Source organism: Brassica napus, chromosome A4, assembly GCF_020379485.1.
Source record: "Brassica napus cultivar Da-Ae chromosome A4, Da-Ae, whole genome shotgun sequence".
NCBI classification, from domain to species: Eukaryota; Viridiplantae; Streptophyta; class Magnoliopsida; order Brassicales; family Brassicaceae; genus Brassica; species Brassica napus.
In genome coordinates, this window is record NC_063437.1 from 8244881 (window position 1) to 8387728 (window position 142848).

Here is a 142848-nt window from a genome sequence, read left to right on the forward strand (position 1 = left end):
CGATTGATAACTTTTGTCATCAGAATATCCACTAATGATTTGCTCTGCTTAACTATTGTCCAGGTTCAAACAGTGTTTATCTGTCTTCTTCGAGCACTACGCTTCCCTCTCGGAAAAGCATAAGGTAACAAAGATCATGATATGTCCTTAAGAAAGACGTGTTTGTTCATATGTTGATTAGTTTTATATAGTTGTCAGCTTAATTATTTGGCATGTGATGTAGGGATACGTGTCAAAGGCTTTTGTGCCTCTCATACGTTCAATGTGGCCTGGGATTGATGATGGAAACTCTAAAAACTCTTCATACGTCGTATCAAATCAACGCAAGCGTGCAGTTCAAGCATCAAGATTTATGGTGCAGATGATGCAAACCCCACTATACAAATCACCAGACTCACTGGAAGAATCTATCCAGCCTCCACTAGACCGTACAGAAGAAGGGTTAGCCATACGCATAGCCATCGAGGTTAGTTATATTCCTTTGATGGGTAGAATCTCTTTTCCCGTCATAGTTGGCTAAGAAGTCCCCTTTGATAATATTGTTTCCTACAGATGGTGAGCTTCAAGGCAAAGAAGACTGCAGCTGAGAAGGCATATGTTTTAGCACTATGCAAAACACTTGTGCTGCTCAATCTAAAATCATCAGAACAAAATGTAATGAAGTTGATGAAAAATCTTTTAAGCCGAGTCGCAGATTCTGTATGCTCAGAGAAGGACCTTCTTAAGGAAGTGAAACTGGTGCTCGAACATCTAAATTCTTTGGATTCTACTCCAAGCGAGGAGCTTTCACAAGATGAAGCAAAGTCCATCTTTGGTACGTTGATCTTTTGCCTTTGTACATTAAACATTTTAGACTTTATAAGATGGTAGACTAAAATCTTTGGATTTATTTATATATAAAGCTAGATAGTTAAAAGTGATATAGTCTGTCTTTGATTGTTTGTTTCTTTGTAATGGTTATTTACAGAATCACTAGGAGTAAATTACGACCTGGACATCACTGCACCTGTAACAGTACCACAGACACCTGCTCCTTGCTCAACAAGACCAGCTCCTTCAAGAAGACGAGTAAGGAGGATTGAAGAATCCTCTGATGAAGAAGATGAAGAAGAAACATCTCCTCCACCTTCTGCTCCTAATATTTTGATGACCCGGTCACACAGGGCAAGTAAAACTGCTGCTTTAGCCAAAATAATGGCAAGCAAAGTGAAAGAGAGAGATACAGATGAGGTAATTGAGGAAGAAGAAGGTTCATCTGATGTTACGGCAGAGGATTCAGATGAATCTGATGAATGAGAATAGAGGTTGTTTGTACGTCTGTTACCAAAGAATATTTTGGTTTCTTAAGTTTATGTGTTTGGGTATAGCATCAATGCTTGTTATGTGTTAGTTGTGACCAATCCGTTGCTTGTTATGTACGAGTTTTAGTTAATTTAGCAAATCTTGGATTTGTTATGATCGTAACTTTGAACTCCTTTATCTCTTCACCTTTATTGTTCCACTCGCGATCTCATAGTAATAGGAGATGAAATGTGGGCTCTTCCACACTAGAAAATATCAAGCATGGACCACCAAATTACAACATGTATCTATTTATACTATTCTTCACTTCCTCTCCTGTGCATAACAGGCTCTTCATTTTCAAAATTTCAATACAAGTGTTTGCAGTCAAGCTCAGCACCAGCGTCTTGAGAAATCTACTCATCAGAAAGATAAAGGTGATGATTGTTTTGTTAGATTCTAGATTTTGGTTTTTGGTTTCTGGCTTTTGGTTTTTGGTTTTTAGTTTTTGGTTTTTGATTTTTGGTTTTTGATTTTGCAGTAGATTTTGGTTTTTTGAAAAACTTGATTGGTGGTTTTGATTTTGGTTTTTGGTTTTTGGTTTTTAGTTTCTGGTTTTTGCTTTTAAAAATAATAAATTTTAAATGTTATGATAGTAAAATATCTATTATTGAAAAATAAAAAATAAAATACTATCATCAAAGCATACATAATTAAAAAAATATTTTAAAAACAAAAAGTAAAATGTGTACATCCATAATTTTTAAAATAAAAATAACCATAACTATATTATATATATATATATATATAATATATATATTTATTTATTTATTTATTTATCTATACTATTATTTGCGAAGTAAATTTTCAGAATTGAGCTCTCACGTTAAAAGTTAGAGTGGTTAATATCGTTTATACCCTTAATGAATAAAATGTATAAAAAAACAAAAAAAAATGAAATTTTAAAATAGATAAATTATATAACTAAATATTAATCAAATAAAATTATTAATCATATAATTAAAAATAGAAATGAAATGTGTATGATCAGCAAGCTTCCTAAAACTCGACACTTGGATACATTATTTATGGTTTACGTTTGCTTTATCTAAAAATTTTGACCAAAAAAAATTTAGCTAAAATTAGTTAACAGAAAATAAAAGAAAAAAATCATTTTTTTTGTTTTTGTACGTAGCTTTTCATAAGGAGAATCCAATAAAATAGTGATTTTGGTTTTTGAGAAGGAAAGAGTTAAAGGAAGCAAAAACCAGAAACTAGTGCAGAATCTGCAAACAATCAACCTCAAAGAAACCAGACAATCTAAAAGCTTTAAGAAAACATTGATTGAGTGAAACAAGAAACGGTAATGGAAAGCTTTGAGAATAAGCTACACACACCCATTATTCACCTTATCCGATCCAAAATAAACTAAACTATCAGATGGTAATGGGAAAACTGTATAAATCAGGAAATAACACCATCTTACTTTCCATTTTCATACCTTTCATTAGAGCTTCTAAAGCAGACCCTTAACGAATATGTACTAGCAGGTCTCGTACCAGTTCCACTGTTCCTCCACAATGCGTCCAAGGTCTCTGAAAGCCCTCCTCTCAACCCCAACTTACATTTTTTCTCACTCACTGACTCTATCATCTTAAGTATAATCTCCTTAACGATCCCCCGTCAATCTCGACGTTTATCACGCGGATCCCCTGCACAGAATGTGGACATGTCAATTAAGGTTGCAGTAAGTAGTATGAGTTCGCCTAACCCAAGTACCAAGTTTGAGCTTAATTATATAGATAAATAAATTAGTATTTTGGGTAAATGACAATTTGCCAAATATGACTCAAAATTTGATTTTAAATGCAAAATTATACCCAAACTTGAATCAAATGCAAAACTAATCTAAAAGTCTCGTGAAATTACAACCAGTATCTTGTGACCAAACTAAAAAACAGAATTCATTTTTATGAATATAGCCCCATAAAATCTTATGAGTCTTCTGAGATATTGTAAGTCGTCTAGACGATGTCCAGGAAAGTCTTTTGAGATATTGTAAGCCCGTCCAACGACTTACATGGAAGTCGTCTAAGATAAATAAGGTTTGACCAGAATCTCGGAATAAAATCATGGATGACTTTCGTGTAAGTCGTCTAGAATTTTTTTTTCTGTTTAATTTTTCAATTGCAAAACTAACCTGAGACGACTTACATGAAAGTCGTCTAGATATAACAAAACATTGATTTTTAATTTTCTACTGGACGATTTATGTGTAAGTCGTCCACGAAAAGTCAAATTTCTAACACAATCTGGTCAAATGCAAAACTAACCCGTTTATCCTAGACGACTTACATGGAAGTCGTCTCGAATTTTTTTTTAACAAACAAAGATGGACGAAGTCGTCTCTAAAAACACATTTAAAAGTCAATTGCAAAACTAACCTTTGTATTGACCATAAAACTTCCATGTAAGTCGTCTACAACCAGAAGACTTACCCGAAAGTCGTCTTGGCAAACATATATGAAAAAAAAAACTGATTTTATAGTTTCAATCAGTGAGATAACTTGTTTAGCACATAAAAGTTTTCTCCAAGCACCCAAAATCTCAAACAAAAGTGACCCACCAAGAATCATAACCTTCAATGGCTCAATGAACAATAAAAAATTTAGAATAAAAATCTTGGATATTTTTGGATGAATATGGAGAGAAAGTGAAAGATATATTGTTTTTAGTTCATAAGAATTAAGAAATAATGAGTGTAAATCGATTTGAGGTGCATTAAGAGTTTCAAATTGGTTGTTCTTGGTGGTTGGTGTATTGATGGCAATGACGATCTTGTAAATACTTGAAGATGATGAGGTTGAGAGAGTAAAAAAACCATTTTCAAAAAAAATTTAATGGCATTTTCGTGAATAATATGAACTTGTGGGGTGAATAGGGCAAAAATTTTTTTCCAAAAAAACATAAGTTAGCTTTGTGGTTGACTTTGAGTTTTGAGTCAATTTTACAAAAAGATAAATTCATTTTTGGCATATGTTTTGGGCTTTAGATGTTTTGGATCTAGACTCATCTGGGTTGTAGCTGGTTCGAAAACCCAAAACTATATATCTTAGTTTAGATAATATCATTTTTGGGGCCAAAGCCATTTTTGATATTAACATATTGTTTTAATATTCTTGATCTAAACTCTAACAAAGAAAATATGAAAACTGTGAATATACCTTAATGTCTGATTATCACAAAAGTCATATTTTAAATTTATCACATGTGCAATTCTTCTTTATGTAAAAGATGTTTTATTTTCAAAATTATAAAGTGCAAAACGCTTGTCTGCGTTTAGTATAAGTTTTTTTCTGTTATATTTGTTTGCCTATGATATGGTTTTCTTATACTATGGTTACTCCGAATAAACAATATGAAATTCTAGTTAATCGACTGTTTAAAACATTCTAATTAATCGACTTTTGGAACAGTGATTTATTTGGTTTTGATATTATCAACGGATAAACATAAAGAATTTCTTGTTTTGGTGGCTCCTACTAAAGCAATAAAAAGAGAGTAGCAACCATTATCGTTTTTTTTTTTAAACGTGATATTTTAAGATTATTTTTCTTAAGATTTAACTATTAAAGAATCAGAGTTGAACTTTTTATATGAAAGACTTTTAGTCATCTATATTCAAAATAGATGTGTTGTTTACTTTGGATCCCTATCGTTTAAAATTGTTTGTCTACAAGGCTTAATAAACAATGCATCATACAAAAATAACAAAAGTATAAACTTGCTTTATATGTAAAAAAAAGGAAACTGATTTTTTTGATGATGTATATGTTTTAAAATGGTGAAAAAGTATATATAACGTTTTTTATATTAGTTCGTAAAGCCCTATTAAGATCGTGTTGGACTTTAAAGTATAGCAAAAATATTCGGATCGAGCAAGACTCAAATATTTACAGGTTTTTCAGGTTTTGGCCTAGCCAGACCAGCCCGATTGACATCCTTTACAGAACGCACTAGTAAATATCCACCTGATGAATATTTTGGCAGTTTCTTTCATCTATGTTCCCATTTAAGCAATTACAAACTCTGCTATTTTAATTTTATTTTTTTAACTAATTGTATTTAAAAATATTTAAGTTAAAATATTAGATTTAACAAAATAAAAATATATTATTGAAATTCTGTCAAAAATTCGTCGAGAATTCTGACTAAACAATGGTTGTTAGGAAATTTCTCGACGAAAAAGTGTTAGGAATTATTCCCGACTGATCACATCATCTGAAATTATTCATGATAGACACTTGGTCATTGGGAATCATTTTTGACGAACTTATGATCGTCATAAATTATTCCCGAAAAATCACAGTTTTCGGGCATTTTTTCAATGAATCTAGTTCGTCGGGAATAATTCTGGACAACTATGTGCCCATTGGGACTTAGTCCTAACAAAGTCCATTGAAAAAAAAAACTTGCAGGTGGTTTTGTCTAAATTCCGTAGATGATTTTATATGAATTGGAGAGATTAATATGATTTTTTTTGTTAAATCATTCTAAGATCTCACCTAAAGCTAATAACATTTGATTTTTTTAACTGAAAAAACTCTATCCAAATACTCTGAAATTATTTAAAATTTTTAAAAACATACTTAAAATATTTATAGAAATAATGAGTTTTAAAGTACTTTATGAAATATCAAATTTAATAAAAATGGATTTTTAATGAATTCTGTGGTTCAAAAAAAAAGAATTTTAAATGAATTGTTAAAATACATATTTGAATAATAGTAATTTGTCACTTTAATATAATTACCACAAATTTTCAATTAAATATACCCCTTAGATTTTCTTACATTATTTGCCGTCGTCATCATCAAGTAAAGCTTAATGCAACGAAAGGGTCGATGTATATTAATAAATTACAAAACTTAAAATTTATTGTTAAAGCCTCAGTAAGTTTCAGAACATACTTTTTTTACTGATGAAAATAATATTGTCTCTATAAAAATGAAGAGAGAAAAGAGAAGAAATAAGTTCAAAATTATTTTGATGTCAGAAAAAAGTTTTCTTTGGAAAAGTTGTCAGAAATAAGTTCAGAAAAGGAGAAGAAGTATACGAGAGAAAGGAGAAACTATATAATTCTAGAGGCAAAACCATTTTAGTCATTTGCCAGATACTTTTAGTTCAAAAAATACCAAAATATTATTTACCGTTAATTTATTTATTTTGTAATGGTGAAATGTTCTGAATAATAATTAATATTAAATATTATTAGTATTAACTATAGACTCCATTCGTATTAGCTTCAATAATTAAAAGGTTAAACTGTTACTAGTTTTAAATTCGTGATAAATTTTTTTTTAAATATAATTTTCGTGACAACTTTTCATACTAACAATGTTTAATATATGACTACAAGTATAATTTTTTTAATAATATTTTCAATTTTGTCTGAATTTTAGAATGAGGGTTAAGTGTTAGCTATATAGCCTCCAGCACATAAACTCTCTCTCCCCTTTTTTTTAACAACAGCACATAAACTCTCTTAATTTATAAAATGAGTAAATTAAATAAGATTAAATAAAGTGGTACAAGAGTTCCTTCGAGAGCAAGCATTGAATATCCTAAAAAGATGAAGTGGAAACTCGGTGAGTGCGATGTTACAGTTGGAGAGCTGTGTTTTCGTTCGAAAAAGGTTTCGTCTTTCTTTGCAATTCTAATTTGTAAATAAAGGTAAGAACAACCGCGGATTCTTTTATGAACACTGATTAAAAAGCTCTCTGGATCACCCACCTACCCTAGTCCCTTTGAGAATTATTAGCAAAACAAGAAAGAAAGAGAATATTCAGCTTTTCAATTTGACATGATTTTGTATGGAAGATTAGTCATAATTATTATTTTAAATTAAGAGAACAATAGGTTTAGCTCATTAATTTGATCAAGAACTAAAGCAAAAAAATATTTGTTAAATTAAAATGTGATGATTGTTGTTTCAGCGTAATTTACTTTTTGAAGTATGTGAATTTTGATGTTATTTTAGGTTAGATTAAACTAAAATATAAGTTTAAATACAGCTAGAAATTAGAATAATCATATATATATATATTATATTCGATTACAAGTTTACAACTACGCACCCAATATAATATAAGTAGTTTTATCAAAACAATTGTTTCACAATACAAATAGTTTTAACATTTCAATGTAAACTTTTTATAATTAATTAAAATTATATATTAAATAATACTTTTTAACAAATAACCACTTTTTCTAATATTGGTGTTTTTAACTAAAACTACCTACAATTTGAATACATAAAGTAACCATAAACATGAAAGCAGGCATTGTTTTTAGGAAGAAAGTAGAATACACAGCCTCTGTTTGCAAAGTTCACGTTCAATTGTTTTTTTTTTTTACTAAAGTACACGTTCAATTGTTTTAGTAAATTTTACCCCTTTAGTCGAACTTTACTTAGTGAACTAATTATCTTTCGGACTGCAAATTTGATTATTTGAAATTATTGTCTAAAAGTTTGGACGACTTTAAAGTTACATTCTAGATACGTAGTGATATAGTAAATCATATCAAGTAAGAACATAACAATGATAATTACTGCTATTGAGAATAAACTATTTTAAGAAATAACTAGCTTTGTTGCATGGGTACCTACTTTGCGAAAAGTTTAATTTAAAGCTTTGTTAGTCAAACTACACAAGTAAATTAAACTAAGCCAGCCACATCTTGGTACTGAAATATAATTAAACCGTATACAGTTTTTTTGCTTAACAACCTTATACACTTTAACAATAACTTTATGCGCCTCACTAATTAGCTGATTTTGGGATCACATCGATCCTCTAACATTTATCAATAGTTTGATTATAAGCTCAACTATGCAGACTGTGAAATTAATTAAACAAAAGACTCTAAATATTAGTTAAGAAAACAATCAAATATTGGGTAGTTGTTATTTCAAAAACAAAATATTGGGTAGTAGTGCTATCCATTTTAATTAAATAAATGAGAGCACTGATTAATATATAATACCATCTAATTCACTGTGGTCTAGTGGTTTATAAATTACCCAAAATATTGAAGAGTTAGGGTTGGAGTCTTCTTATTATGATATCAACTATAACCATTATAAAAACTTGGCTATTTACATTTACTAAACTTCGGCCACAAAATAATACTAACAATTCATAACTAGGTAATAACCCGCGCCTTGCGTGGAATGTGATTATTAGTTTCGTTATTTTTTAATAAAGAGACATTAATCTGTTTAATCTGGATATTGATTCGGTTTAAGGTTGTTTTTTGGTTTTTAATCTCCCAAAATATAACAATCATTTTAAATCAATATTTATTTGGTTTGTTCAGTAAAAATGTTTGATGTTTTTGGTTTTTTTTTATGTGATAATCAAAAATTACTATTATTTGTTTGTTTTCATGTTATGCATCTTAGATAGTCGTGATGTCGAACCAATGGTTTCATATTATAGTTTCTAAACGGATAATGGTTTAAAAAAGAAAAGAAATTATTAAGACAAATCATTTTACTACAATTTGGTCGATAGTGAAAGAAACATTAAGAAAAAGAATATTTTAACTTCCAAAAAATTAGATATTTCAATTGTGGGAAATACTTAGTTATTAGGTGTTCACGTCAATGTGCACATGTATGTGTATGTAAAAGTATATAAAGATGGTTGATAAATATATAAAGATACTGTTAATTAATACTAAATGACATTTTTCAAAATAATACATGAAAAATAAAATTCTTAAAATGAAATTATTTTTTAAAAAAAATATTGTAAAATTTATATAAACTATAATATATAACTTATATATAATTCTTTAAATATATGTAACAAATTGGATATCCGTTCCTATAAATATTGAAATTTGTGATTTGCTTTTTTTTTACGGATATTGAATTTTAGTATTTGATTTGCTTCGTAGAGTAACGGATATCCAATTTTTTCGGTTCGAATCATAACAGATAAAGAATCGAATCAAAATTTATGAATAATTTGTCGAGCTTTATTCGTAAACAGAAAAAATAACTTAAAAAAGAACCATGCATGTGAGTTTTATATTAAAAAAAAGATAAAGTACATAGTGTTAACATATTTATGTAGAGTTTGGATGATAAGCTTTCTACATGCGGCATGTATCCATTTTAGTGTGAACATATTTATTACAATGTTTTATATATGACATGTGTACAGTTTAGTGTGAACGCATTTATTACAATGCTTCTCCTTTAATATATAAGAGATTAGGACATCATTATCCATGGTTTTTTAGAGCGGAGTTCTTACAGCATCATTATCCATGGTTTCTTAGGGGGTTCTTAGGAGAATATAAAAAATTGTTTCTTAACTTTTAACTAAAAAGTTTAATTTTTAATTAAAAAGTTAAGAAACTGTTTCTTAACTTTATTGGTCTTACATATTCATAATACTCCATAAAACCATGAAAGAAATGAAAGCTCTAAAATAAGAACAAAACTTAGGTTCACCACTTTGGTGAATCTTTGAATTCACCTCTCTTTTTATTACCAATCAAAATGCCATATAGATTAATAGTAAAATACATTATTTAAAGAAAAATCTAAAATAATTGAAAAAAATAGTGACGTTCATTTTAATGACGCTAACGCCACTAACTAAACCTTAAATCTTAAATTCTAAACCCTAAACCTTAAATCTAAATCCTAAACCCTAAATTCTAAACTTAAACTCTAAACTTAAACTCTAAACCCTAAACCCAAACCCTATATCTTAAACCCAAATCCTAAACCCTAAACCCAAACCGTAAACTCTAAACCCAAACTCTACACCTTAAACTCAAACCCTAGATCCTAAACCCAAACCTTAAACACTAAAGAAACAACATCAACATTAACCAAAACCTTTAGGATATAGGATTTTGGTTCAATGTTTACGATTTGAGTTTAGGGTCTAGGGATTAGGTTTAGATATATGTTTTGAGTTTAGAGTATAAGATTTGGGTTCAGGATATAGGGTTTGGGTTTAGGGTTTACAGTTTGGATTTAGGGTTTAGGATTTGGGTTTAGGATATAGGGCTTGGGTTTAAGGTTTAAGATTTGGGTTTAGGATTTAGAGTTTGAGTTTATAATTTAGGGTTTAGGGTTTATATTTAAAGTTTAGAGTTTAGTTAGTAGCGTTAGCATCATTAAAATTGGCGTTTTTTTTTCAATATTTTCAGATTTCTTAAAATAAAATTAATCTATTTTTTTATTAATTTAGGTGGCATTTTGATTGGTAACAAGAGGAGAGGTGAATTTAAAGGTTCAAAATAACACAGCCTTTTCTTTCCAAGTTCAAAATAGGACAGAACTTAGGTTCACCCCCTAGGGTGAATCTTTAAATTCACCTCACCCTTTATGACTAATATATCAAATTTCCACATAGATTATTAATTAAAAAAATTAAATTAAATAAAAAATAGCTACAAAAAATAAAAACGCTAATTTTAACGACGCTAACGCTTCCACCTAAACCCTAAACCCTAAATCTTAAATTCTAAACCTTATACCCTAAATTCTAAACCCAAATCCAAACCCCTAAACCCAAACCCCATACCCTAAACCCTAGCTTAGACCCTAAACCCAAACCCTAGACCCTAAACCCTAATTATAGACCCTAAACCCAAATCCAAACCCCTAAACACAAACCCTATACCCTAAACCCTAATCTTAGACCCTAAACCCAAACCCTATACCCTAAACCCTAGATCCTAAATCCAAATTATATACCTTAAACCCAAAAAATAGACTATAAACCTAAATTCTATACCCTAAACCCAAGTCTTAGACCTTAAACCGTAAACCTTAACCCAAACCCTATAGCATCTAAGTATGGGGTTTGGGTTTAGGGTTTACCGTTTGGGTTTTATGTCTAGGATTTGGGTTTAGGGTATAGGTTTTGGGTTTAGAATTTATGGTTTGGGTTTAGGATTTACCGTTTGGACTTGTGGTTAAAGTTTTGGGTTTAGGGTATATAATTTGGGTTTAAGGTTTACGGTTTGGGTTTAGGGTCTAGGACTTGGGTTTAGGGTATAGAGTTTAGGTTTATAGTGTAGTTTTTGGGTTTAGGGTATATAATTTGGGTTTAGAGTCTATGATTAGGGTTTAGGGTATAGGGTTTGGGTTTAGGGGTTTGGATTTGGGTTTATAATTTAGGGTATAAGGTTTAGAATTTAAAATTTAGGGTTTAGGGTTTCGCTGGAACCGTTAGCATAGTTAAAATTAGCGTTTTTATTTTTTGTAGCTATTTTTTATTTAATTTAATGTTTTATAATTAATAATCTATATGAAAATTTGATTGGTTTTAAAAGGTGAGGTGAATTTAAAGGTTCACCTTAGGGGGTGAACCTAAGTTCTGTCAAATATACTTTTGTTCTTACTTTTTAATTTAGGGGTGAACGTAAGTCTTGTTCCTAAAATAACACAGCCTTTTCTTTCCAAGTTCAAAATATACTTTTGTCCTTACTTTTTTTACTAGACTTCCTTTTTTGATAAAATATTGTACATAATTCTGACTAAATAGCGCTATCGGTTCCTTAATCACTTACATACATGTATAAATAAGTATCTATTTTCATTGCTAGTGTCTTTCTCTCCTTTTTCATTAAAGCCAATGGCATCACTAAGGAACACTCTCTCACTCGTCTTCTGTCTCCTCGCCGCAACCGGTCCTTGGCTCTGCTCCGCCACCTCCGCCACAGACACTTTCGTCTACGGTGGCTGCTCCCAGCAAAAATTCTCTCCCGCATCTCCTTATGAGTCAAACCTTAACTCGCTTCTAACTTCTCTAGTCAACTCAGCTACATACTCTTCCTACAACAACTTCACCATCATGGGCTCTTCCTCTTCAGACACTGCTCGTGGCCTTTTCCAATGCCGTGGTGACCTATCCATGCCCGACTGCGCCACGTGTGTGGCTCGTGCCATCTCCCAAGTCGGCCCTCTTTGCCCTTACACCTGCGGTGGGGCCCTCCAGCTAGCCGGTTGCTACATCAAGTACGATAATGTCAGCTTCCTTGGCCAAGAAGACAAGACCGTCGTCCTAAAGAAATGTGGTCCCTCTGAGGGTTACAATACCGAAGGAATCAGCCGGAGAGACGCTGTTCTCACGGAACTACTGGGCGGAGGAGGATATTTTCGGGCCGGAGGGTCCAGTGATGTTCAAGGTATGGGGCAGTGTGTTGGAGATCTAACCGTTTCAGAGTGCCAAGATTGTTTAGGAACGGCCATCGGACGGCTTAAAAACGATTGTGGCACAGCCGTATTTGGAGACATGTTCTTGACCAAGTGTTACGCAAGATATTCAACCGACGGTGGAAAATACAATGCCAAGTCTCATAACTGTAACTTCTCTTTACTTATTATTATTATTATTATTGTTATTATTATTATTATTATTATAATTATAAAAACTCTGTCCCGTTTATCATTGCCATCAAAATCTGAAAGTTTTAACACCCACAAAATTCAGTTCAAAGTTTAGGGATTAAATGTTTCTTCTTAAACCTAAATTTCGTCTTGTTTTTATTTTTTCAGAACTTTGGAAAATTTGAACAAAAGTTTATTTTATTTTTATTTTATATAGTCTTAAATATTTTATGAAACATACTACATAAAATTTTGGAGGATTTAACCTTTTCTATAAATTAGGTAGCCCTAAAGCTAACTGGTGTTTTTGCTCTGTAATTTTGGTTTAATAGTAAAAAGGAATCTAACTGTTTGAATAAATTAGATAAAACAAACTATGGTGGAGAAAGGACGTTCGCCATCATCATAGGACTACTAGCTGCAGTTGTTCTTCTCATTATCTTCCTTCTTTTCCTAAGAGGCGTTTGCAGTCGCGGAGGTAATCAATTATTTTTTCTTGCCCTTTCCTCGATTTTAATTTTATTTAATTTCTTTCACAACATAGAAAACACACACAAACATTGTATATTCAAATTTTCCATGCATGGATCTTAGTGGTCAAACTGATTTTATGAATATTATATGTACGTAATATGCTTCAACGTGCACGCATGATGTACTGCATCATAAAATTGTCTTCAAAATAGACGAATCAAACAGTACTGAAGTAAAAAAAAAATTCTCTTTAGGATTCAATTTTCAAAGGGTTAAAAATTTCTGTTTGAATTAATTTTTTCAGGTAAATAAATGTCAAAGGCGTGGATCTCAGAAAAGCAAAACTTCAGATGAGATGTATATCGCTTTGGATTCTGTCGACTTTTCATTATTTCTTTTTAATTACTTTTTCTGCACTATTTTAATTGTTTTATCTCGATTGTTGTTACATAATACTTGTGATAATAATTATTTTAAAGAAAAGAGAGCCGATAAAAGGAGGTTCTAAGAAATGAATTTTAAAGGGCTTTATGCATATCCAGAAAGATGACTAAAGCAACAAAGTAAAAGGGCATAGAGAAGAGACATGTCTAAAGCAAAAGTGTACGTCGATCTTTATTTGTCAAATGGCATATATTCTCTTATAAGGATGTCTAATTTGGTAATATTCTTCTCATATGTTTCCTTCATCCTAGAATCTAACCCTGTTTTGGCGTGGTAAGAGTATTGGAAAATAGAGTTCATTTACATTTTAGTGATGAGAACTATTGCAGATTGATTAAATTTTTAGATTATGATTGATTAAATTACAACACAACTACATGTTATTTACATTTTCTTGATAATAGGTTCTTAAAGAAGCACTCCCTCCCTATCACTTTAAGTGCTGTTTAAAGAATTTTTTTTTGTTACAAAATAATTGATGTTCTCACTATTCTAGATAGAATTTAATAGTATTTAAATTTTGTGATCAACTACAAAATATTTTTTTTATTGGTTGAACTATTTTCATTTAATGATATTTTTCTGCAACCAAAGGAAATTATATAAAAATTATATTTTTTTAATCCATGTGCAAAAACTTTTAAATCCACTTATATTGCTATAGAGGGAGTAATATCTATATTATTAAAATAGAAGTACAAAATAGAAATACTCCTTAGTTTTACTATTTATTTACATTAGAATATCATTGAAATATTTATTGAACCTATATTTAAGTATGCTTGTCTTTTTCTAATTTAAATAATAGATTTAAACATTTAATATAACAGATTTCCTTAAACAAATCTTTTTATAAAATAAAATTCCTAATATATTTTGTATTAACATATTAAATATTTTTAATATTTATTAGTGATAAATAATAATAAAAAAATCACACATCATAATCAATTTATATAACATACAAATAAAATATAAAGTAATTTATTCATATATTATTAGTATAATGCTTTCATAATATAAGTCCAATTAGTTATAAATATTGGATTTGTTTATATGATACACTGTGATATAATAGACGATTAAAAGCACAAAATATAATTATTAAAAGTAATAAATAAAATTGTTATGTTTTAAAATGTTATATTAAAATTGTTGCAAATATATATATTATACCATTAGTACAAAGAAATTTTTAAAGTGAAAACAATTATTTATATGATCACAGGTCAAAAGTAACAAACTATTATAGCAAGCCCAACCTAGGCCCAACATTTTCAGTTTTGACCAACAAATCAACTATTAATGCAGACTCAATCCCGACCAATGTTTGAAGTTTTGACTAAGAAATTTTAGGGAAACTAACTGAACCAAATAAACTAAACCCTTATTAAGGGTGAACTTAGTAAAAGAGCACTGGTGCACATGCACCCATTAATTTTTTTTATATACTTTTGCCAGTAAAATTACATAAATTAATTAGATAACTATGAAAACTTCATTTAATGCATCCAGTAATTTATTTTCTTTAGTTTGTGCTCCCATTATAGTTAAAGTCCAGAGTCGCTTCTGAACCTAAGAACATGTTTATTGCAGGTCTCTTAAGTTGAGTCTTTTAGCATAATATAAGATACGGTTTCTTAACTTTTAACTAAAAAAGCTAAGAGACATCTCTTAAATAAGAGATATAAGAGACGTCTCTTAGCTTTTTTAGTTAAAAGCTAAGAGACCGTATCTTATATTATACTAAGAGACCTAACCTAAGAGACATGCAATTAACATGTTCTTAGCACTTTTCTATCTCGTGTAGTTGCTAAATCTGTTCAGGTTTAGAAAAAATCACTCTCTGATAGTTGCTATCAAACAAGTTATAATACAAACACTTTTTAAAGTTCTATTAAAAGCGTTCCATTCTGTCTCTCTAAATGCTAAACCAAGTTTTGGGAAGAGACTGACTTAGCAACCATACGAATTAAAAAATACTCTCTCTATTTCATAATAAGTGTTATTCTAGTTTTTTTTTTGTTACACAAAAAACGTCACTTTACAATTACAATGTAAATTATACTTACTTTCAGCTGAAAATTAATTGCAAACTGTATTGGTTTTATAAATAATTTTATTTATCTCAAATACTATTGGTCAAAAGATGTAATTAATAACAACTTACATATATTTCAGTTATTTTCTTATTCTGTGTGAAAACTGTCAAAGTGACACTTGTTCAAAAACGGATGGAGTATAAAGGTCGCGTGTTCCAGTTCAGGAGAAAGCAGTCCGTGATAGGCAGGAGAAATGATCATTTGGTAAGGACATAAAGGGCGTAGAGGATCCCATGAAGATACCCAAGCAGCGTCAAAACCAAACATATCCAAAACTCAACCTAGCAACAAAATATAAAATTATTCCAAATTTTAATTTCTGTGAAATATATAAATGTGAAAACGAAACTACATGTGAGTCGATCAAAGAAAACTAAAAACTCTACGTATTTACCCGGCAACCATATCTGAGAAAGACGCCAAGAGGACGCAAGAGGATAGCAAGAAGAATCTTTTTCTTTCTATCATTTTCTCGGAACAATGGCTTGCCTGCCGCTTGATCTCATGGAGCAATCGCCTATGCCCTCCTGAAATCTCCTATACCCCCAATTATTTAATGAAGTGGTGATTGAAGAAATTACCCTCTTATTTAATAAATAAAAGTTAGATAAAACATAAATTGAATTTTCGGTTTGGTTGGATTGGTTTAAGGTTTGATTAAAAATCGGTTTTGACTTTATCCATAAAAAAAAAACCTGGCAAAAAAAAAGGAGCGTAACCGCAGTTCTTCGTTCCCAGCTCCACTTTCCCTGCTCACCTCCACTTTCCCTGCTCACCTCCACTCCCTCGGCTCTGGAAGCTCTCCCGCAGCCCAGCTTCTCCTCCTGAACCTCCACTCCTTTCTCCCGCAGCTTCTCCATCACCACCGTCTGTCAGCGTACACCAATCAGAAGTAGCTTGTGGTCTCCGTTTTGAGGTTTCTTTGGGAAGTAGGTTGTAATGGATTTGCAATTGAAATGCACAACGGCCTTGTTTTGTTTAGGGGTTGATTTGTAAAGAAAACTGGTATATAATGCATTTCAGTGGTGGAATGAGAGTGTATAGGCAGTAGAATTAGACCTAGATCAATCTTGCGCACCTTAAACCTAATTCAATTTGTTCTTGATAATTGTAGTATAACTGTCTAACTCGGAACAACAACGAGATCGCAGTTATGTGGAAAGTGATAGCTGTGGATGCGACATGGCTGAAGAACATATATGGTGGTGTTCTAGTCTTCGCGAAAGCTCAAGATCCTAATGGTCACAGTTATCCACTTGCATTTGCAGTACTAGATGGTGAGAATCTTGTTAGTTCGACTTGGTTTTTCGAGATGCTTAAAAGTGTTATACCAGACTTTTCTGAACTGGTTATCATGAGTGAAAGAAATCAGAGCCTGATCCTCGTTATAGGAAATGTGTTTCCACATGATCACCGTGGCATTGTTTATGGCATTTGATGGAAAATGTGAAATGGCATGCTTGTAACGTCAACAAGAATATAGTCGGGCATAGATTTATGGAGTTTGGCAGATATTACATGGTGGGTGACTAGTTCAACTCTGCTTATGACTCATTTAAGATAAGATATCCTGCTGCGTACAAGTATGGGGAGAAACATACTGAAAAGGACAAATGGGCAAGGGTGCACGTGAGAGGTAAAACTTGGATACATGCAACAATGTGGAATAAATGAAGAACGTTTTTAAAGAGGCAACGAGGTGGGCCTTAATACCAATGTTTGATTGTATCATTAGGAAATTCTCTGATTGGTTCAATCAACGGAAGGATGATGTTTCTAGATCAATCGATACAAGACTGGTGCCTCTGGTTGAGAACTACTTGCACGATGTATGGTTGTTGCACAACAGCTATCTGTGTGGGAGTTTGATAGTTATGAGCTTAAGTACGAGATCACTGACACTGCAGAAAAGATGTTTTGGGCAACCTTGGTTGGAAAATCTTGTACTTGCATGGTGTGGGATTATGAAAAGTTTTCTTGTCTGCACGGACTGGCAGCTTACATATATTTCACTAAGAATGTTGATGGAAGCCGCCTTAATATCTGTGAGCTGTGTTCAAAATACTACTGAACGGAACTGTAGGCTTTGGCGTATTCCAGGAAACTTTATGTTGTGTCCGACATGTCTTCTTTTAATGTACCGGATCAGATCAAGGAGGTGAAGATCATGCCTCCAGATCGCATCACACAGAAGGGAAGGAAAAGAATGAAAAGTTAGTTATTTGGATGAATTAGGAGTAATGCATTTTAGCTCTATTGTCTGTTTATTTTGTGTTGTATGCTTTGGAAAAAACTGAGTAAAACTTGGTTATCTACTTTGTTTTGTTCCTTTGTTTTGTAATGACATTAGTATTATCTATATCAAAACTCGGTTATCATAGTTTTCCATTTAATTTCTATACTCTAACTTATAATTCTTACAAACATGACAAATGTTGCAAAATTTTGGAAACTCGTAATATATGCATTATAAAACCTTGTAATATCAATCACACTTTCTCAATGAAGAACTTCTTACAAAGGAAATTTTAGAGTTATATGTATTAAACCTACATTATTGTACAAAACAATATAAATTACATTTTGAAGTACTAAACTCAAAAGTAAAACTAAAAAAATAAGTTAAAAATTTAATAACACTAAATAAATTAGAAACCACCAAAAGTAAAACTATGACCAAATTTCGTAACACTACTATCTTCTGTATAACTAAGAACAAATCTTAGGAGGGAAATGAAAAACAATTTTGGCCCCTAAACAATAAAAAAAGAACGAAAGAAATTTCTCATCTCAGTTGGAACCTTCACTTTTTCTTATCCATCTCCCTCTCCTCATAAACTCTCTCTCTCTCTCTCTCTCTCTCTCTCTCTCTCTCTCTCTCTCTCTCTCTCTCTCTCTCTCTCTCTCTCTCTCTCTCTCTCTCTCTCTCTCTCTCTCTCTCTCTCTCTCTCTCTCATCTCAACCACACAACATCCTCTAACTTTTTCTTATCCATTTTCTCTTCCTTCATTTCAAGAGTCAAACCGGTATATTTCCTGAATCTTCCATTTACCAACACCAATTATCTCTCTCTTCTATTACATCTGAAACAACACCTTCCCTCTTCCTCTTCCAATTATCTATTTCAATTCTCTCTATTCCTTTCTCTCTCTCTCTCTCTCTCTCTCTCTCTCTCTCTCTCTCTCTCTCTCTCTCTCTCTCTCTCTCTCTCTCTCTCTCTCTCAGAATAGTTTGATCTCTCTATATCTTTTCTTCTCTTCTCAGATTGAAAAAGTGAAGATGGAAAATGTGAAGGTGGAAAAATCGAAGATGGACGTGGGTTCGGGATCGTCAACGAGGAGACGGAATTATGGTTGGAGATTGTGTTTTTGTGGCTTACCGGCGAATATAATGCAAGCTTGGACTGACAAAAACTAAGGTCAACGATTTTATAGCTGTCCGCATTTTAGGGTATGAGATATGATATGATAATTGAACTTTAGATGTTGAATATATATTTAAAAACAAATTTGGACCTTGTGGCAGCTTGGAGATGAATGCAATTACTTCTCTTTGCTTGATGAAGAGGAAGGTACGAAATGGCAAAGAAGAGCTTTGATTGAAGCTCGGGATGAGATCAGGCAGAAGACCAGAGTGATTGAGCAATTAATTAAAACCATCTCAGAAATGAAAAGCAATTTGGAGAACAAAGAGACAGTGGATGACGATAATGACGATGAGATTGTTAGAAAGTTTGAAGAATTCTATGTTTAAGTGTTTTGGATTGTTGGTCTTTTCCTCATTTCTGGTTGGTCTTTTACTGTCTGTTTTCCGTTTCTTTGTTTCGGCGGATCGGCTTACAAGTCTTTATTTTGTGGTTTGTCTAAGACTTGTAAAACTCCAAACTTTCATTTATTTATTTTATGGTTGACGATAACATGAAATTGAAATTGCAACATGATCTCATGAAATTGCAACATCCCGAAAATGAAATTGTAACATCCAGAAAATGATAGTTTCAAATTTCTACAAACCGAAAAACATAGTTTTGCAAAATAATCCGACATGAAACAGTTCCCATGAAACATCAACAAAACAACTCCGGGTTCCTTTCTTCTCTTTCTCTTTGATCCCTTCTGCCATTCCTTCACAAACGAATGAGAACACTATCGACAATGAACCACACTTCTTTGATTGCTTCGATGGGCTCAAATTCCTGCAAGTTACATTTACTTCTACGTCAGTTATACCAGTAATACCAAATAGTTTTCCCAAAATTAGTATAGTATTCCTTAGTATACCTACATATTACTAATTTTACTAATTTCTCAATGTTTCACCGAGTGGTACTACTATACTATAGTTATACCATAATTCCTAGTTCTACACATCATTACCATAATTCCTATTTCTAGTTCTACACATGATTTTCTCCTTCCTTCCTTCACCAAAACATTGCAAATTCAAACAAAACCTACGATTCAAAATCCAAAGAATTTCAAAATACAATCCTAAATTGGGAATTCTCCTAAATTGTTACCTAGTCGTCGTCGTTGTCCTACTCCTCCTCCTTCTCCCCATCCTTATATCCTTCCACTACACTTTCCCAACCTTTATCCTCAGGGACATCATCCTCACCGTCATTCTCCTCCCTAGATGTAAATGCCACTGCAGCTTCGACGAGGACACTTATCGGCTCCGAGAGGATCTTATCTGTCTCCGTCGCCGTTGTTGGTCCCCCTTGCAGCCCCTCTTCCGGCGTCTCCATCATTTCTTTTCACTCTATCGATTCACACACACAAAGCAACCAAGAAAGGAAAGAAAGGAGATTTCGAGGACCGATTTCGAAAGGGTACAGGAACAAGATAATTTTTTCTTCAATGGTTTGATTTTGTTAAATCCGAAATTAGGGTTTCATTAATTAGGTCTGGGTGGAATCGGTCTGGGCTTTCTTCGGTTTAAAAATGATTTCCGGTTTAGGTTTGAATTGGGTCGCAGTTTAAATTCGGTACAATTAGGTATATCTCATAAATAACTCAACTTTCCTACGGTTTTATGGTCTTTTACATACTATCTCAATTAAATAAAGTTAGAAAATTTCCATGTTTTATAACGGGTCTATACTGGATTGCTCCATGAGATGTAGGGAGCCAAGCTCTTGTTCCCTTTTTTCGAGCTCCATTTTACTTTTCGTTTCCGAAACACTCTTTGTCAAGTAGAGGTTTAGCATCTACCTCAAATCAACAGATAATCTGCATTAATTTTTTTTTCTTCACTCATAATTTGTTTAAATGGATCATATTTCTATTTAATTTTATTTATAATTGGTTACATTTTGTTTGGTAAATAGTAAACAAAACTTAGACAAATATTCAACGAATTCAAGCCTCGGTGATCAAACTTGAAAAATTTATGATATCAACATCTTGTGGTTTAAACTTGTTCTTTTTAATTCAGGTTAATAGCTCTTGTTGCACAATCAACAATATTAAACTAAAAGTACAATTTTAGAAAATACAACACATGTAATCATCAATCATAAATAGCATATAGGTAAAACATAGAAAAAAATATACACCTATACCAATTTGGAAGAAATCATGTATATCTAAAGTTCAAAAAAACAATTATTATATCTAGAAATTGACTTAAAAGTGGTGATGGAAAATCCATGTGCAATCAAAAACCAGAAGTAGAAGATTTGAAGATAAGAAACACTCAAATGTTCATAGTATGTACACGTTCACATACACACACCGAAATCTTGTAAAGTTAAAGTAAGTCAACTGACTTTTGTCGAAGAACACTTACCAGAGAAACAATAAAAGAATATTAATGTTGTTAACAATTCTCCATTCACTTTTTTACAAGAAAATGGACAAGATAGTTTCTTCACATCACCTGCATCATCTCATGAGAGAAACGGATGTAATATAACAAACATTGTAGGAATGTATAAAAGCATCATCATTGATAAAATGAGAAGACACAATTTTAATTTAAAAAAAACAGATGTAATATAATAAACATTGTAGGAATGTAATATTGTGCATAGACATATAATTACAAAACCACTCTATTACATCTGAAAAGATACATAATTATAGAAGGAATACTTATTGAAATACATTAACAGTTATTAAAAATAATTTGTGTTTTAAAATGAGAAGACAAAATTTTAAAAACTAACTAGATTTTGACCTGCGCTTAAAAAACCGCGGTTTTGATTTTTTTTTCCATTTATTGATCAAAAACAGATTACAAACTACCATTATTTTTGTTCCGAACTTGAGTTTTTAGGTTTTTATCATTTGTTTTTTTTTCTTTTCAAACTATAGAATTTTTTTGAAATATGATAGTTGTTCTATAACAATATTTGAGTTTTAAGATTTGTTTTCATATCCGACCTAGATTCATGGTTGAACCTATAGACCCGATACATTGTATATAATCCAGTTCAGATTTAATGAAAAATTTGTTAATTAAAAATAACTCGGTAAAAACCAAAAAAACTCACTATTAACCTTCAATCTAATACCATTGATCCAATAAAATACAAAATATATGATAGTTTTTTTAAAAAAAATTATTAAATTACTCATATTTTTTTAATATTACATAAGTTAGTGATTCCTTAGAATTTGATGAAATTTTATTATAATATCCATATAAAAATGATAATAAAAAAAACTTATTGATATGACAAATTTAGTTTATTTTCGTTATTAATAACCTACTATAAGTTTGTGTTTTTATTTTAGATTAAAAAATTTATTTTAATATAATTTTTAAAATATTCTTGAACACTCGTAATTGTCATATTAATATTATATATAAAATGACATTATACATGAAAAATGATATTCAAATATGTATATGATATATGGTGTAGGATATATGATTTGGTTTATATTGAAAATCTGTATAATATTCAAATGATCTATTTTGAATATTGATACATATATTTAAGAAAATGATATTTTCATGTTTGTCAATTTATTTATAGTTCATAATATATATATATATATATATACTTATATTAAATTTAAAGTTAATATATCTTTTAAATATATATAGATCTATTATTAATAGATCTATTTAGGTGTATTTGTAGGCCCAAAAACAAAAGACTTAAATGTCATTAGTGAATTTGATTAATCCTTTGTAAAAATAAGAGTATTTTTGAGAAAATGTAATTTTTATTAAGTGAATGATCCTCTTTTAATGGTATTGATAATTGTAATAAAAACATTTGTTGGAGTATGTTAACTACTTTGTAAAAACTTTTCCAATGTTGGAACTCCCCTGCTCAACTTGTGCGATCGCTGGACAGAACAATACGAAACAGAATCTCATCCCTCCAGACTAGGAACCCTGAGTTCAATAGCCTTCTGATGCAAAGATGGCTGGGAAATAATTAAAAGTTCTGCAACTGCAGTACCAATTTAAAGATTTCAGCATTTTAAACATTTGATATATAAATTTAACATTTCAACAAATTTTTTTTTTTCCAATGGTTGCATGTTGGAGAAACAAAGATAATACCAGTTTTTTTTAATGAAAAGACACAACCTATTGACACTAAAATGAGGTTTTTATTATTAATTTTTAAAAATAAGTTGTCCTTATATCGAGAAACACAACTCTTAATACTAATAATTGTAGAAAACATTTATTGAGATTTTAACTACTTTTTAAAACTTTTCTAATAGTTGCATGTTATAAAAAATAAAACTAATCTCAGTTTTTAATGAACATACACAACCTTTCAACATTAAATGAGATTCTTATTATCAATAAATCTTTTATAATGAGAAGACACAACTTTAAAAACTAATAATTATAAAAAGGCACTTACTGAAATATTTTAGTTACTTAAAAAAAAAATCCAATAGTTGCAAAGATGGAAAGAAAAGTAATCTATGTTATTTTTATGAGAAGACACAGCTTTTCAACACTAAAATGAGATTTTTATTATTGTTTTTTTTTTTTAAAGTTCTTTATATTTGATGTCACCCAAATTGTCCTAAGGAGTAATTTATTCTCTCAAATAAAAGGTTCAATTGCAGTACTTAGGGATGCAGTACTTAGGGATCAAATCCACAAAGAGCTAAGGCAAACGATAAATTCTAATCAACAGCGATTAAGCTAGGTTCAGTATGATTAATCTTAAATATCAAGTTTGAACAAGATACTTGTTCGGTTGATTGAGGTTGGAGATAATATTAAGAAAGTGTTAGACCTAGAGTTTCTATTCACATAATTAGGATTGTAATCATATAGAGGCTAATGTTGCATGCATGATATTATAGAACTCAACTTAGCAATAATCTATCAACTCTCGTCTTACTAGATTATATATTGTCTAGAATCTCAAGATCTCAGATGTCGTTTGTTGATCCGAGAAAGCATCGATATTTTCCCTCGCGGTTGTTGATCGATGCGCCCTTCAGAAAGTCAATCGGTTTATCTATACGACAATCGATCGATGTTTTTTCCTAGCAAGCTTTACGGACAGGTTGAACTATGTTCGCTAGATTTGCTAGATCAACTCTCGTTTGTTTCTAACAGATCCAGCTCAATAAGGATTATTCAAGTAAATAAGTTAACCTAATGCCTAAACCTATCAACCTAGATCAAAGTTCTAGTTAGCTACTCTAGAACAAGCAATAAGCACAATCCTATTGATGAATATCACAACATAACAATTCTATATTTGGGCTAATCCCTCATAACATATTTGAACCCTAAATCTAACAAGTGAATTACTCAGACATAACAAAGCAATTCATAACAAGAGATAAAAAAAACTGCATAGAATATATGAGAGTAAGAAAACTGGAGCTCCAATACAAATCTCTGAATGAATCTTGGATCTTCTCTCCAAACCTAAAACTCTAAGTATGAAAACTAGAAAACAAGAAAGCATACTTTACCTCCACAATTGACAAAGCACATAATTATTAGGTTAAAACTCGTCAAGAGTAATCTTGTAATTTGGTGTTGACTTGGGCTTAAAGTCAGCTGGAACCAATTCGGGCCTTTCTGGCTTCGCCGTCGATCGATGGCACAGTGTGTGCATCGATCGATTTTTATCTCTGATCGTCGACCTCTTGTCTGCTCGATGGCCAGGTCGGGTCTCAAAAATCATCACTTTATTCCAAAACACTCATGAACCTGAAAACATACTAAATAGACTCTAAAACATAATAACTATATCCTAAACTACTTATATACCATGGCTAATAATGGATAAAATCCATGGTATATCAACTCCCCCATACTTACCATTTTGCTTGTCGTCAAGCAAAACAAGAGTATTCTTTCTGAAAGAAGTTTGAAAACAGCAGAGACTCACATGATTTAAAAACTCAGTATCATCACCTCTACAATGTTGCAGCCACTCAAATCAACATCAACCTTAAAGAAACTGTATATGTAATATCCTAGTTTAGCAACCAAATCCATTCACTCAACAACTTAACTGTTGGGGATGGATTTAACCCATCCACAAAGCCCATCGAACAAAGGGCCCAATCCAGCAGATCGAGTCAACCTCGGCTCGGAAGCCGATTCTCGGGGTATCGGCTTAGCCAGGAAATGCTGTTAGTCGAAGCGGAGAGCAAACGGAGCGGGACCAATCGACTAAGCGGCTCAGAGCGAGCATCTCCTAATCAGGCCCGAAGGGCCGACAAGGCCCAATCGGTAAAAGGAGATTAGGTTAAGGTAATCGAACAGAGTATAAAAGGAGAGGAAAGCAAAGGAGAAAGGCATCGACACTTAGCTACACAAACTTAGCGGCGAGATTAGGGTTTATCATCCATACAATCATCTCTCTGCTATTTGTACTTTTCCGGTTTAAGCTCTCACGAGCTCCGGCTTGCTTTTACTTTCTCCACCTTTGTAACATCATCTCGAAATCTAATAAACGCCTCTGTTCGACCCATTTCTAGTATTGTTTACTTCACCCGAGACCAAACTCACCTTAAACAATTGGCGCCCACCGTGGGGCAGAACAGACCTAGTGTTTCTAGACCGATATGACCACCGGAGGTACGAACCCTGATACCTCCGGAGAGGAGCCGGCACTCACGCCTCCTCCCCTCCTCTCGTCGGAGTTCATAAGTTCAGTCATAGCCCGACTTGCTCATCAAGAAGAAGTTCAGAAGACGACGAATGATCAGCTCGCCGCCATTGTCGCTGCTCTTAGCGCCTCCACCGGTAACTCACAACCGCTTCGTCGTCACATTTTCAATACAAACCCCCCTACTCCGGCAGAAGGACGAACGACGAACCCAGTCGATCCTACTCTCCAACTCGCGGAAACCCTAGCCGCCGACGTTTTTCCTACAGCGTCAGATCCATCGACTGTCCGAGAAATCGCCGAGCTTAAACTAAATTTCCAACAAATGAGTTCGAGGATCCACCAAGCAACGAGCGCAGTACCCGAGATTGACAGTGTCATCGCATCAACATCGCGTACTCCTTTCACCGAGGAACTGACGGAGGTTAAACTCCGAAAGATGGACAAGTTGCGTCTTCCAGAATACAAACCAGGAGGAGATCCCGTCGAGCATTTGACAGCTTTTAATATTGCGGTAGCGAGGGCCAGACTTGCCCCCGACGAAAGAGACGCGGGATACTGCCAACTTTTCATTGAAGCACTCAACGAGCAAGCCTTAACCTGGTTCTCGGGACTCGAAGAGAATTTAATTAGAAGCTTCAAAGAGCTCTCCTCGGCTTTCCTCAAGACTTACATCATGTTCACCAAGCGTGAAGCAACGGCTTCGACTCTCTGGAACCTCAAGCAAACGAAGGACCAGAATCTTCGTGATTACATGGAACGTTTTAAGTCGGTCGTGTCAAGAATCAATATCCCAGACCACATCGCCGTCGATGCCTTGAGGAACAATCTCCTTGTGGAATGTAAGTTCCGAGAAGATCTCTATCGATGCACCGCCACGACGTTGCAAGATGCCGTTGCTCGTTCTCACAACTTCATTCGTATGGAAGAAGACACTAAAGCCATCTTGAGCAAGCACAACTCGGCGAAGCAATCGGCGCCTAAAAACGCCGCCACAGCTCACGTCGAACCTCGTCAGCATGCTCCAAGCGATAAAAACAACCGTAAGAACGGTCTCCTTTACGTCGTCGACGAAAACGGGAAGAAGTGGAACACCTTTCATCGGGAAACCGATCCTCCAAGCGAATCCCCCCGAGCAACAGCGCCAGCCACGGTCGCCCAGGTCGATTCGGCAGCGGGATCTTCCCGGACCCCACCAGGGCTTACTAAATCGTGCATACTCCACGGTGTAAAAGGTCACGACACTTCAGAGTGCAAAACACTTTTTGCGCAATTCCTCTCCTCACTCGAAAGCGGTGAAATTAAGATTCCTCCTCCGAAGCCAAAAAGCGAGAACAGTTGGAGCAGAAACAAGGACAGGAAAAATCAGCGAAAAAATCAAGCAAAACCGCGTCAAGACGACCAAAAGCCAAAGGTCGCCGAGCAAATCCCACATCCAGACGACGATGGTGACGCCTCAGCTGACGAAGATCCGCCAGCAGCCAGACAAAGGATTGAAGTTATTCGCGCCCAACCGGAGTCCTCATCAGACGAAGAGAGTGATCTCGAGGAAGCCCTCGACCCGTTGGACTTACGTGTACTCCTCAAACGAAAGACCACGTCGACGAATGACAAGACTCCCGGATCTTCCGATCTCCGAGTCGAGCTCAACGCTAAAAGAACTAAGCATTTGCTGAGCCCAGGATCTTCACTGGCAACTACTGGCGGTAATCCTATCGTCGATCTACGAGATCAGCTTAACGCGCGAGTCAGTGATCTGCGTGCAAAGCTAGACCACAAAAAAGCCGAGTCGCCGAAAGAAAGCGAAGACCTCCGAGCTCTTCTCACCAGGAAGCAATCAAGTGTCAGGCCGCGGATCAACGTGATTATGGGAGGATCTCCACCTTGCGGGGACTCCGTACGAGCGGTCAAAGATCACCGACGAATGGTGGACACCTCGCAGCGCTGGCCGCAGAAGTCCCCAGCTGATCCTCCAATCTCCTTCTCAACCGAAGACCTTCTCGGAGTAAACTTTCCTCATAACGACCCTCTTCTCGTCGTTTTGGCTATCGATAAGTACGACGTCACCAAAGTGCTGATCGATACTGGCAGCTCGGTCGATATCATTTTTCGCGAAACTCTCGTAAAAATGGGAATCGATTTAAAAGACGTGAAACCGTCTTCCAGGACTCTCACCGGCTTTAACGGCTCCTCTGAAGTGATCATGGGAACTATCCGTCTCTCGGTACAAGCTGAGGGAGTAGCTCGGATGGTCAAGTTTTCGGTAGTCAGCACCAAGGCTCCCTACCACGTGATACTAGGCACTCCATGGTTATACTCCATGCGAGCGATCGCATCAACGTACCATCAGTGCGTCAAATTTCCGGGAATGGATGGTACGATTAAGACAGTGAGAGGAGATCAACGGGCCGCGCGAGATCTCTTAATTGCCACGGTCAAACTGCAGCGATCTCAGTCGCTAGTCAACTCGATCTCCCCTCCTGTAAGCAAGATCTGCCCACAAAAAGAAGAGGTGCTCGAAGTCCCAGTCGACGAATCGGATCCAAGTAAAGTGCTACGAGTAGGCGCTTATCTATCGGACGAGATGCAGCGCGATATCACGGATTTCCTGAAGCAAAACTTGTCTACCTTTGCCTGGTCGATGACTGACATGCAGGGAATCGACCAGTCCATCAGGACTCACGAGCTAAACGTAGACCCAAATATTAAGCCCATCCGACAGAAGAGACGAAAGTTGGGTCCCGAAAGATCCAAAGCAGTTGTCGAGGAAGTCGAGCGCTTACTAAGCGCGGGCTCGATAGCAGAAGTTTGTTACCCGGAATGGCTCGCTAACCCGGTGGTTGTCAAGACAGCTACCCGGAAGTTTACTGACCTCAACAAAGCCTGCCCAAAAGACAGCTACCCACTTCCGAACATCGACAGACTTGTCGAATCAACTGCCGGCAATGAAATGCTCACGTTTATGGACGCTTTCTCGGGATACAACCAGATCATGATGCATCCCGACGATCGAGAGAAGACGTCGTTCATAACGGATCGAGGAACTTACTGCTACAAAGTAATGCCCTTCGGGCTGAAGAACGCCGGTGCGACGTACCAGCGACTTGTCAACCGCATGTTCGCTAAACAGCTCGGTACAACGATGGAAGTCTACATCGATGACATGCTCGTCAAATCAGTCCGAGCAAACGACCACCTGGCACATTTAAGGGAGTGTTTCGACATCCTAAACGCGTACAAGATGAAGCTAAACCCGGCCAAATGCACCTTCGGGGTATCATCCGGAGAATTCCTTGGCTACATAGTGACGCAGCGGGGAATCGAAGCAAACCCGAAGCAAATATCAGCTGTCCTTGATCTCCCCAGTCCGAGAAACTGCCGAGAAGTCCAGCGACTAACAGGCCGAATCGCAGCACTTAATCGTTTCATCTCCCGATCCACCGATAAATGCCTCCCATTCTACGATCTCCTCCGAGGAAACAAGAAATTCATTTGGGACGATAAATGTGAGGAGGCTTTTAATCAGCTCAAACATTACCTTACGACGCCTCCTATCCTGGCTAAGCCAGACATAGGCGACGTTTTATCTCTCTACATTGCGGTCTCGTCTGCCGCAGTCAGCAGCGTACTAATCAAGGAAGACCGAGGAGAACAACGACCTGTTTTCTACATGAGTAGAAGGATGACCGGACCAGAGACCCGGTACTCGACACTTGAAAAGATGGCCCTGGCCGTCGTCGAATCAGCAAGGAAACTCCGCCCCTATTTTCAGTCACACTCGGTAGAAGTTCTCACCGACCAGCCGCTCAGAACTGTCTTGCAGAACACTAACAGAGCTGGCCGCCTTACCAAGTGGGCGATCGAACTCGGAGAGCTCGACATCACCTACAAGTGTAGAACCGCCGCTAAGGCCCAAGTCCTCGCCGATTTCCTCGTGGAGTTATCTCCGGAACTCGCTCAGGATTTGGAAACTTCGGATTCGACGGTTCCTCGACAAACAAAGGCTCTGGAGCAGGAGTTCAACTTCAATCTCCGTCAGGAGAACTCATTCGACAGTCGTTCAGTTTCGGTTTCCCAGCGTCAAACAACGAGGCGGAGTATGAGTCACTCATCGCCGGCCTTCGCCTCGCCAAAGCAGTCAAGGCTAAGCGGCTCAGTGCATACTGCGACTCGCAGCTCGTCGCCAGTCAGTTCAGCGGTGATTACGATGCGCGCAACGATAGAATGGATGCTTACCTCCGAGTCGTACAGTCGTTAGCTAAAGAGTTCGAATTCTTCGAGCTCACAAAGGTTCCCCGCGGAGAAAATGTATGTGCCGATGCATTAGCAGCACTCGGAAGCAAGCTCCGCGATCAAGTCAAAAGGACTATTCCAATCCATCGAATCGAGAAACCAAGTATCGACATCTCAACGGAATCGGCTAACTTCGTCACCACTGAATCCGAAACAACGTCCTTATCTGAGACCAACGACGACTCCGAGATGACAGAACAAAATCAACTGATACCAGATTGGAGGACTGAATTCATTCAGTATCTCACCAAGGGCACGCTTCCCACTGATAAATGGGCCGCAAGACGACTAAAGCGACGCAGCGCGCACTACGTCGTCATGGAAGAAGAACTCCACCGGGTAACAGCTAACAAGGTTCTCCTCAAATGCATTTTCGCCGAGCAAACACAGTTAGTAATGGCAGAAACTCACGAAGGAGCGGGTGGAAACCACTCTGGAGGTCGGTCACTAGCCTTGAAAATTCGGAACTTGGGATTCTTCTGGCCAACTATGAATACCGACTGCGAAGCATATGCCCGGCGATGCGACAAATGCCAACGACACGCTCCGAGTATCCACAGCCCAACCGAGCTACTGCGAAATTCCGCAGCACCTTACCCATTTATGCGATGGGGGATGGATATCATCGGACCAATGCCGAATTCTCGCCAACGTCGCTTCGTGCTGGTATTGACCGACTATTTCACCAAATGGATTGAAGCAGAAGCCTTCGCGCAGGTTACAGAGAAGGAGGTTCGCGGCTTCGTTTGGAAGAACATTATCTGTCGCCACGGCCTACCATACGAGATCGTGACGGACAACGGATCACAGTTTATGGCCGGAAATTTTAAAGATTTCTGCAACAAGTGGAACATCCGCCTAAGCCCTTCAACGCCGAGGTATCCTCAAGGAAACGGACAAGCAGAATCCTCGAATAAGATTATCATCGACGGAATCAAGAAGCGCCTCGATCTCAAAAAGGGACATTGGGCCGATGAACTCGACGGCGTGCTCTGGTCGCATCGGACAACCCCCCGAGGAGCAACAAAATCTACTCCCTTCTCACTCGCTTACGGGATGGAGGCGATGGCTCCGGCCGAGGTCAATGTAACGAGTCTCCACCGGTCTAAGATGCCTCAGCACGTTGAGCTTAACCAAGAGATGCTGCTAGATGCCCTCAATGGGCTAGAAGAGAAGCGCGACCAAGCCTTACTTCGGATCCAGAATTACCAAAACCAAATCGAGAGCTATTACAACAAGAAGGTCCGCTCGCGTCCTCTCGAGCTCGGTGATCTGGTTATGAGAAAAGTCTTCGAGAACACCAAAGAGCCCAACGCTGGAAAACTCGGCGCGAATTGGGAAGGACCATATAAGATCACTCGAGTCGTCAAACCAGGAGTATACCGACTCGAGACTTCCCGCGGAGAGGCAGTCCCACGAGCTTGGAACTCCATGCATCTTCGCCGTTTTTACTCATAAAGTGAGCAACTTTTAAAAGCGAGTAAAATGATCTACATCACCAGCAAAAAAAAAAAAAAAAAAAAAAAAAAAAACCGAGCAGATGCACCCTACGGTCACTTCTACTCGCCCAAGTAAATGACTACCAAGTCACTTTTACTCGGACTAAAACGAACTACGAAAGGCTTGATCCTCTTCGGAGGTACGTAGGCATCCCCTCTACGGGGTCCAGCCCCAACAACCCAAAACAAAAAGAGTTTTACTCATCTCGTTCCTCTCACGAGCAAACGATGCCAGCCCCTTAACTCGAAAAGCGGCGCACGAGCACTCGCCCAAATTAATCGAACGTATCCTGATCAGATATCGAACGAAGGGAAAAACAGAGTCACCGATGATGTAAATCATTGACCAAATTCACGAAGTGGAATTTCGGATCTTATCGCAAATCGAAAAATAATGAGTTGGCCGACCAAATTTTCTCGATTACTGCGTAGCATTCAGATACCTTTCCCTCGGAAACTTATCAAAAAAATTCTTGTCTTAATTCATTCCCGACTTATCGCAAGAAAGAATAGTGGGATTGAGTTAACGAGCAACGAATAATTTCATAATCGACTAAGATGTTAGCGGTTATCCGTAACATACTTAAAAGAAAAACACTTGGTAATCATTCAAAGTTTTTATAAAAGCAAAGGAAACCTTCCGAGTACTTAAACAACAACAGAGACAAGTTCAAAGGCTTGAAGGAGCCGAAACGAGAAAAAAAAATTTTACAACAGATGATAATAGGCATTAATCAACCACGGGAGGATCCTTGTTGCCGCGGCCATCTCCCTCTCCGGGACCCGAGACACGACCAAATTTGGTTGGGGCTGGCGCAGTCGCGTCCGCAGTAGGCATCCCCGCAAGAGCATCATCACCTTTCTCCGGGTCCTCTGACGACGAAGCAGATGAGCTGGCATTCTTCGATGCCTTAGCAGGGGAATCCGTTAGCACGATAGTCGGCACTGCCCCGTCCTTAAGAACAACCGCTCCCGCTGATGCCTGCTTCGCAGGATCAATGTCTTGATCGGTGGGCTGGTTGGAGGATACGGCAGTTTGAGCGGGCTTCTCCACCGGATCTTCAGAACGAAGAGGAGTACGCAGAGCAATAGCGGCCTCCGAATCGATCAAATTAATATTCGACCCAAACGGGTCAAGCTGACGCCAAATTTCTTCGATCAAAAATCGAGACTCCAACACTAGCGGAGAAAGGCAAAGATCTTCCGCCGGAATCTCCTTTACTTCCAAACGCTCTGCTTCTTCCTCGTAGTGCTTCTCTTGCCCGATGAAGAAGTCGATGGTTTCCTGCGGGATTTCTGCACCATAGGCCTTGATCTGCTCGAGACATTTCCTCGTCCCGAAGGCTTGACTATAGAGACACCGAGCATCGTCGTATTTGTCCCTTTTGTCCTCACGGAGGGAAATCTTGTGAAAGCGTTTCTCGGCTTTAGCGATCATGGCAATCAGCACGCGAATCCTCTCGTGCGTGACCTCGTATTTACGAGATTTCCGAAGCCTGTCCATCTCCTCGGAATGCCTTAGCAATTCCGCAGCCATCTTTGCCTCTACATCAGCCTTTTCCTTCCGCTGCTTATCCACCACGAACTCAAGATTGTTCATTGACTCCTTGCACATCTGCAACTCAGCTGCGTCAGATGTCCGCGTCTCGTCAAACGCCTTCCTAAGGGCTTTTTCCCGAGCAATGGCGTCTGCCTTTTCTCGCGTAGAAACCCGAAGAGCCTCCTCCATTCTCTTCTTAGCCTCCTCGCTCTCACGAATCTGTTCTCTGGCCCGTCTGAGAGATGAGTCGTACTTCTCGACCAAAACGTTCCAATCACCATGGCTCTGATCAAAACACAACAAAGAAGACTTAGCTAAGATAAAAAAAAAAAGGGAAAAGGGAACGAACAACCGCTTACCTTTACAGACGAGCAAGAGGCGTGCTCATACTCATCTTTGAAGATGAGATCTCCCACCGAAGGGAGTTGATCGGGACCGCCTTTGACCAACCGTAACAGGCGAGCACAATCTTCCGGGTAGCAAGCCAGCGGAAGCTCACAGTTAAACTCGAATCTGAACCCATCTGCCGGGGTTTCCTTAGGGCGACCGGATACTCGGGTGTCAGATCCCTCCGTGACATGAGCAGGGGACTCATTCCTCAAGCGGTCCCGTTGTCCTCCCGAAGTCGATATTTCCCTCGGAACCTCAGTAGAACGCAGATCACCGGCCAAGGCTCCACGGGATACCTCCTCGGTGACTCGACTCTCCCGTCTCCGTCGGCGGAGGGCGATGGTCTCATTCTCATCATCCTCCGAGGTCCCAACCTCAGGGATAGTTTCAGGAATTAGAGCCTGAAGTTCCTCTTCGCAGACCGAGGATGAGCGGGGCGGAGCCAGTTCTTTCTTCTTCATCCTCTTCTTCTTGGGAATGTCTTCAGTGGGCGGGTCCCCTGCTTTCCTTTTCTTCCCCCCCTTCTTAGAAGAACCATCCGCACCAGGATGTTCCGGCTCGGAGGAATCCTTCGGACCCCCGGCACTTTTCTTGCTCTTCTTCGAGCTTTTACCCTGCGAGGAGCCGCCAGTACGCGCCTGCTCAGTGGCAATTGGAGTCGCCTCTACAACCTTCAGTCCCGAAGGACCAACCCTGCTCTCAGAACCGCCTCGCTTGGCACCTATCTTCCCGGCTACAATAAGACTAAGGTCTGGCAATTGCTTCATCGTTTTAGCTCGGTTGATCTCCTTCTGCTTGGCTCTCGTAAAGAGGGATAATCTCTTCGATGTCGATTGGTTAATATGAGGATGCGGGTCCGAGATCCAGCTTTCTGAAAAAAGAGAAATCCTTAATAGACATCGTTCATTTACTCGGAAACATAGAAAGGTAGTGGAAACTTACGGTTGGCAATCCGGTCTACAGATCTTTGAATTCTCTCCCGAGTAAAATCCTCCCAGTGATCTTGCTTCTGCAACGCAACAATTCGAGCACTCTCCCTCCAATCCTCGGGGTACGTGGCGAGATTCGGGTGACCAACTAAAAAAAAAAAGAGAGAAGAAAGACACACGTTAGACGAGCACACGCTACAATCATCACGAAAGGCAGTGTGCAGTACCCATCTCCGCATTCCAAAGAACGCGATAACCAGACTTCGGAGGTTCCTCGAACGCTGACCTGTTCGACTTCACATAGAAGTACGAACGTTGCCAATCCGAGGTTTTGGTCGGGTACCCCGTGACCACGTTGTAGTTTGGGCGCATCCTCGTCGAGACGAGCCCATCATCGGAAATTGAAACCGAGGTCAACTCTTCAAACGACCTCACACTCATCGATGTCCCTGCCTCGGCCGCAATCACCGATAGAACGACCATCAACCGGAGAGACCCGTTCATCAGCTGGCTTAAAGCGACTCCTCTGCGGAACGCATAAGCCGTGACGATTCGAGGAATCGGGAACCACAGTTTCGTGTCGTTCCGGAAATATGACTCGTAAATGCACTGATAACCCTTCGGAGGTGACCAAGGCCTCTGATCTTGCTTCGGAATAATGAACGAGACCCCGTGTGCGTTGAGATCTCGGAGGATAGCTTCCACCGACTCCACGGTAGACTTCGTCTTCTCAACGTTTGACCAGTCCTGTCCATCGACAACCGAAGGTCGAATTCTCCAAACCTCCAGTGGGCTCTCCTCGGCGAAGATGTTTCCGGGATAGTAGCTGATCGGAACAGTCGAGATGTCGACCGCTTCTTGACCGTCGTCGTCACCCCGGAACTGTTCTCTTGCTTCCGAGACCAAAAGACGCTGCGCTAAGTCCATATTCCCCGTATCCATCATTGCTTCGTGATGGATACTGTCAGGATTCTCAGCAGAATCCCGAGAAGATACCGCCCCCTTTCCTTTTTGTTCTCGCGTCAAACGATGCGACGACATCTCGGATAATCGCAGATCTAAAAACAGAGATAAAGAGAGAGAAGGAGCGTAGAGAGAGAAAGTACCTTTAGCGCTGCGGAGGAAAAATGAAAGGGAGCGGAGAGGGGTGTGCTATTTATAGGGAGAGAGAAGCGCGGGGATCAAGACGTCATCATTATGCCTAATAAGGCCTAAGTGGGCCTAAAACCCAATTAGGCGCGTAGTCGACAGATGCGTCGATCCGTCTTCTCGACCGGTAAATGCCTATCTCACGACCACAACGCGTGATCAACAGATGCGTCGATTCATTTCCCCGAATAAGAAGCGTTGATTAAATGGATTGACTCCTCAACGATCCAGTCACTTGCTCGGATTGAACCTTTTGTCCTCCGAACTAAAGACACCAAATTCATCGAAGATCGATCACTCGATCATCAACGAACTGGGGGGGGGGGGACTTACTGTTGGGGATGGATTTAACCCATCCACAAAGCCCATCGAACAAAGGGCCCAATCCAGCAGATCGAGTCAACCTCGGCTCGGAAGCCGATTCTCGGGGTATCGGCTTAGCCAGGAAATGCTGTTAGTCGAAGCGGAGAGCAAACGGAGCGGGACCAATCGACTAAGCGGCTCAGAGCGAGCATCTCCTAATCAGGCCCTAAGGGCCGACAAGGCCCAATCGGTAAAAGGAGATTAGGTTAAGGTAATCGAACAGAGTGTAAAAGGAGAGGAAAGCAAAGGAGAAAGGCATCGACACTTAGCTACACAAACTTAGCGGCGAGATTAGGGTTTATCATCCATACAATCATCTCTCTGCTATTTGTACTTTTCCGGTTTAAGCTCTCACGAGCTCCGGCTTGCTTTTACTTTCTCCACCTTTGTAACATCATCTCGAAATCTAATAAACGCCTCTGTTCGACCCATTTCTAGTATTGTTTACTTCACCCGAGACCAAACTCACCTTAAACATTAACTAATCATGTCTGGCTAACTCCTCTACTGACTTCATTTCTTGCATAAAATAAAAGTGTAGGCTTTATTAGGAGTATCGATCAAAGTACACATGGACTTTTACTCAAACAAGTATTTGGACCAACAAATATTCTCTTCAATAGGAGTTCCTTTCCTCTCTCTCTTCTCACTTCTCTCAGTATATGTCTACTTCTTTTGCGGGGTACTTTTTATTCTCTCCATTGACTGAGATAAAAGATAGGCTTCCATGAATCAAGTCCTGAATATTGCCGCCACCAGGTTATGTTCACTTTTTTTGACTTATATCTATTTTCTAGAATTTTTAATGAATCAAGTCTTAATGGTTGCAGCCACCAAGTCATGTTCGAATCATTTTGATCTCTTCCATAATTCTTTATGAAGCAAGCCTTAATGGTTGTGGCCACCAAGTCGTGTTCGAATCCTTTTCGATCTGAAGGGGAGAGAGATGGGAATTATCACACTTTACCTTCCAGACTTATAAGAGGAATCTGATCCCTTGTATACCAAGCCCCAAGTCAAGCAATTCAAGCTCAATTAGGTTGGAAGTCAGCTTTGGTTCCTTCAAACAATCTCAGCAAGTGTGACTAACTAGCAGGTGATCCACTTTAGCATCTCTAGTATACTCTATGATCAATAAATCTAAGAATGGTGCTAAATAGTGGTTAGATAATAAGTATAAATCGAAAAAGCTCATTGTCCCCTTCTTGACTCAATTAAACCTTTTTGAAAACATTGTGAGAAATAAGACTCACAAAGTAAATGGATATTAGTAAACCTCACCCGAAACTTAAATTACATTGTCCCCAATGTAAATCTAGTCGGAGTTATGGTGAAAATATAAATCATAAGGACTCAATGTAACAAGTCGTATCGATATACATGACTGAACTCGGGATCGATGTTGGGGTCAAAAACGGTTACGACGGAATTACCACCCGAAAATCCTCGGAGATCGTGTTTCCGAAAGAGATAGTAAAAGAAGAGATGTAATTTTCGTAAAAATAACCTATACGAAGTTTTTACGAAGAAGTATCCTTTGGGACTCAACCAAACCCGAGCCAAGCTCGGTCGCTACGTAGCGACCAAGCGATCGTCCCGCTCAGTCGCTACGTAGCGACCGAGCTCAGCCCAACTCGGTCGCTATGTAGCGACCGAGCGATCGTCCCGCTCGGTCGCTACGTAGCGACCGAGCACGAGCCAAAGCTCGGTCGCTACGTAGCGACCGAGCGATCGTCCCGCTCGGTCGCTACGTAGCGACCGAGCTTGAGCCAAAGAAGGACCAGAAGCCGATCCTCTCGGGAAGGCTCCCCGTTCGAAAAACCAATGACGGAAGAAGAAGAAGTCGCCTATTGGAACGAACAAGAGGAGCTGGCCGAAAGGCAAACCGAGCTCACTCGCAGTAAACGCCGACAGGTTCGGAAATCCACTGACGAGACATCGGATATCCGCGATCTTCGCGATTACATCACTAAGACTGCGGCAGAAGTGAGAGCCGTAAAGTCTCAAATCCATCATGCTACTAGTGCTGCCCCCGAGATCGATCGACTGCTGGAAGGAGCTCGAAAGACCCCCTTTACCAGTCGCATTTCGGACATGAGGGTGTCGATCCGGGAAAGATCAAAGTACCGAAGTACGATGGTACGGCCGATCCAAAAGCGCACCTTCAGGCTTTCCACATCGCGATGGGAAGAGCAAGACTGAAGGACGGCGAAAAAGATGCCGACTATTGCCGCCTGTTCGTCGAAAATCTCGAAGGAGCAGCACTCGAATGGTTCGCACGCCTTCGTCGCAACACCATCGGGAGTTTTCGACAGCTCGCATCGGAATTCCTCAAACAGTACTCTGTATTCATAGACAGGGAAACCTCCGATGTTGACCTCTGGAGTCTCTCCCAGAGGGAAGACGAACCCCTCCGCGAATTTATCAGTCGGTTCAAGCTGATAATGTCCAGGGTCAGCGGGATAAGCGACAAAGTGGCCATCGACGCGCTGAGAAAGACGCTCTGGTACAAGTCGAAATTCAGAAAATGGATAACTCTCGACAAACCGCGAACGATCCAGGACGCCCTCCACAAAGCAACGGACTACATCATAGTCGAGGAAGAAACTAAGGTCTTATCGCAAAAACATAAGCCAGCAAGACCATCCTCGAAAGACGCAGATCCGAAGGGGAAAAAGAAGAACTCTCGTAACGACAAGTACGTCCATCACGAGGGGAAAGATCTCCAAGGGGCGCATAACTATGCGATCAGTTCGGATCAAGGCCGGACCACTGGCAACACATGGACTCGCAATCAAGGGTATGACGAAAACACCTTCTGCGAGTTCCACCAATCCCGAGGACACTCCACGACCAATTGCAAAGTCTTGGGAGCAAGACTGGCCGCGAAGCTACTCGCTAGAGAGCTTTCGGAAGTAACTAGCGTCAAGGATCTCATCCTCGATTCTGATCGGTCTCCAAAGACGGATAGAAATCCGCCCGCTGAAAAATTCCCTCAACGAAACCATCCTGGGGATAAACGCGGTAGGAGGCCGGATGACAAAGGGAACGATAACAATCGTCGCAGAATCAATATGATCATCGGAGGATCACAATACTGCGGCGATACCGTGTCGGCCATCAAGGCTTACCAACGGAAGGCAGAGTCAAGTGCAAATTGGCCTACATTGTCTCCTCCTCGAGACGGCCAAAGTTGCTCGATCACCTTCACGGAGGAAGAAGCCGGCGGTATCGACCAACCTCACTGCGACCCGCTCGTCATAGATCTCGTCATACGAGATTTAGAAGTCGGAAGGGTACTCGTTGACACGGGAAGCACGGTCAACGTAATCTTCCGCGACACTCTCAAGCGGATGAGTATCGAACTTGGAGAAGTAATTCCGACGCCAAAACCACTCACGGGTTTTTCAGGCGAAGTGTCAATGACTCTCGGATCAATCCAATTGCCAGTCATGGCCAAGTAGATCACGAAAATCGTCGAATTCGCGGTAGTCGATAATCCCGCTATCTACAACGTGATCATGGGAACCCCATGGCTCAACGCCATGCAGGCAGTTCCGTCAACCTACCACCTGGGTCTCAAGTTCCCAACGCCGAGCGGAGTCGCGGCCATCTGGGGATGCCAAAAACAGTCGCGACTATGCTTCCTCGCGGAGCATAAGTTAAGGCAAATCACGGCTTCCGCAGACGGCAAACGCGCGAAGATAGATCGATCTTCAGCCAAAAGCGCCCCGGGAGAAGACGAAGTAAAATCGTCTATTAACGCAAACGCAGCGGACGTCGAAGCTCGACATAAATCCAAAGCCCACGCGACAACTCAACCGGAACATCCGGAAAAAAGCGTCGACCCAGCCACGATCGACACGGTCAAGGCGGACATCGCGACATCTACCGCCGAGTAAGAACACTCGCGGCATGAAACAGAACTACGAGATGGCTTGATCCTCGAAAGGGGTACGTAGGCAGCTCGTCAAAAGACGAGTTCAGCTATCCCCCTCTCTAAAAAGGGGGGGGGAGTGGGTGCGTATACTCGTATACTCCCACTTAGAAAAATCTTCATTATTGTAGTCGAGTTTTTAGAAACTTCAAAAACTTTTACTACAATATACGTTGTCCTTTTTTTATCGAAAACGTTTACGTTTCAGTAAAACACAAAAGAAACTTTCAGGACACGCCTGAAAACGTTAAGACTCTTGTCTGCGGCCCCTTCCGGCCCAAAAATCGTAAAGATTATCGCCTTTCAAACACGCAAAAATACACGTATAAGCCTCGAAATAACTGCGAGACGTCGCAAAAGTTAAAATTCGAGGACAATACTAACAAATTGTCCGAACGCAACCACCAAAAACCTTACACCCCGTTCGTCGATTGGCCCCGACGAACACGCCAGCCGTCTTAAACAAACGCAATTCGATCACTCTTTTGATCTTTAAAAAACGTCCAGCACAAGGACAAAAGCGCACTACAACAAAAATCCGAAATTTTGGTTTAGCACTTCCAGTTGATTCTGAGAAGATGCTCGATTCGTACCATACAAGTCATATAAGCCGAGAACATATCGCGGACTTTAAATTGGTGCGAGTCAGGAAGAAATCGCAACAGGAAAAACGATAGCCGGCTAGTCACCGCACAAACCTTAACCGAAAGTAAACCTAGGTCTTGCCCTAAACCCAACGCTCTGGTCTCAAACATCTCAAGGCATGATATCTAAAAGATACGAGATCCTAAACCATGTCTCTCCGTTCATATCTCAAGGTTCTCGAAAATCGTAAAGATAAGTAAATTTTTACGAAAATCACGAACGAACCGACAGATTGAACGTCTAATCAGAACTAAATACGAGACGACAACTCGTATTTACTTCAACCCTACTCAGGAAAACTCGAAACAAAAACATTTATCATATAAAAAAACCTCGTAAAGCGGCAAGGGATTCAAAGCCACCAACGGCCAGTCCCGGTAAATACAAATACGGCCATCTAGGCCTAAACGAAATCCAAATTCAAAAGGCCACACTCGGCCGAAAACAGATAAAAGGATAACTGATCCATCCCTCATAATCCAAAGTCAAAGTCCCCGGACAACGAAGCACCGAACGCATCCGCGGGACGATCCACTTCCTCGCCACCATCGGGAAAACCGGTCGGAACCTCCTCGGTATCAGGGGAAACCGGGATGGAATCCCAGAACCCTTGAATCCTCTCATCAATCGGAGGGATAAGCGCCTCAGCATGGGCATGGTCACTCATCCCACTCTTCATCAAGCTCATTTCCTCTTCAAACACATAGTCATCGGCTCGCGTCCTCCAAAGACTGCCGACCGAACCGCGGCACTCGCGAAAGTCACCCACCGAGGTAAAGGCATTCTTGAGGTTCCCATACACAACCTGGAACTGAGATGCACGAGTCTTCATCACCTCGACGATTTCTCTTTTGCCTTTCCTCTCCGCTTTATGAACAGCCCGCGCATGATCACGAGTAAGCTGCGCCTCTCGCTCCAGCATCTCGCCTTGCACGCGAGCAAGATCCCGCTCCGCTTTCTCCGCCTTGAAGCGGTAGACCATGGCTTCTCTATGGCCCGCCTCAATGGCCGAGCCCAGCAAGCTCAGGCCCTGCAAAATCGATTGGCATGTTATAAATATATACATAGGACAATCACCAAAAAATTCTCAAAAAAAACTAACCCCATTGATGATGTGAGATCCTTCCGCAACGACTCTCGGCCTCGCCGATTCTTTCGTAGGAGGAGGAGCATCGAAACCCGATGGCAGCCCAGCAAAGAAATCATCGAAATCATCGAAATCCGGAATAGGGGCCTCGCTCGAACCGCTCCCGTCGCCGTAAGCGAGGTTCGGATCCCATCCTGGAAGCATAGAGTCATCCATCGAAAACTCTATGTCGTCAAGATCGACATCTTTTCCCTTCCAAGAGCTCGACTCCGGTGCAGCTGTCGGAGCTTCGACGGGATTCTGTTCGTTGGGTTCGGAGTCGCTTCCCGTGTCCGCATCCAAAGCAGGACCGGGTTGCACGAATCTCAGTGCCTTCCGAACCCTCTTCGGCGTAAAAGAAGTCCAGAAGAAGGGACCATTCCTAAGAAGATCCCTCACCTAAATGATGTCCTCGGGGAACGGAGCAAAAGGGTTGATGAAGGGACGATCATTCGGCAACCTCCGGAACAATGGAATGCAACTCTCTTCGACGGATACAGCGTCTATACGGACAAAGAAAAAGAACTTCTTCCACGAGTTGAAGTTCGAAATAAACTTCTTAACCACTGACATAAATTTCCGAGGGACCAACCTATGCTTATCCGTACCTCTGACAAGTTGAAGCCTCAAAAGCGCTTCATAATGATCGACGGAAAGGGAAAGGCCATGCTCATAGCTTAGGATCAGGATCCCAATAAGGTGCTGAATGGCAAGGGGTGTCAACTGACTTATCGCAACTTCGAAACGGTCCAACACTCGGACGAGAATTTCGGGAATGGGGAACCAAAGGCGACAACGCACTACGAACGCCTCATAACAAGTAAAGTAACCCTCTGGGGGGTTGTTAGCACATTCCCCGCGGCAGGGAACCCGGAACTCCACAGCATCGGGGATGTGGTAGAACGATCGCATCGTCGCGAGAAACTCGTCAGTAGTCCTGCTTGCATCCTTTTCCTCGACTCCACGATGGACCAGGACCGGGAACGGCTTCTCCTTGGGAGGTCAACGAGCCATAATGAGCAACCCACCATGCCTCGTTCTCGGCAGGATGCACCGAGTGAGGCACGAACTCCATCTTCGGAACGACAAGCTCTTCATAAGGACTCGCGGACGAAGACCCTTTTTTTCGCAATCTTTTTCTTGCTCGACATCTTTACACTTCTCTTGAGAGAATAGAGGAAAAGGGTGGAGAGAAAGATAGAAAGTTTTTTGAAAAGATCTTAGAGAAAAACAAGAAAGTGAAATAATTATGGAACAAGTTACCTCTCTTCTTATAAGACATGAGGATTTACTATTCAAGCTCGGACTTTCGGATATTAATTCCATCCATCACGCCTAACTTGCCAAACATGCCTAACCGCACGCTAGGATCCTACGATGCATGATCCTAACGGGCTGGGGGGCTAACTGTTGGGGTCAAAAACGGTTACGACGGAATTACCACCCGAAAATCCTCGGAGATCGTGTTTCCGAAAGAGATAGTAAAAGAAAAAATGTAATTTTCGTAAAAATAACCTATACGAGGTTTTTACGAAGAAGTATCCTTTGGGACTCAACCAAACCCGAGCCAAGCTCGGTCGCTACGTAGCGACCAAGCGATCATCCCGCTCGGTCGCTACGTAGCGACCGAGCTCAGCCCAGCTCGGTCGCTACGTAGCGACCGAGCGATCGTCCCGCTCGGTCGCTACGTAGCGACCAAGCTTGAACCAAAGCTCGGTCGCTACGTAGCGACCGAGCGATCGTCCCGCTCGGTCGCTACGTAGCGACCGAGTTCGAGCCAAAGCTCGGTCGCTACGTAGCGACCGAGCTCGAGCCAAAGCTCGGTCGCTACGTAGCGACCGAGCTCGAGCCAAAGCTCGGTCGCTACGTAGCGACCGAGCGATCGTCCCGCTCGGTCGCTACGTAGCGACCGAGCTCAAGCCAAAGCTCGGTCGCTACGTAGCGACCGAGCACTCGTCTCGCTCGGTCACTACATAGCGACCGGGCTCGAGCCAAAGTTCGGTCGCTGTGTAGCGATTAAACCTTTCCGAACATCGATACGACACCAGTCTTTGCATTCTCGTCAAACCTTCGAATGCTATCTCCCGAAGACCGTAGCAAGCTCAGTCCATGTTTCCCGCTATTCTAATTCATCGATCAAACTTCGCGGATTAGAAACCGCGGAAAACTCGTAGTAAACGCGTCGAGTCGGAAGACGGCCCAAAGGGACCTAAAACACGACTCGAGGCCCATCCTACGATTTTTCCTAACCAAAGGCCCGTGAACCACAGCATGGTTCACGCTTGGCCCACGAGAAAGGATAAATGTCAAGTTTCCACGGATAAATACGGAAGTTTTGAAGATAATTGTGAAGATCGGGAAAAATGGAGTATCTCCATTTTTATGCTATGACGGCTTAAGGGCAGAAAAGTAAAAGCGTAAACCGACCTTGGAGCTAGTATATAAGGAGTCCTAGGCGAGGAGCAAAGGGGGGAGAATTTTTTCAGAGCAAACTTAGCACTTAGAGCAATTTAGGCAATTTTCCGTTTTTGTTATTTCGAGCTGCGACTCAATTAGGTTTAGCCGTCTTAGGGTTGCTAGAACTAGGAATCTCGCCGACAGCTCTCGAGCCCAGGCTTATACCTTGTTGTAACGCTCATACGCAGATTCGGAATAAGATCTACGTTGCTCTCTCTTTTCGATTTCTTATTTTTATCGTTGTTATTCTCGTGTTCTGATTGCTTGACGTGTGGTAATTAACAGATATCCGGGTCCTCTGGGAAATTAGGGTTTTCCTAGTTTCCTTATTTAAACGGAAATCGACAGTGTGAATTTCGGTTCCCACAATCGATCAATGGAATGATGGTACTGTCAATCATTTCTGGTGTTGCACTGTTGATCGATGTCGACCTGGTCTCATCGGTCGATTTGGGCGCACGTCTACTCGGTTCTTTTTTATTTTTTTTGACCTGCAAAAAATTAAAAACGATAATCAGTAACTTATAGAATAAAACCAAATAAAATTACCTAATAGTGGGTTGTTTTCTACTCAGCGCTTTGTTATAGTCATTTAGCTTGAATTTGGAAGTGTATGGCTAGTATGGAGGTAAAAGAGTACTTGCTGGGAAGCAAGTGTCTACAGCGTATTTGTCCTTCTAGAACTATGTACCAATGAAGCTTCTTATGGCCTCTTCTGCTCTGGTCCAGTGATTCTTCAATACTTCTAGTGTTACCTTCCACTGTATGCATCCTCCTCTCAAGATGTCCAATGCTCCCCTTATGCATTCTAAGTCTGCCATATGTCTACTCTGAGGTATCCTTCAATTCCTGATTGATTTCCTCTTTCATCAAGTCCTGAGAAAAATTAACCTTATCAAGACTATCTACGAATGACTGTAGCCTTTCCTCGAATAATGCGAGACGAGAATCGATCGATTTTTGGGTGTCACCATCGATCAATTTTGAAGCTCGTGCTCTGGTCGTTTGTTGGTGCTGAATCGGGGCTATGTTCTGCATCATCTCGTCCGTGTGTGTAGTCCGCCAGCTGATATTGTTGTCGAATGGGTAGTAGACATCATCAAGTCTCTTGTAGAAATCATCTTATGACATCCTTAAGGCTCTGTAGATCCCTTGTACCCTCTCATCAACCTCTTCTTTGTTGTAAGTGTATGGCTCTGGCATGGACTGAGTGTATCCCTCTGCATGTTCTGGAAGACAGATATAAGAGCGTTCGTGCATTGTAGCTCTTTCCAGAATGGCTCTGATGTCCTCCTTTGACACATGGATGCCTCTATCATCTACAACTCGTGCATATCCATGATCATCTCTGTAGACAACATACTCATCTCTCTTTTTACAATGAAATCTCCTCTGTCTGTTTTGATTATAGGCTCTCCATCCGAACTCTAAGCAATCGTCGATCGATGGTGGGACTGGACCGTCGATCGATTTTTGACCTCGTGTTCGTTTCTGATGCTCGTAACGCGTTTCTAAACCACAAGCCGTACCAAACAGCTCGTCTATAACCCTATGCTGGTACTCTGAATCTCTACGTTGCTGAAGGAAGAGGTTGTCTGGTCCATTGGCCATCTCACAGATGTCTGCTATCTTCTCTGGATATTTGTAGAACACGTCCATCCATAGCTCGTCTTGGCCTCCTGGGTCCATGAAAATACCAAATTCATCAGGTGTTAGATACCTATAATATGTATCAACTTCTTGTTTTACCTCGGATGTCGGTGTGGAATGAGGATCGATCGATGGTGAGAAATTGCCGTCCATCGATTTTGCTTCCTCTGTTCTGGAGAAGTGATGGATAACTCTTTCTTACATAGCAAGACTTTGGTACTCAATAGCATGTTCCTCTCTGTAATCTTCATCATACTCATCAGAACGTAGTGCAATATCAACTGTATAGATTTGTTGGCATCAATCATCTGCCCAACTCCCAATCAAGTAGTTACTGTTGGACCCAATTTCGGGCAATATTGTTACCATGCCAAAGAGAAGATCGGCCGTACTGTCTCGAGCAGAGGCAAAGCCAACTCGCATGGCCGTGATCAAATGGATTGATAGAATATTATCAGCTATAGAGTCAAAATTTTAATGGTGTGAATATAATTGAATTGAACCATTGGTCTCGTGTAACACTTATATATATATCCCTGTTCAAAATTTCGCTAGGCGTTATACGCGCGGCCGACCCGGGCCTAGTGAATTATTTAAAAATTGGGATAAAATCGGGAAGTACTCCGGGAGTAATTTTAAAAGGAACACTAGATTTTGACCCGCGCTTTCAAAGCGCGGGATTATCTTATTTTGAAATTATTTTATTTATAACATGTATAACATGTATATTTTTTAATCAGTGTTTTTATGTTATATTTTTAGTAGTGGTTTTATATAATTAGGATGATAAGTAACTATATATAAATATAAAAATATATAATCTTGATGCTAATATAATAGTATAGATGTATACATATATATATATATATATGTATTTATTGTTGAGAGGTTGTGAAAGAGTTCAAATATTAAGTGGGTTTTTTTAATATTATCAGACATATTTTACTATCAAAACTAAAACCTAATTTGGTATCTATAATTTTCCAAATTTGTCATAAGTAAAAACTATAAATGTAATTTTTAAAATTAAAAAAATATAACTTGTTTTGTGTAGTTTTGTAGTTTTTTTTCTTTGTTTTGGGTAATAATTATGTATATGTAAGGGTAGCAGTAGATGATTTGTGTTAATTATGTAAAGTTTTTTTAAAGTGTAATTAATATCCTTTTGTCAGATTTGTTTAGTGGGATGTTGAAATTATTTTACAATCTTATTAGTCCACATTGGAAATTAACGCTAAATCTTTTTTGCATATATAAGTCGTCTTAAGACACTATAAGATAGTCAAAAAATATATTAAATATTTTCTTTATGTTGAAATTAAAAAGACAAAAAAATCTGATTCTTTAGTATTATTAAAAAATCAGATAGTGAAAGTAAAAAGACAATAACTCTGCCGACATCTTCATTTTCTCCGTAACTTCTCTCAAATTAGAAAAGCAATCGCTCTCCTCGTTGTTTCCGATTCGAAGATCTCCCAAAAAAATCAGAAGGAGTAATCTCATGTCTTGTTCATCTCTGTGTGTTATAAAAGGTAAGTATTACAATACATTCTTCGATGATTAAATCTTTGTTATATTTTGTTCTTTGTTTTTAACAATTGAAACCACATGCAATTGACAGAGTAAAAGCTCACAGAGTAAAAGAGAGTTTCGAAAACTTATAGCTTTGGATGATAAGCACTGAGATCTCTGATCTGTTCAGATCTTGTTAAGAACTTGGATCGAAGAGGAAGTGAAAGATCTTAAAAGCATGTAAGTTTTGAAAGCCCGATTCAACTAATCTGTTTTAGTTTAATCTGTTGCTTACTGTTTTTTTTTAAGGAAACAAAGTGAAACAGAAGCTTTAAAAGTCGGTAGATTCACAGAGGATTTGACCATACCCAATATCTAGGTCAGATTTTTCTTTTATATTTGGCCCATCTCTAACATCATTGATGATCTTAAAAAACATGTTATTGTTTTGTTTTTCAGAGCTGAAGGCAAAATCTTGTGAACAAATATGAGTCTGGGATGGTTGTCGATTGTATCATAAGAAGAGTTGGAAGACAACCAAATGGTAAATATAATATCATCTGTTCTTGAGATTTTTAAATAACAGATATAAAATTGTAACGTTTTGTTTGATTTCAGATTTCTTATCAATGTGAGATTGGAATGATTTCGAAGAGTCTGAAGATGATGTGAATCAATCAAAGACTACAGACTTCATTCTCCTATGAAGGAAAACATGACTTCAATATAAAAGATAAGTTATTTTCAGAAAGTTTGTCTTTTTTACATTAACTATAATATATCTGCCGATATTCCCTATAAGTTTTTCTTTCATCTATTCATCCACGAAAGTCATATTCAATATTTGGAAAATATCAACTTTAGACTTAATGTTGTTTCCTAATTGAACAGCACAAAGCTGACAGTTGAATAATGATGAAGGCCATGAGGCAAAGTCTATAAAAAACCTTGCAGTACACAGATAAGTCTCGGACTATAGGTTTATTTGGTTGATTTAGAAATGAGAAACGGTATATGTTTTACCGTTCAGTGAGTTGACTTAATTAAATATACAATTGATGTACAGGTGGTGCAGTCTGTTGTACACAACATGAGATTTACACAGTAGCTCGAGCAGTCAAAGGTTTAGAGACAGAAGCTTTATTCATTTGAAAGACATGGGACAAAGACATGACTGCAAAGAAATACAAACCCAAGTAAGTGCATTTTAAAAGCTTAAAATTTTAGTAATTTGGCTCAGAACTGAAACTGGTAGTTAGGGGAATAAACCGGAAGATTTTTTTGATGAATGTTGATTGCATTATACGTGATTGCATTATACTTTAGAGACTTTGGGTACTTACTGAGGCTTTCCAGCTTCATCATGAAAATAAAAATTTAGGAACCTTTATGTATGGAACTTTTCCAAAAGTTCCAATCATAATATAAGAGAAACGTTTTAATATAAAACAGTAACTAAACATAAACTTCATAATCTATAGATTATCGAAAATCTCTCTAAAGACCACGTTTTTTGTTTGACGTTGAGGTTTACCTTCACTGTCAACAATCAATATCTTCAATCCTTTCTTTGAAGTCACTCTGGAAATAGCAACATATAGTTGTCCGTGAGAAAAAACTGGTCTTGGTAGATAAATTCCAACTTCAGACAATGTTTGACCCTGGCTTTTATTGATAGTAATGGCGAATGCTACACTAATAGGCAATTGTCTCCTCCTCATTTTGAATGGCAACTTTTTATCTGAAGGAGTTATAGAGAGTCTAGGAATTAGCACAGTTCGGCCAATTTTTTCCTTTTCCCCTGTAATGACCTTCGCCTTTATCATGAAGTCATACATTTCTGTAATCTGGAGCTAGTACCATTCATCAATCCACCAACAGGATCTATATTTCTTAGCAACATCACTGGACAACCCACTTTCAGTCGCAGACTGTGATTTGGCAATCCTGATGCTTTGATTCTGTTTAAAAAATCTGGAGTAAGAGCTTGGTCATTAACAGAAAACCTATCTGAAGCATCAATAGAATCAGAGCTTAGAAATATTTTTTCCTCTCCTGCATGAAAGATCTTGATTGTTAACAAATATATAACACTGGTCAAAATTTTACATGTAAAAATAAAAAAATTGTAACTAACCATGAAGCTTATCCAGCATATGTTGATTAATCATGTTGACATCATCGTTAGTAGGACATAGAATAGCTCTCTCCTGAAAAAACTTTGCCTCGTTGTTCTGGTGTAAAGAAGTAGCATCTCCATACACTGCTGAACTTATAGCTTCTATTGGATCTTTAGCATCAAGAATCAGAAACTCCTCTGGGATGTCGATAAGAGATTCCCCATCATTTCCATCACCAATCTTTCCATCTCCAATATCTAATATCCATTGTGAAAACTCCTGCAAGTCTTTTGACTCCTCAGCCGACAAATTATTGGACAGCAGACGCATATTCTTGGTTAGTTGCAAAACTTTTACATGCTTCCATAGATAAGATGAATTAAGAGCAGCCATAACGATCTCTGCCCTTCCAGCTCCATGAATGACAGGCAACACTTGTCTAAAATCTCCACCGAAAACAACAACTTTGCCACCAAAAGGTCTTTTATCCTTGTCTCCAACAATGTCCAACATACTCCTATCCAATGATTCAAAACAATGCTTGCTCATCATTGGAGCTTCATCCCAGATTATGAGGGAGGCTGCTTTCAACAGATCCGCTTTATCAGTTCCTTGTGTAAGTTTGCAAGGGGAAAATTCATCTGGATTGATAGGAATACCAAATCGAGAATGTGCAGTCCTTCCTCCCGGCAGCAACAGAGAAGCTATCCCACTCGAGGCCACATTTAGACATATTTCGCTTCTAACACGTACTGCAGCAGAAAGTAATCTCCATAAGAAAGTTTTGCCTGTACCACCAAATCCATAAACAAAAAACACCCCTCCTTTTTTTGTGAAAACAGCATCAGTAATCTCATCGTATATCTTCTTTTGCTCATCTGTTAGTTTTGGAATGTCACGCTGAAGATCAGATTCTAACTCCTCCCGGTCGTAACTGAGCTCGTCCATAATCAAAACATTATTATTAACAATGTCTGGAATTGGTTTAGGCATTGATTTCCACTTCTCCAAAGAAGTTCCATTACTCTTTAGAAGCTTCTCAATCTCTATAAGCGCATACTGTTTTTTTTCTGCATCACTCAAGCTAAGATCTAGTTCCAAAAAAATATATAGTTACTAACAATTCAGACTATATTGCCTCAAAATATTGTTGTCACAAATTTATTTTAAACAAAAATTCGAGTCAAAAATTGTACCTGGTCTATGTAATAGCTTTCTTCTCTTATGCTCAATGTCTTCAGCAAGAAACTCCCAAGTCTCTTCCCAAACGACTTCTGGCTTTGACAAAGATTTAGACATGAGCATGATAACAAAAGCTTGACGCAAATAACTTGCAGAGCCAGTGAAACTTGCTCTTTTGAGGTCGTCTATATATTCCTGATCATCTTCTAGCAATCCCATTGCAAAACATGTCTCCTTGTACGAAGGATACTCCACCCCTCTAAACGTCTTAATATCTTCATAACATGTTGGACCTCTCACAATGTTAAGCAACACACGGCAATAGAATGCGTCTTCAATCTCACGTGGTGCATAATTGATTCTCCCAATGCTGAATCCTTTCTTCCTATCATGAAATTTTTTGTCTTTCTTATTCCAAGTAAACCTTGTTGGAATTTCAGCTAGAGTGAGTGTCCGAGCTACCGCACTGACCTTGTTCAATTCAAACCAACCCAAAAACATAGTATTTTCAATAAGCTTCCGGCTGGTTACTTTTTCATATGTATCATCATCTTTGAAAATAATGATCTGTTTTCCTTCAAGATGCCACTGCAATCTCTCAACTGGTGTTGATCTGTAGTGAATATGAAACATAAAAGTCCTCCAAGCACCTTCGCAGGCTGAGACATATCTGAAAATAGATAATAGCAAGACAATCAGGATAAGACAAACTAAACAGCCACTGACTTTGAAAGCTTAAAATAAAATTAGACATCATCTAAAAATAATACCTGCAGTTGAAGAAGTCCTTGATTTCATTTTTTTTCTTCTCCTTCAACTTACCATTCGTTGAAATGTTCTGATCGGCAGATCCTTTTTCTGGAGGCTCAACAGCAATGGTGACACGATCCTGCCCTTTGTTAATATACTTGAATAAGTATTTTATAGAACCGGTCTGATTGCACCACTCCACATTAATGTGAGCGCGAAAACGAAGAGACAAATCCTTGTTGTATGGAATCACATATCTGTTGTCACACTTGAAACCTTTTTTTTCAACAAATCTGCCTGGTTGTTCTCGTCTTCTATAGACAGGAAACCCTTCTTTATTGACTGTAGTTACATCTGCATAAGCTTTAGGATACATCTTCGAACATGAACCATTTTCCATGCATTGTGGGAACCGAAATTCACACTGTCGATTTCCGTTTAAATAAGAAAACTAGGAAAACCCTAATTTCCCAGAGGACCCGGATATCTGTTAATTACCACACGTCAAGCAATCAGAACACTAGAATAACAACAATAAAAATAAGAAATCGAAAAGAGAGCAAAGTAGATCTTATTCCGAATCTGCGTATGAGCGTTACAACAAGGTATAAGCCTGGGCTCGAGAGCTGTCGGCGAGATTCCTAGTTCTAGCAACCCTAAGATATAATTGAGTCGCAGCTCGAAATAACAAAAACGGAAAATTGCCTAAATTGCTCTAAGTGCTAAGTTTGCTCTGTAAAAGTTCTCTTCCCTTGCTCCTCGCCTAGGACTCCTTATATACTAGCTCCAAGGTCGGTTTACGCTTTTACTCTTCTGCCCTTAAGCCGTCATAGCATAAAAATGGAGATATTCCATTTTTCCCGATCTTCACAATTATCTTCAAAACTTCCGTATTTATCCGCGGAAACTTGACATTTATCCTTCCTCGTGGGCCAAGCGTGAACCATGTTGTGGTTTACGAGCTTTTGGTTAGGAAAAATCGTCGGATGGGCCTCGAGTCGTGTTTTAGGTCCCTTTGGGCCGTCTTCCGACTCGACACGTTTACTACGAGTTTTCCGCGGTTTCTAATCCGCGAAGTTTGATCGATGAATTAGAATAGCGGGAAACATGGACTGAGCTTGCTACGGTCTTCGGGAGATAGCATTCGAAGGTTTGACGAGAATTCAAGGACTGGTGTCGTATCGATGTTCGGAAAGGTTCAATCGCTACACAGCGACCGAACTTTGGCTCGAGCCCGGTCGCTATGTAGTGACCGAGCGAGACGAGTGCTCGGTCGCTACGTAGCGACCGAGCTTTGGCTTGAGCTCGGTCGCTACGTAGCGACCGAGCGGGACGATCGCTCGGTCGCTACGTAGCGACCGAGCGGGACGATCGCTCGGTCCATACGTAGCGACCGAGCTTTGGCTCGAGCTCGGTCGCTAAGTAGCGACCGAGCGGGATGATCGCTCGGTCGCTACGTAGCGACCGAGCTTTGGCTCGAGCTCGGTCGCTACGTAGCGACCGAGCGGGATGATCGCTCGGTCGCTACGTAGCGACCGAGCTTTGGCTCGAGCTCGGTCGCTACGTAGCGACCGAGCGGGACGATCGCTCGGTCGCTACGTAGCGACAGAGCTTGGCTGAGCTCGGTCGCTACGTAGTGACCGAGCGGGACGATCGCTCGGTCGCTACGTAGCGACCGAGCTTTGGCTCGAGCTCGGTCGCTACGTAGCGACCTGTTTCGAGCCTTTGTCGGACATCTCGACTCTTTCTTCTGTAACGCTTTTTCGTAAGAAAGAGTCTATTTTCGAAAAGTACTCTTCGGAGAAATTCTTATTTTCTTCCTCGGATGTTTTGGATGTTAAATTTGTCGTAACCGTTTTTGACCCCAACATGCATGGCGAATTCATGTTAACAGCTCCACATGGACCATGAATCATCATATCTTTAATAATGTCATACAGCTCTGGCTCTTTGTCCTTGTCTGGAATCTCAGCAACGATAACCTTGTCAATGTCATCAGTGGTAGGAAATTTGGAATTAGGATGCATGAACAACAGAATATGTGCATGTGGTAGACCGCGTTTCTGCCACTCAACGGTGTACATTGCTGAAAAAAAAAATATGAGTGAAAGATCTATAATTAACAAACGTGTCAAAAAGGATAAAAAAAAACAGAATAACAAATAATTACTCACATGAGACTGTCTTCCCCAGCAGCTCTTTATCCGTTAAATCAATCATGAGAGAATCAAGTTTGATTTTGAAAATCCTTCCAATAATATCAGGTCTATCATCAGCAATAAGGTTTCGCTTTTGTAGATACCTGGTGATTTCAGGCCATTTAGGATTGCAGGTGAATGTGATAAACAGATCAGGAAACCCAAAATATTTGCATATAGCCATTGCATCCATATAATTGTTCTTCATGTATCTTGGTCCTCCTGTGAATGAGGCTGGTAGCAAAAATCGCTCTCCTTGGTCATGCAAATCCTTCTTTCCTGCGTTCCCGGCCTGTTGTATAGAGTCATAGGTATCGGATCGAAGGCTTTTTTGGTTCATCCTTAGATAACAAAGCCTGTTAGACTCGATGGAGGTATAAGAATCAACTAAAAACTGCTGAAACAAACGCTTAGAATGCAGAAGTGTATGACACTCATTCTCCCTTTCCTGTAGACGAAATGCATACCACTGCCTCATACTAATAGTCTGCCTCTTTAGTTTAGCAGTAGCCTCTGTCTCTCTCTTTTTAATCTCAAGTCTGAAACCATCTTCACCATAAGTAAAGATTAGAGGATATTGGAGTGCCAAGTAAGAAGGGTGAATCTCACTAATCCTCTTTAGCCAACCAGTTTGTTTCTCTTGCAGCACAATATCTCGTTTATCCATGTCCAAATTGAAATCTCCCAGAATCAATGCAGCAACCTCCGAAGCTGTAGGAGTGTCGTATGTCCTTCCATCTTTTGCACGACTGCTAATTATGCGCATATGAAATGTTTCTTCTGGATTCGTGTCAAATCTATCCTTTGCTGATCTAAATTGATGGACATATGGATTGACCTCGTTTAGCATCTTCAATAAAGACTCAATAACTTGTTTCCGAATTGTCTCCTTTTTAGATGTTTCTGAAGCTGTCTTGTACTTTCTGCAAAGACAATAACACAATCTGTAATATACCAACCTTTTGACATCAAATGGAAATCTATCAAATAAAGAGAAACATTATACCCAATTATAGAAGCACGGTTGGTAACTTCATTTTCTGTGTCGACAATATAGAGCTGTCCAAACTTAGCAGTGTTTCCTGGAGGAGGCTTCAAACTACCCATCAAATGATAGTTCTCTCCTTGAAGTACAAACATCTTTAGAGGGCCACATCCCTTTGGAACTGACCGGTCGCATTTACCACCAAGAGATGTAAATGAGAAAACCATATTTAACTGCCGAATGTTATCTCTGAAGTATATGCTTTTTTATCATTGCCATAAAGTAATTGTTTCAATGTAGCTGGTGAATCCTTCAACAGTGGAAGTTGGACTTGTCCTTGACCACAACAAAGAGCAAACTTGGGTTTACGGGTGTTCTTTTTGTTGTTTATCCTTTCACCATACCACATAATAGCCCCACAATGCTCACATTTGAAAGTAGGATCACCGTCATCAATGTAACCTGTTTATGAAAAATTCAAATCATTAGCTGTAAATAAAGAAAACAAAAAAATATTTTGATTTGCGCTTTAGAAGCCATTTTTAATATCAATTAGGTCATCCCTTGAACTGAGTACCATATTGTTTCCGAGATGATGTTGCTTTGGTCATCGGCGTACATGAAGAAGCTGTCTTTGTCTTCTGTTTTGAGTCGACATTGGGTGATCTGTTATCAGTATCTTGGTCGCAGCTTAGAGTTTCACAATCGCTTGTGTCACTCTCTTCGCTACTACAATCATAAATTTGTTCTTTGTCTAATTCAGACTCTTCTGCTTTTACATAAAACATTAAAAAAATGGTTAATCGACTTTTACTTAAATAGATAATGAACAAAACTAAGGTAAACAATAAAAAGTGCCGACCTTGATAGTCACACTGGTATGCTTGGTCCTCATCATCCTCACTTGAAGAATTATCATTTACACAACCATCGAATTGAGCTTCCAATGTTTTCCTGCAACTCTTGGTTGTAGTTTTAGTCTTGAACTTGTTATCTCCAGCAAGTACCTTCCCCTTGCCTTTAGCTGAAAATTTCCTTGTTTCTAATCAGAAGTAGTAACCAATTGCAGAAAAAGCTTAAAAGATTTAAAATATTTTAGATTTATAATATTTACCCTTAGTAGTTACACTACAAGAAAACACAAGTTTTACGAGGGCAGTTTTCCTCGTTACTTCGTCGTAAAAGCAGTATTACGAGGAATTAGCGAGGAAACCCGTTTCGTCGTTATACGTTTGTCGTAACGCATATATCCTCGCTAATTCGTCGTAAGGTAGCGAGGAAATAATTTCGTCGTAAAAGCGAAGGAGGATATTTCGTCGTAAAGACCACGTAAAGGTTCCACGTAAGGACGTCGCTAAGTTTCCTCGTAAATACCACGAAAAACTTTCCTCGTAAAACCCACGTAAATAAATACTCGTAAAATAAACGTAAATACCTTGACAGCTTTCCACGTAAAGAAAACGTAAAAACCTTGATAGATTTCCACGTTATTTCCTTGTAAAAGTTTCCTCGTAAAAACCACGTTAAGCTTCCACGTAAAGAAGCCGCAAAATTAGCTACGAATTTACTTCGTTTCATTATTTTATAGAAATATAAAAAATTATAATTATAAATATAATTTAAATTATTTAAATTATTAATAAAATTAAAATTCTAAAAAAATCAAAACCAAAATATTTTATATATAAATAAGTTTTGAATTCATAATACAAGAACCGAAATTAAAAAGAACTAAGGGTGGTCGTTAATCGCCTCGTAGAATTCATCACTCCTCGCCTGAACATCCGCCTCGGCATGTGAGTCGTCGGTCGGTGACTGGCCTGGGATAGGATTTTGTTGTCGCATGGTCCTCAACAAAGTCTCCCATTCCGGATTTGTGGCCGCTACAACGTCCAAGAAGCCCTCGAGTCCACCCATACGAGATCGCGTCGATCTCAACTCGTGACGCAGCTCAGTAGACTCTCTACGCAGCTCTTCGGACTCCCTACGCAGCTGAGAGACTTCATCATCCCGTCGCTGAACATAAGACGATGTCGCTCTCGGAACATCGTTGACGGAACCAATCCCCAACGTCCGTCCCTTTTTTTTAGGGACAACCTTAAAAACAAAAAAATAAATTTTGTTAGTAAAAATTTAAAGTTAAATTAAATGAATATTTAAGAAAATTAAAATTTTAGAAAATTTACCTCCTCGTAAAGCTTATCCACTTCAGGTGTGGATAAGGTGACGGGTAATCCATCGGTGGACTGTTGGGTCAGCTGGGTCTGGCGTTCTTCAACCCGAGCAGCCAAATCGTTGTAGATTTGCTCGGACTTGCCATCTATAAATCGGCCCGCCTTGTTCTTGTGGGTCCTCTCGTAAAGTTGCATAAGAGACGGGAATTCTCCCGTCTCTTTGGCCTAAAAAAACATTTAAGAAAGTTGTTAGAATATATATAAAAATATACTAAAAATTTAATATAATTAAATTTTTAATTACCATTTCCAAACGGACACCGGCGTGGGGTTTTTGGCCCGTAGTGTGAAGCATCGGCCCGTTCCCGTGCTCATCGACTGTGTTACGGGAGTTAGAGCAAGACTGGGCGATTCTAATGGAATCAGGAAGACGCCAATATCGGATGAGGCCATCCCAGACATCCGTGGTGAGCTCAGCGGGTTTGCCACGCTCATACCCCTTCACGATCCAGTCACCCTTCCAGTTGGAGACCGTGTCCAACAAGCGAACTTTCGCCTTCGCGACAAACTTCTTCCTCACCCTCTCAGTGATCCCCAAGGCCCAATTATATTTTTGCTGTTGGAAAAAATAATTTATAATTAGTTTTTCAGAAAAAAATATATATATAAATAATGAAAAAATTTAAAGATATATATTTAATTAATAGAACTTACAGCGTAAATTTTGAACCACGTCTTTCTGACGTAGTGGGGCGTCGTTTTCCAGTTCGGATGTGGCATGGAGAAGTAACCTTTTATCGTGTCGGTTACGTCCGATGCAAGACATCCGTCAATCCCCCACCTGAAAAATACAAATTTAAAATATAAATTATTTTTTTAAGTTATAAAAGAATTTAAAAAGAATAAAAAAATAATGAAACATACCATAAAGTTCCGTCCGGTCGGTCGGGGTCGATGACTGGTAGACCTTCTCTGCCTGGCAGACGGAGAATGTCCTCTACGGTGTACTGCGAGTAAGGAGCACTCGGAGGCACCATCAAATCGGGATGAATCTCGGCGGGCATCGGAGAAGGCACAGGAGGACGAGCCATCTGGGGAGGCACGTGAGGAACCGATGGTGCACTAGAAGAAGGAGATCCAATGACTCTCTGAGTGTACTGAGTCTCGGGGACAGTCTCCTGACCCGAAGAACCGGGAGCTGAAGACGACGACGGGTCTAAACGACTACCCGGCTCACCGAACATCTCTCTGTAATGGGCAGTAAGTCTACCTTTTCGAACCTGAGAAAAAAATTTAATTTTTTAAATTTTCGTGAACAATATACTTCCCAACATTATCCACCTAATCAACACTAAATAACATAAGATCCGTAAACCTATCTAAATTCCCTATACTAACCACCTAATCTATCCTAAACTAATCAAACTAGAGAGGAATTAGAGAGACTTACCATTGCTACGAATTAGGGAGGAAGTGGAGAGGAAAGACAGAGCGAGCTCGCTCGGGATATATATAAGATTACTTGTCCTCGTAATTTCCTCGTAAACTTACGAGGAATTACAGAGGCCCGCGTTTTCATTTACGAGGAAATAGCGACGAAATACAAAGGCCCGCGTTTTCGTTAACGACGTTTTTACGACGAAAAGGGTTACGTGGAATTAACGAGTTAACCAGTTACGAGGAATTAGCGAGCCTTATTTTCTATAAATACCCACAACTTTCCTTCTCAAACCACACACAAACTCACAAAACACACCCTATCTCAAATCACACTCCTCACCAAAATACTTTTCAAATTAGAAATATTTGAAAAAAAAAAGAAGAAAAGAAGATATTAGAATTTATGTGGGTGAGACTTAAGTCTCGCAACATATAATTCCAGTATCTTTCTTTTTTTCTTTTTCTAGTTTTTATACTATGAGGAAGTAGCTAGTCCCGCTTTTCACCAAATTAGAAATATTTGGAAAAAAAGAAAGAGAAGAAGATATTAGAATTTATGTGGGCGAGACTTAAGTATTATAATTGCTGGAAGTCTTGCCACATGTAAATCTGGTGTTTCTCTTCTTTTCCTTTTTTTTTTCTAGTTTTTAGTCTACGAGGTTTTTACGACGATTCTTGTTACGAGGTGTTTACGACGAAATTATCCTACGTGGAATTAAAGAGTGCCTCCTTCGTCATTTACTTTACGTGGTATTTACGTCCATTTACCTTACGAGGTCTTTACGACGATTCCGTCCTACGTGGAATTAACGGGTTTCGCTTTCTTTATTTTTTTTAGTTTCGTCGTTATTTCCACGTAAGCTAACGAGTTATTTACGACGATTCTGTCCTACGTGGAATAAACGAGGATTACGTCGTACATTCGACGTCAACTTACGAGGAATTAACGAGTATTACGTTTAAATCCCTAAAATCCGAAACCCCAAACCCCAAAACCCCCATATTCCTTATCTTCTACTTCATATATTCCAAACCCCATCTTTATTTCCATTCCAAACCACAATTCCCACATTTACTTATTTATAAAACAAACTCCCACAATTTCTTATTCATAAAACAAACTCCCACATTACCTTATTCATAAAACAAACTCTCACATTACCTTATTCATAAAACAAACTACACAAAATCAAATACATCAATCGGATACATCGACATTCTCGTCATCACTAGAAATATCATCATTTTCATTAAACTCGTCTTCTACAGCTTCGTCTGTGGCATCATCGGTAAGATCTTCGTATTCGTGATTATGCGGATCAATGAGAAGGATGTCATCAATTCTTGTTCAGGTTCCTCGACTTCATTTATCTGTTCTTCTTGCAATGGTGGTTCTTCTCCACTGATGATTCGTCCTCGAGGTGTAACTTTGATCACTGCTAACCAATTTATACCCGAATCTCTCATCCGAGGGTATGGAAGGAAGCTAACTTGGTCTGCTTGTGAAGCTAAGATGAAAGGCTCGAATTTGTTGTACCGACGTCCACCGTTGACATCAACTACACCAAATTTGTTAGACCGAACACCTCTGTTGACGACGGGGTCGAACCATTCACATTTGAAGATGACGCATTTCAGCTTCAGTATCCCTGGAAATTCGACTTCAATAATCTCCGTCAAGATCCCGTAGAAATCTGTTTCCCCTTTCACACATATTCCATAGTTACTGGTCGCCCGCTGTCTACCATACTCATATGTGTGAAAAGTGTAGCCTCGTGTGAAATACATCTGTGATGTGGTGACCTTTACAAGTGGAGATTGAATTACTTCGTGTAACCACTTAGGATAATCTGCATCGTCGTCATAATCAACCTGCAAAAATAAAGAGAACATTAAAATACAAATCATGTATGAAAAAATAGTTTGAGTTATAATACCTGATTCCGCAACCACTTAATGAAGTGCTGATCTTTCCTTTTGTCTACGTCACTTGTGGATATACCAGGAAATGTTTCTTCGACTTGAGAAACAAATAGGCTGTAAAATTAATCACATTTCATAGGAATGAATCTCTTGCAATTATATAATTAATTATATGTGTTTTGAAGTGTCCATATATGTTACCTTTCAAAATAACGCATCAATGGATCCTCGCAATTGAGTAGAATATAGGTGTGTGCACTATGAGCGTCTTGTTCACTCGACCACCAAACCTCTTTAGACTTCCCACCGAGTCGTCCAATCTGGCTAAAGATGTCTGGAACACCAGCAACTGCATATGTTGGCGCAACTCCACCATCATCATATCTTCTTGGAGCTCTTCTACGGGTACGTACTTTTGACGCAAAGTAGTACGATGTGAAGTGAGAAACTTCTTCCGTCAAACTTCCAGCAATTATAGAACCTTCAACTTTGGCGAGGTTCTTTGCTTTTCCCTTCAAATATTTCATGGCTCGCTCATACTGATACATCCATCCGTAATGTACAGGTCCACGAAGCAATGCTTCATATGGGAGGTGGACAGCTAGATGCTCCATGACGTCAAAAAATCCAGGAGGAAATATCTTCTCCAAGTTGCACAATAAGATGGGAATGTTCTCCTGAAGCTGTTCTACAACTTCTTCTTTAAGAGTGCGTGTGCTCAGATCCCTGAAAAATGCTCCAATGCCTTTTATATTCCAAAAACAATTAAACACATTGTTAGTCGTATATTATTTTGCAAACTAGACCGTTATAAAATTATTGTGATATAAAACACTACGAACCTGCAAGTGCTTCATGTACGTTTGTTGGAAGTAGCTCCGCAAATGCAAAGGGCAGTAGTCGTTGCATAAAGACATGACAATCATGACTCTTCATCCCAGAGAACTTTTGACCCTTTTCAACACATCTAGAGAGATTTGAAACATACCCATCGGGGAACTTCACTTCTGATGCCACCCAGTTGAACAACACCGACTTTTTTTCTGAAGACAGTCTGAATATCGGAACGGGAACTTGTCCATTGCTTTTAATATGTAACTCGCTTCTTGAGCAAATATCCGGCAAGTCCAACCTCGATTTTATGTTGTCTTTTGTCTTCCCTGGGACATTCAATATTGTATTCATGATGTTCTCAAAGAAATTCTTCTCTATATGCATCACATCGAGGTTGTGGCGCAGAAGAAGATCCTTCCAATATGGCAACTCCCAAAATATACTCTTCTTGTGCCAGTTGTGATGAACACCGTAAGAATCAGGCATATTACGAGGGACATGCCAATTACCACCCCAACGAACTGTTTCGTTAGCTCCGTAGTAGTCGATTTGTGCTTCAATTTGTTCTCCAGTTAGATATGGTGGAGGAGTGTCTCTCACAACCCTTTTGTGCCTAAACAAATTCTTGTTTCTTCGGTAAGGATGGCCAATGGGAAGAAATCGACGATGACAATCAAACCAACTTGTCTTCCTACCATTCTTCAGTTGAAACGCATCTGTCGTTCCATTACAATATGGACAAGCTAATCTCCCATGTGTAGTCCATCCAGACAACATCCCATATGCAGGAAAGTCACTTATGGTCCACAAAAGCATAGCTCGCATCGTAAAATTCGTCTTCGTTGAACAGTCGTACGTCCTCACCCCTGTTGACCACAAATCCTTCAACTCTTTTATCAGTGGTTGTAGGAAAACATCCAGGGACCTTTTTGGATGGTTCGGACCAGGTATCAATATCGTCAAGAATAACAACTCCCGTTGCATGCACATCTCCGGTGGCAGGTTGTATGGCGTAAGAAAGACTGGCCACAATGAATATTGTCTCCCTGACATTCCGAACGGACTAAATCCATCTGTGCATAATCCGAGATACACATTCCGGCTATTGCTAGCAAAATCCGGATGTACTTTGTTGAAATGTTTCCAGGCTCTTGCATCTGATGGATGAGTCATCTCACCATCCGTCTGAGTATGCTCGGCATGCCATCTCATCTTTGCAGCAGTCTGCTCTGATTGATACAATCTTTTCAATCTGTCTGTAATTGGTAGGTACCACATCCTTTGGTACGGTACCCTATTACGTCCCCGTCCTTGCGGCTTGAATCGTGGCTTCTTGCAGAATCGACATACTTCTAGCTTCTCATCATCTCCCCAATAGATCATGCAGTTGTCGATGCAGACATCTATCATCTCCGAAGGCAACCCAAGACTATAAACTAATTTCTGAATCTCATAATAAGAATCAGCAGACACATTGTCTTCCGGCAAATACTCTTTAAACAAGTCCGCCCATTCGTTCATGCAACTTTCAGGTAGATTGTGATCAGTTTTAATATTCATCATTCTAGCAGCCAACGACAATTTAGAGAGACCTTCTCTACAACCACTGTAAAGTGGTTGATTCGCCGCGTTTAACATTCCGTAAAACTTTTTTGCATCTATATTAGGTTCTTCATCTTCATCATGAGCTACGAATGCATCAGCTACCATATCATGAACCCTATCATAATCTACCATCTCCTCCTGATGGTAACTATGTTCATTATGCAAATGATGATTAACCGGTTCTTCCTGAAAATTGCTATTACTACTACTAGCTTCATTCTGATCATAATTATAATCTTTCCCATGTTGAAACCAGATATAGTAATTTGGCGTGAAACCTCTATTTATTAAATGCTTCCAAACATTTTCACGGTTTGCCAATTTCGAATTGTTGCATTTCCGACAAGGACAGAACATCTTACCACTTTCTTGGGCGAGCGGTGTTGAATCTGCTTGGTGCATAAATGTCTCCAGCCCCGCAAGGTATTCTTTCGTCACTCTCCCGTTAGCATCTCTATGCATATACATCCAATTCCGCAACTCGTAAATAGTCCCAGAGCCAGCCATTTTTTTTTCTTTCACGTTTTTTGTTGTTGGTGTGTTTAAAATGATGTTCAAACATCCATATTTATAGAAAATTTCGAATCTGGTAGTTGTAATTTTACTATGAAATTACGACGAAAATTAATTGGATGGCCAAAAAAAAAACGTGAGCCACCTACCAAGTTGGTGGATTCAAAATTTCCTCGTTAAGTACACGTAAAATATTTCGTCGTAAAGAACTCGCGAAATTTACGTGGCTTTTACGAGGAAATAGTTTTTCCTCGTAAAAGCCACGTCAATTTACATCGTCTTTACGACGAATATGTTTTGTCGTTACCTTACGACGAAATAACGATGCTTTTCTTTTTCCACGTACTTTCCTCGCAAAATCAACGTTTTTTTACGAGGATTCTTTTTCCTCGTTAAATTTCCTCGTTAAAGTTACGTTTTCTTGTAGTGTTATCTTTGTAACACACGAACCATTTGTAGAAGGTGTTCCAAGTTGCAAAGGCAAGGTACTGGGAGTAGGTAGTACATTGGTAATATCAGTTAGAACCCTTGATTTGGGACATCGTTTCTTACTGGAAAACGTTGACGGTGTATGGTCAGTGACATCTATGGTTGCTGATCTCTTTCTCTTTAGAACTGTTGAATCATAGTTAGATCCTCCAATGATGTTGCTGACAGTAGTTTGATTGCTTGATTGCGCTAATTGAAAAAAAAAAATATTTTTCATTATTAACATTAGAACAAACGTTTAAAACACACATATAAGGACATATGAGAGGATTCTCTTACACATCAACTTATAGGAACTGCTCTTCAATCTTTTTTCTTGGCCACTCTCATGTTTCCCATAATCTATAAAGAAAATTTTTCAATTTGGTATTTGAGGTAAAGCACAAATATTATATGAAGTCAACAAAGATGTTTTGTGGAAGGACTGTTAAACCATTAGTAGGGGTGGTTCCAATATTAACTCTCGAGGACGGCATATTAGGATGAATATTGGAGATATCAGCTAGAACCCTTGGAAAAACGTTGCTAAGAGGCACACAAGTTTCAGTGTTGTTGAAATTAGAACCACACGGCTGTGTGTTCTCTTCATCATTGGTGTTCGCTGTTCTCTTTCTTTTTCTTTGCTGCGAGGGTATCAAATCTTCAGATCCAGATCCTGGAGGGACCTCTTTGTTTGTGTTTGACATTGTAATTCTCTACAATGTCAATTACGGCCACCACTTGTGATGAGAAAGTCTTCTAATTAATTTAGAACCTAAACATAGAAACAAAGTAAAGAAAGATGATGCAGTATCTTATAAAATATTTTATTAGTTTTGAAATAATATCGATAACTGATTTATTCATCTACTTCACTGATTTCTATATAATTTACATTAATTTTCTCCATTCAAAGTACCAAATATATTTGGTAATAATAAAAATTGCGATTTTTGGTGATTTTAAAAAGCATACAATCAATGTTAGTTTTAAATCAAAATTAACACTACGTTTACCTTAACTATAACAACTGTTTTAATAGTATAGATTTAGATCTATACTATTAAATATTATATTATCCTCATGAACAGAGCTATAGTGATTATTTCTCACCTCGATATGTAATTGAAACTTTTGATTAATTCAAGTATATTTGAATTTGAATTGGTTAATTTTGTGTAGATTGGTGTGGATCAAACATTTGACGATTAACTTAACAATGCATTAGGATAAATAGACTGATTGAAAAGCAGAAATCCAACATAAGTTTATGAAAGAAAAAAAACCAACGAATTTTTTAAAAAAAAACAAAAACTCAAATGCAAGAAAACAATAAACAGTAGTCTTCTTCCTAACTTAGCCACGTTTCTTAGCAGCCTCTTCTGCCTTCTCGATTTTAACAGTCATTAAGCATGGTTTCTTTGATGTTGAACTGATGTCAGGTAGAGAAATAGCCTCATCTTTGTTTCTCTTACTGGATGGTGTGGACACAGACTCGTTAAGTTCTTGGCTATCAGTCAAATAAACAGAACCCTGCATAAAAACACATTGATAAGGTCGTTAAGAAAGAAACTCTCGCGTTAAAAATATTGATATCAACTTAGATTAGACAATTTTACCTCATCAACACTGGTAATTGTCAAGGGCGTATCAGACTGAACTGGTGTGATTGAACCAGTTAAGCAATTCATCCTGTCTTTGTAGATTTTTCCGACTTTGTATATCTCAGCACCATAAGATTCATTATCCTTCTCAACATAGACTCCAAATGTGAAACTTTGTCCAATCAAATCAGTAATAGCGTCTGGTATTAAGCTTGTGTCTTCAAGCTGTCAAAATAGAGTTATAGATTAGTTTTATTTCGTCAGTAGGATTGCATAAAATAAGCGCCATAATTGATTATAATATTTACCTCATCCCAGCTTCCATTCAACAACTTGACTGGGGATTCAGCAACAATCCCATTAGCCACCTTGTCTAGGATCATTATTTTTGACACAACAGTATCATCTTTGACCATCAAATGAAGCCAGAACCTACAGAGTTGACAGACATCAGTGATTCTTTTAACTGGTCAACATCAGTATAATGTAAAAAGCATGTCGTTTTTTTTTATTTCTTTAAGTCATACCTTGGTGAAACTTTCAGAACATAGTCGTTGCATGCCTCACACCACCAAATATGAGTGGTGATCTCAATTCCATTCACTATCTTATTCTTGGTTCCTGTTTTGATCACCCTTTTTTGGCATGCATCACAACCAAAGTAATACCAGGACCAATCCATATCAATTTCATAGACTGTGCAAGTCACTAAACATTTATCAACCTAAACAATAAAAAATAAAATGGTTTAAACCAATGTACACGGGCTATACATTGTAACATAAGTAAAATAGCGCGGGTAAACTGCTTACTTGAATTGATGCTTTCATTTCATAAATGTTTTTAGTGGGGGTATAGCAACCACTTATCACGCTGTCCTCGCTTATCTGCCTGATCAATTTGCTTCTTGATGTACTCTTGAATGTCCTCATTAATTTCATATGGCATTAGATTTTTGTCATCCCCAGTATCCCTTACAAAAATATACTCTCAAAGTTAGTATGATAGACAAATAACTACTGTAAAATAAACAAAAGATCATCCCCTTACATATCTTTAAATGCTTCTGCGTCTGGTATTGCAGGGTTGATGATCATTTGAGAAGCATCAAAAGAGTTAGAGATTTGTACTTCTCCTGTTGTGGATACGATTTAGTAGATTAGATATTATACAGGCTTATGTATATAATAATTGTTATTTTTTTAACGAAATCTATAGAAGTTCAAATATGCACCTCTGAACTTTCCAATTTTTGCAAACCTCAGAAGCAAAGTAACCAAACCATCGTCTTGATTGCAGGCAGAATGGAGAGTGTCGGTTAACTTGCCCCAAATACAGCATGGTATTCTTGAATCACTACCTCACAAGTAAAAAAAGCGAGGTTAGTCAAACTCTATGAAATTGATTATGTCACTCAAAAATAATTGATTGGATTGAATTTAGATGACAGAAAAAATTACTTGATATCTCTTAGGGTGAACTCTAGTTTTTTACGCTGGTTTCCACCAGCACATTGAATAGTTTCGACAGCACCACAATCCAAAACTTGGCCCAGCACATCTGTTTATAAAACATTGAAAAGTTATTAAATGTAGCAAGTACACAATTTAATTGCAGAAACTATCCATTACGTATTTACCTATTAGGTATTTTTCATCAAGAGTTCCAGATAGAACGCTTTGAAAATCGACCAAATTAAGAGATAAGTCATCATTCATGAAATTGGACCGACTAACGACTGTTGCTTGATTAAATGAAATCTTGTAGATATGGTTTGTTGTGCGATATGCTCCTCCAGCAGGCCTGACTTGGAAGTTTCTGATGTTGCGCCATACTCCAACCAGAAGAAGTCTTCCTTTACTCTCAAAGTAAGTCTTTTTGCAGCTTGCATGAATTTTATGACCCTTGTACATGTTACAATTAAATAAATTAGAAATATTAACATCACTTAATATCAATGCTCAAGTTACACAATTCTTTTAAAAAAAACACTATTCTATTGAAAAAGTTTGGATTGCTTACATTCTCATCAGCCAATACGAATTCCATGGTTTCCCCCCCCCCCCCGTGATTGATGTTTTGTGACCAGGAATGTAGAACCTTGACATGAACCATCTTAGTAGTGTGCTTTGGCTTCAAGTCGCTGAGGGCGGTGATGAGGACCGTCGATCGATTTTTGACCTCGTGTTCGTTTCTGATGCTCGTAACGCGTTTCTAAACCACAAGCCGTACCAAACAGCTCGTCTATAACCCTATGCTGGTACTCTGAATCTCTACGTTGCTGAAGGAAGAGGTTGTCTGGTCCATTGGCCATCTCACAGATGTCTGCTATCTTCTCTGGATATTTGTAGAACACGTCCATCCATAGCTCGTCTTGGCCTCCTGGGTCCATGAAAATACCAAATTCATCAGGTGTTAGATACCTATAATATGTATCAACTTCTTGCGTTAAAAATGGACCAGACGTGGAATTGTATCTTGTATTATACGGACGCGTTACATTACTCGGGCAAAAACACGGTAATTATGCGGGTAGCGTAGAACGTCACCGAGCAGGTCCAATTCACGGCAAGTGACCGTGGAGCGATTACGCGGACGTATAATCGTCTAGGCGCCCGAGATTTTGAACAGGGATATATATATATATATATATATATCAGAAATTAATAACCAACCCCCAGTCGTTTCATCAGTTATTGACTGACTTACTGAAGGAGTGAAGGTGTAATTAAACCTTAACAAACCTATACTTTTGGATTGAGTTTCCAATAAATAATCCAAAGGTACAAAAACAAATTATTTAACGGTCAGTTATTTAAAATGAAAAAGGAAACAACTTGGCTTTTAACAAAAAGAAACGAAATAAGGAAATAACGATCAATAAATGATCGTTTTACAAAAAAAAGGAAATTTAAAAAAAACTTGCAAAAATAAGGAAATAAAGACCTAGTTTTGCAACATCGCTCTATATATATATATATATATATATAGCTCACTCGTTCCCCAAGGATTTCAATCTCAAAGTCTCTCTCTCCCTCTTAAGACCCAAAAAAAATCATCATCTTTCTAATACGGAATTATTTAGGGTTTATTGTCGTTTGAATCTTCTTCTACTATTGCCATGGATATAGAAGAAACTAATATAATTGAAGTTGAAACGAAGGTGATGAATCTAGCGCTAAACATGGAGTCTATGAACATTCTCTCAATCCGTGTACACAATCTGATTGAAGATTTTACCGAAGACGTGATTTTACATATAAGATCACGTTACATCCGCTTGGAGCCACACGGCTTCACGCCAAGTCATATCTCTGAACTCCTTCGTGGCCAACAAGTTGATGAATCTCAACACATAGGTGAAAAGATCGCTAATGAAATCAATCGTTCACTTAGCAATGATAAAACTCTCCGAGAGCCTGTCTTCGTGAACGTCGAAGTTGAATTCGTCAAAGAGAGGCGTTTGGTTGTGCCGTCTGATGTTCCTGCTTCGATTGAAGTTTTACAGAGGTTGGTGGAAGAACATATAGTGGATTTGAACGGAAATAAAGAAGCTATGTGTTCAATTTGCATCGAGGATTTGTCCAAGAGTCAACAAAGCATCATTGAGATGCCTAACTGTTTGCATATGTTTCATCAAAACTGTCTTTTTGAGTGGCTTGGTCGGAAAAACTCGTGTCCGTTGTGCCGGAGATTCGTACGACCTAGGAATAGGATCAAGAAACAGAAACTCGAAAACGTTACAGCTTCAGGGGTTTCGATTATGTTGCGAATTGTTGACACTCATCCTTATGTTAATTAGTTCTTATAAGATGAAATTGTTTACAAGTATCATGAATTATTGACTGACTTACTGAAGGTGTATTCACTATATAATCAGATCACAATTAGATTTTTTTTTTTTTTAAGGATTGTGATGATTAATCCTTAGCAATTCCAACATCGTTGGTTGGACCAATCTTAAAAGTAATATACAAATAACACACTATATTACACATAGAAAACTCAAGTTTTTTTTTTTTTTTTTTTGGTAAAATTAGAAAACTCAAGTTGAGATCAAAAGAGTGTCAGATGGACTGGATCTCATCTTCACGTTCTCTCCTCTTCCACCTTTATCCTCTTTTTCGTATGGCATGAACTGTTTTTTCGTTTCTTCATCTTGACTTCAAAAACGCTTGTTTGAATAGGTATTTCTGCTTAGAATATTAACGGAGAACATCCTTGCAATCACCACATAACCAATCTCCGTAATGCGTAATGCCTTATTCGTACACAATATTGCGAATCATTTTCCGACAGGTTTTCGTCTATCCAGTACTTGAGCTCATGCATGCTTAGTTTTATTAAAAAAAACTGTTTGTGTAATCGAAAAGGAAATTGTATTTTGGTGATATACATAATCAAATTAAATATATTAAGTCTTTCACTATATACCACAAATCGAGATGTTACAATTCATTCTCTCTCTCATCAAACGCAACATCCTTATCAGGTGAACCTACACATGACTAAAGTACGACTAACTCTGTAGATGTGTAACTTAATCAATTTTATTAAGTCTTTTACTATCAACCGAGATGTTACAATCCTACTCGGAAGTGAATTGATCAGCCCTTACCATTCAAGAAAGAAGCAAAAAAAAGGACACTATCCCTAAGGTGTTTTAACACTTCCAGGATTTGAGGTATTTGTTTAGAGATGTATGAACTCTATATGAGAAGGCAAAAGGACTGCCTAACTAGACAAAATATAAAACGTGAACGAGTGGGAGACAATCCCAATCGTATAGGAGAAAACAGGACAGGATGCCATATTCCAAATCATTATGGGACGATAAAGCGGTTTGGTTTGGTTCTGTATCAAGCATAGGTAGAATCACAAGCTGGAGAGGATATTTACAACAATTGTTTTCTTCTTTCTCTAGGAGAATATAGAAAAAAAAATGGATTATATCTACTACCGGATTCAGATGCCTATTAATTAGAATCTCAATAGCTAAACCATAATAAACCGAACTTGTACAAAAAAGAAGAGATTCTTCTGGGTTGAATTCGGGTACAGCTATCCTTCTTTTTTTTCCTTTTTCGGTAATGTGAATAATTAGTTAACGTTCGTATTTTAGAAAAAAAAGGAAATAGTCAATGAATCATCGGTCTTTAAAAAAGGAAATAACCAAAATATCCTTATATACTACAGAACACTCATTCGGGAATCGATTCTCTTTTACTATCTGTCTCAACAATCTTCGTCTTCTTTACTTTCGAAATTAAGGTTTATCTTTCTTTCTTTTTGCCATGAAAACAGAATCTGATACACCGAAAGCCTACACGTTGGTGGCGAACCTACCTAAAATATTCACGAACACAGTCGAGATCCTCTTACAAGAACTCATCCAAGACGAAACAGGAGTGGTACAAGTTTTAACATCGGATAACATCAACCTGAACCCAAGCGGCGGCTTCACGCCGCATCATCTCTCTCGACTCCTTCGCGACGAACAAGTTCCCGAGTCTCAGTTTCTAGGTCAAAATATTGCTCTTGATATCAGTCGCGAACTTGCTAATGAAAATTCCCTTAGAGAGCCAGCTTTCGTATTCGTCACTGTCAATTTCATCAGAGAGACACGTTTGGTCTTTCCACCTGATGAACCTACTCCGTCGAGAGGTGCTTCCGGTGAAGTTCTCCAGAGGTTAGCCGACGAACAGAGAGTTGAACTCAAGAAAAACTAGATTCAGTGTTCGATTTGTATTGAGGATTTGTCCAAGAGCCATGCAAAAATCATTGAGATGCCTAAGTGTTTGCATAAGTTTCATCAAGATTGTCTCTTCGAGTGGCTTGGTCGGCAAAACTCATGTCCCTTGTGCCGGAGTGTTCCTTACGGCTTGGATCAAGAAACAGAGTCTTAGAAAAGATATCAGATTAGGGCTTGGAGTTTAGAGATCGGCTTAGGGTTTTTGAATGATTTCTCACATTAATTGGGTATATGATTGGAAATTTTGTAACTTTCTAGTATAAAAGTTGAAATATTTGTTCTAATACCTCTCTTGATCTTATTGCAGTGTAACATATATGTTACATGTAACTGAAAGTACATATTGGACTTGTTGGTTCTTTTTCACTACTTTCATAGTCTTACATTTTCATCCATCATTGTTGCACTCATACTGTGTACTGAAAATTTCATACATACATCTTCAATCAATAGTCCCTTTCTCTGATCAGTAAGCATATGATCAGATTCCTCATATACTACTCTAGCTAGTAATCATCGATCCTCTGTGAAACAAACATCCTCCAGCTGCAAAACATTAATCAAAAAAAGGTTTCAGAGCTATTGCCGGATTAACAAATATGGAAAAAAAGGTTCTAACTGAAACAGAACAGACCAGAAGGTTCAAACTTGCCATCCATCATCTCTGAAGAACCTGCAGTCACTAACAAATTTCATACTTTGGTAGAAGAGAACCCTATGTCATAGAAAACTCAAGTTCAGCATCAACGGTCTGATCTTAGAAACCGAGCCGGTTACAAAACATTAATTTTTTAGATTTAATTCCAAACCAAGCAAATCAACTGTCGGTTAACCGCTAAACAATAACAAACCGAGCTGGTTAGCAAACATTTACTTTTAGATTTAATTCCGGTACAATAAACCCCAAATTGTGAAAAAAAGGAAACAACAAATCAACGGTCGGATCAATATAGAGTTTTAGAAAAAAGGAAATAAAACATCCCTCTCTGTCTATATATATGATTCACTCATTCATTCTGTCATTCACCCTTTAAGAAATCGATTCTGGTATCTCTTTCTCTGGTTAAGATAAGCAATCTTCATCTTTATCACATCTGAAATTCGGGTTTGCGTCCTTCTTCTTTTTTTCTGCGGCCATGGAGACAGAAACTAATGACACAGTCGAAGTCAACACGTTGGTGTCTAACCTAGCTCAAAACATGGAATCTACGAACACAGTCTCGATCCGTCTACACGAACTGATCCTCGAAGACGAAAGTGGAGTGGCAACACATTTAGGATCATATCGCATCTGCTATAAGCCACGTGACGGCTTCACTGCAAGTGATCTCTCTCAGTTCCTTCACGAACAAGAGGTTCCTCATTCTCAACAATTAGGTGAAGTAATCGACGGTGAGATCAATCATTCGCTTGCTATTGATATTTCTCTTCGAGAACCTGTTTTTGTAACAGTCAATATCAATTTCATACAAGACAGGCGACCTAAGGATCTGAAAGAACGTTCAATAGCAGTTATCAAGAGATTACTGAAAGAACAGAGAATGGAACCGATGGATCTGAAAGAAACAAGTGATATTAAGTGTTCGATTTGTATTGAGGATTTTTCGGACAGTCACGAAAGCATCATCTGGATGCCTCAATGCAAACATGTGTTCCATCAAGGTTGTCTCTTTGAATGGCTTAGTCGGCAAAACTCGTGTCCCTTGTGTCGGAGTACTGTTCCTATGGAAGATCAAGAAGCAGAGAATCAAATAATGGATTGTTCATAGACTAGAAGTTTCAGGGTTTTGAATATTTCGTTTGACATTGACCTTTTTTTAGATAATTTTTTACTTGCAGTTATTCATCAGAAGCATAACTTTGTTTATGGATTAAATTCTGAATAAGATAAAAAAATCTTCATTTTTTTACTTGAAAACAACAGGTTACTACTTCGTTGTATAATGTGCATATTGATGGCTTGTTGACTCTTATCTCTACTTTCATGTTTCTGCAGTTTGATCTTCCTGTTTGATGCATTTGTCTCTTGAGAATTTTTCATTATTATATTGCCTTGCCTGCATTTGAATTGGATACTGCAGATTCCATACAACATCTTCTGATCCACGATCGCTTGTTCTGATCCTCAGCGACGATCATATGTTCTTCTTAACAGATGAGATATGCCTAGAGCTCAGTTTTGCTTGTTTATCTTTAACAAAAACATTCTTCAGCTGCAAAAAGTTAAAAGATAAGAAAGGTTCTGACTGAAACAGAACAGACATCAGACATGAAGCTTCAAACTTTACATCATCACTGAAGAAATCTACAGCCACATCTTTTGGTATAAAATTTGAATTTTTTCTTCAGTTGTAGTAATATAACGTTGTTATGGAAAAAACCTTTCTTTATGAATTTCCCAACATATGAAGTGGTGTAGCCAATAAAGATTGAGACAGAGATATATATATTTTCTTTGTTAAAATATAATGAAGAGGATGAACTGCAACAACAACTAAATAGTATCATAAAAACTGAGTGAGTGACCTGAGACCACCATTAACGCGAGATCTTAGGAGAGGTGCTTAGATTATTTTGTAATTAAAGAAAAAGAAAAATGACAATTATCTGAAGCAGCGACGCTTAATTAGGAGAAGGAAGCGCCGGGTCTTAAGGGACACGTGTTACAATTAGAGAGAGTTTGGTCTGAAACTCCTTTCTCTCTCTCAACGAGCAAAGAGATGATTCACTACTCCTCTTCTTCTTCTCGGTTGATCTCCTCCTCAGCAACACCAAAGCGTCTCTCTTTTCTTCTTCTCCATATTCTTTATGTTTCATTCTTTCTTAAATCGAAAAACCCTTCAATTATAATTGGATCTGTTCTTCAAGAAGAGGATAAAAGTCTGTATCTTTTCGCAGTGAATCCTTCTTCAGCAACAGGGTCTTGGAGTTTTCTACGAAATTTGATTTGGGTTTTCGTTTTTTAGGTTGAATTGGCAAAAAGGGCCCATCTTGTGTTCGATGATATTCCCCAGAGAGAAAAGGCGAAGACTTTTTTGTATTTGGGATTTTTGTGTTGTTTTGTGGGAGGGAATAGAGAGAGATGGCAGGTGAAGATTGGATAGAGCTCAAGTTTAAATTCGCTGATGGCCTAAAGGTAACATATGTTCCATCGTTATGTTTGCTTGTATAAAAAAAACTTCATATTCTTTACTTCTTGTTTCTGCCTTTCCATCATTTTCTTTGTTTCTGTAATGTTTTAATGTCTACCGAACGTTTTATTGGCTTAAGTTATTAGGTACTGAACTTTGTAAATTTGAGAATTTAACAGATAATTAAAAGGTTATACTGTGGCAAGAAGATTGATGACCGAAGTTGTGTATTGCTTTTCGCTGTTTAGATGTTTTGTAACCTTGTTTAGAATTTTCTTGCTGCTTAAGGTTGTGTTGGGACTGAAGTTTTCAAGTGTTTCTCTCTGTTTTGATAGACTCAGAAAACATTCCTAAGACTCTAAATGATGTGAAGCTCATCAATGCCGGGAAGATACTAGACAACAATAGGACACTGGCTGAATCAACGCTTCCCGTTGGCGAACTTCCCGGAATGGTCATCACTATGCATGTTGTTCTTCGCCCTCCTACTTTAGACAAAAAGAGCCGTAAATGTTTCTTTGCCTTCCTCCTATGCTAATATAAAAGCAGGCTTCCTTTGATTCTCTAGTTGCTTGTGATTATGGTATTCAGATTCCAAACTTCCATGTTTTGCAAATGGTTTTATACATATATTCCTATAAATTTTATCTTAAATAAAACAATGCTTAATTTTTTTTAAGAATCTCAAAATAAGATACTTGCATTGGAGGACAAAAATTTAGAGGTATCTTATTTAAAGTTCTTAACACACATTTATTACTAAAAAATGATTAAGCACCCCATTAGGGGTGCTAGGGATAATCATGCTCTGAAGATGTTAATCGATTTAACTTAAATAAAAAGTGCAATTGTTTGTGTCCTGAATTTTCATCCAACGGTTGAAATAATCGATATCCACGATAGCATTGTACTCCGGCCCGTAGGTCACACTGACCCCTCTTTCGTCTTCTCCAATGTTCTGGATAGATGATAAAAAACAAGATAACAAAGAACTGTCTAGACTCTTACTCATTTCCTCTCGTCATATACTATATATACACAAGTTTGTTTTGGAAATAAGCTCCGCTAAAGAAGAAAAAAGAGAAGAAAACAAATGGCGGATGGAATATTCTGGTATCCATTTCGGAGATTTCGTGAATGGTCAGGAGGATCAACGGCTCTGATTGATTGGATGGAATCTCCAAACGCTCATATCTTCAAAGTTAACGTTCCAGGTAAAAATAAATAAACAAATTATTATTATTTGAAATTTTCACTAAGGGTATGTGTCAAATTCATGATAAGTAATGGTGTGTAATTTGGATAACTTATTCTGGTAATTTAAAACAAATTTGAGGAATTTTACGACACTCAGTTTTAATTTTCAAAAGTTTAGTGACAGTTTTTTGTTTTTGTAAGGGAAAATCGAATATAATAAAAATGGTTCAAGAGACTAGTATACATACAATTATGTTAAAATTAAATGATGTCTGCAACTACGCTCTTCTTGTTTATCGAATTAATTTCATTTTAGTTTTAGAGCTTAAAAAGTTAAAATTCATATTTTATTATGTTTTTCAGATAGTTTTCTTCTATGATTTAGGGTTGTTCTTTTATTTTAGACTATTTTCTTAACCTAAACAACATTCCATGGATTATTTTGTTATTAGGATACAATAAAGAAGACATAAAAGTGCAAATTGAAGAAGGAAACGTTCTAAGCATTAAAGGAGAAGGACTGAAGAAGGAAGAAAAAGAAAAGAAAGAGGATTTGGTGTGGCATGTGGCGGAGAGAGAAGCTTTTTCCAGTAAAGGAGAGTTTCTCCGACGGATTGAGTTGCCGGAAAATGTGAAAACCGACCAAGTAAAAGCCTACGTGGATAACGGTCTCCTCACGGTGGTCGTTCCCAAAGACACATCACCCAAATCCTCTAAAGTACGGAATATCAATATCATTAGCAAGCTCTGAAGTTTATACCGGTGTGAACCGGCTTTTGGTTTTCATTAGCCTAAAGTTTGAATAAATGTAGACTGTGGAGTAGTAGTACTTAATGAATCCGACAAGACTCAAAACCAAACCCCGTGTAATTGAGTTTTGGTTTTCATGAGCCAAAAATTCAAATCAAAATGGGCTTTATACTTCATAAATTCATGTATTAAAGTTTGATTTAGTACTGTAAACAAACGCTTATTAGATCTCAAACCAAAGATAAATCATAAATCAAACGCTTATCGATTTACATCGCTAGTAAGGCTCTGAAGTATAACTGAATTAAGCAGGTTGGTTTTCATAAAGTTTGTACAAAATTGGATTATATTGTTAGGAAATCCATTTGGATCACGTTTTTGAATTTTCAGATTTAGCCTCGTTAGTTTTGTTATAGTTTTACATTTTAGGTCCTATTCGGTTAATAATATTTCAGGTGCAAGTACAATTTATAATTATGTTTAAAACTTATTTAGAATCCAAACTCATTTCGTTGGTTAATTTTTGTTGATGCTCAAGTCTTTTATATATCAGACTAGGAACACATGTAATTAAATATTTAAGGTGTTTATTCAAGTTTTGAATATCTGAAGAAAAGAACTGAATCAAGTCTAACCTTATAATATTTTAATATTTGAAATACTAAACATATAAAAATTTTAATATTTGAAAAACTGATACGACACAATCCAAATATTTATTTGTCATTAGTTTAAAAATTCGAATATATCTGGATCACAATTATATACTTATATATATTGTTTAGTTTTAAGTAACATATCTATAATATATTTAAATTATATGAAAATATCTAATTTATTTGAAGATAGCTACAAATAACATTTTGAAAATAGCCAAAGTATTCGAAACACAGAAAATATTTGAAATACTTACTTGATTTCCACCTAAATATTCAACAAACCAGTTTTATGTCAATTTTAGGTACTTAGTCTTATATTTTAATTTATACTAGACTTTGATCCGCAGACCCGCGCGGATATTTGTTTTATTTTTATAAATCAAATATGATTGGTTATCCTTTTCAAATATATTTATACGATGTTGGTATTCATTCGGATTTGGGTCTCCAATTTGGTTTGGTTCGGATTTATTTGGATTGTGAGTTTTTGAGTTTGAAGATTTCAACCATATTGAGGTATTTATAAATTTTGGTACAAGTTTGGTTCAATCTCTGTAAGTTTGGTTCAAATTCAGATAACTCGTAAAATATTTTGTAAAAGTTTAAAATTTTTATATATTTTAGTTTTTCCAAATTTCAAAATATAATTAATATATAACATATGAATTTGAATAATATATGCCAAAATATTTAAGTTTCACGTAAAATTGTTTTTTTTTTTTGTCAATGAATAATTCATTGAATAAGGTTCTAGCCAAATGACTAGGGAAAAGGTAACAGGGTATAATGAAAAAAGGGAAACAAAACCAACATCAGTAGATACCATAAAAAGAAAGAAACATCACGTAGATGAAATAGGTAATCAAAGCCTTCCTTGGCTAAACCTCCTGACCATTCAACTTTTAAGTTTCACGTAAAATTGTTTTAACGTGAATATTTATATATAGAATTAATATATATTTTAAATATTTTGGAGTTTTGAATATTTTTTACCTATTTTAGATTGGACAATTTCAAAATATCTTATATATTTTTGATAATTTTGTATATTAAATCTAAAAATAATTAATATATTTAAATATATGAATATGATTCAAATATATTCAGACTCGTAATATTTCAGATTGAATATATACAATTAGATGACCCAATGATATGGGTTGCGTTATATATTGGAAGATTATAGCGACCACAAAATAGAATATTCTTCTTAAAAAAAAGAAATATAATGATTTTATTGATCCAAGTTACTATTTACGTATATAACAGTTAGATATTTAGGGATCTTATGGCCTATAATCATTGCTTATAATGAAAGCCTAGTATCTGCAAATATATCGTATCTATAGGAAATATTAACCAAAAAGGAATTATATATTAATGGTGAGTCACAGCAATTATACGTATCAATAAAATAAGTAAATCAAATTGAGTTAATTTGATAATTTAATATGAATGGTTTAAGTCAGTGGCATGTAATGGTAATTATTGTGGAAAAGCGAGGGTTAAGTATAAAATATACTTTAGTTTTAATAGATTAAAATACTTTATATTATTTTTATCTTTCGAGTTTGAGAATTATAGGTATATTTGGGTTTTTTTTAAAGTTCATATAATTTAAATGGATATCCAAATCCAAAATTTGCAATGATCCCAACCAAATTTAAGCAAATGCTACTCCTACCTATTTAAAATCTATACTACTAAAAGAGAATGAATCTTAAAAAATCTACTTAAACAAGGTTGTTTGGACCATTTCATTAGACTTAACTATTTTTTGGTCTTACCTTATATTTCTTTAACTATATGAATATTTTACCTATTTAAATGAACTCATTTATTATTCACTCATAATCTATTATATAATTACTCTAACAATAACTCCTCATGAATATATGATAGATTATTCAAATATGTTTACACATGACGTGATCATTACCAGATATAGTTCAATTAATAGTATAAAAATTTCAATGGTTAAGTTATTTTAATATAGGTTGTAATGGAGAATCCTCTGCTGTATAACAATTTGTTTTTCATTTTTACGTGAATTGGAAACTAAAAACCTTAATGTCAACTATTCAACTATAAACATTAATTTGATTAATTACATGCAATCAATTATTAAGATTTGATCTTACATTCTTATATATGAATTAAATGATTAATCTTATCATAAAAATATCAAATGGTTCTATACGGGTTGGAGATTTAAATGGAATTAGTAAAAAACATATTGGTTTGAATATAACATATTTATTTACTTTACAAATTCTAACAATGCATATGATACGTTCTATTGAATTTTCACAAATGTAAAATATCTTAGGCTTTAAATCGGATAGTTTAGGTTGTTTGGAAAAAAAATATAGGATAAATAATTAACTATTAATTATTTGAATAGAAATATTCGAGTCATTAATATTTTTTTTTGCATAATTTAGTTTATAAATAGTATTTTTAGGATATTTGGTTATTTAGAAGTTAAATATAATTAATATTTCTAGGAATATAATTTATATTTTAAAAATTTAAGTACTCATTTGGTTTTCAGTTCGATTTATTTTTTTTTTTCAAAAATATAGAATATATTTGGTTATTTATGAAATTCAGATTAATTTTGTTTTGTTTCTTTTTTCAGTTTGATACGGTTCAGTGCACCCGGTAAATGTACACAAACTTATACATTATCTTATATAGAAATTATTTGAAAAAAATATATTTAATTTTGAAAATAAACTCGCGCTTTCTAAACGCGGATCAAAATCTAGTATTAATTTAAAATTTTAGATAGGATTTTTTGGATTTGAGTTTTTAGATTATCTGTTATGTAGCTAATTGTCATCCACTAATATACATTTACATTTCCAATCGAATACTAATTATCAATCAAAGTTCATATATGGGGTTTCAGATTTTTTCCAGACCTAATGTTTCATATATCAAGAAGAACACAGAGAGATCAAGACCATAAAAAGGATTAAGTTCGGTTAAATGTTTTTGTTAAGTAAGTCTAAAACCATACATTCAATCTACCAATAGGATGTTCTCAGCTTTTTTTTGGTCCTCGCTCTAATCTAATCGAGCCGGTTAATTAACTTTATGAGGATTGTTTGACCGTATACTACAACAAATCACGTGCCCTTACGGCTGATAAGTATTAAACTGAATATTGTAGGGCTTTACCCCGAAAGGAGCCCTTCCAGAAATTCTCGAAGGCCCAAGACAAGCTTAGGCCCAGGAGGGGGTTTGGAAATAGTTTTCAACCAGCAATAGACGCGCCTCGGTTAGTACCTCATTAGCTGCGTCATTGCCCCAAGCGCAAAGATAATTACTAAAAGACAGAAGGCCCTTTTTTTATACGGAAGCGAAACAAATCAGCTTGACATTAAGTTCCGATGTGGGATGTTTCTCTTTTACACACCGTGCCGTTTGCGAATTATTTTATTATTTAAACAACTTGCTGGTCTCTTGCGAGCTTGAAACGTCATAAAAGAACGATCTCCCCATCACCCAAATCCTCCAAACCCCCAAAAATCAAGCTCTTAGGATTAAACCGGGTTTTGGTTTACCTGTGAAATAAAATTCGTCAATTTACTTCGCAAATCCAAGTAGTGTGCTTACCAGTATTTCAAATGATTTCACGAATTGTAAACACGATTCTATGATTAGGACCCAAAAAAGCAAACCAAAATGCTTACAAATTTAATATAACCGGATTAAACCGGTTTCTGGTTTTCTTTATAAACCTAAAGGTTGCATAAAATTGGACAGTGTAATTCAACAGTTCAACTAAGAGTATGTTTACCAAAGTTCAACATTTGAAAATACTGTATTTTCAAGCAGTGTAAACAAGATTTAACCCAAAAAGCTGAAGATTTACTTTATCAGAAAGCTTTGGCTCTAACTGGAGTAAACCAACCGGGTCTCTTATTTTCACAAGTACAACAAGCATATGCTTAACAGAATGTATAAAAGGAAAGTGTTTTTCTGTAACTCTGAAGAATGTAAAACAAGGTTTAAGATAATAAGATGAAGAAGAGCAAGAAGAAACCAAAAGCTAGTGATTTACATATCTGATTGATTCTCGACAAATAAACAACATCAAGAAACCAAACACACAAAGCCTGTCTCCTCCTCTGCACCGATGAGATAGATGAACTCGTTGGCTGTCTGCTGTTTATTTAGCGGTTCTGGAGTGCTTAATGAGCCAATCAATTACTGCATCGATGTTTATCGAGTCCTTACACGAGATCATGTAACAACAAACCTCTCTGTCTGCTACGGAATCAAGCCCTCTGCATCAAAACAAACCAGAGTCATCCTCAAAGTCAGACCGGTCTCGAAAGAGTTGTTCCCAGTAAAAACTTACAGTTGATCAACCAAAGCTGGCTTGGAGAGAGCTTCAGACTTATCAATCTTGTTGCCTAGGATCAAAAGAGGAATGCCGTTCAAGGACGGTTTCGTTAACAGATCATGCAACTCACTTCTTGATATCGGTACACTGTCTCGATCTGCAGCGTCAATCACATACCTGCAAATATTATCAACACAATACATCAAGATTTGTCTAACAAATAGTAAACTTCAAGGATATCGGAAAAGGATATAGTTACACAATGGCGGAAACTCCACGACAGTAACGCTCCCACATGGTACGGAACCTTCGTTGACCTCCAAGATCCCAAATCTTGATGGTAACGTTTCCTTTAGTGACTTTCCTCATGTTAAACCCCACTGTTGGTATCATATCTTCACTGTAACCTCCAGTCTTTGACCAAATCCAAAGGAAACAAGAACCGGTTTAATCCCATAACACACTACCTATGGACTGAAAGAATATGGATTTACTCACAGCGATGGCATTGACAAGAGAAGTCTTTCCAGCATTCTGAAGGCCAACGAGTGAGAGCTCCATCTCTTGTTTGAAGAACAAGCTGGCAAAGAGCAACCAACATTAAGCAAATACTGATTCGGGTTGAAATTATAATTCAATACTAAAAGAGAAACTAATGCACAAGAACATCTAAATGAACAGTAGATTGGTTAATGAAAAATTAACTCATACAATGTTTATGTAACAATAAAGAATACAACCCAACAAAACAAAGAAACTCAAGAAAAGTTGTAAGTTTCTGAAACAAAAGCAACACAGTTTAGTTGACTCTTTATGAGATAACTGATTAATTATAACTACACCAACTACTTCACTTAAACCAACTTGATTAACAAAAGAGATGAACTTTATACAAAATCTCAACACAAGGGGTACAGAGAGAAAGTATTACCTCCTGAGCCAGTTTAGAAGCGAATCCCATAGACCCATCTTCCAAAGAATCGATCTTTTCGACGGTTAAACACTCGGATTATTATCTTAGCCCTAGTTCGATTGTGTTGTTTCTGGGTAAAAATGAGAGAAGCAGAGCGAAGAAGAATCTGTGACCTTAAAGGGTAAATATATATATATATATTTTGGCGGTTTGTGAAAAACGGTGTCTCCTCAGTCTCTGTCACGCTTTTGTTGCTGCCTTACATGTCACATATTCATCATTTTTCTTTGTTTTTTCTTTTCCCTTCGCACAATAATTCTCAAACCAGGAATCTAATGTAAAAAGCCCTTCTTACGACGGCCTAATATCAGCCGTTGGATGGATCGAATGTTTTGGTTTTAGTGTGGTGAACATGACAGAGAATACACCTCTTCCGATATTTCCGAATTCTGAACAAAAGGCCCATTATTTACTTAAGTAGATAGGAGGCCCAAATATTGGTTACACTGATTTTGTTTGTCCTATAGGGGATATCCAGCGGATGGTTGGTTTCATTTTTTTGACTAAAAGTTCAGTTTTCTTAAAACAAATTGAATTCGTTCAAAATGAATTAAAAAACAAAGCAACATTTACTATAGTGGTTTGCTTCATTTTCTCTTTTCTAAAATGAATATTGCAAATAAATTTCATTTTCAATGTATCATCAATTATTAAATAACACCTTGCAATTTCATTTTTACTAATGTTACTCAATTTCTTTTTGCTAAATTTCAGTTTTTTTTAAACAATAATTCAGGGTAATTATTATTAAATATAAATTAATCATTATTATCTATAAAATTATTAAATAACATAAATAAATAGACAAATAATATTATATACTATATTATTAAATATAAATTAATCATTTCTTCTATAAGTGATTTACAAAAGTGTTTAAATGTAAAAATGAGTTTTATTTATTTTTGATTTTTCAAAATTGAGTTAAAAGTTCTTAGGAAAAAAATCTATGTTGTTATATATAAACATCTAATTAGATGAAAATATTGATTAAGATTTTGAAAGTAGTAGGATAATATTAATTCATATATATAATTTATTTTGGTGGAAGAAAATAATAAGTAAAAGTTAACAATCCATTTATGATTTAAATAATCTTGTGAACAATATATCTCCAGTTTTAATTAACACCGTTTATTGCTTCACTAAGCAATAATAAAGTAGGATTGGAGCAAAACATTCTTACAAATGAAGCAAAAAGTGAAAATATGAATTAAGGCTGAAGATGGTCTAACGCTTTCAGATGCCAAATTGAGTGACCATGATATGATATGGGATTAATCAGAAATTATTTTACAAGTTTTCACACATGTTTTAGTTTATATAATTTGATGTTGATTGAAATCCTTAATTATTTGCTTTGACTGGCTCTTATTATCATTGGCTATAAAAGTTCAAGTACCCAAAAATATTTTTTTATATATTATTTGCTTTTTAATGAAGAATAATTGTAAATTTTATTTCATCTTTTTTTCATTTAGGTTAGAAAATTCGGCAACTCTCTAAATAACAGCCGCTTTAATCATTTGCATTGTTTTTTTTAACTCAAAACTAATAGATTTTGCTTAGATTATTGATTTTAAACTTAAAAAGAGAAAAAAAAAAATCAAGTTCGTTCAAAGTTTTTGATCTTTCAACATAAATTAAGGCACATTGCAACAATACTTGCTTGCTTAACGGTTCTGTTTTTGAGTTCTATATGGTGCTTATAATGATAAAAAATTATATAATATATAAATAATGATGTGTCTTTTTAATAGTAGAATAAATTCAAGAATTATTACTTCTTAGAAGATAAAAAATAGATCAGATCTTAATATAGCTCACATGACTATGAAATCATTCATTTTGGATCCCTTACAATTTGATTTTCTATAAATAAACTTTAATTTTAAAAATAAGTAAAATGTCTTTTAAATCTACGAAGTTCAAGTTATTTACTAACATAGCCACTCATATCTAAACCAATTTTTCTAAACAAAAAACGACCTGATTTCTAAGCTTAAACCCCAATTCTCTCTCCTATTTCAGATCTCACACACGAAAAACTTTCCCTCTCCAATCACACTTCCAACAATGGGGTTTTTGCCAAAACTAACCCACAACTTGATTTTAACCTCAAACCTATACCCAAACTTGAATCAAATGCAAAACTAACCTAAAAGCCTAGTGAAATTACAGCTCAGTCCCTTGTTACCAAACAAAAAAACAGAAGCCATTTTTACGAATATAACCCCAATAAATCGTCTGAGTCGTCTGAGATGTTGGAAGTCGTCTGGACGACTGAAGTTTAAGTCGTCTGGTACCAGTTTATTTTAAAAATAATTTATAAATCTTGTAAAAAAATATTTTGATGCGAGAAAAATAAAAATCAAGTAATTATAAACAGTTTTAAGTGATATAAAATAAGATATGATAAAATTGATTTGTTTTGAAGATAGATGAGTGGAAGTAGTGAATCATGAAATACTTTGGTTTAGGAGTTTGGCAAACATATGTTGTAGTATTGTATGTATTGTTAGGATTAGATTTTGGAAAACTAAAATGTTTTTTTCAAAAATTAGTTTTCACCTATATGTGTTTATTTCTGTGTATAGTAAACACTTTTCAAGTTTGATTTGATTTTATGAAGTGTTTAATTAGATAATTAAGTTTAGGGGTTATGTTTAGGGTGTGGACGACTTATATTTCAGTCGTCTGTTGAATAATTTACTCGGACGACGTATATTTCAGTCGTCCACATCGTGCCGAACCTTTAATTTTACCAATGTACGTTTTAACCTAACCGGATCATTTACCAGACATATAAAAGCTAGTTTAGGGGTTATGTTGAGGGTCTAGACGACTTACATTTCAGTCGTCTGGTGAAGAAATTAAAACAGACGACTTACATGTAAGTCATCCAAATATTCCCGCCTAAAATTTTTTTTAAAAATTATTTTTCCGCTTAAATAATTTAAACCAGACGACTTACTTGTAAGTCGTCTGGAAAGTTTTCTATTTTAGTTTCCCGCTAAAAATATTTATTTCCCGCTAAAAATATTAAACTCTTCTAGACTCGTCTGTTTTAATTTCTTCACCAGACGACTGAAATCTAAGTCGTCCAGGAAGTCGTCTGAGTCAAAAATATTTAACCTAATTGGATTTTTTGTCTCCCTATATAAAGAAAAATTTACACATTCTCTCTCCTCATCTCAAATGGCTGCAACAAAAATGTAATATTCATCATTCTAAAACTCTCTAACCTCTCTCTAATCTCTTTGACTTGAAAACACCAAACTTTATATGAATTTTTCAGTTTTGTCTCATGTATTTCTTACTAATCTATCTCTTTTGCAGGTTTTTAATCAAATGGTACTCATCTTCCACTAATTTAAAGGTAGATCTATTAATTTTAGATATGTATTTTTGTGTGTTCTATAAATGTAGATTTATCTAATCTTCCACTCATTTTCTCTATTTTTAAGTCATTTGAACGTTTTTGGAAATGCAGGTTTTTCAGATCTGGATTTGATATGCAGGTTTTTCAGATCTGGAAGACTTCTGGGACGACTTACCTGTTAGTCGTCTGGAAGTCGTCTGGTCTTCTTGGAAGTCTTCTGACAAAGTCGTCTGGACTTCCAGGAAGTCGTCTGGACTTCCAGGAAGTCGTCTGGACTTCCAGGAAGTCGTCTGGACTTCCAGGAAGTCGTCTGGACTTCATGGAAGTCTTCTGACGAAGTCTCCCTTTGATAATAGATCTGAGCGTTTTGGTAAGTTCTTATGTCTGATTTTTCTTCATTTGGTAACTTCTTGTTGTATAAAGTTCTTACTTTTTTTCCGAACTAAAACTCTCCAAACCCACTCTAATCTCTTTGACTTGAAAACACCAAACTTTATATGAATTTTTCAGTTTTGTCTCATGTCTTTCTTACTAATCTATCTTTTTTGCAGGTTTTTAATTAGATGATACTCATCTTCCACTAATTTAAAGGTAGATCTATTATTTTTAGATATGTATTTTTGTGTGTTCTGTAAAGGAAGATTTATCTAATCTTCCACTCATTTTTTCTGTTTTTTAAGCCATTTGAACGTTTTTGGATATGCAGGTTTTTCAGATCTGGATTTAATATACAGGTTTTTCAGATCTGGAAGACTTCTGGGACGACTTACCTGTTAGTCGTCTGGAAGTCGTCTGGAAGTCGTCTGGACTTCTTGGAAGTCTTCTGACAAAGTCGTCTGAAGTCTTCTGACAAAGTCGTCTGGACTTCCTGGAAGTCGTCTGGACTTCCTAAAAGTCGTCTGGACTTCCTGTAAAGTCGTCTGGACTTCCTGTAAAGTCGTCTGGACTTCCTGTAAAGTCGTCTGGAAGTCGTCTGAACTTCCTAAAGTCTTCTGACAAAGTCGTCTGAACTTCCTGGAAGTCGTCTGGACTTCTTAAAAGTCGTCTGGACTTCCTGGAAGTCTTCTGACAAAGTTTTCTTCCATATCAAGTGGAATCCAAGCTTGTCTTTGTAGAGGAATGATCTATAATAGTTTTGTTTGTGATATGTTTTGTGAATTGCATGTCTACTCTTTTAGTTCTGAAGTTTTTGTAAAATCAGTAATAATGTTTTCCAAGATGTATTAAATGTGCTAACAATGTGTTTACACATTTACTAATCAATGAAATAATAGACTTCAGTAGCTTTTTCTTATCTTTGGATCTCTCATATACAATAATAAACTCCAATGTCCTTTTTCTCATCTTAATAAATAAGAATGTTGGTAGCTTCATATTGATACAACATTTTAAGAAGCATTTTAACCCTTCTTCCAACTCATAACAATAGTCATCATTATTGTCTATAACAATAATACTTAAGAGATGGAAACAAACAATAGTAACTAGTCAAAGCATATCATATTTTTTATAAGTTTGCGTTGAAAAACTTAGTCAAATTTAGTAAAACTAAGGGAGAGAACATATTTTGTAAATATGAGTTTTACATATCTTGAAGTTACTTATCACTCTTAAAAATACAAGTTATTCAAAAACTAACATAGAAGACTTAAAAACTAGCGGAGAAGACGCGGACGACTTCGATCTAAGTTATCTAGACGACTAAACTATACGTCGTCTGGTCAACGCAGAGGTTATTTTTGCAATTGACTTTGAAATTTGTTATTTCGGACGACTGAAAGTTAAGTCGTCTACTATTGTTTGGTTAAAAAAAAACTCCAAAAAAGCTAGACGACTTACATTTCAGTCGTCATAGGTTAGTTTTGCATTTGACTAGATTATTTCAGAAGTTTGACTTTTCTGGACAACTTAGATTTCAGCCGTCTAGTGAAAATTAAAATAATAATATTTTTTTAAAAGTTGACGACTTACAGTTAAGTCGTCATAGGTTAGTTTTGCAATTGAAAAAAAAAACTTCAAGATTTAATTATATACAGACGACTTATAATTCAGTCGTCCACGAGACGACTAAAATGTAAGTCGTCCAGGATTTACGAGGTTTGACCAGAATCTCGGAAAAAAATCCTGGACGACTGAATTATAAGTCGTCTGTGTATAATTAAATCTTGAAGTTTTTTTTTTTCAATTGCAAAACTAACCTATGACTACTTAATTGTAAGTCGTTTACTTTTTAAAAAATATTATCATTTTAATTTTCGCCAGACAACTGAAATGTAAGTCGTCTGGGGAAGTCAAACTTCTGAAATTATCCAGTCAAATGCAAAACTAACCTATGACGACTGAAATGTACGTCGTCTAGGTTCTTTGAAATTTTTTTTTGAAACCAAACAATAGTAGACGACTTAACTTTCAGTCGTCTCAGGTTACAGATTTCAAAGTCAATTGCAAAAATAACCTCTGCGTTGACCAGACGACTTCCAGGTAAGTCGTCTACAGCCAGACGACTTCCCAAGTAAGTCGTCTGACGAACAGATCTGGAAGAAAACTTGATGTCATACCTTAAATTGGTGAGATAAGTTCCTTAGCATACATAAGGCTTCTCCAAGCACACATAATCACAAACGAAAGTCACCCACCCAGAATCGTTAGCTTCTATGACTTTATGAACCATAAAAATTTTAGAATCAAAATCTTGGGTTTTTTTATCTCATTGTGGAGAGAAAGTGAGAGATATGTTGTGTTTAGTTCACAAGAATGGAAAATAGAAGAAGGGTAAATCGATTTTGGGAGCATTAAGAGCTTCAAATTGGTTGTTCATGGTGGTTGTGGTATTGATGACAATGACAATCTTGTAATTACTTGAAGATGATGAGGATGAGAGAGTAAAAATGTCATTTTCGAAAAAAAAAAAAAAAATTGATGGCATTTTCGTAAATTATATGAACTTGTGGGGTGAATAGGGCAAAACCAATTTTCAAAAAAAAAAGGAGGTTAGTTTTGTATTTGACTTTAAGTTGTAGGTCAATTTTGCAAAAACCCCTCCAACAATCCATCCAAATTCAGATTGATTTTCATATCTTTTATCTCCATCTCCTCCGTCCTCTTATCCACAATCATCATCTCCTCCATTTTCGTATTCTCCATCCCATAATACTTTGAAAACATGATATTCACCGAAAAGAAGAAGAAAAATAGTGATCCAACAAAAATGGATCAACACATAATCATCCTCAATCAATTCTAAACTCATATGAAACCAAATTTCATCTTCAATATACGAAAATTTTGACAAATAAAAATGTAGAGTATTACTAGTATAATTAAAACTAGTATAACTAGTACAACTAGAATGAGTTATAGTACAATTAGAACATGCATAGATAGTATAATTGGTACAACTACCACACATAACTAGCAAAACTTTACAATTAATATGGTTGTATTTGGTATTTGTTTTCAGCGTGCGAATGATGCTATAAAGAGGATGATATAAAACCAATGAAACATATTGGTCTAATGTCCTCTACCTGGATGTGTCATATTAATAGTTTATTTTCTATAATATTTGATTTGAATAATGATTTGTGTTTTCATTTGTACCATTTCCGTAAAATTCATCTTCATCTTTTTTGCTCTCGAAGCCGGAAAAAATATAGTAGGTTCATATATGTTTTGTAGTATCCTACATGATCCATTCGAGTATTTTTTTTACATCTTATATTAGATATGGATCTAGTTTTTCGGTTTGGGTTCGGATCTCGGATTCTTGATTTTATGCAATATCCATCACGAGGCCGAAGATGATGTATATATAAATACTAATATGCAATATTGGAGCGGATATTCACACTTAAAAATGTTAGGTATTTATTAAATTGTTTCATTTCTAATGGATATTGGATATTAGTATTTGATTTGATTTAGAGTTATAGATATTCATATTTTCGATTCATATCGAAATGAATAACGAATCGTGGATATTTTTTCCACCTAATTATATCTAGTGTATGTTCAGGAACCATAAAACGCGCACGAGACAAGATGTATCCAAGAAACATACAAAACCATAATTATCTCAACATAAATAATACTTACGTAACAAGGCACACATACTTCTCCCGATGGTTACATCAGAAACATATAATGAAATAATTACACATGCATCTCGTTCGAGGAGTATATAACAACACATTTGTTTAGTCATTTTCTTCTCCAACAAAAACTATACTAATAATTGTTTTTAGGGGCAGGAGCAGGAGAATGAGAATGAGACGAAGAAGAAATAAGAGAAGAGAAAAGTTGATCGGCTAAGATTTGATTAGCTGAATCGGACGGATGGAACGCGTCCCAGAAAACAAAGTCTTTACGGTTTTTGCACATCTTTGAATTGGGAAGACAAAGCCCTCCAACACTCGTGTCCACGTTGCAACACGACGTGTTCGCTACCTTAAATCCTGCGTTTATTGTAAAATTGCGTTCGTGTAATTGAGTAAAACGCAAACTAGGACTTTACAAGAATTAAAAAAAGAAACAAAACGCAAACTACGACTTCATGAGACATGAGGTAAAGAAAACAAAACGCTAAATATTGATTTTGGGACAATGAGTAAAATTACCGTAGCGCGTGGGGTTGTCAATGAGATCGAGAACGGCTGGATAAGTGTCGGCAAACGCAAATTTAGCTCCGGGAAGGCGTTTGTTGAGATCTTCTAGAAGCTTCTTTGTTCTTGTATTAAATTCCATTACCCATTCGTTGACACGCTTGAGGCACATACCTGTCTTCGATTTTACTCTCTGTGATGGGATGCAGCCTAATGGACCTAGCCCATGAAATATAACCTTCCTCGCTCCTAGTTTGTATATTGTCTGCTTCCCATCATATTTCATGTATTAATATAATTAACCAAATAACTCGAATGTAATACATTAGTTAACTGAACAGTAGACATGTGTTTTGAGAATGATAATTTATCTGATACCAAAAGTCATTTAAAACTAAACTGGTGTCGTAAAATGTGAGCAAGATTTTATATATTGAAGACCTGCAAAACCTTTTCTATGGATTATTCACATTTTTGTTTTGACAATTTTTACTTGGTTATTTATCTAAAATTTGAAGTTTTATATTCCTTTACGAAGTTACTATATATGAATATCCCTAGTTTTAATGCTTGTCAAACTAGATAAAATATTCATGAATATTACAAAAGTTAGAGTTTATTAAAAACGGGCACAAAAACAAAAACTTCAGCCATGCTTTGAGAAGACTAACCATAGAATTTGGGAAAATACAAAATGGGAGCTTTGTATTTTGGATTTCAGAAAATGAAGCAGAAGTAGAAGTTGGTTGGGATATATACCGTGAGTTGATTGTCTAGGGTTGAGGTCAATAGTTCGACAAATTCATCATGTGTATATTGCTGCCCATCTGCCATAAATGGCTGCAAGAAATTGTTTACGTAATCGTTGCTTCCTATATATTTAAATTGTAAAGAGAGAAATTATGTTAATGATGATTGTGATTAAAATACTTCTTTTAAAACGAAAAGGAGAAGAAACTACAGAACCAAATTAAGTGGTCTAATTAAAAGCTATACCCAAGCCAATGAAGTACATGGCATCATTAACATGCTTGTTGGCAGCTCTATCTCCAATTTTCGCCCTAATAACCTCTTTAGTTTTCTTGAAACAATTAATTTGATCATCAAACGTCAACCGTTGGATCTGCTCGATCACAATAAAACTAAAATTTAAATAACTGAACTTTATAGAATTTATAGAAAAGAAAGAGAAAGATAAGAGTAAATACAAAATAGAGGCCAGTTTCGTTGAGGATTCCAGCTCCACCGGATGCGTAATTGATACCGTTCAGAAATGCGTCATCGTTTCGTGATAACGATAGATATGGTGGGGGTGATGGGATCCCAAGCTTCGTAGCTACAATATGCATATCAATGTCTTTGGATGTTAGTGTAAGTAGAAATATTTTCACACCTAATTAATCAAATCAAAAGTAGATTTGGTTCTATTAAAATAATATTTACTTATTTAATTAAGCCGAAATCAAATACCAAGTTCAACTGAAAATAAATCTGATATCGATTCAGACCTTACTCTAAATCTATTCTATTAAAACGGCAGTTTGACCCATTGATAAAAGTAGGATCCAACAATTATTTTTTTACTTTACCTCCTTCAAATAATAAATCATATATTCCCTAACTGCAATACATATTTTGTAACCACCATGTACACAACGAAAAGGAAACGACTGTTATATCTTCTAAACTCCTATTTTAAAGGGATAAAACCTAAGCATCGACTTATATAAATATGTTAAAGCCTAGAAAAATATATTTAAACTCCCATCAAAATATATTTAAACTCTCATTTTTGTAAAAAACAAACCACCACACAGAAAAATACAAAAATTACTTTTCTGTTTTTAAAGTCCGATTTTAAAGGGCTACTACGTATATGGAAACAAATCTGGAATATAAATATATTTTCTATTTTTTTTGTTACTCCTATTTGTTATCTAATTAATTCTGAGTATGTATTTAACAAACAAGAATATTCCAGAAACAGAGCACATGATGTTAAAATAGGTTTAACAGGGTTTGAGTGGACTTTTAATAGAAATAAATATTTCATAGAAACTCATTTAGTTTTACGGATTTAAAGTAGATTATTCAATTAAAAAATATTTATTAAATATGATTTAACTTAAACTTAGTAAAAACCATAGTAACTCATTTACATATATAAATATATATGTATGTATATATATAACCAACATAATATATTAAAATTACTCTTTTCAAATATTTTTCAAAAGGTTTTCGATGCGGGTTGGATTTTGATATTAGTTTTTGGATATAACACTTTAAGAACCATTCGAATATATATGCGAAGTCTAATAGAGTAAGAAATTTTGATTTTCGGGTCGATTCCGAATCAGATTTTTTTGGATACGGATATTCTTGACTAATATGTTAGGTAACTATTTAGAAAATATAATATGTTGCAAATTTTAAGAATATAGTTTAAAAATAATTTCTAAAATGTATATGGTATAATGTATAGTTATGCAACTTGACATATTTAATATAGTTACCAAAAATTATATTAAAATATATTAATATTAAACACAAATATAATTACAAAAAATAACACAAATATAAAAATTAAATATTCAAAAAATTAAAACAAAAAAAATACCCGCCCTTTCAAGGGCGGGTCAGAATCTAGTAAAACCATTAAAATAGAAGTAAAAAAAAATTATTTTAAGGTAAAAAAATCAAAGTAGAAATGGGTAAAAGAATTGAACTATATATCTATATATACATATGTATATTTTAGTATAGATGGCCACATCTACATGAGAACTAAATACATGCATGTGTACATCTTTATATGCATAGGTATATGAGGGAAAGAGGGCGTCTGTACATATGATATCCCCGATAGTCCGACCGTTGGTGAATCTTCCGGTAGCTTGGCCCCCGGAGAAATCAATTCCATACCATGGAAAGTCTGATCTCGCCAGCGAATATTGCAAATAATTGTTGTTACCTACTTCGGTTAATGAGTCGCCAAATATATAGGTTATAAGCGACGTCGTTGAGGCTGATTGTGCAGCCACGGAGGAGGAGATGACGGCCACGAGAGCCAGCCTTAGAATCATCATTGTGTTTTGGGTTACTTAATGTATTTTAAAGTTTGGACAGAATATGTGTGATCGAGTGTTGAAAATATATATAGTGATGATGGGTTCAATTTTATCCATTTAATTATATTATATTGGTCATGCCCATTACAGAAAGTTTGTATATGTTAGGTGATTATTTTCTTAACTAGAGAAGTTGCTTGATTTTTTCCTTTTTATTGTTCTAGAAAACTGAATTTCTAGAGAAATATCATGGGTGGGAAAATTGTCAGAAGATACATCTACTTTTAAGTCAGAGTCGTCAGACTCCGAACGTTTTGAGAACGACTGTTTGAAAGTATCGATGCACGTTTAAATTGTGTACTTAAAATCGTTTTGTTAGGTCCAATTCAATCTGGTTTGTTCGATACAAATCCAGTTTTTGGTTCCGTGTCTTTATTTTTTTTGTGTGCACCAACTACTTTCGTTAAAAAACTTAACCGGTTAAACCGGATGCAGAAACAAAGCTTCCAAGAGCCTGTTTCGTTTGTTCATCTTCAAAAGACAGAGAACCTCGATGGGTAAATCACAAAAGACACAGATTCAAACGATAGAGATAGTAAATTGATATCAGCTAGAACTCCATGAAGGTCTGAATAGCTTGATCCTCCCACAATAGCTGCTACCAATTGGAGAGAATCCGATTCAAAGAGAACATTTCTGAACTAATGGGCGACTGCATGTTCCATCGCCGAGTGTAGTGCCAATCCCTTCGCCACAAGAGATGAGATCACCAACGCAACTGAAGGGCGACTGCATGTCCCGTATCTTTATTTATTGTTTTGTTATTAAATGGGAACCATCAAAATCCATTTGTAGTTTGGTTTTGTGTCGATTGAGTTCAATGCAATTATATTTTGTATGGCTGTTAAGAATAACTCAAAACTAGGATAGTACCAGTGCTTTCTTGTTTTTATTGGTAAATTTATAAATATGTACTAGATTTTGATCCGCGCGCAAGTTTTTGTTTTAATTTATTTTTATATAAACATTTTGTTATCAATTCTAAATTGGTATATATTATAATATATATGTGTCTATCAATTTTTAAAACATAATAAGTTTACGATATTTTTTTTCATTGAATAGATTGTTTTAAACTTTCACATGTATTTGTATCTTCTTCTATATATATATATTTTCGGATTATTATTTCATTATTAAAATCATACCTTTATATATAAAGATTAGTAAAATATTTTTTATTGTCATTTTCAAAAATATTGTAACATTTCACAAATTTAGAAAGTTAAAAAAAATTAAACTTTTCTCTTCATAGATTTATATTATCTAGTAAATAATGAAACATTTAGTTTTTGTTTAATTGTTAAAATAAACTATATAGTTTTAAATTTGTTTTCATTAGTTTAAGGTCGTAAAGATTAATCAGTGTTAGACAATATGATTTTTGTTATTTAAATTTTTTTTATATAATTTTAAAAGTTAAACATCAACAAATATTTAAATAATTAACATATGGAGGTATAGTATTACAACATTAAATTATATCTATTTAATTTATATTATCTATAAATCCAATGAATTATATATTGTTTAAATCTAATTATTGATAGTCCAATAAAAATTTCTGTTAGGCCCAAAATTTAAATAATAAGATTAAATGTAATATGACTTTTTAGGAATAGGTCTATTAGGTCCATTTTTAAAAAAAATCATACATGAATCAATGTTGTGACTTCTGTTTTAATATATAAAATATTTATTTAATACATTTAGACATTGACTTTTGGTTTTCGGTTTGCTTCCCGATTGTTATTTTTTGTTTTCTGTTGTATATTTTGGTTTCCGATTCAAGAGACATAGAAACTGTTTGGTTATTTATGAATTTGGATTTTGTTTGGATTTAGTTATTTTGGTTTTTGATTTTGTTCAAATAACAATGTTAGAAACCGATACAATTTCGAGTTTAATTCGAGCACGTGGATTTGAATAGGGATATGAAATTTTCTTTTTTGATTTTTTTTTTAATTTAGGTAGCTATATTTTTTAATAGTTGAAAAATATTTACACACATATGGGTATTACTTGATTTTGTATTTTTTTTTTGATGTTTTGTCGGGCTCAGCAAAGGGGTTAGTAGAATTTGTATGATACTGTTATTATCTTGCTCAGGCGATCCAAATTAATCTTTGATAATAAAAAAAGAAGTGAAACTTTGATCTTTTTCTGGATTTGTTTTTCTTTTGTTCTTCGTCCTATTAAACTTTGATCTTTTTGGATCTTTCAGGATCTTGCTCAGGCGATCCAAACCAACTCACCATATGCTATAAATGTCATTAGCAACCAAACATGTAGATGTAAACATATATCTTGATTATTCTGTTTAGAAATAAATAAAAATGAGAAAAGATTCTTATGTTTGCTTAACTGTATGAGATCAAGATTTATAAAAGTAGAGTTAGTCCTGAAAATAGTTTTTGACTGATGCTTACAAAGATTACAAAAGGTTGTGTTAGAAATCAATGATAACATAAATAAACATTCCAAAACGTAGAAACTGAAGCAATTGTCTTTGATGAGGTGTTGTTTTGGATTGAAAAAAAACTTACTCGATGGTTTCTTGATCACCACCTTGAGGCCCGGTGCTAGCTGTAGAAGATTCTGGCTGACTTACCAGCAAGTTGTGGAGTTCTCCAGAGGCCACCAACAGGGCCGGATTGGACCACAAGCTGGTCAAGCATGAGCTTGGGGCCAAAATTGTTTAATAGTTTAAGGGGCCAATATTTTGTATAAAAATGCCTACAGTTCTATTGGTGTTTGGCTTTAGTACGAAGGTTTGAGATCGTGGGTTTAAACTGTCGGCAGATATATTTGAATTTTTTGAAAAGCTAATAATTAATGGGCCAAAAAATATATATGCTTGAGAGCCTAAAATATTCCTGCCCGTTGCATGCCTTGAATTCCATCATACCGAACGTTGTTGGGAAGCCAAAGACAAACCCATCAGCCTCAGCAAGGTCGTTGGAGGTGATAAGAGGAGCATCACTCTTTGGTGGTGCACTCATTTTAAAGATCACATCTTCTTGGATCGTCTCTGGTACTACCTGTCAAGAGAAAAACGCTTCACTCGATGCTTCAGTATGAATGTCTTCGTATTTCTTTCAGAGGATGCAAGTTAAATTTAAGGTAGCTGACAACATGCATCAGTGAGATTAAAAGTGTTAAATCACTCAAAAAATTATCACATACCCTAAAGAATGGTGGCATATATATTCACCAGTAATAGAATATATAGAAATGTATTCCCTCTTTCATTCAGACATAAGAACTTCTTTCTAACTACAGCTCCTATTCTGTTTCAAAGATTTGATGGTCAGTTTTTGTATCTCATTGTAGCCTAGAATTGTCAGAGATGCTTCATAGAAAAGTCAGTAAAGAGAGCACTGACTGACCTGCCGGAGTTTGGCATCGACACCATCAACCGAAGCAGCACCGTTCCTAATCCCATGTGCTAGTTTCACCACATGTATGTACATTGAGTAGTACCTGGTACAATCCATTACATTTGTCAATAATCAATTAATGGATTTCCAGTTGAAATCCAAATCCGTTACAAGAGGCCAATATCATTTATGGTGTACATACCTAAGTATTCTAAAACGCAGCTTAAATAAAAAATCCACAAATAAAAACTATTTAACAGATCGTTCGAGAAACGTATTAAACCACAAACAAATTTTCGATCCGCAGTGAAAAATCATACTATAGGAAATTTCATGTTCAGATCACAGAAACTAAACCGAGTCAATCAGAGTTGACCGGTCGATTAATTGATGACCAAAGATGTATTTACATGTAGAACATTTCGGAAAAAAAAATGATTTGTTTGTTTTAATTACATACATGATATAAATTGTTCGCCATGGAAATAAGTGTCCTTCTCCTTCAACCTTCTCGAGAATCTCTGAAAAGTTTTGATTTTTCTTGGTTTTGTTTCCAGCCAAGATTTTACCATGTAGTGTGAGCTTTTGACAGAACAGACTGCTATCCACAACCCAGTATGATCCAAGAATTGAGATATCATTTTCTTCCCTTTCGATACACAACCTAGAAATCAAAATTAGGGTTTCCTGATTTTAAAATTCAGTTATAAATAATAAAAGAAGAATCAAATGACTACGGACTCGAATGTTTTAAGCCATTCAAGTCCATGATTTTACCATGAAACGTGAGCTTTTGGCAGAACAGACTGATCCAAGAATTATATTTTGTAAATAAAACATGAATACTGTATATTATCTTATTTCCAATAGTTAATAATATTATATTTATGTATAACTACATATTAGCATTTATTAATCTATTGATTATGATCGATCGGTGACCCTGAAAAATAATTTAGTTCAGTATCTCTATCAGGATTAAAAACATTGTTATAAAGGGTTTTCTCACAGTCGCACGGTTCTTTGGTGCATGAATGAGTAGTCAATCTTGGATATTAGGTTAAATTGTACTCAATGAAAACTGAAAAAAAATTCTTATTTGGTATGAGAAAAGAGTACGAAAAGAATATTTCTATTTGTAATTACTTTTATAAGTTGAATGAAAGCCTTAGTTAAAAAAAACTTTATAAGTAGGGAAAGCATTTAGCTATCAAACAAATTATAATTCAATCTATGACTAATTGCCCTACTTTTTGTGTGTGCCATATGTATTTTATGTAATATTGTCATATTGTCCTTTGAAGCAACCGGTAAAACCTATAGAGAAAAAATGAAATGAATAAATTATTATGTAACAAAAGTAAATCGTGGCAATTGGAAAGTCATAACCCCTCATTTCCAAATTTATTCCATCGCTTTTTCATCGTCTTTAATCTTGACGGATCTTTCCGATAGAGAAAACTGTGTGTAATGGTATTATCGCGAAGGTGATTCTTCGCTGATTATCCGATTGCCAAAGATTGCTACGGCGAAGCAACAACGACAAAGAATAGCAATTTAAACCATGTTATATTTGGCAGACTATTCTATTCATATATTGTAATCTCAACATTATCTAATGTCATGTGTATGGAGAGAACTTACAAACATACATTGAAGTATATTATACTAATTATTTCAACCATCGTTGGATGGAGTTGATAAAAACACCGTACTCTCCTCTTCCCCTTTGCCAACTATAGTATCCCCCTCTTTTAAAAGTTGCAATGTAATATTTATTTGTTATATTCTATTAATGTGATTTTACAGTGAACGCATATAATATATTTAAAATTTCATAAATATATATTATAGTTTATATTTGGATTTGGGTTTAGTGTTTGAAGTTTAGGTTTTCGTATTTAGTGGTTGGGTTGGGTAATGTTTACTTTGTAACTTACACGGTTTGAATGATTTATTATACTATTTAGATTGTATAGAATAGAAAATATGTAATTTGCTAACCAAGTAAATATGCCTTCAAATGTTTAATATTAAAAAAAAATTATAAATTGTATTTGGATTTATAGATTCCTATCTAAAGTTTCGATTTACTAAGTAATGGTTTGAGTATAGTAAACCATATTATATACATTCTATTTGGGTTTATACTTTCTTGATTAGGATTTAGACTATATGAAATAAAATATATACAATCTTCTAACCAAGTAAATGTCCTTCAAATATCTAATATTGGAAAACAATTTATATATTGTATTTAGATTTATAGGTTCATACCTAGAATTTAGATTTACTAAGTAAGAGTTTGGGTATTGTAGTCATAGGTTAAAGGTGGGTTTATTATGTATGGTTTCCACCACATGTTGTGTGCTGGTACTATGTTGATGACATAGAATAGTACGTGGATGTCTTACCAAATTCCAATTCTGCAAAGTATTGTATCGTATCCACTTATTTACTACGTATATTAATAAATGTATGGGGTAAAAAAAAGTTACGTAGAGGTCCTATTAAACTTCAATTCTGCACATCAATCTCATAAAAGTGTCCACACCATAAACCATCAACATCATCTCCTTCTTATTTTTGTACCAGCAACTTGCACTTATGGAGGGTACAACCGAATAACATGAAGCTTAAATGTTAATTTTTTCATTTCGTCAAAATCAATATCATACACTTAATTTCAGTTATGATTTTGGTTATTTGGTAAATACGCCCTTATAAGTATGTATACGGAATTACGGGCTCTTACAAGTTAAGATATGGTTGTTTAGTGAAAGTAGTTGGTTAACTTCTAACTGACCTCGTAAGAAGTGAGAATGTGGTTAGATTTGATTGGTTTAGCTCTTTTTTATTTCAACTTACCGCAATGAAACCCAGATTCATGAAAAAACACAAACTTTAATATCTCTTTTTTGTTAATTTTTATTTTTAAATTACTTAGCCATTTAATTTGTGACAATAGTTTATAAATTATTTAACCATTTAATCTGTCCCAAATTATTTAGCAAGTTTCGTTTCTGTTTATTTCGTTAATTAGAGTTTGTCCAGAGACAAAGATCAAAGAAACAGAAACAAAACTTGTATCAGAGTTTAATGAAAGATATAAACAAGGACTGACAAACAGAAGAATATGTAGAACATAGGTCATTCAGATATATTTTTTTTTGTTCAAGGTCATTCAGATAAAAAAGATAAAAGATAAGTGAAAAAATAACCTGAGAAACTAGTCAACATAGCTTTCCCTGTGCGGATGGGTATCAAATGAGAATCAAAGATTTCCATAATTTCTAAATAAATAAGAAAATGTGATATTTTAATAGAAAGACTTGAAAAATGGGCATGTGCTTCAATTCTTTTCTTTTTGGGCTGCCTGTCTCTGTCGAGATTATCTCTCTTTACTTAGCTGGAATCTTCTCTTTTTTTTTTTTTTTGAAATATAACTGGTTTCTCATTGCAACTAGTTTCTTCCAAGTTATCGATCCATTTCCCTTAATCCCTTTTCAGAAAAAAAAAGAATCAGTTCATTTTCCATAAACTTCTCCAAATCCTAAATTACTAAAGAAAAATATATGTAATATATTCTTCAAAACCCTGTTTTCATAATTTCAATTCAAATCTTTACCAACCTCGAGTCTTCTTCTCTAGTTGTATCTTGTCTGAAGTGTTCTCTAATTACACCATTTCAAGCATTCCCTTCTCCGTTCCTAGCTGCCAAAAAATAATCTTATCTTTGTGTCAAAGTTTCCGTTTCTCCAAATCATAAAAATCCCAATTCCCAAAAAAAAAAAAAAAAAGAAATTTGAAGCCTAAAAACCCAATCGGCTTCTAATTGTAAAAAATCCGAGATTTAAGGACAAAACAATGTCAGTGGCCTGTGGACTCGAATGCGTCTTCTGCGTGGGGTTCAGCCGGTGGGCATGGAAACGCTGCACACACGTGGGATCCGACGACAGCGCCACGTGGGCAGCAGCAACACCCGAAGAGTTCGAGCCCATCCCACGAATCTGCCGCGTGATCCTCGCCGTCTACGAGCCCGATCTCCGAAACCCCAAAGTCTCTCCGTCGATCGGAAAGTTCGACCTGAACCCGGATTGGGTCATCAAACGAGTGACCTACGAGAAGACCCAAGGACGATCTCCGCCGTACATCGTCTACGTCGACCACGACCACCGTGAGATCGTACTCGCGATCCGCGGCTTGAACTTGGCCAAGGAGAGCGATTACAAGATCCTTCTCAATAACAAACTGGGTCAGAAGATGCTCGGCGGTGGGTACGTTCATCACGGGCTCTTGGAATCGGCGGTTTGGGTTTTGAATCAAGAATCGGAGACGCTTCGTGGACTCTGGGAGGAGAATGGGAGAGAGTACGATTTGGTCTTCGCTGGTCATTCTCTGGGGTCTGGTGTTGCGGCGTTGATGGCGGTTCTGGTGGTTAATACTCCGGCGATGATCGGTGGTGTGCCCAGGAGCAAGATCAGGTGTTTCGCTCTGGCTCCGGCCAGGTGTATGTCGCTTAACCTCGCCGTTAAGTATGCTGACGTCATCTTCTCCGTTATTTTGCAGGTTTGAACACCCTTTGTTTTTTTATTTTTTTTATCAATTAGTGCCAATATGGTTATTTAAAAAGATTTAAGAATATGGTTTTAAGAGATTTTAATTCTAAATATAGCGTAAGACATTGGAGTTACAATGTTAGATGAATTGAGAATTTGTTTAACAGAAAAAATGTTGAAATGATGTCTGAATACTCTTTCAGAATAGTTTTGCAACATTTGATAAGATAAAAAATTGACAATTTCTAGGTTGTAAAATAAGGATTTAAATTTAAAGGCGTATTCTGATTAATTTTTTTAGACGTGAGAATTTTGTTCTTTAAGATTTTTATAGTGTAGATTTTAAGACTAATTTCTTAATTTTATGGTTATTCAAAATTGATAGAAATTCTGAATAATTGTGATAAAAAATTTACACTATTTTATTAACTCTTTTGTTTGAATTGTGATGGTTAGTCCATTTTTGACCAAAGCATTGTCATAATCAGCCTTCCTAAGATAAGAATATGCTTTGTCTTATAACATTGATTCGAAGCTTTTAGTCAAAATATTCTGCTAAGTTTGTACTCATTACAACGTTAGATAATAAAATTGACAGTTTTTTTTTTAGTTTGTAATACAAGTAGTATTGTGATTTATGTTTCAAGGATTATGGTTTAGTTTTTTCCTTTTGAAGTGAGAATTCTGTTCTTAAGATTTTTATAGTGTAGATTTTAGACTCATTTTTTAAATTTATACGGATATTAAAAAATTGATAGGAAATAGGTTGAAATGATGTCTACATTTTTAGGATAACTATACAATTTAGATGAGATAACAGAGATTGTAAAACATTGGTTTAGTTTATTTAATTCTGAATAATTTTATAATTTTGATATAAAAATTCACACTATGTTTAATAATTCTTTCGTTTGGATTGTGGATGGTTATGTCCATTTTTGACCAAAGCATTGTCATAATCAGCCTCCCTAAGTTAAGAATATGCTCTGTGTCTTATAACATTGAATCGAAGCTTTAGTCAGAATATTCTGCTAAGTTTGTACTCATTGAGGAGCTTGTTTGGTTGGTTGTTAAGAAAAGCATGTTAAACGTGAAGTAAAATACTGCTGCTAAGTATATGAATATCAACTCAAGAAACTTATATTTTGTCTCGTAGGATGACTTTTTACCAAGAACGGCGACGCCATTAGAGGATATTTTCAAGTCCATCTTCTGGTTAGTGTTTCTGCATAGTCATTCTTTTGTTCCAAAATGCTTCTATACTTTAATAGGAACTTATTTGTATTATGTTGTGGTTGGACAAGCTTGCCTTGCTTGTTGTTTCTAGTTTGTTTGAGAGATACGTTTATACCAGAGGGTCGGAAACTAAGGGACCCTCGCAGACTTTATGCTCCTGGTCGAATCTATCATATCGTGGAGCGAAAGTTTTGCAGGTAATAATAATATCAAAACTTAATACCTAATTTTCTTTGTGATTCTTTCTCTGACTATTGTTTTATATATTTAGATGTGGAAGGTTTCCTCCTGAAGTGAGAACCGCTATTCCTGTTGATGGGAGATTTGAACATATAGTACTGTCATCAAATGCAACATCCGATCATGCGATTCTATGGATAGAAAGAGAATCTGAAAAGGCCCTTCAGGTAAGTTTCAAGAAAATGCCTAGTTTAAAGGGATTATTAGTTAGGTAATTAATGAAATAAACAATGGTGAGTGTTTGTGTGACGTGTGGCTGCAGGAAATGAGAGAGAAGAGTGCAGAGACAGTGGTGACAAAGGCACCAAAAGAGAAAAGAATGGAGAGGTTAAACACTTTAGAGAAAGAGCACAAAGATGCGTTAGAGAGAGCTGTGAGTCTCAACATCCCACATGCAGTGTCTGCCGCAGAAGAAGAAGAAGAAGAAGAATGCAACAATGCCGAAGCATCGGAACCAAAGTCGAAGAAGAAGAATTGGGACGAGGTGGTGGAGAAGCTTTTTCATAGAAGCAATTCTGGTGAGCTCGTTCTTAACGAGAACGTTGATGGTACTGATAGGTAGTCACATAAAATGTCTAATTGTAAGAATGAGTTGTGTTTATTTCTTTACGCAGTTTTGTATATCTGTGCGGCTATTGTTTTGTTTTTAATATATGCGAAAACGGGTTTGTGTTTACGAGTATCTAATCCAAATCAGTTTCTAATATCTTTTCATCTCAGTGTAAACCTTAAAATAACAAGCACCCTTCTACCTTTTTGAAACAAACATTTCTCATTTACTGAACACCAGTACCAACCTCCAAACAAAACTAAAATCACAGGAAACGAAGAGCACAATACATCATATCTCAAACACTGAGACTAAGTAGTAACAAACAAACACACAAGCCTAAGCAGTAACGAACCAACACTGATTCTTTTTTGAGGCTTTTTAAGAAGTGTTCATGGCATCTGCGTGATAGCTCTCAAGATCCTTGTCAAGGTCAGCAGCCGATTTCTCCACTGGCTTCTTCCCATTCCCTCTTCCACCACCACGACCACGTCCACCACGCCCTCTACCACCACGAAACCCACCCCTTCCTCCTCCTTGCCGGTTTTGACTGCCCACAATAGACGATCCAACAGTTACTATTTTCCTCTTTAAGAATAAAAAGAGACTTTTATGTCTCAAGCTAGAACAATATTTTAGTTTGGTTGCTTTCTAGCCTAAGCAGTACTAAGAGGAACGTGTTATACTTACATTGGAAGGCGATTGACAGTAGGAGCTGGACCTCTTCCTCCTCTCCCTCTCAATCTACCAATACCTCTCCCTCCTCCTTGCCTGCCAGCATCAGAGAAGATTTTGTTAATCATTTATTCCCTAGTGCAATACATAAACAGAGAAAGACAGAAAGTTATACTGGATAACGACGGTCCTCTTCAGCCTTCCATTGAGTCCAGAGACATTCACATTCACACGACCAGATAAAGGAGCCTCAGAGTTGTTTCCACCCAAAATCTCGAGTCTCATTGGTCTTCCATCCAATAACACATTGTTGTATTTCTTCAGAGCTTGGACTGCATCGCTTCTTCTTGGATACACCACTTCAGCTGTGCCCTATAGCACAAAGGAAAATACCAAAGAGGTCACAGTTAGAAAAAGTAGAAGCTTTTCTACGATCAAGAAGATAAGATTCGTGAGAACTTACACTTGGACGCCCATTTTTGTCAAAATGAATCGCATAACGTTTTAGCTCCCCAATCTCAGAGAAGAGTTCCTAAGATCCCACAAAGATATTATTATTTAAGAAAGCAAAGAATATAAATAAGTCAAGATTATAATTTATACCCTTATATCATCGTTTGTCACACCGTTGTCTAGGTTGGTAATATGGAGCCTGGTTTCAACATCAACCCCTGACACTCCAGCAGCTCTTAGGCCATCTTCAAACAAACCATTCTGCCATGGCACGCTTCTGGTCCTACGAACAGGCTATTGAAAAGACCAGATAACATCAGTACAAGGATTCTGTGTTGATCTTCTGCAATGTCAATGAAATATAATTTCAAAAATATAAAAGAGACCACCCATTTGTCTGAAAGAAGGAAAACCAGTCAAAGCAAAAAGCTCCACCAAGTAGTCAAGAACCATCCAATGAGAAATCAAATCAAAATGGGGGAGCAATGAATTTCCGCCCACTGCATATTGCCTACTGCTCCGGTTCCAAAGAAAAAACCAGGACATTCATAGTACGCCGCAGAAAACCGAGATGCTGCAAGATGTTCACCAATAACTTCAAGCATGATTAGACTGTGCGGTGGACTACAGGCCCTCATTACTGCCAGAACAGTTAACTGAAGTTCCTCCAAACACCCACATCTTTTGTGGTAGTGGATGAACAAAAAATGGCCTCTAGATTACTGAAGCTCCTCAGCTTAAAAGAAGTGTGGCAAAAGCAACTAAGCAACTAAGCTGCTCATAAATAGTCACGGTTTAACCACAAAAACTGAAATCGGAGGGGTAAGAGGCATTTCTAGATGAACTACGAAGAGGCATGTATCGCTCCTATACGAGTCTGAATGTTAAAGCTTTTATGCATGAATGAGGAAACCTGCTTCTCCACAACATAAGAAGGTTAAGGGAGACTCCCACCGTTTAGTTTTAGCATGATTCAGTCAGTATATGCTTGACACCACAAAGACTCAGAATTTCACATAGGAGATCCCAGATAATGAGCTTGCCTTGTTAATGGTGAAAGATGAGGTCCGAGCATTGACAGCAAGAGGGCCTCTACGAGCAGGTCCGTTTCCTCTTCCACCACCAAGAAACCCATTTGGTCCATGACCACGACCACCACCACGGCCACGGCGGGAACTTCCTCTTCCTCCTCCAGACCTAGCAGCCTTAGCCCTCTTGATCGATTCATCAAGAGTCATATCTAAAGCTCCAGACATCTAACAATCCAAACCTTCTTTATGTCAAACACAGAATCTGAAACAGATACGACGGAATTATAGTATAATCAATACACAAATCTAATGACCTAAATCAAAATTTTCAAGATCCCATGAGATATCACAGATCAGGTAAGCAAGTGAGAACAAACAATAACGGCGGCATCAATACGAGGAAATCGATAGTTCCCGAAGCACCTAGATCGACAGATCTATGCATCTTATAAAAAGAACTGGGAATCGAAAAAGGATGAAGAGTTACCAAGAAGGAGATCGAGATCAGAGAGAAGTTGGGATTGGATGATTGGAATTTAGGGTTTTGAGAGGAGAGAGATTTGGGTAAACCTTCTTCTGAGTGTTTGGGAGGCGAGGTTACTTTCGTAATTATTTTAAGTACTCAATCCCTTTCTTATTAATGGAGGAACATTTTGAAAAAATAACCTTCAAAATGTAAATTATTTACAAGGATGCCATACTGAATTGGCATCATCATATTCATTCTCAGCCCATATAAAGAACTCCCCTAAAATATTTACATCAAATGCCATTGGCAGTCCAATCTTATTATTGTGGCTGCCCATTTTGAATCAAAATAACTTTATCTTAATACTAACCTAATTACATTCTTTGACCTTATGTAAGAAACAATATATTACACGTGATATCCACTAGAATGTACACGCTTAGTTCATCTCTTTACAATTTGCACCACTTTGCATCACAGCCCTATGAAGATTTGGTTAGTATCAAATCTATCTAACAATGGTGACTCTACAAATTACATTAAACTATTTTGTTAAACTATTTTAGACAATGAAAGTTATTATACATGTACGTGAACAAATTCTTAATCTGAAAATCTTATGTTATGAAGATGCCCATATCACATGATTTTGACGACAAAGACTCCACAATTTTATTAAACTATTTGATTTCAACACAACAAACAGGTCGTTCTCATTTGTTTAATTTTATGTATATTTGTTTAATTGAGTTCGCATTTTGCAACATGGTAACAGAGAAAAAAAAAACATGGTAACAGAGTTCATCAAAGAATTAAAATTATGTGGTTTGATGTTTATTTCCGCAAACCGAAATGGAATAATGAAAACGAACCAAATTGACTAATGTAGCTAATTTACAACGATGTATGCAAGTAATATTTGAATGCAATAAGGATATAGATAGTTGACCGGTGGTATACGCAAATTAAGTATGGAGGATACGGCAATTGATATTTTAGAGTAGAATATAGAAATAGTTTTGACTATATTTAATATTGGTTCTCATCGAATATCTTATATATATAAGTGATTTTGTCGGTAATTGCGCCATTTACATTGATTTGATGTCAAGAAAGTATATATAGTAAATTCTACATTGATTTTGTGTTAATTAGAGAGTGATTGACACGGTACATATGTTTCACTTATTGTGCTAATATTTCGAAAAAAATCTCAGCAATGCTTTCATTTTCAACTATATAAGCCAAGCGAATGGTAGTCATTTCATCAGTCACTAAAACATAGCATAATTTTTAGTACTACACAAACAAACTTTTGTACTATGGCTGCGATGAACCTCATCTACGACTTGAAACCTTTAAAGTCAATGCAAAAGGTTAAGGTCAAGATCATCGTTTATGGATTCAGCTGCGGGTGGAGAGTGATTGAGATGGTAAAGTTTTATCATATCATAAGTTTGCATTACGTTGGCTAACCAAGCATTAACCCTAAAATCCCTCTTTCCGATTGATTTTTTTTTAGATTAGGAAACTATTTTGAAAATGACAATTACTAAGTTTCAGTTAATTGAAAACAAAAGTATGTCGTTTTCAGATACTGGGCTTTACATAATTGATCCCGCCCAATATTAGTATTAAAAAGCTATTGGTCGTATCTTGGTATAGTTGCTACGATGAGCCAACACTATAAAAATCCTTTAGTACATCCAATTCTAAGCTCTTTTTTACATGTTTTCAACTTACAAACTATACATAATATCATTTATTATGTTTTACTGTATTTACTCATAATATTTGTTATGAAACCAATATAGAACTGATTCACCCCGCGCTTTTGCGCGGGTCTCAACCTAGTAATATAGTAATGTACTTAACTGACTTATAATCATAATAAATCAGATCCAAACCATCTAACCTAACACTTGGCACAAATCCAACAAATTGTTACTTACTCTAAATTAGTAGTATTATTTATAGAGTTATTCTTGGGTTCACCCCATAGGGTGAACCTATAGGTTCATCAACCAATAAGATTTAGTTATTTCAAATCCGATATCTTTTAAAAAAGGAAACAAAATATTGTCAAATTATATTACGTTTTTAAAATTAAAAAAATACAAATAAATAAAAATAATAGTAGTTGCAAAAAAAAGTTTTCAAAAAAAAATTAATACCATAAACAAAACACTAAACTCTAAATCTAAACCCGAAACCCTTCGGTAAACCCTAAACCCTTTGATAAATTTTAAAACACTAAACCCTAAATTCTAATCCTAAACCCCAAACCCTTGGATAAACCCTAAACCCTTGGGTAAACCCTAATCCCTTGGATAAATCTAAAACTCTTGGATCAAATCTTAAACTTTAAGATTTATGATTTATTCAAGAGTTTAGGGTTTACCTAAAGGTTTAGGGTTTAATATTTGTTGGCAGCGTTAAAAATACTTTTGAAAAACAAATTCTTTTTTTTTTGCGATTAAAAAATCTTATTTTTGTGATTAATACAATTTTTATTTTAAAAATATAATATAATTCGATAATATTTTATTTCCTTTTCTAAAAGATACTGAATCTAAAATGACACAATTCTATTGGTTGGTGAACATACAGGTTCATTTAGGGGGTGAATCCAAGAATAATCCCTTATATATTAAAAGAGGAGCATTGGAGTTAATGCTTTCACACCATGTATGACACGTGTCCATTGTACAGAGACTCTCACAAATTAGTTGCCTTAATTGGTTTTGCTATTACAGAATTTTTGGAAACGTTTCATTGATCTAGAAAATTAAAAAAACCACTCGTGGAATGAGTTATCACGTAAAACTTAAGCTACAACATCACCGTACCATCGTAAATATTATTTCCCATCATGAAGACTTTCCAGAACAAATACGGGTGTGCTCTGTCAGTGCATATCGCGAAGCACTAGATAGTAACACATGTAAGTTAGAAACACAGAATCGAGAAGATGAAGACGTAATTAACTTTTCTCTTATACGGGAGATATAAACATTCATATCGGCGAAGAACTCAGCATGAACACTTTCAAGAAGAGAACACTCTGAATCTTAGAAACGATACATCACCGAGCTCGCTAACCATTTTTCATCCACACTGCATAATGGTTCTTGAACGTGTATATATTGTATGAACTATATAACCCACTCTTTTCTCTTAGAAGAGAGACATGACTATTCATCTCGACGAGAACACTTTGAAGCAGAGTACACTTTGTATCTTAGAACCGAGACATGACCAAGCTCGCTAAGGTGCGCAGCTCCACACTGGAGATTTTTTCGTTTTATTAGTATTCTATTCACATTTATATTTTTGTTTTGGCTTTCAATATCTTACTTAAGAACTATTATGATAAATTCTTTAATTATGCATCTTAATAATAAATGAGCTTTTAAGTTATAAAAGACTTATTTTATTGTTTAAATATATTTTTACCGTTCTTGAAACTTTCTTCCGGTGTTATAAAGTCCTACTTTACCAATCATATATTGCAAATACAGACTTTATTTTGGATGTCAAACATTAAATCACCGAGTCAATTCACTCCGCGCAAGGCGCGGGTTATCACCTAGTTCTTATTTATATTAGTTATACAAGTAGTATTAGTTATGCTAATATACAAGTAGTAAGAGACGTAAACTGTTGAATACAAATTTTTGAGTACAACTTGATCCAACAATTACTCTCTAAGCCCACTAAGTGACATGTATTTTACATTTAATGGGCGAAAACTATCGAAGAGATGATCCCAATTGTTGATCTAAAAGTTTTATCCGATCTAGCGATTCAGATTTGACGCTGTCGAATCATCACTTCCAGCGACAATCTTTCCTTGTTGTAGTGTATTGAGAAGATTAACCGTATGGTTGCGCTTTATGAACGTATGATACGTGATATTCATCAAAATAATGAGCTCGACGAAGTGAAAAGACGATGTGAAGAGGGTGGTGACTAAACTCAACACCGAAGATGACATGAGCAATAAGCTTGAGGTAGCGAAGGACTAACTACTGGCCCTTTGCACCAAAAATAGGTTAGTGGTTGCTCAAGCTGAAAATGGTCATCTGATATTCCCGGGTTGAAGGTTATTTAAGTATATTTAATTACTAACTTAACTACAATGAATTGTAATAATTAAGGAAAATAGGTATGGCTGGTACAACTAAAGTTTTCTAAATGTTATGATATGTAAAATGTGCCAGTTATACTATTTGTACTTGCTGTATGAATAGTTTCAGTTATCCTAGTTGTAGGAGCTAATTAAATAAGTTGTATATCGTACATGAGTTGCACCAATTATACTGCTTGTTAATATGTTTAGTTGTATTGGTTGTATTCGTTGTACTATCCTCGTTTAACTATTTCTATTGCAATTTCATGATTCAACCTATACTAACATCCTATTGAAATTCGTAAACAAACTCATTAGGTTGACACACAGCTTTGTGTAATTAAAATAATTTAGGCTAATCAAACAATTATCATATTTGAGAGTGGATTTAGTATGAATAGTACAACTGGTATACATAAGAGAATAATAACACGTAGTTGTATCATTTTAAGATTTACTAAAGTGAATATAATTGTATTTTGGCTGTGAAATTGAAAAACTTAATTGTACCATACACAAAAGCATCAAAGATGTCCTACTTGGATATACTATGTTTAACATCTTTTGAAATAATAAATCTTGTGAAAATATCTTTGTATGATTTTCAAAAATAATGTGGCTAAGTTATTAGTAAAAAAAATCAAAATATGAAGTAAATAATGTAAATTAAAAAAATGTGGTGTAATGATTGCAAAAAATAAATAAAAACTTCAAATAAAATAGATAAATCTTTGGTCCAGATTTTGATATTTGTTTGCTTTTTCATATAGATGAAGATAATGAAACTTTGTCAATTTCAAATATTACATGAAGCTGTACCCATCTTATTAGTTGCACTAAGATGAACATAATTGTTATTTGGCACTTTGAACTAGTTATACCATAAACTAAATTTAAAAAATTTACTTGTATATTTCAATTTATATATAAAAATTATATTTAACATATTCTCATATCATAATTTTTCTTTAAATACATATGATATTTGTTTTCCATAATAATTTGGGCTGAACTAGTAATTTAAAAAAAAAAAAGTAGAAAGTGTAAACCTAAAAACTGATATAATAATTTCCCAAAATATTACTCAACTAAGATAGATGTTGAATTTACCCAAATAGACAAATACTCAACTAAGATAGATGTTGAATTTACTTAATAGACCAATACAAGTTTTAATTTTATATTATATATATAAGACCACATTTGCAAATGTTGTTTTATGATTTTCTATCATGTCAAAATTGTATTAATTGTTCCAAGTATACCAAATGTACAAATAGACCAATATAAATTTCTAATCGTCTATTTTATACATAGTTTTAATCAACTATACCAAGTTGTATTAAGAAATAAATAAAATTTATAATTTATCATAAATAGTTAATAAATAAAATTTAATAAGTTATCATAAATAGTTAATATGTATTTGGCATAGTTGTTTTATTTGTCTCAATAAAACCAACCGTTCATATCTTTATATGATTCATTGTGCGTCAACCACTCAAATTCATGACTTAACAATAAAATACTTTGTCGGATTTATAAAACAAGTTTGATATGTACATATATTATTGGATTAAAATCAAGAAAACATTTAATGAATTAATTAAACTAATTTTATTTTAAATCAAATTCCTCCATTTTAAATTAATAATTAAATAATATTTCATAAAACAATCTAATATATAACATAATATAAAAAATAATTAAATAAATCACCTAAAATTAAATTTTGAATTTTCTTATAGAAATTGCATTTAAAGTTTGTTAGAAAATAAAAAACAAAGAAGAAGAAGAAGAAGCGGAAAAAAAAATTGGAGTAGAAATAAAATAGCACTTGAAATGAGTAAGAATGAGACAAGAAATTAAAATTTTAGTTTGATTTTTTTATTTAATAATAAATTCATTAAACTTTGTAATAGTGATTTTAAGCAGAAAAGAGCCATAAAGAACAAAATCGGTAAGACATGTTATTTTATTCCTTTGGATGCCAAATTAGGAGTAGCAAATATCCAAAGACAATAAAAAAACATGTCACCAAGTAACGCAGAGAAAGAAAACAAAATAGATATTAGAAAAGTTTAAAAAACCGGACTGATAACTAAAAGGAAAAAAGTTTAGATCGTGGGTCATGGTTTGACTGAGTTTAATTGAGTTCAACCTAATTCAGTTAAATTCAATTAAAGAATAAAATAGAATTAATTCTGAATGATTTGTTAGTTATGTTTGGTGAATTTTATAAACATTAATACATTTAGTTATTAAAAAAATTATTTATCAAAGAAATATAAATAATTATTAAATAAAATTAAAGTATAAATAAATGAAAATCAAATATAAAATCAATATTTTTATTTAAATATATTATCAATATTTTGAATTTACATTTTATCATTGTGATTTTTGAAATTTCGTATAATAAGAAAATATTATTATTTTGTAAATTTGGTTTTTATTCACCTGAACCAGATATATGTCTGGTTTACAGTTTAACCCGAGCTGCCTTACCGGATTAGTGCGATTTAAAAACACTGGATATTAGGTATGAGTATTTGGGCTCTAGCCTTTTAGGATACCATTCTTTTAACTCTAAGTCTTATAGGTAATTTTGGACTAAGGAAGTCTACAAAAACATTGTTCAGTATTGGTGTAAATTTTAGTCGCATTTTTTGTTTGAAAATTGAGTCAAAATAAATTCTCTATAACTAATAGGTATCATGAAATAATATATTTCGCAGAGAAAATTGATCGTTAGAAACCACATTTAGAGCATCTTCAATGTAAAACTTCATTTTCTCTTTTAAAATGGAGTGAAAGTAAGTATAAAGTAAAAATGCTCTAACCTTAGTATATTTCCCACTTCATAATAGAGTAATGAACAAAAAAAAATATATTACTCTATTTATGAAATAAATTTCATTATGGAGTGAAAATAGAATAGAATTGAAGTAATTTTTAATCTATATTTACTTTTACTCTATTTTAGAGGAAAAAATGGTGTTAGGTTTAAAATGCCTTTAAAACATTGAAAACTGGTCTACTTTTTTGTTGGTTGTACCATAAAATAGCTATCAAAATTACAAATAAAAAACAAGTTACTTTTGAGTTAAACCAAGATATTCAAAGGAACGAGAAAAACATACTTCACCTTTAAACAAATAATTAAGAGATTTAAAGAACATAAACTGAAGAAAAATTTCAGGATGTGTTATTGGTTTGTTTATCAAGAAAGAGAAACATTTGACTTAATAAAAATTATGGATTATTTAAGTATGAATTTTCAAAACTATTTTAAAATATGGTGTTGTTGTTCTGTTTATTTAGAAAGAGAAACATTTGAATTTTTTTTTTAAGATTATGGTGTTTTTAAGTAATACTTTTCAAATGATTTTTAAATATAGTGTTCTTAGTTTCTAAATTTATAAAAAAAAAATTTAAAGATTTAAAAGTCTAGATTATTGCATACATCATTTTATAAAATCAAGAAAAGCCTTCTATTATTTTAAAATAAAAGAAAATAATTCATATTGTCATTTTTAAAATTTAGTGTTATTAATAGATTGATTTTAAATTCTTAACATTGTTCTTCCCAAAATCTATTTCACAACAAAGTATTGTACGTTTACCATAGACTCTCGGAGTTGGTTTCTAAGAAAACATTGTTGCATTATTATAACCGAAAAGCTAATATTCCCACATCTAAAGGGGCAGCATGGCCATGATGACCTTGGTGGTTGAAACTTGCTTAATGTTTAAATAGAAAATAGTAGTATGAATAAAAAAAAGTATTATACTGATGTGGATAATCTCTCAAGTCTCAAATAACACATTTTACATCATAGATTAGGTTACACACCTTGCAATCAGAGCCGTGCCAACGGTGCACTGAAAAAGACAATCGTCTTGGACCCTGGATTAATATAAATTTATTTGGTGTCTTAAAATCTAAAATAATTTTTAGTCTAGTGATTTAGAATTATTCTGAAAAACGCTTTCCACTATAATTCAACGGACTCACCTTCTGAATTCAACTTTTTTTTCCTATATGATATAGTTAAAACGTATTCACTTAATAGACTTATTCTTTTATAGTTTTTACACTTGTATATTTTGTGAAGATGATATATTTCATTAGAAAATTATTTTCAATATAATTGGAAATAAGTTTATTTTTAAAACTTGCTATCCTTCGCACGGCACTGCTTACAATATGTTTTCTTGTATTTGTTGTTGTATACTCCCATGAGTAGTGCTAGTGTTACTAGCAGCACTACATAACTATTATTGTATTTCATCTCATGAGCAGATGTTCGCTTAAATATCTTTGTCGATGTTCAGTTGTATGACTTGATGTCGACCTCTCTACCAAAATGCTCTAGAAAGTAAAAGAATAAACAAGTAGTGGTGCGAACAAATCAATCTTAAGAATTTGATACCATGCAAAAACAAATTCTTAAGTCTTTTAGATGAGACATTTTGTTTTATTGAATACTAGAAAATTTGGTTATTCAGAAAATAAACACTTCAATTTATTAATTTGATAGATAAAAACAGAGACCAACATTCTGTTTCTTGTTGCACATTCAGAAACCGCCAAATAGACGCAGAACCAAGTGAATGAATGAACCGTTTTGGATGTTGTAGTCTGCTATGTTGTGACCATCTTGAAGTTGCTTGCCTGAAAAGATGAGCCTCTGCATTTGCGCTGGGACGCCTTCACTCTCCTCGATCATATCCTTTAGGTTTTCAATAGTATCAGAACCATCCACAGTTAGGCTTACGTTTCTGTTCTGCATATCCTTGACGACTATCTGCATGATATACTTTTCTTTTTATCTTTTTCTCTCCTAAACACTGGACAAGAAATTCGAAACTTTAAAACGAACAAAAAGATTGGATCTGTGTCATAAACAACATCTAAAGCTCTTATATACATAGCTGATTCGTTTTTACAGTTTCCAAAAATAATTTAGTCTTTGACCGTTTCTGGAGAACGTGGTCATGACTCTTGATGAAGATATTAGTAGTAGTTAATATTGATTAATCGCTCGTTGTGATATTTCCAAAGATGTCTCTTAGGTTTCCGTTTTCAATTTTTCATATTTCAGAACTTTTTCTACAGATTGGACTAAATAATTTCGGTGCATTATAATTCTGGTAAAAATATTTGTAATACAAATAATAACCGTAGGAAGCCAATGAATAACTGCTAAGACAAGCAGAGGAATATTGAAGTTTCATTTAGTGTTTCACATCACTGTTTGACTACAACCTTCTTACAAATTTCATAACCTGGAAATTCTCTGCATTTCATTAGTGATTGTTGGTTGGTCTCGACTCTCGAATACTCATGTCTCGCCAAACTATTTCAAACGTAAATGGCATCAACATGTATACATCAAGATAATTTAGTGTTTTGAGCAACCGTAAACTTATAGAAGGCATAGTCATTTATGTTAAAATTATGACTCTTAAGATTATTCAAGGGTTGATTAAAAAAAACAAATATTGTTCAAGGGATTGTGAAATACTTATATGCTTTTGAATCTTCAAAGCTTTAGCGCAGAAACAGAAACACAAGATCTTTTTTCTGTTGTTTCCCAAATACTGCTGCTGCAGATTCAATTATGATATGATTAGTTTTCTGGTAATGTCATCAAAATCCTGTTTTATAATTTATGATGCATTTTATATGTTTGGAAGTTGCATCGAATTTCAGGCAAATAGTGTTACAGAAGCCGCAGCTAAAATCGTCAAATGAGAATATACTACATAAAAGTATATATATGAAGAGCTGTAAATTGTATCTACCATATTAGTGTAAGTAACAACATTTGTATTAAAACCCCCGTTAAGTTTAATGAAATCTATATTTGCAAGAAAAAGGATCACTGATATAATGATCTAGTTCTTGCAACTTTTGTAGAGTTAGACTTGTTTTTGTATAGAAATTCTCCTAATAAGGACCGACGAAGACGATTTTTCCAACCCTTGCCTTCACGAGCTTTACTCTCTTCTCTTCCTTCGACCTTTTCCAGTGGTTCTCGCTCTCTCTTGCAGAGCAAGAAGTTCGTTTCACCCATTGAGCCTATCTTCTCTTGTGGATTCAAAGCTAACACCAAAACAGTGATACATACAAATTAAATACTACAGATAATAACTTTATACTATGAATGTAAAACACAACGTTAATTCATGCAAACTATTTCCACGTGTTTTTCTTAAACAGTTGATTTCCATATTGAAGTTCATACTAGTCCAGAATATGCGTGATTGTAAAGTAACACAAGTAAAGAGTGGTAAAGATGTAAAATACTTTTGAATCCTGCACTATTGGAGTAGAAAATGAAGTTGTTGACATCGAACCCTAGAACCGGGATCCTGCCTTGACGAGCATAGGTTTTCAAAGCTGTGTTAATAACACTTGAAACTTTATCGTCTTCATTGACCAAAAACCTTATAGGACCAACGCTTCCAAGAACATTCACACTCACCAAAATCTTTTTCTTCGGCTCTTTCATCACTCTTTTTCACTGAAAGATTATTTTCCCCCTTCGTCTTTGCATGAAGCTCACATCCTCAATGGTTGCATTTTATAGAGGCAAAAAAGACGGACATGAAAGATACATGTTTGGAGTTTTTCGTCCATTGAGAGACTATTTAGAAGAACCTATAATATGCTTCTTTCATTTATAAGTCCCGACAAAACAAGTTAGATGGATTTTCTATCAAGGCCAAGAAATTTCTTTTTATGAGGTTAATCACCATACATGTAGAACCACCACAGTGAGTCTAAATTTGTTAAGCGATTGATGGTTATTGGTAGTTTATTGTATATGTACATATAGAATCTTTGAAGAATCTAATGCCATTGGCTTGTTGGCTCAAATGTGGATGCATTAACCTATGGTGCTGATGCAGAGAGTAGTGGAATCTCTTGTGAAACTATTCGACCACGAGAACATTTTTGATATATATGGTTTAGACAACTAATGTGACAGAGAACTTAGTGAAAGAATGGATGTACTATTTATTCTCCTTTTCAAGTCGAAAAGGTGTAGAGAAAATAGTTGACCGGTTGACAAAGTCATACATAAGACAAATAATGGGGTGGAAATTGGGAAAATGAGTAAATGAGGTGAGGTATCAACTTAATTGCGGTGGTCGGTACTATCTATAATTAATGTATGATGGTTACAGTGGACAACTTTGTGGAGGATTGCAGGACTATTTCATTTTTAATCCTGTAAATTGATTAGTCTATGAATATTATGTTTTACGTCAGCATCATTACTAAATTCAGTAATAGATTTGGTTGACCAAACTGGGTGATATGAGTTTACGAAAATTAACAATTTTGTTTTCTTGACAGTACGTATTTGATAAAACTGTGCTTATATAATATTATCGTCCTTTGTAAACTGAACTGCGAGTTAAAAAGACCTATTAAAAAAACATCAAGAGAAATTGGTAACATGTTTTTTTTGACAACAAGTACTTGTGTCTTACACTCTTACTAGGCATCTGCTTTCTCAAATTTAAATAAATTAAATCTTACGTAATAACATACGAGGTCTAGGAGAAGACACATACTAAGACTAAAAACAAAAATTGGCGGTAGTCCAAATTAAATAGTATGAGTTTTGAGAAATAATATTAGTATTATAAAACTCAAAATGATAACCTCAAATAAAAACATCATGTACGAATTATTTTTTTAACAATATATTATTATTAATAATCGATCCGTAAACAGAAATAAGTACAACTCACACAAAATTACACAATTCAACCATATTGTATCTACCTTTGCTCAACCTATATTCCGGCGCGTTCCGGTAAATCGAATCAAGTATCCTCATGCATCAATTACTGTTCTCTGCCTTTGACGATGGCCACGGGAAGGAGAGATTCACCTTGTTGCCTCGGAGTAGCTAGTTTTTTTATATAAATTTTGTCTTAGAATGCATCGAAACCTTCATTGAATCACCAAAATGAAACTGAAGAAAGAAAACCAAAGACTAACCAAGTAGCAATCTTAGACCGGCTGTACACACTTTTCTCAAACGCCAAATATCGGAGCAGATAATGAACCCAAGATGGACTCCTCACCGGCTCCGAAAAAAAAACAAGCCGCAAAGACCGATTAGCCAAAATGCCTCTGCTAAAACAAACCTGCAGAAGACGGGCACAAAACAGCAACTATTCTAGCACCAGATAAAAATCAACGACATGCAAAAGTAATAGAAACAACATTGTCAAGACTGCTTGATAACAGCAGAAGGCACTAGGATACCGAAGCTCCGCATTGAGTCACAGAAAGGAGCCAGAGGTTCATAGACCACACAAACCCCTACTCTCCTCATAACACGCCACTGTCGAGAACCGAGCAGAAGTAACCTTAACCGTCAAATTGTTGAAAACCAGTGACTATGGCCAACTAGCCAAACTATACACGAACAAAGCAACTAGGAAGCTATCGACAAGCTTCAAGTGTTGACCTGATACTAGAATCTAGAAGAGGTAAACAAAAGAAAGAGAGACCACCAGCGATACAATGGTGGAGTCATAGGCGACCCAAACAAACCGAACGCCAAGAACCTCCACCCGGGAACACCGCAAGATCCATACACACCAAACCTGTTGGCTATAACTGTTCCCTCAAGTAACAGAACCTCCGAGGCTGTCATGTTACGAAAGAGACAGGGCAAAACTCACCGAGACACCAAGGCTGAGTCACTGTGCAAGACAACGCCACCGCTTTGGCAAAGCTAGGAAGCAGATCCGGAATCCACGAGCAATAATTCTGAAAGCTTGAAACTTCCTCCATACGCCGCTGAAATGCTAGAGAGAAAAGATGAAAAAGCCCTCATGAACCCTAAAAACCGAGCCCCTCTGACAGAAACTGATTTGACTCCGCACTACGACTCCAGAGCGTACAAAGTTCAACCCGGTGTCGAGCCTCTTCGTGAGCAGAGGACTAGCCGTGAAAACTTTCAGAGACAAAATCGAACAAAGTGAAGAGAAACAGAGGCTATAAAGAAGCCAAAGAAAAAACGAGCTAGGGAGGAAGAGAAAGCCGCCTCCGGTGCTGCTCGCACGCGCCATCCGAATGCCAGAGCACACCAGATCTGAAAAATTGAAGTAGAGATAGAGTTAGGTGAGGAGAGAGAGGAAAGAAATACTTTGATCAAGTGCAATGTTCTTTTTATGAATGTTGATCAAGGTAAAATACAATATATATAATATAACTGAATACAACATTTTTTTGTCATCTATTAGATTAAAACTTGAATCAAATATATTCTTTCACTAAGTCGAGAAATATATGATTCCTTTCCCAAATCATAAGCCAGCGTGGTATAAGATATCACCCGGATACAAAAGAAAGACCTAAATCAAAATAACAGGAGAGAAAGAAAAATTTAAAAAGATAGAGGAGTACAAATTAAAATTAGATGGTACTTCAAACTATTAAAAACAAAAACAAAAAGAGAAAATGAGAAAAAATGAGTTCTTTTTGTTAAGGGAAAATTTGGTATATCTACTAATAATAGCAATCCCAATTAATTCCAAAGGTTGTGAGTCTACTTATGTTGAAAGGTTGTGTCTTTTGAAAAAGAAGTGTAAAGGGTTGTGCCTTTTCTAAAAGTTCTATATTGGAAGGTTGTGTCTTTTCCAATTAATTCTAAAGGTTGTGAGTCCACTTATGTTGAAAGGTTGTGTCTTTTGAAAAAGAAGTGTAAAGGGTTGTGTCTTTTCTAAAAGTTCTATGTTGGAAGGTTGTGTCTTTTCCAATTAATTTTTAAGGTTATGAATCCACTTATGTTGAAAGGTTGTGTATTTTGAAAAAGTAGTGTAAAGTGTTGTGTCTTTTCTAAAAGTTCTATGTTGTAAAATTGTGTCTTTTCTAATTAATTCCTAAGGTTGTGAATTTCAATTATGTTGAAAGGTTGTGTCTTTTGAAAAATATGTGTAGAGGGTTGTGTCTTTTCTAAAAGTTAAATGTTGTAAAGTTGTGTCCTTCTAAAAATAGTCTAAAAGTTGTGACTATTCACTAGTATCTTTTAAAAAGTGAGAAGTTGTGAGTATTAGAAGAATGTGACTACTCATATTGAAGTGTTGTGACTATTTAAATAAGCTTTAAAAAATCTATAAATTGTATCTCCCATGCATTTTTCAAATCAAATTTTCACTAATCTACTAATAATAAAATGGTGAAAAAAATAATGTCAAAGTTGCAACTTTTCATCTAAACAAGGTGTTTTTTCATCTCAAAGTGGGATTACTTTAAAAAATATTGGTTTTATTTAAGTAATGTGTTAGTTTATATAATAAGTATTGGTATTTTATAATAACTCTCCCAAAAAATAAAAAAAATATTATAAATGACACGGGTCATATTAACGTAAATCAACATATATTTATTACAATATTAAATTTTCTGAATATTCATTTTCAATAAATAAAGCAGGTAGATAAATATACAAAATAACAATTACCAACATATAAATTATAATTGTTTAAAATTATAAACTAATGATTTTAATATTATGTTTTAAATAGGAAAAAAAAATTATATATCATGCAAAAAAAATTGCATTTTATTCAAAAAGTGGTTGAAGATAACTATCATGTGAAAAAATATATGAAAAAACTTACAAAGGATGAAGACACAATTGTATACAAGCAATCCCAATTAATTCTAAAGGTTGTGAGTCTAATTATGTTGAAAGGTTGTGTCTTTTGAAAAAGAAGTGTAAAGGGTTGTGTCTTTTCTAAAAGTTCTATGTTGGAAGGTTGTGTCTTTTCCAATTAATTCTAAAGGTTGTGAGTCCACTTATGTTGAAAGGTTGTGTCTTTTGAAAAAGAAGTGTAAAGGGTTGTGTCTTTTCTAAAAGTTCTATGTTGGAAGGTTGTGTCTTTTCCAATTAATTTTTAAGGTTGTGAATCCACTTATGTTGAAAGGTTGTGTCTTTTGAAAAAGTAGTGTAAAGGGTTGTGTCTTTTCTAAAAGTTCTATGTTGTAAGGTTGTGTCTTTTGAAAAATATGTGTAGAGGGTTGTGTCTTTTCTAAAAGTTATATGTTGTAAGGTTGTGTCCTTCTAAAAATAGTCTAAAAGTTGTGACTATTCACTAGTATCTTTTAAAAAGTGAGAAGTTGTGAGTATTAGAAGAATGTGACTACTCATATTGAAGGGTTGTGACTATTCAAATAAGCTTTAAAAAATCTATAAATAGTCTCTCCCATGCATTTTTCAAATCAAATTTTCACTAATCTACTAATAATAAAATGGTGAAAAAAATAATGTCAAAGTTGCAACTTTTCATCTAAACAAGGTGTCTTTTCATCTCAAAGTGGGATTACTTTAAAAAATATTGGTTTTATTTAAGTAATGTGTTAGTTTATATAATAAGTATTGGTATTTTATAATAACTCTTCCAAAAATTAAAAAAAAATATTATAAATGACACGGGTCATATTAACGTAAATCAACATATATTTATTACAATATTAAATTTTCTGAATATTCATTTTCAATAAATAAAGCAGGTAGATAAATATACAAAATAACAATTACCAACATATAAATTATAATTGTTTAAAATTATAAACTAATAATTTTAATATTATGTTTTAAATAAGAAAAAAAATTATATATCATGCAAAAAAAAATTGCATTTTGTTCAAAAAGTGGTTGAAGATAACTATCATGTGAAAAAATGTATGAAAAAACTTAAAAATGATGAAGACACAATTGTATACAATATGTGTTTTGATAAAAAATTAAAGGGAACATAAAGGTTTATAAAATATATATATATATATACATATATATATATATTTGAATACTTTGTAAATCATATTTTAATCATCAAAATTAAATTTAATTATTTATATGATTTAATTTTTTTATCAGGCATATAAAATTATAAATTATAGATTATAATATATTCTTTATAAAATGAGTTCCCGTGCGATATCGCACGGGCTCTTTGCCTAGTATACATAAGAGAACATAAAATAAAGAATATAGCCATACTATAATAATCACTATTTGATGGGACAATTTGGCACATTTTTTACTTTATTCTCCTTAGAAGCGTGTGTCACATACATCTAACATAATAAACATATTATACCGTACTATATATACTAAGTAAATAGTATAGAAAAATACAGAAAAGTATTCAAAAGTAGCATGCATTTGAAGAGGAGGAGCAACAACGGAAGAAGAAGAGAGAAAGAGGAGGAGGAGGTGGAGGGAGAAGGAGGGATGAGAAGTAAGAGCAAGGGCAGGAGAGAAGAAGAAGAAGAGGAGGAGGGATAAAGAAGAAGAAGAGGAGGGAGGAAGTGAAGGGAGAACCGGAGAAGGAAGGAGGTAAAAGAAGAGGAGGGAGCTCCAAAAAATTATACTATTTACGTAAATAGAATAATATACTATTATAAGTATTAGTAACACATTGTTTTAAATACGTTTTATTAAATGTACTATTTTATTTTAATAAATAATATAGTATAATTTTTGTCCGATATTGTTTAAAAATCTGTTTTAAAAATTTTAAGTTATGCCATAAGTAAAAAAATATGTATATCTTTAGTAACATAATAATTTGGTTGAAATATATTTGTTTCAAAAGATATACATTAATAAAATTTGGAGAGGGAAAAGAATAAAAAAGACAAAGACAAAAAAGAAAATGAAAAAATAACAAAAGAAAAATAAAAATCAATGGTTGAGATTGTTCAAAGGATAAAATAAGTAATATTATATAAAATACACAGAATACTCTAGCCTAATTGTTGTTATGGAAATATACTTTATTTCTTTTTTGTTATGTGCATGTGTCCTAATTTCCCTTTTGTTAACCCATTTACCGTATAACGAAATTTTACGTTTTCTGTTTTCTTTAAATTACCATATACTCTTTCCATATTCTTGTAGAGTTAAATTTTATATATTAATCGACGAAGTTCTTAGTTTTCTTTTTGTTTCACAAAATAAATACAGTTCTTCAACTATACTTGTTTATAAATTTGATATTCAATTTCTGTAGCAACAGAAAAGTTAACCGTATCAGATCTAATTCATGTGCATATGAATCATGTTACCATCTTAATTTGGTGTGCCCGTAACGTGATTAATAACTTTGTAATACCACATTCAATGCATTTTAGTACTTCTATAAAATATAGAACAACTGTATTATTTAACGTTAAAAATATAGAATGTATTCTTTAGAAATATTGATCTCTAAAAATAAAATAAAATAGAAGAATATTATTTTTTCTTCTACAAATAGATAAAATAATAATATCTATGTAAAAGAAAAATAAAAATGAAAAATCACTTTATATTCTTAAAACAAAAATATAGAGATAAGTTAAAGACGCTCTAATTAGTTTCACTACCAAGACAATAATTGAGTCAATCAAGTACGAAATAGGTTTTAAAATAGTGCAAGCAGGATACCCATAAATATTGACTAACCTATCTATCACTAACTCCGGATATGTATAAGGTTCTTCTAACTGCAAACTCGTTTGACCAAAATATATAGCCCAATTTTCTAAAACTTCTTGTTATTGCCTTTATATTCTCATTTAAATTCAAACCCATATATTACATATTATTTAAATATTTAAAATCGTCATAAATTTCTTAAATACCCAAACTTTGTAATTATCATCAAATTTACTCTTAAACTTAATTTACCCAACAATATAATCAACTCAATTAAATACATAAATTTTAAATTAAATAATAACATCTTTAAGAATGAAAAGCATAGTATCCTAATTTTTAGATTAAGATTAACTCTAAATAATCCATCACAAAAATTTCATTGCTTTATACGCAGTCATTTATTGTACTACTTTAACAAATACTTTTAACACCTTTTTGAAACAAAATATGTAATTAAACTTTAATTATGCAAAATAAAATTAATAACTTTTTTTTCTTCAAGAAGTTATCTATATAATACATATGTCATAATCCAGTATCATTGTGAGAGAAGAATAAATATAACATTGACTTGTCAACTATATATCAGTCAACGAGAAAGTAAAAGATAAATAACGAGTATATATATTTTTGTCATTTTTTTTTGTCATAAATAATGAGTACTAGCTTTTGACCCGCGCGCCCGCGCGGATGTATATTTTTCGTAAAATTTATAGTTTATAAATATTAAATAATATATAAAATACATTTTTCATATTACATATTTGCAGTATTTTGAAAACCGGACCGTGACTCGCTCCTCAAACCGATTTCCAGTTGTGCTAAAAATCGTATTTAACTTAAACCAAAAATCTGTGCGTCCGTTAGGGTGTGTTTATTATTCATACCATATATTTTTTATTCAGATCATATATATTTTTATTGTATTGTGTTATATATTTTTCTTATTGGATGTGTGTTTCATAAGTTAGATAGTAATATTAATATACAATGTGAATATAATTTTTTTTAAAGATTATATCAATTTAAAAATTTATATATTTATTTTATATCATATTTATGCAGTTATTTTTATACCACATAAATTGAAAAATCAAATATAAATTTGTACAGAAAGTAAAGTATATCTACATATTTTAATCTGAAATTTAATTTGATATTTAATAACATCGACCACCTGAATCTACATATAATCTATTGATTTCAGATTTATTAACATTGGGACATACTATTTGATTTTATCATGCATTATCCGATAAATAGATTAACATTATAGCCCAAAAAATAATTGTAAACAAAGCTCATTTTCTAACTGTTTATACCAGGAAAAAAAAAAACAAAACGTGTATCCAAACTTTCTCATTAACTTTTTGTCTGTTGGCTTACCTCTCTCTCTTATCTCGGCTTCGGTTGTCATCTATAGAAAAAAGAGATTGAAGAATCAAATCCATACTGAAAGCTACTATTTTATGTGTTATGAAGCATAAGAAACAGCCATCATTCTTCCACCAGAGCACACACGTATGATCATCTTCTACTGATGTTTTGTAGTTCGATATTGACCACAGGCTGAAGTTAGGGAAACGTTTTCAATAACTCCCCATTCTCTTGTAGGCAAATCATGTTGAACTCGGTACATGAGAGTTCGATTTCAAGTAGCATGGATTTTGTTATCCTATAAACACACATGGTCATATTAGATCCAAATAAAGCAAAGAAATGTAATGAATGGAAGAAAAGCTATAAATAAGAAGTTACATATGCATCAGCTAAAATCATCTTGAATGAATCACCTCCAAAAAGTGTTTTTTTGCTGCCATGAATGTAAACACTTCACTTGAACTCGCCGGTTATTTTTGTAAGGTCTTAGTTTTGTGAGAGGAGTAAACGTTAGCTTTGACATGTCATAGCCGCATAGGCAAGGGTAGGTTTAATAGGATCAACTCAAAATATTTTGGTAGTTTTGATTTTCACGCCAAATCAAACCAAATATATACATTCCTTTTAAATTATACCATAATAAAAGCAGAATATACTTTCTATAGATAAGAAATACGTGTTTGTCATGTTTAAATAAAAGGAAATGATAATTGTGTTAATTAATAGATATCCTTTTTGATATGGTGAGTGCGTAGAAATAAGAAAAAAACTTTGGATGTTGTTTGTTTTTGAATAAAGAATATTTAGTTATGATTTTCTGTAATTAATATTCATTGCGTGAAAGTAGGAATCATTATTTGAATGATATTTAGTGTTGGAAGGAAATTGCATATTTAGTTTGATTTTCTATACTAAAAAAATCAAATGGTATCCTTAATATGCTAACAAACATAATAAAGAATTTTAACTTGGGAGGTTTTGAAATAAATTAAACTTGGGAGGTTTCCTCCCTTGTATTCACCAAAAAAAAAAACAAAATAAAGAATTTTAAAGAGATTATAAATTCGGTAAACAAAAAAAAATCGACAACCCATAGCTTCATTAGATCAATATATACAATGTTGGTATGCACAATCAAAAGTCAAAACCAATCTAGACAATGTTAATTTGAGTTCATTATATTAAGCTTAAGAAATCGTTGATTTGAAGATTGTCGTCTATCATTGTTTAGTTATGAAGAAACATGAACTAATCTAAATTATAAATTACATGATCAAAAGTTTACGACTGGTCATAGGTTTACAGGAATATTGGTTTCAAATAATATAAGGTATGTGTTGGTCAAACTTAATTAAATAGTTTCTATACTGGATAGAATGGGTTAATAACGATTTTTTTGGCATAGGAAATTAATGGATTAGCAAATATGCTAAACTACTATGTTTTGATCAGTGGCAATCTCTGTAATTATTGAGGAAAACTCAGGGCTAAGTACTAAATGTACTCCTGTTTTAATAGTTTAGATTAGAGATTAGAGAGCGAGAGAGATATAGTTTATAAATCATTATTTTTTTTTGTACTTTTGATGAGTTATAAATTAGATTAGAAATTTATTTTACAAACAAAATGTTTTACTTTTATAATTTCTACAACAAGAGATGTGTGACAAGAGTAAAAATTTAAACAAAATTTTCAGTTCTAGTAGAGTACAAAAATAAAATCCTACATACGGTGTGTATTAACCAAAATAAGAATAGACTATCCAAGATTCAGGATTGTGTTTTGATCTCATGAATGAATTGATTTACACAGAAAAAGGAAATACAAAATTATTCGGACAATTATCTCAAATATCCAATTTTTTTTTTGAATTTTTGTCACAAAATAGTATTAAAAAAGACCAAAATAGCTCTTTTTTCTTTTGAAGATTTTAATATTTATTTTTTATTTTTTAAAAATTTGAAACTCTATCCCCGAAATTCTACCCTTTAATTTTAAACTCTAAATCTATATTAGTTAATCGTAGAGTAAAAATACATTTTCTTCGTTAAAAACTATTTTTGCGATAAAAACTTAAAAAATGCTATGGTATGAAATTTCTCAAATTTATTTTGGGTAAGGTTGACCAGATAATATGTAGCATAAAAAAGTGTTTGCCCAAGTGCATTTAGTGATATTTATTGTAATTAAACCAAATTTTAGTAATTGTAATTAGCTAATTGTGATGGGTCATTACGCGTCGCTAAATTCCGCCCCTAGCACATTAATAAAACGATTAATATTGTCATAGTATCATTATAATAATAATAATATTGTCTTTTTGTCCAAAATGGACAGTCAATATAGACAAAGTCAGAGGTGGCGAAAGGCTGACTAATACAATAGTTTCCATAAACCTTTACGACAATGAATAATTAATATAATAATTTGTCTCTTATTGATGTGTAAACCAGACGATACTTCCGAGTTCCGTCTCTCTTCTGAAGCCGCTATATATACCAACTCGAGAAACAAGTTTAACTCACAGAAAAAACAAGTTTGCTTTCGACAAGAAAAAACAATGGAGAATCTATTGGGACTTCTCAGAATTCATGTGAAGAGAGGTGTGAATCTCGCCATTAGAGACAGGGCCGGCTTACAAGGGGGGACAAGCAGTGCGACCGCCCCGGGTCCGAGTCCGTGTCCCCTCATGTAATGATAAATAAGGGGCCCAATTTTTTATAAATCTATATTTTTATATATAAAAAAAATTATAAATACAATAAATAAAATTGAAAAGGGCCCAAAATTATTTGATTGTATATAGTTTTATTTTCATTACAAAATATACAAAATATTATTGATTAAATTTTAAAAATATTTTAAACATTATCTCTATATAAATTTTAGAGAGTAAAAAAATTTTTTTTGCCCTAGGGCCCCTATCAGTGTTGAGCCGGCCCTGATTAGAGATATCTCAAGCAGTGATCCTTACGTCGTCGTTCACTCAGGAAAACAGGTAAAAGACTCGATTATGATGCCATTTCTAAATAAATCTTGTGATGCATCTTTTCCAACATAACTTGTAAAGATAGCTGCATAAAAGTAATTGGACAAGAAGACTTAAGTTCATGTTCATATTTGTTGGTTCTCGTACCATATGATTTATTGGTATATTCGTAATCTTTTACTCTAAGTCACCAATTTTTCTTTCTTCGTTTCCTACATCACAAATCTTCTGGTTCCACCATAATATGATTGAAAATGATGACCTCTCTGTCGCCTTGTGATCAATCAAAAGCATTCTTAATTTTGTCCTTCTGATTTGATGCAGAAGCTTAAAACACGCGTGGTGAAACACAGTCTTAACCCCGATTGGAACGACCATTTAACGCTTTCTGTGACTGATCCAAATCTCCCTGTTAAACTTGTAAGTGATTCTTACATTTTTGGTTAGCATGAAGGTTAAATTAGCGGGCTTTACTAGAAATTGAGCATTCTTGTTGTTAATTATTCACACAGACGGTTTATGACTATGACTTGCTCTCCGCGGATGACAAGATGGGTGAAGCTGAGTTTAACATTGCTGCATATCTTGAAGCCATTAAATTCCGCTATGCGCTCGAAGGAGGACTTCCCGATGGGACAATAATAATGAAGATACAACCGAGTAGACAAAATTGTTTGTCTGAAGAGAGTCATATTGTGTGGAACCAAGGCAAACTTGTTCAGAATATGTTCCTTAGGCTTCAGCACGTGGAATGTGGAGAAGTTGAGATACACCTCGAGTGGATCGATATCCCCGGTTCAAGGGGTATTTAAGTCAGACCCCGCTTAGGACGTGTGCTAATAGTGCAAATGCACAGAACCCGACATTTTTATTAGTTTTTCTTGGTATTTTAAGTCTTAATTGATTCTTTGTAAACAAAAGTTTTTATAGACCCAAATTTTGATTTAAAGAATTTGGGCAGCAGAGGGCCATAGAACTCTGATGCGGTTTAAAACTGGTCTGTGAAAGATCTCAAAATAGTTTTTTTCATTTTTTGGGGCTAAATTGTACATATCATTACGAAAATAAATGTTAAGGTTTACAAGATTTTTAAAACAAATTGTATCAATTCTAGGCTTGATTACACGGCAAAAAAATTTAAATACATGTAATCAAACACAATCGAAACTGAAGCCATTCCGCTTGGAAGTGAACAAGACAGTAGAGAACGATATAATCGTGATAAGCAGGTGAGAGATCAAACCGAAATAAGCAAGGATGGAGAGACCCTCGACTAGAGATCGAGAGCATGACACGAGCAGGAAAATGTTTCACTTGGCTGCCTGAATAATTAACTTCCTCATAGAAACATAGACAAGCCCACTTATGGCATGTCAATCAAGGGATTCGTGGCATACTAGAGAACTTATTGCAACACGTAAATGACAAAGCATCAGAACTCACCAATGTTGGTGATTCAAACGTTCTACTATTCGGTAGTCTCATACCTTTTGGATCTTTGATAAATAACAGAAGTAAAAGTTATATGACTTATCCAAAGCTAATGATTTACTTTGGAAACAATACATGGTTATGCATAGTTAACATACACAAAACATAACACTTGTTCAATATACTTTTGTTATTTCTTGCTCCATTTAACTGCAGCTACTCCATCAACTCTTTTAATTCCAACAAGACACTGTTGAAAACATGTACTCAGCAATTAGGGTTCGATAACCTCGTGCTTACCAAGATGAAACTATCATTTCAAAAACGAAAAACAAATGGAAAGTATGACAGCAGAAAGTGTGATGACTGCTTACCATCACCTTTCACATCTTCTTGAAGCATGGATTCTCCTCTAAGATGAACGTTAATCCACTTCTAATTCTAGGATCTTTGGTCTGGAAATTTTTGTAGGAAACATCCTATTAGGTTGTACGCTACCAAGCTCGTGTCGTCACAATGGAGAGAAAGGTACTGGTTCTTCTTTCTTTTGAGTGGATTCTGCATACCATGATTGTAATAACCTTCATGAGCCAATAAATTTTTGGTCGAAAAAAATCCCGCTCGACCAGTTTTTAGTTGGTTTAACAAGGATTAATAAAAATAAAAATCGACCCGGTAGATTAATTTCTCGAAGGGACTGTCTTGTGGTTGAAAGACCTTCACTTGATAGTTTGGTCGAGTCTTAAATATTTTGGTCGAATTTTTATTAAACTGGAAGAGATTTTCCGAGAACAAGACGAGAGCCAAAGACAAGGAATATTTGGTTGAAAAATTATTGAAAATTATCAACCAACTGCTACAATTAATTTTGGACCAGACTCATGTCTTCCACCAGCCTGCTTGCTCAGTCTTTAATCACATGACTTGCACCTACCTGCTTGCTTAGCTTCTTCAGTAACTGTCACATGACAATCACAAGCTGCCTGCTTGCCTTGTTTCTTAGATTGTCATGTGAGAAGCACATGAAAGGGCTGGAGTTTCTTCAGGTTAAGGAAAGGACAGCAGCTTGTGCTGAGAGTGCTGAAGCAGCTGGCTAGCTGTCCCCACTCAGCTTAGCTTTGTCCTGAGTGAAACCCTCACCTGAAGCAAGCTCACCTCATATTTAACCCCTCTCCAGCTGCTTCCCACGTTCAGAACCCTACAGAAAAACCTAGAGAATTTCAGTGAGAAAGAGAGAAAGAAGAACAGAAAAATCAGTGAGAAAAATCAAGAAAATAAATCAAGAAAAAAATTGGTGGTGACCTAATCTTCAACCCTAGCTCAATCAGTTGCTGTGAGAAAGATCAGAAGGTGAGATTCTTACATAAAACCCTAGACCTAGTTCAGTTCAGATCATGATCAGGCCTTGATCTTTCTCTTTGATCAGTCCAGCCACAAGCTTACCTTGGAGAAGAGGATCAGCTGAGGCCATCTAGTCCTTTGGTTCATCTTGGTAAGCTTTGGTCTCTTACCTCAGTCATGTCTTGATCAGAGCTAGTGGATGTGTACATAAGAACTTGGTCGGATCAGTTCTCTAAGTGGTGATATAGTTCAGATTTTGAGTAATTTCGGTTTGAATCAACCTCTTAGAACCACCAGCTATGATGTTCTGATCTGGCTTTGATTAAACCAATTTGAACTCAGTCTGATCTTTTCCTGAACTTTGGTAGACTGACTAGAACCAAGCTGAACTGGTATAGTTTGAGTGGAACCAAGCTTGAACTGATCTGATCTAAGGTGTTAGCATGAACTAAACTGATCTTGTAGTCATTCACTTCTGTTTCAAGTCAGAGGTGGAGTAAGGCCTTAGGTATCCAACCAGTTCCAAGACTAATCTCTTAGGTGAGTCTAGATAGATGTTGAGATTGATTAATTTAGTAAAGTCTCTCAAGTTTATAAGAGTAGTGTTATGTTTACTTATTGTGAACTATACATAACAGTAATTAAAATGTTAAAGTAAGGTTAATCCTCATCTTAGTACTTGTGAACAAGTACTAATCTTAACTATGAAATAATCATGGTTTAATTAAAGATTAATCTTGGTTTAATTAAGGATTGATCTTGGTTTAATTAAGGATTAATCTTGGTTTAATTAAGAATTAATCTTGGTTTAATTGATAATTAATCTGAAATTAATTAAAGAGTAATCATGATTAATTAAGAGTTAATTATGATTAATTAAGGATTAATTATGAATTAATTTTGGAATGATTATGGAAGTAAAAGCATGTGAAATCTTGTTATATTCACTATCTCTAAAGCCCCCGCATTTCCGTGACTTGGTCCTGCGAACGGAACAAGGTCATGAAGACACGATGATGGGGTAGCTCCCTGGAGACCGTGTACTGCATGACGATGCAGTGTCGGATTGTTCATACCGGACACTCGATAATGATGGTGATGCTAACTCACTAGTCTCGGTTAGCCTTAGTGGTTTCTCGGGTCTAGTTTATATATTGTATTATATGAGTATGGTAACGGGCGGATGTTGTGGAAGTGATGTTTAAAATAATAATTCACAATGATGATCGATATTAAAGTATAGTACTAGTACTTGCATGATCATGTATATCCATTTGATAATTGTTTGGTTTATTATTGATTGTGTTTTGATTCTAGATTCACTGAGTAAACTAGTTGCTCATGACTCATTCGTGTGTGTAGGTAACCCTTAGGCGGGAGACACTTTACTCTTTTGGACGGAAGGAGCGGCCAACCAGCGGTAGTATTTTGTTGTCCTTGCAACGTACCTTTTGATGTATATTTACTTAAAACGTTGTTGGGCGATAGGCCGTAGGGTAAACTATAACACTTTGTAAGATGTTTAAAGTAAACAAATAATGTATAAAAGATGTTTATAAATCACGAGTTCTCATATGATATTAGTCCTTGTCCGGGACGAACTAACTATCAAATATTGCTTTATCGGGTTGAAAAGCCTAGAAAAATATCTGATAGGAGTGTCTCTGTTCTTTGGTTGTTGGTCTAAGGTGATCGGATTTATTTCGAGAACCTCGGGTCGACCATCAGGAAACATTGACCGTGTCATTTCCGGTTATCTACGATCGGGGGTGTCACAATGATCAACACTCTTTATGTTTTCAACATAATAAAAAGAACAAAGGCTAAGCTATTAAATCTATCCCACCTCAATATCCCTCCAAGTCTTGGTTGTACCTGTAACACTTCCGAACCGTCCTAGACATAGATCGACCCACCATCCAACAATCAAACAAGAACATGACCGACATATGACCTACACTAAGGGTTGGAGATGAAAGGCCAACCGGTCAGCCAACAATCAAACAAGAACATGACTAACCGTCCAACCCAACACCATAGTCCGGAAACGCAACGTGACGGGCTAGGGACCATCCGGTCAGAGTGACAAAAATTACTCCACAACTTAGACCAGTTCATCCACTAACCCGTCCCACTAATTCAAGGCATAAGGCTTTGCAACCCGTACTAAGAGTTAGCGTTTTCCGTTAGCTAGAGACTAACACTTTTCAACCCGTACCAAGACCTAACGTTGTGTTAGACCAGACTACTCATATATCAAAGTAATCATGATGCACATATAAAACAATTACTTTATTGATTCAAAAGATATCCATACATTGATATAATTCGAGACCGATCCCTGCCTAATGCCAAATCGAGTCAACTAAACACAAATCCAAAATACCGTTAACAAAAGGCATATAAATCTACACCGGTGGTCCTAACGTCCAACACCAAGCTATCCGATCATCCTTACTAAAGCTACCTTCAAAAAAAGGACAACAGAGTTGGATGAGTAACCTAATGTCACTCAGTGAGCTGTGTTGGGGTTAAAAACGGTTACGACAGAATTACCACCCGAAAATCCTCAGAGATCGTATTTCCGAAATAGATAGTAAAAAGAAGGATACAACTTTCATAAAATATAACCAATACGAAGTTTTTACGAAGAAGTATCCTTGAAGATTCAAACCAAACAAACCAAGCTCGGTCGTTGCGTAATTACTGCGCATACACGCCGTCTGGTCGCCACGTAGCAACCAAGTCCGGGCCGATATCGGCCGCTGCATAGCGACCGAACGTCCGACCTACTCGGTCGCTACGTAGCGACCGAGCTCAGCCAAGCTCGGTCGCTACGTAGCGACTGAGCTCGAGCCAAAGCTCGGTCGCTACGTAGCGACCGAGCGCTCGTCCCGCTCGGTCGCTATGTAGCCACCGGGCTCGAGCCAAAGTTCGGTCGCTGTGTAGCGATTGAACTCTTCCGAACATCGACAGACATCAATCCATGCATTCTCGTCAAACCATCAAATACTATCTCCCGAAGACCGTAGCAAGCTCAGTCTATGTTTCCGCTATTCTAAATCATCGATCAAACTTTGCGAATTAAAAACCGCGGAAAGTTCGTTCTTTATCGAAAGAATTCGTAGTAAACGTGTCGAGTCGCAAGACGGCCCAAAGGGACCTAAAATACGACTCGAGGCCCATCCTACGATTTCTTAACCAAAAGCCCGTAAACCACAGCATGGTTTATGCTTGGTCCACAAGGAAGGATAAATGTCAAGTTTCCGCGGATAAATACGAAAGTTTTGAAGATAAATACGGAATATCTCCATTTTTGTGCTATGACGGCTTAAGGGCAGAAGGGTAAACGCGTAAACCGACCTTGGAGCTAGTATATAAGGAGTCCTAGGCGAGGAGCAATAGGGAGAACTTTTTCAGAGCAAACTTAGCACTTAGAGCAATTTAGGCAATTTTCCGTTTTTGTTATTTCGAGCTGCGACTCAATTAGGTTTATCCGTCTTAGGGTTGCTAGAACTAGGAATCTCGCCGACAGCTCTCGAGCCCAGGCTTATACCTTGTTGTAAACGCTCATACGCAAATTCGGAATAAGACGTGTGGTAATTAGCAGATATCCGGGTCTTCTGGGAAATTAGGGTTTTCCTAGTTTCCTTATTTAAACGGAAATCGACAGTGCGAATTTCGGTTCCCACAGTTTGGCGCTAGAAGGAGGGGGGGGGTACGGATCAATCTAACCTGCAAAAGCCACATTACTCTCAATCAGACATGTCAAATAACGACGCGAATAACGTGCAAACCCCTCTTAACGGAGGCAGCAGCACCGATCTCCACACTCCAGTAGTGGACGTATCCGCGGACAACGCACAAGCGAACGCCGCGACTCTCGAGGAGTTTAAAAAGATGTTCGCCACCTATGAGAAAAGGTCGGAAGAACAGGATAAGCTTCTGAATACCTTGACCAAACAGGTTGAAACCTTAACGGCAAGGACCCAAACAATCCGTCCCCGCGGAATCACCAAAATCCGTGGGAAGAGGCTCGACTTCGCTACCCCACTCGACAGATCAGGAGTTGCGCGGGAACGGCCTTCCGGTCAAAACCCTAGCGAGAAATATCCCATCGAAAAGGGGAACCCTGAAAGTCTTCCGCACCCTGCAAAGGACTCGGAGGATAACGAAGCCGAACACATTGACCTGGATCCTAGCGATGTCTCCAACGACACCGACGAAGACGTCGATAGACATCCAAGAAGGACCAGAAGCCGATCCGCTCGGGAAGGCTCCCCGTTCGAAAAACCAATGACGGAAGAAGAGGAAGTCGCCTATTGGAACGAACAAGAGGAGCTGGCTGAAAAGCAAACCGAGCTCACTCGCAGTAAACGCCAACAAGCTCGGAAATCCACTGACGAGACATCGGATATCCGCGATCTTCGCGACTACATCACCAAGACTGCGGCAGAAGTGAGAGCCGTAAAGTCTCAAATCCATCATGCTACTAGTGCTGCCCCCGAGATCGATCGGCTGCTGGAAGGAGCTCGAAAGACCCCTTTACCAGTCGCATTTCGGACATGAGGGTGACCGATCCGGGAAAAATCAAAGTACCGAAGTACGATGGTACGGCCGATCCAAAAGCGCACCTTCAGGCTTTCCACATCGCGATGGAAAGAGCAAGAATGAAGGACGACGAAAAAGATGCCGGCAATTACCGCCTGTTCGTCGAAAATCTTGAAGGAGCAGCGCTCGAATGGTTCGCACGCCTTCGTCGCAACACCATCGGGAGTTTCCGACAGTTCGCATCGGAATTTCTCAAACAATACTCTGTATTCATAGACAGAGAAACTCTCGATGTTGATCTCTGGAGTCTCTCCCAGAGGGAAGACGAACCCCTCCGCGAGTTTATCAGTCGGTTCAAGCTAATAATGTCCAGAGTCAGCGGGATAAGCGACAAAGTGGCCATCGACGCGCTGAGAAAGACGCTCTGGTACAAGTCGAAATTCAGAAAGTGGATAACTCTCGACAAATCGCGAACGATCCAGGACGCCCTTTACAAAGCAACAGACTACATCATAGTCGAGGAAGAAACTAAAGTCTTATCGCAAAAACATAAGGCGGCAAGGCCATCCTCGAAAGACGTGGATCCGAATCGGAAAAAGAAGAATTCTCGTAACGACAAGTACGTCCATCACGATGGGGAAGATTTCCAAGGGGCGCATAACTATGCGATCAATTCGGATCAAGGCCGGACCACGGGCAACACATGGACTCGCAATCAAGGGTATGACGAAAACACCTTCTGCGAGTTCCACCAATCCCGAGGACATTCCACGACCAACTGCAAAGTCTTGGGAGCAAGACTGGCCGCGAAGCTACTCGCTGGAGAGCTCTCGAAAGTAACTAGCGTCAAGGATCTCATCCTCGATTCTGATCGCCCTCCAAAGACGGACAGAAATCCGCCCGCTGAAAAATCCCCTCAACGAAACCAGCCTGGGGATAAACGCTGTAGGAGGCCAGACGACAAGGGAAACGATAACAATCGTCGCAGAGTCAATATGATCATCGGAGGATCATAATACTGCGGCGATACTGTGTCGGCCATCAAGGCTTACCAACGGAAGGCAGAGTCGAGTGCAAATTGGCCTACATGGTCTCCTCCTCGAGATAGCCAAAATTGCTCGATCACCTTCACAAAGGAAGAAGCTGGCGGTATCGACCAACCTCACTGTGACCCGCTCGTCATAGATCTCGTCAAACGAGATTTAGAAGTTGGAAGGGTACTCGTCGACACGGGAAGCACGGTCAACGTAATCTTCCGCGACACTCTCAAGCGGATGGGTATCGAACTCGGAGAAGTAATTCCGACGCCAAAACCACTCACGGGTTTTTCAGGCGAAGTATCGATGACTCTTGGATCGATCCAATTGCCAGTCATGGCCAAGGAGATCACGAAAATCGTCGAGTTCGCGGTAGTCGATCATCCTGCTATCTACAACATGATCATGGAAACCCCATGGCTCAACGCCATGCAGGCAGTTCCGTCAACTTACCACCTGGGTCTCAAATTCCCAACCCCAAGCGGAGTCGCGGCCATCTGGGGATGCCAAAAACAGTCGCGGCTATGCTTTCTCGCAGAGCACAAGTTAAGGCAAATCACGATTTCTGCAGCTGTAAACGGCAAGCGCACGAAGATAGACCGATCTTCGGCCAAAAGCGCCCCGGGAAGAGACGAGTTAAAATCATCTACCGACGCAAACGCATCGGACGTCGAAGCTCGACACAAGTCCGAAGCCCACGCTACAACTCAACCGGAACATCCGGAAAATAGCGTTGACCCAGCCACGATCGACATGGCCACGGCGGACATCGCGACGTCTACCGCCGAGTAAGAACACTCGCGGCATGAAACATAACTACGAGATGGCTTGATCCTCGAAAGGGGTACGTAGGCAGTTCGTCAAAAGACGAGTTCAGCTATCCCCCTCTCTAAAAAGGGGGGGGGGGAGTGGGTGCGTATAACCGTATACTCCCACTTAGAAAAATCTTCATTATTGTAATCGAGTTTTTAGAAACTTCAAAAACTTTTACTACAATAATACGTTGTCCCTTTATCAAAAACGCTTACGCTTCAGTAAAACATAAAAGAAACTTTCAGGACACGCCTGGAAACATTAAGACCCTTGTCTGCAGCCTCATCAGGCCCAAAAATCGTAAAAATTATCATCTTTCAAACACACAAAGATACACGTATAATCCCTGAAATAACTGCGAGATGTCGCAAAAGTTAAAATTCGAGGATAATACTAACAAATTGTCCGAACGCGACCACCAAAAACCTTACACCCCGTTCGTCGATTGGCCCCGACGAACACGCCAGCCGTCTTAAATAAACGCAATTCGATCACTCTTTTGATCTTCAAAACGTCTAGCACAAGGACAAAAGCGCGCTACAACAAAAATCCGAAATTTTGGTTTAGCATTTCCAGTAGACTCTAAGAAGATGCTCGATTCGTACCATACAAGTCATATAAGCCGAGAACCTATCGCGGACTTTAAATCGGTACGAGTCAGGAAGAAATCGCAACAGGAAAAACGATAGCCGGCTAGTCACCGCACAAACCTTAACCGAAAGTAAACCTAGGTCTTGCCCTATACCCAACGCTCTGGTCTCAAACATCTCAAGGCATGATATCTAAAAGATACGAGATCCTAAACCATGTCTCTCCGTTCGTATCTCAATGTTCTCGAAAATCGTAAAGATAGGTAATTTTTACGAAAATCACAAACGAACCAACAGATTGAACGTCTCATCGGAATTAAATATGAGACGACAACTTATATTTACTTCGAACCTACTCAGGTAAATTCGAGAAACGAAAAATTCATCATATAAATAAACCACGTAAGGCGGCAAGGGATTCAAAGCCACCAACGGCCAGTCCCGGTAAATACAAATACGGCCATCTAGGCCTAAGCAACATCCAAAGGCTACACTCAGCCATAAACATAAAACATAAAGACGAACATCTTTCTTTCGATAACTTCTCCACTGCTCATAATCCAAAGTCCAAGTCCCTGGACAACGAAGCACCGAACGCATCCGCGGGACGATCTACTTCCTCGCCACCATCGGGAAACCCGATCGAAACCTCCTCGGTATCAGGGGAAACCGGGATGGAATCTCAGAACCCTTGAATCCGTTCATCGATCGGAGGGATAAGCGCCTCAGCTTGGGCACGTTCATTCATCCCACTCTTCATCAAGCTCATTTCCTCCTCGAACACGTAGTCATCGGCTCGCGTCCTCCAAAGACTTCCGACCGAACCACGGCACTCACGGGAATCACCCACCGAGGTAAAGGCGTTCTTGAGGTTCCCATATTCAACCTGGAATTGAGAGGCACGAGTCTTCATCACCTCGACGATTTCTCTTTTGCCTTTCCTTTCCGCCTTACGGACAGCCCGCACATGATCACGAGTAAGTTGCGCTTCTCGCTCCAAAATCTCGCCTTGCACGCGAGCAAGATCTCGTTCCGCTTTCTCCGCTTTGAAACGATAGATCATAGCCTCCCTATGACTCGCTTCAATGGCCGAGCCAAGCAAGTTAAGGCCCTGCAAAATCAATTAACGCATTGTAAGCAGAAAAGGAAAAACCTAGGCAATCACGAATATTTTCGAAAAAATCATACCCCGTTGATGATTCGGGACCCTTCCGCGACGACTTTCAGCCTCGCCGACTCTTTTGCAGGTTGATCATACTCCCATCGCCATAAGCTAGGTTCGGATCCCATCCTGGAAGCATAGAGTCATCCATCAAAAATTCTATATCGCCAAGGTCAATATCTTTTCCCTTCCAAGAGCTCGACTCGGGCACGGCTGTTGGGGCTACAGCGGGAATCTGGTCATCAGGTTCAGAGTCGCTTCCCGTGTCCGCAACCGAGGCAGGACCAGGGTGCACGAACCTCAGTGCCCTCCGAACCCTCTTCGGCGTAAAGGAAGTCCAAAAGATGGGACCATTCCTAAGAAGATCCCTCACCTCAATAATGTCCTCAGGGAACAGAGCAAGAGGATTGATGAAAGGACGATCGTTCGGCAACCTCTGGAACAGTAGAATGCAACTCTCTTCGACAGACGCAGCGTCTAAACGAACAAAGAAGAAAAACTTCTTCCACGAGTTGAAGTTCGAAATGAACTTCTTAACCACTGACATAAACTTCCGAGGGACCAGCCTATGCTTGTCCGTATCTTTGACGAGTTGAAGCCTCAAAAGCGCTTCAAAATGATCGACGGAAAGGAAAATGCCATGCTCGTAGCTCAGGATCAGGATCCCAATAAGATGCTGAATGGCGAGGGGAGTCAACTGGCTTATCGCAACCTCGAAACGGTCCAATACTCGAACGAAGATTTCAGGGATTGGGAACCATAAGCGACAACGCACTACGAACGCCTCGTAGCAAGTGAAGTAACCCTCTGAGGGGCTGTTAGCACACTATCCGGGAGAGGGAACTCGGAACTCCACAGCATCCGGGATATGGCAGAACGATCGCATGGTCGCAAGAAACTCGTCGGTACTCCTGCTTGCATCCTCTTTTTCGACTCCACGATGGGTCAGGACCGGAAACGACTTCTCTTTGGGAGGAGTCATCGAACCATAATGAGCAACCCACCATGCCTCGTTCTCGGCGGGATGTACCGAGTGAGGCACGAACTCCATCTTCGGAACAATGAGCTCTTCGTAAGCACTCGCGGACGAAGACCCTTTTTTCGCAACCTTTTTCTTGCTCGACATCTTTACACTTCTCGTGAGAAAATAGAGGAAAAGGGTGGAGAGAAGGAAAGAAAGTTTTTCTTAAGAAAGATCTTAGAGAAAGACAAGAAAGTGAAAAAAATATGAAACAAGTTACCTCCCTTCTTATAGGCATGAGGATTTACTATTCAAGCTCGGACTTTCGGATATTAATTCCATCCAGCACGCCTAACTTGCCAAACATACCTAACCGCACGCTAGGATCCCACGACGCATGATCCTAACGGGCTGGGGGGCTAACTGTTGGGGTTAAAAACGGTTACGACGGAATTACCACTCGAAAATCCTCAGAGATCGTATTTCCGAAAGAGATAATAAAAAGAAGGATACAACTTTCGTAAAATATAACCAATACGAAGTTTTTACGAAGAAGTATCATTGAAGATTCAAACCAAACAAACCAAGCTCGATCGTTGCGTAATTACAGCGCATACACGCCGTCCGGTCGCCACGTAGCAACCAAGTCCGGGCCAATATCGGCCGCTGCATAGCGACCGAACGTCCAACCTACTCGGTCGCTACGTAGCGACTGAGTTCAGCCAAGCTCGATCGCTACATAGCGACCGAGCACTCGTCCTGCTCGGTCGCTACGTAGCGACCGAGCACTCGTCCCGCTCGGTTGCTACGTAGCGACCGAGCTCGAGCCAAAGCTCGGTCGCTACGTAGCGACTGAGCGCTCGTCCCGCTCGGTCGCTACGTAGCAACCGGGCTCGAGCCAAAGTTCGGTCGCTGTGTAGCGATTGAACTCTTCTGAACTTCGACAGACATCAATCCATGCATTCTCGTCAAACCATCAAATACTATCTCCCGAAGACCATAGCAAGCTCAGTCTATGTTTCCGCTATTCTAAATCATCGATCAAACTTTGCGAATTAAAAACCGCGGAAATTTCGTTCTTTATCGAAAGAATTCGTAGTAAACGTGTCGAGTCGCAAGACGGCCCAAAGGGACCTAATCGAGGCCCATCCTACGATTTCTTAACCAAAAGCCCGTAAACCACAGTACGGTTTACGCTTGGTCCACAAGGAAGGATAAATGTCAAGTTTCCGCGGATAAATACGGAAGTTTTGAAGATAATTGTGAAGATCGGGAAAAATGGAATATCTCCATTTTTATGCTATGGCGGCTTAAGGGCAGAAGAGTAAACGCGTAAACCAACCTTGGAGCTAGTATATAAGGAGTCCTAGGTGAGGAGCATTAGGGAGAACTTTTTCAGAGCAAACTTAGCACTTAGAGCAATTTAGGCAATTTTCCGTTTTTGTTATTTCGAGCTGCGACTCAATTAGGTTTAGCCGTCTTAGGGTTGCTAGAACTAGGAATCTCGCCGACAGCTCTCGAGCCCAGGCTTATACCTTGTTGTAAACGCTCATACGCAAATTCGGAATAAGATCTTCTTCGCTCTCTTTTTCGATTTCTTATACTTTATCATTGTTATTCTCGTGTTCTGATTGCTTGATGTGTGGTAATTAGCAGATATCCGGGTCCTCTGAGAAATTAGGGTTTTCCTAGTTTCCTTATTTAAACGGAAATCGACAGTGCAAATTTCGGTTCCCACAAGCTGATGGCCTCTACCCGCAACCTAGACTCTAACCCGGATAACCCAAAATAACAATCAATCAAACTATAGCATGCAATCAAAGTTAAACAATCAATCCTTAGTTAACCATATACACGCCTGAATTCAATACTCATGAAGTGTTAAAAACTTAGACTATACAAGTATCATTAGCTGGTCAACCAACAATCAAAAAAGAACGTGATCGGCCAATCAATGATACCGCATAGCTTTCAATATCCACCACTCTTAACACAATCCTTAAAATACATACATGCCAACGTCAGGCCTACACTAACCGCAAACACACCGAGTCTAATCCGGTACCTGAGCCAAAATTAGGAATCAATACCATAAACATGCAAGACAAATAATCAACAACCAAACACAACCACAATAAAAAGATTATGACTAACGACGACTCCATCTAACCTTTAAAACAATATTTCGGTGTTACACTTAATCTAGGGTTCCATAACCCTCTACGACACTCTAACACAACACTCTAACCCGAGAAATGGTGACTTTGTATTCATCCTCTCTATCGACAATGTCCTATCTTCCTACCACAAAGGCCAAAAGAAGGAATTTTCAACCGACCGCGGCCCACTGTCCATCGGGTCACCGCGCGACAGCCCATTGCCCTTCGGGTCACTGCCACATTATACCGTCATGTAATACTCAGCCATAGGCCATGACCTCGTCTATCTGAGTCTTCCCAATCCAGCAAATAAGGGGTTTCTTTGAACCCGCTGAATACGAGGGGGAGTTAACACTAATCAACCCCTAAACATGCCTAGCATGGGGGTTACGCACATGCTGTCGGCATCTCTCACTCGACACACAATCCTTATGAAAGACCTTAGAGACTAGACTCAACTACACTAACCACTAGTACCAGTAATCCGGCCTATATGGCCTAAGACTCTTGGTATTAACATCTAATAAACTAAAAAACAATAATATCATTATAGCTCAACCAGTTAGTCATTCCCTCGCCAAGAGCTGACTAATCTCAATCAATAAGATTAATTAAATCTATTAAACCAACCACTCAATCAAACCGTTACCCAGATAGTTCAGCCTTCTGCTGAGAAACTATCTTTAAAGATAACGGGAACCTGCACTCAACCATAACAACACGCAAGAATAGAAAACATGATATATCCTAGCCCTAGTCCTTGTCAGGTTATTTACTAAGTCTTAATTCCATATCATTTCAGCTTAGTCCATGCTAAACTGAGTCCAATTTATAAATAAAATAATCTTAAGGACTGTACCATGCAATAATGTGATCATTCTAATCTATTTTCAGACTCGATCTACCCTAAATTCCAAGTGGACTTCAAACAAACCAACTCACAGTGTTCTATGCCGATAAGCAGTTGGTTGATCAGAGATGACTTGGCAAAAACCCAATGGACGACCTGACTGGGCTGGACTGGACTGGAGTGGACTGATCTAGACTTGGACATAACCTCGGCTTGATCATGAAGAAACTGACAGGCGTTGACGGACTGATCTGGACTCGGGCAGAACCTTCTTTAGCTTCTGGACAGTTCTTCGGACTTCTCGGTAGAGTATCGAACTTCAGAACTTCGACTGATTTAAACCCGTGGAACTGAACTAAATCCCGACTGCACCTCCGCTTGA

The 142848-nt window shown here is 36.4% G+C and overlaps 13 protein-coding genes, 4 long non-coding RNA genes, 1 other non-coding gene and 1 pseudogene across 22 annotated transcripts in view; 9 read left to right on the forward strand and 10 right to left on the reverse strand.

Annotated features, from left to right (window-relative positions):
• LOC106445873 (condensin complex subunit 3) overlaps positions 1-1464 on the forward strand; it is a 4830-nt gene extending 3366 nt beyond the window's left edge. The window contains exons 9-12 of the mRNA XM_013887516.3: positions 64-124; positions 224-466; positions 553-814; positions 968-1464. Of these exons, the coding sequence (XP_013742970.2) occupies positions 64-124; positions 224-466; positions 553-814; positions 968-1296 (895 nt within the window). The 3' untranslated portion in view covers positions 1297-1464. The remainder of the gene's footprint in view (positions 1-63; positions 125-223; positions 467-552; positions 815-967) is intronic.
• Positions 1465-11895: 10431 nt separating this feature from the next.
• Positions 11896-13703, forward strand: LOC106445874 (plasmodesmata-located protein 7). The gene is made up of 3 exons (XM_013887517.3): positions 11896-12681; positions 13071-13184; positions 13485-13703. The coding sequence occupies exons 1-3, from the start codon at positions 11952-11954 to the stop codon at positions 13490-13492; spliced, it is 852 nt and encodes a 283-aa protein (XP_013742971.2). The 5' UTR covers positions 11896-11951; the 3' UTR covers positions 13493-13703.
• A 2421-nt stretch (positions 13704-16124) lies between these two features.
• LOC125607879 lies at positions 16125-19649 on the forward strand. Its single transcript, XR_007338920.1, has 2 exons — positions 16125-19144; positions 19252-19649. It is a non-coding gene; the product is annotated as an uncharacterized LOC125607879 (long non-coding RNA).
• Positions 19650-33858: 14209 nt separating this feature from the next.
• On the reverse strand, positions 33859-36423 carry LOC125607880 (meiosis-specific protein ASY2-like). The gene is made up of 2 exons (XM_048777387.1): positions 34668-36423; positions 33859-34588 (listed from the first exon to the last, which is right to left on the reverse strand). Exons 1-2 carry the CDS (start codon positions 35479-35481, stop codon positions 34419-34421), a joined length of 984 nt encoding a protein of 327 aa, XP_048633344.1. The 5' UTR covers positions 35482-36423; the 3' UTR covers positions 33859-34418.
• A 12074-nt stretch (positions 36424-48497) lies between these two features.
• On the reverse strand, positions 48498-55229 carry LOC106448231 (annotated as a pseudogene).
• Positions 55230-66356: 11127 nt separating this feature from the next.
• On the forward strand, positions 66357-67022 carry LOC125607881. Its single transcript, XR_007338921.1, has 2 exons — positions 66357-66456; positions 66843-67022. It is a non-coding gene; the product is annotated as an uncharacterized LOC125607881 (long non-coding RNA).
• A 714-nt stretch (positions 67023-67736) lies between these two features.
• Positions 67737-69016, forward strand: LOC106450394 (E3 ubiquitin-protein ligase At3g02290-like). Its single transcript, XM_013892041.3, has one exon. It carries the CDS (start codon positions 68197-68199, stop codon positions 68875-68877), a length of 681 nt encoding a protein of 226 aa, XP_013747495.3. The 5' UTR covers positions 67737-68196; the 3' UTR covers positions 68878-69016.
• Positions 69017-70369: 1353 nt separating this feature from the next.
• On the forward strand, positions 70370-70804 carry LOC125608152. The gene has a single exon (XM_048778108.1). The coding sequence runs from the start codon at positions 70370-70372 to the stop codon at positions 70802-70804; it is 435 nt and encodes a 144-aa protein (XP_048634065.1).
• Positions 70805-71033: 229 nt separating this feature from the next.
• Positions 71034-76104, forward strand: LOC106365889 (15.7 kDa heat shock protein, peroxisomal). 4 transcript variants are annotated; one of them, XR_001273544.3, is made up of 3 exons: positions 71034-73707; positions 73794-73963; positions 74294-74632. XR_001273544.3 is itself a non-coding variant. In XM_048777388.1 (3 exons), the coding sequence occupies exons 2-3, from the start codon at positions 75052-75054 to the stop codon at positions 75904-75906; spliced, it is 420 nt and encodes a 139-aa protein (XP_048633345.1). In that variant the 5' UTR covers positions 73262-73963; positions 74294-75051; the 3' UTR covers positions 75907-76104. The 4 variants fall into 4 exon arrangements, 1 of the variants encoding a protein (XP_048633345.1); XR_001273545.3 differs by having other exon boundaries at positions 71034-73605; XM_048777388.1 differs by adding an exon at positions 75608-76104 and having other exon boundaries at positions 73262-73963; positions 74294-75172.
• A 3638-nt stretch (positions 76105-79742) lies between these two features.
• On the reverse strand, positions 79743-79893 carry LOC125608476. The gene has a single exon (XR_007339368.1). It is a non-coding gene; the product is annotated as a U4 spliceosomal RNA (small nuclear RNA).
• A 584-nt stretch (positions 79894-80477) lies between these two features.
• Positions 80478-82134, reverse strand: LOC106449458 (ADP-ribosylation factor-like protein 8c). The gene is made up of 5 exons (XM_013891215.3): positions 81853-82134; positions 81420-81501; positions 81181-81335; positions 80937-81098; positions 80478-80862 (listed from the first exon to the last, which is right to left on the reverse strand). The coding sequence occupies exons 1-5, from the start codon at positions 81888-81890 to the stop codon at positions 80745-80747; spliced, it is 555 nt and encodes a 184-aa protein (XP_013746669.2). The 5' UTR covers positions 81891-82134; the 3' UTR covers positions 80478-80744.
• Positions 82135-89346: 7212 nt separating this feature from the next.
• On the reverse strand, positions 89347-93099 carry LOC106449459 (GDSL esterase/lipase At5g37690). Its single transcript, XM_048777389.1, has 6 exons — positions 92729-93099; positions 91086-91213; positions 90874-91000; positions 90637-90749; positions 89893-90142; positions 89347-89730 (listed from the first exon to the last, which is right to left on the reverse strand). The coding sequence occupies exons 1-6, from the start codon at positions 92964-92966 to the stop codon at positions 89504-89506; spliced, it is 1083 nt and encodes a 360-aa protein (XP_048633346.1). The 5' UTR covers positions 92967-93099; the 3' UTR covers positions 89347-89503.
• Positions 93100-95590: 2491 nt separating this feature from the next.
• Positions 95591-96505, reverse strand: LOC106448190 (probable NAD(P)H dehydrogenase (quinone) FQR1-like 1). The gene is made up of 3 exons (XM_013890113.1): positions 96398-96505; positions 95900-96049; positions 95591-95689 (listed from the first exon to the last, which is right to left on the reverse strand). The coding sequence occupies exons 1-3, from the start codon at positions 96503-96505 to the stop codon at positions 95591-95593; spliced, it is 357 nt and encodes a 118-aa protein (XP_013745567.1).
• A 3234-nt stretch (positions 96506-99739) lies between these two features.
• Positions 99740-100165, reverse strand: LOC106445879. Its single transcript, XR_001288576.3, has 2 exons — positions 100021-100165; positions 99740-99890 (listed from the first exon to the last, which is right to left on the reverse strand). It is a non-coding gene; the product is annotated as an uncharacterized LOC106445879 (long non-coding RNA).
• LOC106445876 lies at positions 99886-103129 on the forward strand. The gene is made up of 5 exons (XM_048777390.1): positions 99886-100957; positions 102104-102162; positions 102252-102380; positions 102455-102590; positions 102686-103129. Exons 1-5 carry the CDS (start codon positions 100256-100258, stop codon positions 102983-102985), a joined length of 1326 nt encoding a protein of 441 aa, XP_048633347.1. The 5' UTR covers positions 99886-100255; the 3' UTR covers positions 102986-103129.
• Positions 103130-103176: 47 nt separating this feature from the next.
• Positions 103177-105841, reverse strand: LOC106445878 (THO complex subunit 4D). 2 transcript variants are annotated; one of them, XM_022718039.2, is made up of 7 exons: positions 105620-105841; positions 105145-105357; positions 104252-104395; positions 104112-104180; positions 103824-104020; positions 103664-103744; positions 103177-103523 (listed from the first exon to the last, which is right to left on the reverse strand). In XM_022718039.2, the coding sequence occupies exons 2-7, from the start codon at positions 105355-105357 to the stop codon at positions 103355-103357; spliced, it is 873 nt and encodes a 290-aa protein (XP_022573760.2). In that variant the 5' UTR covers positions 105620-105841; the 3' UTR covers positions 103177-103354. The 2 variants fall into 2 exon arrangements, with proteins under 2 accessions (XP_022573760.2, XP_013742973.2); XM_013887519.3 differs by having other exon boundaries at positions 105145-105394; positions 105620-105773.
• Positions 105842-115398: 9557 nt separating this feature from the next.
• On the reverse strand, positions 115399-116311 carry LOC106448191 (uncharacterized protein At4g22758). Its single transcript, XM_013890114.3, has 2 exons — positions 116050-116311; positions 115399-115845 (listed from the first exon to the last, which is right to left on the reverse strand). Exons 1-2 carry the CDS (start codon positions 116252-116254, stop codon positions 115622-115624), a joined length of 429 nt encoding a protein of 142 aa, XP_013745568.2. The 5' UTR covers positions 116255-116311; the 3' UTR covers positions 115399-115621.
• Positions 116312-117389: 1078 nt separating this feature from the next.
• On the reverse strand, positions 117390-119270 carry LOC125607882. Its single transcript, XR_007338922.1, has 2 exons — positions 117760-119270; positions 117390-117667 (listed from the first exon to the last, which is right to left on the reverse strand). It is a non-coding gene; the product is annotated as an uncharacterized LOC125607882 (long non-coding RNA).
• A 7857-nt stretch (positions 119271-127127) lies between these two features.
• LOC106449461 (protein C2-DOMAIN ABA-RELATED 1) lies at positions 127128-128666 on the forward strand. Its single transcript, XM_048777391.1, has 4 exons — positions 127128-127215; positions 127534-127580; positions 127896-127991; positions 128084-128666. The coding sequence occupies exons 1-4, from the start codon at positions 127143-127145 to the stop codon at positions 128381-128383; spliced, it is 516 nt and encodes a 171-aa protein (XP_048633348.1). The 5' UTR covers positions 127128-127142; the 3' UTR covers positions 128384-128666.
• The last annotated feature ends 14182 nt before the right edge of the window (positions 128667-142848 follow it).

What these genes read in the sequence shown, in the direction of transcription:
- LOC106445874 (XM_013887517.3), top strand. Translation starts at nt 11,952, where the DNA reads ATGGCATCACTAAGGAACACTCTCTCACTCGTCTTCTGTCTCCTCGCC. An exon ending in CAATGCCAAGTCTCATAACT is followed by an intron (nt 12,682 to 13,070) that starts GTAACTTCTCTT and finishes TGAATAAATTAG; the next exon opens with ATAAAACAAACTATGGTGGA.
- LOC125607880 (XM_048777387.1), bottom strand. Translation starts at nt 35,481, where the DNA reads ATGTCGTCGCATCGTTTGACGCGAGAACAAAAAGGAAAGGGGGCGGTA. An exon ending in TCTTTGGAATGCGGAGATGG is followed by an intron (nt 34,589 to 34,667) that starts GTACTGCACACT and finishes TTTTTTTTTTAG; the next exon opens with TTGGTCACCCGAATCTCGCC.
- LOC106450394 (XM_013892041.3), top strand. Translation starts at nt 68,197, where the DNA reads ATGGATATAGAAGAAACTAATATAATTGAAGTTGAAACGAAGGTGATG.
- LOC125608152 (XM_048778108.1), top strand. Translation starts at nt 70,370, where the DNA reads ATGAAAACAGAATCTGATACACCGAAAGCCTACACGTTGGTGGCGAAC.
- LOC106365889 (XM_048777388.1), top strand. Translation starts at nt 75,052, where the DNA reads ATGGCGGATGGAATATTCTGGTATCCATTTCGGAGATTTCGTGAATGG. An exon ending in CTTCAAAGTTAACGTTCCAG is followed by an intron (nt 75,173 to 75,607) that starts GTAAAAATAAAT and finishes TTTTGTTATTAG; the next exon opens with GATACAATAAAGAAGACATA.
- LOC106449458 (XM_013891215.3), bottom strand. Translation starts at nt 81,890, where the DNA reads ATGGGTCTATGGGATTCGCTTCTAAACTGGCTCAGGAG. An exon ending in CTTCTAAACTGGCTCAGGAG is followed by an intron (nt 81,502 to 81,852) that starts GTAATACTTTCT and finishes GCTCTTTGCCAG; the next exon opens with CTTGTTCTTCAAACAAGAGA. An exon ending in CCAGCTTTGGTTGATCAACT is followed by an intron (nt 80,863 to 80,936) that starts GTAAGTTTTTAC and finishes GTTTTGATGCAG; the next exon opens with AGGGCTTGATTCCGTAGCAG.
- LOC106449459 (XM_048777389.1), bottom strand. Translation starts at nt 92,966, where the DNA reads ATGATGATTCTAAGGCTGGCTCTCGTGGCCGTCATCTCCTCCTCCGTG. An exon ending in GACTATCGGGGATATCATAT is followed by an intron (nt 91,214 to 92,728) that starts GTACAGACGCCC and finishes TGCATATTGTAG; the next exon opens with CTACGAAGCTTGGGATCCCA. An exon ending in ACGAAACTGGCCTCTATTTT is followed by an intron (nt 91,001 to 91,085) that starts GTATTTACTCTT and finishes GTGATCGAGCAG; the next exon opens with ATCCAACGGTTGACGTTTGA.
- LOC106448190 (XM_013890113.1), bottom strand. Translation starts at nt 96,505, where the DNA reads ATGGATTGTACCAGGTACTACTCAATGTACATACATGTGGTGAAACTA. An exon ending in TCGATGCCAAACTCCGGCAG is followed by an intron (nt 96,050 to 96,397) that starts GTCAGTCAGTGC and finishes TTCTCTTGACAG; the next exon opens with GTAGTACCAGAGACGATCCA. An exon ending in TCGGTATGATGGAATTCAAG is followed by an intron (nt 95,690 to 95,899) that starts GCATGCAACGGG and finishes TTTGGCCCCAAG; the next exon opens with CTCATGCTTGACCAGCTTGT.
- LOC106445876 (XM_048777390.1), top strand. Translation starts at nt 100,256, where the DNA reads ATGTCAGTGGCCTGTGGACTCGAATGCGTCTTCTGCGTGGGGTTCAGC. An exon ending in TCTTCTCCGTTATTTTGCAG is followed by an intron (nt 100,958 to 102,103) that starts GTTTGAACACCC and finishes TTTGTCTCGTAG; the next exon opens with GATGACTTTTTACCAAGAAC. An exon ending in AATCTGAAAAGGCCCTTCAG is followed by an intron (nt 102,591 to 102,685) that starts GTAAGTTTCAAG and finishes GTGTGGCTGCAG; the next exon opens with GAAATGAGAGAGAAGAGTGC.
- LOC106445878 (XM_022718039.2), bottom strand. Translation starts at nt 105,357, where the DNA reads ATGTCTGGAGCTTTAGATATGACTCTTGATGAATCGATCAAGAGGGCT. An exon ending in TGACAAACGATGATATAAGG is followed by an intron (nt 104,181 to 104,251) that starts GTATAAATTATA and finishes GTGGGATCTTAG; the next exon opens with GAACTCTTCTCTGAGATTGG. An exon ending in ACAAAAATGGGCGTCCAAGT is followed by an intron (nt 104,021 to 104,111) that starts GTAAGTTCTCAC and finishes TTTGTGCTATAG; the next exon opens with GGCACAGCTGAAGTGGTGTA.
- LOC106448191 (XM_013890114.3), bottom strand. Translation starts at nt 116,254, where the DNA reads ATGAAAGAGCCGAAGAAAAAGATTTTGGTGAGTGTGAATGTTCTTGGA. An exon ending in CAATAGTGCAGGATTCAAAA is followed by an intron (nt 115,846 to 116,049) that starts GTATTTTACATC and finishes TTTTGGTGTTAG; the next exon opens with CTTTGAATCCACAAGAGAAG.
- LOC106449461 (XM_048777391.1), top strand. Translation starts at nt 127,143, where the DNA reads ATGGAGAATCTATTGGGACTTCTCAGAATTCATGTGAAGAGAGGTGTG. An exon ending in CGCCATTAGAGACAGGGCCG is followed by an intron (nt 127,216 to 127,533) that starts GCTTACAAGGGG and finishes CCCTGATTAGAG; the next exon opens with ATATCTCAAGCAGTGATCCT. An exon ending in TCGTTCACTCAGGAAAACAG is followed by an intron (nt 127,581 to 127,895) that starts GTAAAAGACTCG and finishes GATTTGATGCAG; the next exon opens with AAGCTTAAAACACGCGTGGT.